Genomic DNA, 144179 nt, shown 5'->3' with positions numbered 1-144179 from the left:
TTTACATTAAACTTATCACTCTAAAAATAAAAACAGAGACAAATAAGGGTGAAATTAACACCTTTATTTTGTACAAAAAGTAACATCGAAATAAAATTTATTATAGTTAAAACACTTTTCATTTTAAGCAACAAATCTGTGCATAATCTTTAATTATCTTTTTTCAAGCTTTTCTCTTGATGATAAAGGAAATTGCCTGTAAAAAATAGATTTCAATTATTTTTTAATTTTTTTAAGGTAACAACAAAGATTTGACAAAGTAGTTAGTGTACAACTAAGCATATAAGCAAAATGTGTATGTGGACAAATTATCCCTAACTGTACAACTCCAATAACAATATAAGGTCCTGAGATTGGTAGGAACATAATTGATAAAGCTATTCACAGGCAGTTAAGGTATTAAGATCCATGCTGTTTTGCAAATGCACCAAGAGGTATATGACACCTTCTGCTGCCTTAACAAAACAAGCACTGCATTACAAGTTGCATAGTTGACTTCAACATTGCAACCAATCATGAATTATTTAGAAAGGAATTTGTATGATATACCACCAGATATAAGCACGGCGAATGTCAAACAGATGCCGAGAGGAATAACAGTGAAAATGCTGACAAGGTAAGTCTATAAGGTATTCCTTAACTCCCCCCCCTATACCTCCCTTAGTGGAGCCGAATGCCTACTTTCCCCCACTCATATTGCCTAATTTAAACTTCTCCCAGGGGTGCCTAAACCTGACCTACACCTCTCCACAGCCTAAACCTTCCCCTAGCCAAACCTTTCCCGGGGTGGTGCCTGCCTTTTAAGGCACACATTCACAAAAAGACATGGAAATGACAGCACGGTTACAACATTCCAATCGTGCTGTAGTTTCCATGTCTGTGATGTGCCTACACTGAATGTTCAGTGTAGTCACATCAATAATTTCCCTACCATGCTCAATCTGATATTATCGTGAGGTTTATATATGAGGGAAAGGGGTACTAGGAAGCCCTAAGCACAGGTACCAAAATGCTGTATGAACAGAAAAATGAGACAGATAAAACTCCAATATAATTCAATAACTGGATTATATCCCAGGTAGTAATTACACTGAGGAGGTGCACCCATGAGAGTGAAATATAATACAGGAAAAGAAAAGAAAAGTACCCTCTTTGGCTAGGGCACAGTATGTCTAAGTAATCTAAAACTTAACTTTTAATAAGTATATAATTGTAAAAAGGACTAACAGGACTAGACAACAAATAACAATGATAAAGCTGAATATCTATGAGAGGGTATCAATGACCATCTTGTCTCTCAAAATCTGGAACATAAAGCGTAATAGCCTATAAATACCATGAAAAGAGTATGTGAGATCTCTGCTATTGAAGCAGAGAGATATAATAAATACAATAGGTGAACATATAAGAAGCAATATATAACAAATAAACAGAAAAGTTCTGAAGTAAAAACTGAACCTAATATCCGCCATATCAATTCATGAAAATTAAAAATAAGGGTGCCATATAAGTACAGTGATTATCAGGGCACTATATAAATATCTGCAATAATGTACTAGGTATCGGTGTACATATGTAGGTCACCACATATCATCACAACACATATCATCATGGGAAAAAATGAGTGACTCGGTAATGAAATGCAATCAAAATATATTCAAAAACAGTCTGGTATTTCTCACTATATGAGTGGTTAAACCAGTGTTAGTGACAGGGTGATGTGTGAGTAGTAATAATACAATCAAGATACCACTCACTTAAGGTAAGGGGCTAGGTGGCTTCTGTATCCCATTTGCACAGGTATTGAATGGGATATGAGTGGACCCACCACATATAACATGAGGGTATGAAAATAGAAAAGATGGTATGTATATACTGTCACCCATATGTGTCCACCTAGAGCCAGATGATATAAATGTGGCTTGAACTAGTGGACCACTGGAAAGGTGAGAGAATATCCAGAGAGGGACAGTGAGTACACGTCAAATAACACTACCATCCTTATAAAATGAAAATTATAGCCAGCTGATAGGAATAACAAATGGCACAAAGCACCATGAAAGTGAAATGAAAGAACAGGACAGCGCCAGGCTCTGCAATGAACACACCTCACCCCACTGATATCATATGACAGTGCAGTGGGAACATTACATGAAGTGGTGTAGTCCGGATGTCCGTTGAGTTGGACAGGGGAGATACCTGTATGTGTGCTGTGGCGGAAAGTTCAGACCACGGGAGTCCCCACGTGCACTGCGGGGGCTCCCTGCTACCAGACAGCAGACACACGTTTCACCTACGGCTTCGTCAGTGAGCTCCGTGATGTCATGGAGGGCTGGCCTCTATTTTCTGTACACACCCGCCAATCAGATGCAGGGCTGGGGAACAGGATGTTTTCTATTGGCTAGCAACCTGGTAGTCGCGTCTCCATGGGAACTAGCCTCCATACAAGCATAGCCTATACAGGACTGAGAAGCAAGACGTTTCCTATTGGCTAATGTCCTGATAGTCGCGTCTCCATGGAAACTAGTCTCCGTTTATGGGATTTAAAAGAAGCTAGACAAATGAATCCAGATTATTAAATAGCAAATAAGAAAGTGTCCAGAATATTGAATGAGAAATAAATAAATACCCTACATGAGGGAAATATACAAACAAATTTATAAATAAGGTAAAAAGCGTAATTGTGCAGCGTATAGATAAATTAGATGTTAAATTCATGTGTAAAAAGAAAGAGAAAGACAGAGTATATCTGTCAATATTAAGTGAAGTGTGAATAATAAAGGTGTTTAATTAAACGCTATATAGTATATAATTATAGATTAGTAAATATTATTATTATTATTATCCTTTATTTATATGGCGCCACAAGGGTTCCGCAGTGCCTTACATAGTACATAAACATAGTGCACAAACATAGTACATAGACATAGTACATAGACAGTTGAGCAGAACAAGAAAACAGTGTCATACAGTTTAAGACAATGCAATACATGTACATGGTATATAAACACTGCTGCAACAGAAGCAGGATGGCAAAAGTCACGGGTTAGGTGCTTTTGAGTATAGAGCAGATAATATAAGCAAAGAAAGGATAAGCACAAGAGGAAAGAGGGCCCTGCTCGTGAGAGCTTACATTCTAGAGGGGATGGGCAAACAGACAGGGGTGACACAGATGGGGTAGACAGTGAGCATGGGACAGAGGGTTAGGATGACAGATGGGTGGATTCCTATTTTACAGTATGTGTGGAAGTCATTTGAATTAAGATTTATGCCACTGACATTCTACTTTAAGAGGCAGTTTTTGTAGGTGTCTGTGGAAAGCCATGGCTGTTATATCAGTTTACGTGAAGTCTGACGGGTAGCTGAAGCCACTTCATGAAGGGTTATTTAGAGAGTTTGGTTAACGTATAAACCAGCAGTCTCAGGTAAATGTAGAAATTGGTAAAAGTAGTTGTTGTAAAGAGATGTTCAGATGTAAAATAATAAGTTGTGATCAAGTGTGAATTCTATAAGGCACATTTATTGATTTGGAGGGTGATGGGAGACATGTGAGGTTTGCAGGATATTTATTCCATAGTATATCCGCTGTCCGTGTGTGGGGCCTGGATTTGGTGATATGTCACCAGATAATAAAAGCAGAAGAATGGAGAAGTAGATATAGTTGTAGGTGTGTAAAAAATTTATATAGTGACACAATAAGGCTGTAATAGTCAATTTTTGATGAAAAGAAATCTCATTAGTTTTTAGAGGAGGTGAGTGACTCAATAGGGCGGCAGTGTGCCCAGAGAGGGGAGATGCAGGGAAAGTTAGGGATGTTATATACTTAGAGAAAATACAAAGGATGGAGTTGAAAAAAAGAAATGTGTAGTACATGGTGAGTTTTAGGTTTGTTTTTTTTTAGACAAATTTTAAAGTAATGGTATCTTAATCTGAAATTACCTTAGATGTTGGTCAATGTTTGTTCAACTGTTTGATTAACTGTTATGTAATCACACTTTGTGCATTTAACACTTGGTGTTTTTAACCCCTGCTGCAAACAGCCCCAGCTGCCCCTAGACTGAATATAAGGAGTGGTAACCCTTGATTAAGATAGGCTACAACTGACTCAATTGGCTTGCTGATCAAAGGAGATAACTAGCTCTGAGTTGGAGCAAAAACCAGGCCAGATATATACCATAAACTATGCTTCACTGACCAATACAGACTATACAGGAAGAGAATACAAACTAAAGGAAAATTACTGGGGTGAGAAGATGAAGAAATATATAAAGTGTAGAGTGTGAATGTAAGTGAGAGTAGATTCAAATAGGAAAAAATGTATAAATAAATAAATAAATTATCAATAAGCTCAATATCACATGATAAACAAGTAAATAGTATAAATTGTGTAATAAATATATTAAAATAAATTAAAATAAAATAACAAGAAGTAAACATGGACAAATAGAAGACAATGGAATAGGGGAATGAAGATTTTTTAAGTTAAAGAAAAGCCGTATAATTAATATATTCATTTAGACCAGAAGGTTGCATGGTCTGTAGTTTAAATGTCCATTCACTCTCCTTCTGTAGTAGGACCTTGGTCAGATCGCCTCCCCTAATACCTAATCTCACGTGTTCTAAACCAAAGGCTTTAAGGTTGGTAGGGGAGCCTCCATGATGCTTCATGAAGTGGCTGGCCAAAGAGGTCAGTTTTTTCATTTTCTTTGAATCAATCATAGCATTTCTTATGTTGCCAATGTGTTCAAGAAGTCTATTTTTGAAAGGTCTCGTAGTCATGCCTACATATCTTTTATGACACGGGCATTCCAGACAATAGACCACTCCAATAGCATTACAGTTGAAGAATTGTTTTATTTCCAATGTATTATCATATCTATCCTTGATACAATCTACCTTTGCCATATATGGACAGGCTTTACATTTCCCACATGGGAATGTCCCTCTGATCTTACTAATTTTTCAAGGATTTGGATTAAAATGGCTGTTGGTCAGGGTATCTCTGAGATTAGAAGCTCTACGCCAGCTAAAGGCCACCCGGTGGTCCTGTTGTTTTTTAAGATCTGAGTCCAATAGTAGAATATGCCAGTGTGTATTGACTATATCCTGTAGTTGTTTCCACTCATGGCAGAAATTCCCAACGAAACGAATTTTGTTGGTGTCTGTCTTATCCTTCTTGCCGGAAAAGATGAGATTATCTCTTTCCATCTTGCTCACTTGAAATTGGGCCTTTTTGATTGAGCGTTTACTATAACCTCTGTCCTTTAGCCTTTGGCATAGTTCCACACTTTACTCCAGGTATGTATCCTTTCTGGAACAATTTCTCCGCAATCTTAGGAATTCTCCTTTGGGTATGTTCCTTATTGTTGGAGGAAAATGCGAGCTATTTTGATGTAGGACACTGTTGGTAGCTGTGTCCTTTCTGTAGAGTTCTGTCATAACGGTACCTTCTTCTCCCATGATAATGTTAAGATCAACAAACTATTATTGAAAGAAAAAAAGGAAAATTTTTGAGAGACAAACGGGATTTTTCCACAGGAACAGTATTTAAGTGGAATAATGTAAGGAGAGACCAAGGGAGACAATCTAAAACCGGTCCTCCGGTAGCGAAGATAATCTATCTTCATCATCCAACTCCCAGTTAACTTTTTTAGAAGAAAGTACTATAACAACCAGAGGAACAAACCGGAATATAAAAAGAGGACGCAGAGGAGTAAGAAAAAGAGAGGTCAATCCAAGATCATGGCTATCCCCCCAACCCCAGCGGCAATCCTCAAGAACACAACAGAAGAGGTTTTAACACGCAGGGATGATCTGAAAATTATCAACCTATCAGAAAAAGCTCTCTCTGATGTTGAGATACATTTACTTAGCAAGGGACTCTCGTTCTCCCCTGTAACATCATTCAACAGATTTAACTGGGAAAAAGACCTACGACTATTTTGCATGAAGTTACTTCTGAAAAAATTCTTCAGTAATAAGAAAAATGAGGACAATATCATAACCTCTGATACATTGACTCCCATAACTTACTCAGAAGAAGAATTAGAGGCAATTGAGGCCTTGGAAGATCTCTTAATAGATAATGAGGAAGCCCCATGCACTACTCCTATAATGAGAAGACACTTATGCAAAAAGAAATCTTCCTTCTGCCCACAGGAGACCATATGTCCAGAGGTCAAAATATTCATGGACCTTGTATCAAAAGACATGGACCAACTATATTCTAGTAGAAAAGTGAATTTTCCCTCCAATAACAACTTGACTCAACAAGAAAGAAAAGCCTTGAGACAGCTCAAGGAATGGAATGAGGTTGTTATCAAACCCTCTGATAAAGGGGGCAACATCGTCATCTGGCCTGTTGGTATTTACTTAGAAGAAGTCTATAGACAACTTAACGATACCACATGCTATAAACAACTTCTATTAACCCTATTGATAATTATCTCTATCTATACAATAGACTCGTTAATACGGCTTCTGATAAAGGTATCATTACTAATGATGAAAAGGCATTCCTACAGGTGGAGAACCCTAAAACACCTATTTTTTATCTCTTGCTAAAGATCCACAAAGATATCGCCAAACCACCTGGTAGACCCATAGTTTCAGGGATTTCGAGTTTACTCGAACTAGCCAGTATCTTTCTTGATAAACATCTGAGACACCATGTGATTAGCCTTCCATCGTATCTTCAAGACACATCGGACCTACTAAGAAAGCTAAATGATGTCCAGTTGGATGGCAGTTACTTCTTAGTCACCCTAGATGTAGAATCACTTTATACCAGCATCCAACACCAACTTGAGATAGCACCGGTAAAGTATTTTCTTAACATGGAAGGTCTTAATCCATTCCATAAATTTCTGTTGGAACTTCTGGAATTTGTTCTCACTAGAAATTATTTCACCTTTAATAATAATTTTTTTCTCCAGATACGCGGGACAGCGATGGGCGCGGCTTGCGCACCCACATATGCAAATTTGTTTTTGGGATGGTGGGAGGCAGAGTACGTCTTCAATGAAGACATGGAAATTTTTACATGCCATATAACTACTTGGCAAAGATATATTGACGATATCTTTATGATTTGGCAAGGATCAGAATTAAAATTAAATCAATTCATAGACAGACTTAATCTGAACAATTTAAACTTGAAACTCACAAGTAACATCAGTAATGAGATGGTTAATTTCTTGGATCTTAACATTATCATGGGAGAAGAAGGTACCATTATGAGAGAACTATACAGAAAGGACACAGCTACCAACAGTGTCCTACATCAAAATAGCTCACATTTTCCTCCAACAATTAGGAACATACCCAAAGGAGAATTCCTAAGATTGCGGAGAAATTGTTCCAGAAAGGATACATACCTGGAGTAAAGTGTGGAACTATGCCAAAGGCTAAAGGACAGAGGTTATAGTAAACGCTCAATCAAAAAGGCCCAATTTCAAGTGAGCAAGATGGAAAGAGATAATCTCATCTTTTCATGCAAGAAGGATAAGACAGACACCAATAAAATTCATTTCATTGGGAATTTCTGCCAGGAGTGGAAACAACTACAGGATATAGTCAATACACACTGGCATATTCTACTATTGGACTCAGATCTTAAAATACCACAGGACCACCGGGCGGCCTTTAGCTGGCGTAGAGCTTCTAATCTCAGAGATACCCTGACCAACAGCCATTTTAATCCAAATCCTAGAAAAATTTGTAAAATCAGAGGGACATTCCCATGTGGGAAATGTAAAGCCTGTCCATATATGGCAAAGGTAGATTGTATCAAGGATAGATATGATAATACATTGGAAATAAAACAATTCTTCAACTGTAATTCTATTGGAGTGGTCTATTGTCTGGAATGCCCGTGTCATAAAAGATATGTAGGCATGACTACGAGACCTTTCAAAAATAGACTTCTTGAACACATTGGCAAAATAAGAAATGCTATGATTGATTCACAGAAAATGAAAAAACTGACCTCTTTGGCCAGCCCCTTCATGTAGCATCATGGAGGCTCCCCTACCAACCTTAAAGCCTTTGGTTTAGAACACGTGAGATTAGGTATTAGGGGAGGCGATCTGACCAAGGTCCTACTACAGAAGGAGAGTGAATGGACATTTAAACTACAGACCATGCAACCTTCTGGTCTAAATGAATATATTAATTATACGGCTTTTCATTAACTTAAAAGATCTTCATTCCCCTATTCCATTGTCTTCTATTTGTCCATGTTTACTTCTTGTTATTTTATTTTCATTTATTTTAATATATTTATTACACGATTTATACTATTTACTTGTTTATCATGTGATATTGAGCTTATTGATAATTTAATTATTTATTTATGCATTTTTTCGTATTTGAATCTACTCTCACTTACATTCACACTCTACACTTTATATATTTCTTCATCTTCTCACCCCAGTAATTTTCCTTTAGTTTGTATTTACTAATCTATAATTATATACTATATAGTGTTTAATTAAAAACCTTTATTATTCACACTTCACTTAATATTGACAGATATACTCTGTCTTTCTCTTCCTTTTTACACATGAATTTAACATCTAATTTATCTATACGCTGCACAATTACGCTTTTTACCTTATTTATAAATTTGTTTGTATATTTCCCTCATGTAGGGTATTTATTTATTTCTCATTCAATATTCTGGACACTTTCTTATTTCCTATTTAATAATCTGGATTCATTTATCTAGCTTCTTTTAAATCCCATAAACGGAGACTAGTTTCCATGGAGATACGACTATCAGGACATTAGCCAATAGGAAACGTCTTGCTTCTCAGTCCTGTATAGGCTATGCTTGTATGGAGACTAGTTCCCATGGAGATGCGACTACCAGGTTGCTAGCCAATAGAAAACATCCTGTTCCCCAGCCCTGCATCTGATTGGCGGGTGTGTACAGAAAATAGAGGCCAGCCCTCCATGACATCACGGAGCTCACTGACGAAGCCGTAGGTGAAACGTGTGTCTGCTGTCTGGTAGCAGGGAGCCCCCGCAGTGCACGTGGGGACTCCCGTGATCAGAACTTTCCACCACCGCACACATACAGGTATCTCCCCTGTCCAACTCAACGGACATCCGGACTACACCACTTCATGTAATGTTCCCACTGCACTGTCATATGATATCAGTGGGGTGAGGTGTGTTCATTGCAGAGCCTGGCGCTGTCCTGTTCTTTCATTTCACTTTCATGGTGCTTTGTGCCATTTGTTATTCCTATCAGCTGGCTATAATTTTCATGTTATAAGGATGGTAGTGTTATTTGACGTGTACTCACTGTCCCTCTCTGGATATTCTCTCACCTTTCCAGTGGTCCACTAGTTCAAGCCACATTTATATAATCTGGCTCTAGGTGGACACATACGGGTGACAGTATATACATACCATCTTTTCTATTTTAATACCCTTATGGTATATGTGGTGGGTCCGCTCATATCCCATTCAATACCTGTGTAAAGGGGATACAGTAGCCACCTAGCCCCTTACCTCAAGTGAGTGGTATCTTGACTGTATTATTACTAATCACATATCACCCTGTCACTAACACTGGTTTAACCACTCATATAGCTAAGGGTCATTATAGTTATCACTTTAGCATAGGCACTGCTTACAGGTGATACCTGCTTATCATGCCTATGTATTGCTTATACACATGAGACCCGGCTATTGTTTTTTCTTTTTCATTTCTAGTGAGTAATACCAGACTGTTTTTTGTATATATTTTGATTGCATTTCTTTACCGAGCCACTCATTTTTTCCCATGATGATATGTGTTGTGATGATATGTGGTGACCTACATATGTACACCGATATCTAGTACATTAGTGCGGATATTTATATAGTGTCCTGATAATCACTGTACTTATATGGCACCCTTATTTTTAATTTTCATTAATTGATACGGTGGATATTAGGTTCAGTTTTTACTTCAGAACTTTTCATTTTATTTGTTATATATTGCTTCTTATATGTTCACCTATTGTATTTATTATATCTCTCTGCTTCAATAGCAGAGATCTCACATACTCTTTTCATGGTATTTATAGGCTATTACGCTTTATGTACCAGATTTTGAGAGACAAGATGGTCATTGATACCCTCTCATAGATATTCAGCTTTATCATTGTTATTTGTTGTCTAGTCCTGTTAGTCCTTTTTACAATTATATACTTATTAAAAGTTAAGTTTTAGATTACTTAGACAGATACTGTGCCCCTGCCAAAGAGAGTACTTTTCTTTTCTTTTCCTGTATTATCTTGAGGTTGTATGGCATGTTTGGGCAATGATTGATGTTGGATGAGACCAGTGGGAGCTCGCAAGGCTGGCTGCATCCAACATAAATGTTCACTATTTGTGCCAAGTTACTGAGTACTTGCACGAATATGATATTGTTATTGTGCAATTGCTCAGTATTAATGCTAAGTGGATGAGTGCCATAAATGCCCCCGGGGGTTCCTAAACTTCCCCCCCAGGCTACATGTAATAATTACACATTAGCTTATGAATTTTATTGTGGGGTACAGGATGAACATAGGCATCGGTATATCGTCACCTATGTTATATCCCTTCTGGGATTACGCCTTTAGGTAAGCTGGCGGTCAGTATATCGTCCACCAGCTTCATGACTACTTTATATTTTTTTATCTTTAGTTGTATGAAAATTGAGTACATTTGTGTAAATGGGGTGAAGTGGAAACTTACCTTACCAGCAAACATATGCATGTTTAAGTGTGAAGTTGAGGCTCTCATAACTTTGTCCTCAGAAGTCCAAACAGTGCATGTTTTTTAGGTCTCTTGACAAAATCACACATTAAATATATCCTGCACACTATGTACAATGTGTACATTAATGGCATGGACTCATGACTACATCTGTGTACTGTCTTAGAGACCATAGAAAACATGACCTGTGTGGAGTCGTGTGGGCAAAAACTAGAGTGAAAATATAAAAATGTAATAATCATAGTGATACCTAAACAATAAACCTTAACAATTTTAAAATTGATCCAGTGTATTGTTTATCAATCACTAGCATAGTCAATATTTGTATATTATACAAAAACATTACAATGGGCATTTGTGCATGTTAACTCACCAAGATTAGGGCTGCTCCAGTAAACTCATTTAAATTCTTTCATTCTTCTTTCTAACTTGATAATTAAAGCATGATTTGTCCTAAAAAGTCTCCAAACACAAAAACAACATAAACAAAATGTGATTTCAATTCTTTCACATAAATAATATACATATACATTACAAACACATACATTGTCATAATAAAAAGAAGTGGGCTCAGAATGCTCACTTAAGGCCCATGATTGTGTGTAGCCAAAAAAAGGGAACTTTCATAATCTACCCACTATAATACATATAAGTGTATGTATTACCTAATGCCCTCACTCCTTTTTGTGTACCTAGATTGTTTGGGAGAAATTTATACATGTTGATGTAAAACATTTTAGAAAAAATAAAATAAAGGAACAATATCACCATTTAAAACGTGTCCCTCGATGATTCTTCATGGGGTCTCTTCCTCTGTATATTCCACTATTCATGGTAACTGTGACCTTCATCGTATCTTCATGGTTGACGCACCTCTGGATCTTCCTCTCTTCTTCTGCTTGGTGTTGGTGGTTGTTTTGAAGAATTTGGAGGTGGTGATACTAGTGGGTAGATGTATCCTCCAGCATTCTGTAACAATTGTTGGGAATCCAGGGAAAACCATTGATGTTGAGCTGCTTGGGCATAGGGTCCTTGAAGTGGAGATGTCTGCTGTTTTGCCATGAAGAGCCATATCAAACAAAAAAGAACACAAAAACAGTAATGCAGATACTGAGATAAGGATATGCACTAGTAGATATCACCTTCTCCTACTCAACATTAAATCATAAAAGAAAACTAATGCTACATAAACATGTGGCAAGATATTGAAAAAAACATAAATTCTATATTAGAAACCTCAATGGTGTCATATATAAAAACAAATTGGTATTATTGAAATAAAACAACACACACTAGATAACCTCAAAGAAGAAGTAACAGAATAGTCTGGAAAAAAAGTATGCTGCTGACAACTCTGGCGCATCCCACCTGATGCTGAGGTCGTCTATGTGAAGACTACAGGGCCACCTGCATGCAATGATCCTTGGAAACAACAGAGTGAGTGGTACATTGCTCAGAATTGCATTCCTACCCCTGAGCATCTTACTAATGTATAGGACGCCTGAGGGAAGACCAATCTTCTGAGTTAGTATTCAATCAGAGAAATAGAATAGTGATAGACTCATAAATAAATCTTTAAATATATGTATATTATACTGAAAATCAAAAAGGTAAATTGAAAGAAGAAAACTCAGAGGTAGAAATATAACAATAGTAAGGGAAAAGAACCAATATTTCTAGTTATACCACAGCCCACTTGGTCTATTTGTCATAGATGAGAAGTGTGACATAGAAAGACAGACATCTGATGAGAGAAGTACTAACCTGAGGTTGTATCTAATCAAAAGAGGGATAGAACAGTAAGGACTAAGGTATATACATTTACATTAACTATACACACAGAATTATAATCAACTGAAACAGATATGACACATATGTGCCAGCCGGTAAAAAAAAAACTTGTTATCAGAATAATCTAAATTATAGATGTTATATTTCGATGAATCTAAACGTACTTCAAAAATATGTACACATAATAGTATATACACATTTGTATTAAATCTCATGTGTGAGGTTTTTAAGGTAAAAATGAAGTATTTTATAAAGGCATGTGTGCTGCCTCATGTTTTCCTATATATTGAATCTGCATATAGTCAATCACAAATATAAAACAAAAGAAATGCACCTATTTAGTCACATGTTAGACAAGTATAATCATTCATGGTGTGCCTATTGTCTCATAAATAGATCTACATTCATCTTCCATTGGTATATGGTCATATGTCACAGAATAGATTTATACATTAATTAAGATGGTGGAGAAATATATATGGTAATGCACTATGTGCATATTTATTACACTTCAAACTGCATCCTCCATTGAATATACTGGCATGGGTCACAATTTAAGTATAAATTATGTATCCTCAGATATAAAGATGTAGTCCTAAATTGTTGATGTATGTGTTTAGACTGCAAAGTCAATTACACTCATGCAATCATATAATAGAAAAAACATGTGTAGGAATACACTGTGCATACACTAAATGTGAGAAAATCACCCACCATCAAATGGACAACATAGGTGTTGAATCAGTTCTCTGGCCTAAAGAGATGTATGTGAAGGAGGTGTTAAGGCAGTTGCAAGACACTTCTTGCTATACATTACTCATGTTTAATTCAATAGAGAAATTCCATTCCCAATACAACAAAAGTACCAAAAAATAATTACAATTTTTACAGGTCAGACATCCTAAAGTTCTGACCTTTTATGCACTCCCCAAGGTTCATAAGGATACCAAGAATCCACCAGGGAGACCGATAGTCTCCGGTATCAGAGGCTTACCAGAACAAAGCAATAAATTTGTTGAATTACACCTGAGAGACCACGTACTTACTCTCCCCTCATATCTGAAGGACATGAGGGATGTACTTCAAAAGATACTTGATGTTAGATTGGAGGAACATCACCTGCTAATTTCCATTGACGTGGAACCATTGTACACCTCCATTATACATCAATATGGGTTGAAGGCAGTGAGATATTTTTTAGAGATGAAAAGTACTAGTGATTTCAACAACTTTTTGATTGATTTCTTACACTTTATTCTTCATAAAACCTTTTTCACCTTCCAGGACAAGTTTTATTGGCAAATTAGGGGCATAGCCATGGGTTCCACCTGTGCCCCCACTTATGCTAATTTGTTTTTTGGTTGGTGGGAGAAGGAAGTGGTCTTCTTCAAACCATATGAGATATATACCCAACATGTTGTATAATGGCTACGCTACATCAATGATGTTTTGTCATCTGGGGTAGCAAACATGAATTTCTGGAGTTTATTGGTATTTTAAATAACAACCAATTGATCCTGAGGTTGACATTGTAGATGAGTAATGTTAGCATATCCTTTCTGGACCTTAAAATCAGCAAAGAAGTGACTGGCGATATTACCACCAATCTTTATAGGAAGATGATGGCAACAAACAGTTAGTTACATGAAACAAGCTGTCATTTTCCACCGACAAAATCCAACCTTCCCAAGGGTGAATTTTTGCATCTTAGACGCAACTGTTCAAACGAGGTGGACTTTAAGGAACAATGTAATGACCTCACCTCCAGACTTAGAGTCAGGGGCTACAGCCACCGTTCCATAAAAAGCAAGATTTGAAGTATGAAAAAATGTAGAGATACCCTTGTATTTCCAAAACCCAAAACATGGATGGGTTCCGCTTTGTTGGGGACTTTTGTAGAGAGTAGCAGGAACTGAGAAAGATCATACAAAGACATTGGCCAGTCCTCCTTTTAGATCCTGATTTGAAGACACTTCTCAAAGATGAGGTCTCCATGAGCTGGAGAAGAGCCAAGAACTTAGGAGATTTTCTTACACACAGTCATTAAAAACATTGTCCCAAAAAGGTATCCAAGGTTAAGGGGACATTCCCATGTGGAAGTTGCAGACGTGCAGCTTTATCATCAAGGTCGATAATGTACAGGATAAATATGGCAAAACTTTTCCTATTCAGGATTTTTTCAACTCTAATACTTCTGTAGTTGTGTATTGCTTAAATGTGAATGCAATTACAAATACATAGGAATGATGACACGAGCCCAGAAGTCCCGAATATTTGAACACACAAGCAACATCAGGAATGTGCTATCGGACACAAAGAAAATGAAGAAAATCTTGTCTGTAGCAAGGCATTTCTTGCTAAAACATAAGAGCAATCCAAGACTACTTAAAGTTTACTGTCTAGATAGAGTAAAGATAGGTATTAGGGGAGAAGATTTGAGTATGGCCCTACTCGGGAAAGAAACTGAATAGATATTCAGACTGGCACTTTAGTAACCAGGGGACTAAATGAGAACAATAGTTATGGTCCTTTTGTAGAAAATGTCCTTGATATTTATGTATCAACATGACCATACTTTATTGTAGCAGTCATGGTCGCCCAATAGTCATGCTTCTAGAGAAGTGGCTTACCCCAGTAATATCTTTATCCATTCCCTTGCTTTCTGCTTGTGATTTTTATGTATTTTATGTATTTAGTATTATATTCCTTATATACCTTATATTTTAATATAGAGATATATATGTATATATTTCTTTGCACTACTGTTTGTATTTTATATACACTGTATGTGGCTTTTTCACATATCGCTTATTAGTTATTTTTAATTATTACACATTAGCACTCACCATATTATACCATTATTTTTACATTTAAATTTAATCACCAGAGACTAACTGATTTAGTATACATCACAGTTATATTTAATTGATTGTCACCCCTATTTAATATCAAATTTTCTTTATATTTACATATTTATTACAATCACTTCACTAGTTACAAGAGATCATCACCTCATTCACTTTCACTTCACATTGATTTTAATTTTTACTGTCAGCATTATCTAATGTTTACCATATTATACCATTATTTTTACATTTAAATTGATTCACCAGAGACTAACTGATTTAGTATACTAATGTTTACACTATTTTTAGCATATTTACATCTTACATTTCAACACCCTCTCTTCACTTCTTTTACTTATATTTCATTTTAGAATGGCTTTATTTTTCACATTGACACATACTGTATCTTACTTAGGACTACCATATCAATAAGGCATGATGTATTAATAATTTTTTTATATGTATATTTTATATACACTTTTAATAAGTATCTCCATGATGTATGGGATCTAATAAATTTACATTATATATGTTTATTTCTGGGCTAGACTTTTGCCTTCCATTTAGTGATTAAATAACATCCAGTACTACTTCCTTGCAGACTGGCTGATGGGCTTCAGCTTCACATTACTTCTATTATAGCGCTGTGATTAGGAGCAGATACAGCAACTAGAAATGTTTGGTTTTCACTCCTCTCCTCTGACCCACACGGGATCATTTTAACCCATTCCACTATGGGGTGAATAAATGTGTGCCTTATAAATGTGATATCCGATTCACTAAACCTCTTTAGGTTGTCTAATATTTTTTTTCTCCTGCCTGACATGATTATGGCAGGACTGTGCACACCCCCCTCTTTGATTGGCTGTGGTATTGTAAGGACATATATTTGCCATCTGCCCTGTCATTTTGGATATGATGTCTGATGATTGGTTTACCAGGAGTGGCTAAGAGAAGGAAATGGCTGGACTTTTGTGTATTAAATGTGTATGTTCGTGTATCACATGGAGTGGGCTGACATAACACTTTAGTCCATCTCTTCATTTGATGTCTAAACATTTACATTGGCAGAATGCCTGCAGGGTGCCTAATAGGCTTATTTCCCTGCAAGGCGTGGTGATAGGAGGATTACACACACCTCCCTTTTGATTGATAATAACAGAGTATGGACTCTGATTGGCTCACTGCCCTGTCACTATAGACACAGTGTCCATTTAATGGCTCACTTCCATACATAAACCGGAGCATTGGAGAACTTGCCTCTGCAGCTTTTTCCTCCATGGACAAGCCCTTGGGTGAAACACACATCGCCAGGACGGGTGCCGTGGCTGCGCAGCACGAGACACTCCAGCAACAAGTTGGTATCCATTTTTTTCCCTGATTCAACACCTATGTTGTCCATATGATGGTGTGTGACTTTCTCACATTTAGTATTTGCACGGCGCATTCCTACGCATGTTTTTTCTATTATATGATTGCATGTGTGTAATTGACTTTGCAGTCTAAACACATGCATCTACAATTTAGGACTACATCTCCATATATGAGGTTACATAATTTATAATTAAATTGTGACCTATGCCAGTATATTAATTGGAGGATGCAGTTTGAAGTGTAATAAATATGCATTACCATATATATTTTTTCACTATCTTAATGAATGTATAAATCTATTCTGTGACCTATGACCATATACCAATGGAAGATGAATGTAGATCTATTTATAAGACAATAGGCACACCATGAATGATTATACTTGTCTAACATGTGACTAAATAGGTGCATTTATTTTGTTTTATTTTGGAGGTAGTTAGCTACATATTTGTGATTGACTATATGCAGACTCAATATATAGGAAAACATGAGGCAGCACACACACCTTTATAAAATACTTTATTTTAACCATAAACCCATCACACATGAGATTTAATACAAATGTGTATATACTATTATATGTACATATTTTTGAAGTACGTTTAGATTCATCGAAATATAACATCTATAATTTAGATTATTCTGATAACAAGTTTTTTTTTTACCGGCTGGCACATATGTGTCACATGTGTTTCAGTTGATTAGAATTCTGTGTGTATAGTTAATGTACATGTATATACCTTAGTCCTTACTGTTCTATCCCTCTTTTGATTAGATACAACCTCAGGTTAGTACTTCTCTCATCAGATGTCTGTCTTTCTATGTCACACTTCTCATCTATGACAAATAGACCAAGTGGGCTGTGGTATAACTAGAAATATTGGTTCTTTTCCCTTACTATTGTTATATTTCTACCTCTGAGTTTTTTTTCTTTCATTTTTACTTTTTGATTTTCAGTATATTATACATATATTTAAAGATTTATTTATGAGTCTATCACTATTCTATTTCTCGGATTGAATACTAACTCAGAAGATTGGTCTTCCCTCAGGCATCCTATACATTAGTAAGATGCTCAGGGGTAGGAATGCAATTCTGAGCAATGTACCACTCACTCTGTTGTTTCCAAGGATCATTGCATTCAGGCGGCCCTGTAGTCTTCACATAGACGACCTCAAGGTCAGGTGGGACGCAGCAGAGTTGTCAGCAGCATACTTATTTTCCTGACTATTCTGTTACTTCTTCTTTGAGGTTATCTAGTGTGTGTTGTTTTATTTCAATAATACCAATTTGTTTTTATATATGACACCATTGAGGTTTCTAATATAGAATTTATGTTTTTTTCAATATCTTGCCACATGTTTATGTAGCATTATTTTACTTTAATGATTAAATGTTGACTAGCAGAAGGTGATTATATCTCCTAGTGCATACCTTTATCTCAGCATCTGCGTTACTGTTTTTGTGCTCTTCTTTTTTTGTTTGATATGTGTTTTCACACAATTTATCTCTGTCTCTTTTGTTTCTTCTTTTAAAAACCTCAGATATTTGTCAATACCAAAACATTTTTATTTGAAGGCTATTTAATAAAGTTTATGTTTTAATTAGTTTATGTATTTCCAAGAGTGCTCACATCACAGAGTTTTTCTTTCTTTGTTTGTTCTCACTACTTATGCCTCTAGTGAGCACCACCACTACATTAGTGCATTAGTGAATAGGAACAGTGGTCTTAACTATATAGATCCTATCCTTATTGGTCTGTGTGATGATATCCTCTTTCTTTTTTTCCTGTTACTTCACTAACTTGCCATGAAGAGTGTCATCTGGTTAAAGATCTGTTGGAGTGATGTGGCTATGAGAGTGTTGCTGGTGGCGATCTGAGTTTGACTCTATGCTACACATTTGGAGTTCTCCACGAGTTTGTTGAGAGTGACGGTCATGATCTTCAGCTGTTTGGCAAAGGTTTTCATGGTCTCCCTTGTTTGCTTGTCTCCTAGTCTTCTCTGCCTCTGTTCTTCTTGTACTACTTCTAGTACTCTTCCAATGGATCTGTCCATTTGCTACAGTCTTCTGTTGACTGTGTCTCTGAAGCTGTTCTGATGATCATCCATTTCCTGGGCGATGTCGTCAATCCTCTGGACCTGTACTGCTGGGAGTCCTGTTTGAAGTCGTCTGACAACTTGAAATTGTTCCACTTGAAAAGAAACAAAATATATTTTTTAAGAATAATAACAAAATTTACGTATAAAGATCATATGACAAACATTTATCAATGTGTGCATCTTTATTGTACAAATTCTGGCTGTCTGGATGTAGCTGCGCAAATTGCAGACAGCAGCATCCAAAAGGCCAAAATCACAACACCTACAGAAAGTAAAGATTACTATTTTACCTCGATGTACACTAGCCCTCCCTGTTGTCTCAACCTAATCCCTCATATCTTGTTCATATGCTAAACCTCCCCCTCCCTGCACCGTGAACCTAAGACCCCCTCCACAGTGACTAACCTTAAGGCTGCCCCTAATACCTAACCCTGCTAGACTATGCAAAGCAAACATATCAATCCAATACTTCTTTTTTACGATGCAGAAGGTCTGGATACTGGTGCTTGGATCCTCTTTTTATGGGATTTCTGCACCAGTATTCAGACCATCAGCATAATGTTCGCTGCAATACTGACAACATCCCGTCATACACATGCAGAATCTAAACTTTGCCCAAGTTTGAGCTTGTAAAATATTGAAACATTTGGGATCAAATATTAAAAAGAAAACAACTTACCAACAGGAGTTGGTCTTCTCGTTGTGTCTTCTGCCATGTCCACTTGTTCATCATCATCTTCTTCATCATCTTCTTCGTCATCTTCTCCTCACAGGAGCCAGGCCTGAAGAAAGGTCCAATTGTCGATTCTCCTCCAGTGCTGGAAGTAGGTCCTTCTTGCGTAATATAAGATGTTAAAAAAAAACAACACATCCTTCTTGGTAATCAAGTATTTACTCAACATGTTTTATTAACAAACCTCTCAGCCTTCTGTAAAACAATTATAGATGTGTTATTGTTAAATATATATATATATATATATATATATATATATATCCTTGCTGTTAGCTGATTTCCGGTGTGCCTATGCCCAATCTTCCTTGGCTCTTGGTCTTCCAGGTTCCACAACCATTGCTGGTGTATCCTCAACTCGATCCTGAGTCCTGCTGTCTGTTTAATAAATAATATTACATTCTTAACATTTGAATCGTTACATAACATTCCAAATTGTATAAACTTATAACTTGCACTAGCATTTCTTCTTCTATAGGTTATCCATATCACTTCACCTGCATTAGAGATCTGGATAAATGATGACGACACACATGCAACACAACGCTAGGGATGAGAGGATGTTTTTTAGTAGAATGAGGTGTTCCAGTATATAGGATGGCCAGTAATGTAAATGCTCTGTCTGTAGGTTAAACAATATTATATATTACCATCCAATCTTGGCCCTGGATAATCCAAACTGATGCTGGAATTGGCTCATCTTCATGACGAATTGAAGGCTGGATCATGGCAGTTTTCTTCTTTCTTTGCATCGACTCTTTGCTTTTCTTCTTCTTTGGTCTTTTCGTGTTGAATCGAAAAAAAATAAAAAAACATTTAATTTTTTTAAAAAAAAACTTGGAAAAACATTTCATTAAATAAAATAAAGACTTAAGATAATTTTACCAGTACCTTTCATTGGGACCCTTCCCGATGTCGAAATTGAATCCCTCTGTCTGCCGGATGATGTCCTTTCTTCAGCATGGGCTTCCATCATTCTCCTCTTTGTTGGTGGCACTGAAGATATTGTGTCTAAAAATACAATAAAATTTTTTTACATATATTTTTGAAAGATTTGATTCAAGACTTTAAAAATTCAGACAATTTCTTACCCTCTAGGACATGTGTTGCTTGATCGCGGCTGTCAAGTAATCCTGGTACACCGACCACCATAATTGGATTCATGTGATCCCGTATCTTCTCCTCCCATGGAAGCCAACGAATGGTCAAAGGTGGTCCTCCTCCAGTTCCTTTGGTGATCTTTAACTTTCTTCATCTTTTCCTTGGCTTGTCTCTTGCAGTCGGTGTACCTCTTGTTGCACACGTCGGCATCTCAATGTCTTCCAGAGGATGCGGTGACCTTTGATGCAACCTCATCCCAGATGTTCCTCTTCTCCCTGGCCGATGTATTTTGAGCACGATGACCTAAGACCTTGTCATAATGCTTGTAGGCCCCATCGATGAGCGTGTTGTTCTCAATGAAGTGGATCTTCCTTGCCTTCTTGGATGACTTTCCACTTGCTGCAGTTGGCCCATCTTATAAAGAAGGTATATCTTCTGTCCTGCTGTGCTGTAAATAAAATACATTTTTAATTACAAGCATAAATAAAGAAACAATAATTACAAACAATTATATAGCATAAAAAACAGCCAACTTCTCACTACAATACAAGTGTTTATGTGGTGTATAGAGAAAATTGATAAACTAAAATCATCAAGAATTATGATTAAATATAATTCTAGGGCAGTCTGAAATTTAAATGGGTTAGGTTGTATTTACAGTTGCTGTTGTCCCTATTTGTCTCACATTTTTTAAATTTGTTCAACTATTCATCTTTAATTTATTTTACATTGCTTTATTAACAGTGCAACATTCAGTCCCACTCTATACTCAGATAAAGAAGTGTTAGCAAAAGATTAAGGAGGGAAATAGACTCAGAGTATAGGGTGGCACTGCATATTATGCTTCTAATAATTTCACTGTATATTTAATTTAAAAATAAATATTGCACTACTTTCAAAAAATAAGAAAATATGGGGACTACAGTGAGGCAAAAGAAACGCTGACACTTAAAAGGGGAAATATACAAATGTCAGACTACACTTTGGTCCATAACAAGGACAACAGTGGCTATTGCATGCAGTGAGTTGATGCAGGCCAAGAGTACCCTATAGGAGTGTGTTAAACATAACTAGGGATTACTCACAGGCATCATTAATATTTGTTTTCTATTAAGAGCCACTGTTGTCCCTATTTGAAAAAACCAAGCGTAATCAGTATTTATTTACATCTGTATTTAATATCTCAAAAGCCCTGACTCATTCCCACTGTAAAAAGTATCACATTTTAGTTAGTCATTGTAGTCATTATGTTTGTACTCTTTTTTTGGAAATTAGAGCAACTAATCGTCTTTTTTGTTTTGCATGAACTGATATGGTAGCAGCGTAACATGTTGTGCCAGCCTATACTCTGATAAATAAGAGGTATTAAAAGAGAGCCTATATCAATAATTAATCTTTTGCTACCGCTTATTTAACAGAGTATAGGCTGCCATAACATATTACACCGCTACCATATCACTGCATGCAAAAATAAAGATGATTACTTAATCTAATTTACAAAAATATAAGCCAAAATTTAGGGACTACAGGGAGTAAGGCCTGTATTCAATTAGAGGCGAAAAGTTCTGACTTTTAACCTGTTGGACCTTTCGCCTCCTTTGCATGTTTTTCAGGTGGCAAAGTATAGTGCGCTTGCCCAATAATCCCCATTTTCAATTGTAAAGGATGCAAAAACGGGACTCTGCAAAACTGGAAGCGGCTAAAAATAAGATAATTTTCTGGAAAACATCCTATCACCCCCCTAAAGATGTCCAGACATGGGGGATCACTATGGGTACAACCATTTTTTCCTTAAAGGAAGTTGGATTTTTAAATAGACGTGCCACGTGCATAAATGCAGCTTTGAGAAGGTGATAAAGAATAGCATTTAGCCTTTTTAAAATATAAATAAATACATATGCCCATTAAATTTGGAGCACATGTAAATGGTTGCAAGCATAATTTAAGTCCCTAAAATGATAATTTACAATTCTTTAACAATGCACCTGCCGCTACTATCCGCAATGAGAAAAACATCTGCTGCATATATGGGATCCCCTCTGCATAGAATTTAGGTATTTTAAAAGTGTCTTCCCTATTTTCTTTTTATTTTACCCAAACATTTAAAATATTTTTTTGGGGTGTCCAAATTTTTTTTTAAACTTTTTTTTTACACACATTGTTTTTAGGGGCCATTACCAGGGGTGCAGACTATTTTTGTCTGGTCATTTTGCATCACAGTTTTTAAAAGTGAGTTTTAGAAGTGGTGTTGCCCATAGCAAACAAGCAGGTTCTACTTATCATTTAACTATCACCTTCTACAAGATAATAACTAGAAGCTGATTGGTTGCTATGGGCAACAACAGTTTTAATACTCACTTCTAAAAACTCTGACTTTAGTAAATTTACCCCCTATTATCTATATGCTTTTGTGTGTGTGGTATTGTGATTTAATTACTATACCTGGGTGGGACGATCTTCACGCTCCTGTCCTGTGGTTGTCCCCACTACACTCCTCTCCCTCTGTCTTGACCCCTCTTCCTGTGATGCATGCCACTCATCACTGGTGTCCGGGGACCCAGCAGAAGAGCGGGGCAAATGGGGTGAATGTGGTCTCTTCTCCATCAGCATTTCTTCAATACAAACCTATAACATAATAAAAAGAAATTTAATATATAAAATATTGACAATATACTTATGGAATATACATAAAAAAAAACATTAAATGCACAGAGTAAAACAAATAAATTACTTAGTTTAAAGAGTAGATGCTGTGGATTGCTGGTCACACTGGATGCTGCTGCTGCCGCCTCTCTTGCTGACGTTGGTCACCAAAAGGTGCCCTTGACAGCAAGCCAAATTGATCAGTGACACTGCACTCTTTCCACTCTGCAGGCTGATCAAAATGGTGGATGACTAACAGCCAATCACAGCCTTATATACCCAGGTGAAAAAAGGCGCCAAAGTGCTTAAAATTTTCCACCCCCGGCGTAATGTTCTCCTCCAGATTTGCTTCATTGGCCCCTTTACTCGTGTGTGGGAGTTTTGCCTCTTTCAAATTGAATAACGCGGAAACGGACCCAGCAAAAAATTATCGTAACACATGATGACGGCAAAAACGGCATTTCGCTGTCATCGGTGAAAACGCAGCGTCAAATTGAATAAGGGCCTAATTAGGATATGTGAGGCAGGATTATGTGAAAAAAAATTAATGCAAATAGTCAACATTAGAGGGACTATGGTGCTGTACAATGTGAAAATGGAAAAGGAACTATATATATTGTGGGGAGAGAGGGGTTGTCTCTCACCTGAATTGACAACATTCTGGTGGGATCCCTCCAAGGTAAAGGAAAACAAGACCGTCACATTCTCCACCTACAATAGAACTTTGGAATTCTGGTTTTCTGGGCTGCACAGCTCAAAGTGGAGATATGAAACTCCTTCATTTCCAGGTCACCGAAGTCCACCAGGAAGTCTGCATTACAGGAAGGGTTTAAAACTCCAAGACACCTTTTGCTAATTGCTCTGATGCTGAGTAGCAGCCAGGAAGAAGGGACACAGGACCTCATTCAGACCCGGTTGCAAGCGCTGAGCGCTCACAACCGGGACTATGTTAAGGCCCTGTGCACACCCAGCGGCCTCACTGCATGTGCGCAAGCCCCAGAGCTTACTACAAAAGGGGCGGCTGTCGATGTTGATTGACAGCTTGGCCCATTTTGTAGATGGGGCAGGGGGGGTAGCTCCACAAACAGAGGCGTTCCCAAGTGAACGCCTTCCTTTTTGTGGGCGGCCACACTGACATTAGCAGTGATGTCAGTGGGGAGCTTCCTGCTCGACCAGAGCAGGAAGCTACCTGGGGCTTGCGGTTGGCGAGACCAAACCTTAGGGTATCGTTGCAAGCCCCAATGGTTGCCATGGTCTTGACCATCGTGACCATCAAACTGGTTGGTCGCTAAGCTGTAGGTGGTAACCCACAGCTTAGATAAGCGACCAGGAGGCCACACTAAAAAAGAGAAGCGGCCACCCTCATTCAGAGAGAACGATCGCTTCTTGTGACCGCCTCTGAATGAGGGCACAGTGTTGTAGTGCCAGGATCCAAGGGCTATGATGGGAGAGCATGCCCAAATTGTGGCTGCAAGCCACTGCTGACTGATTAGCATAAGGAGTGCTGATACTTTTATGTATGTTTGTTTATTTTAAGTTATGTGTCTGTATGTGTGCAGGCCTAAACTCACGTATACTAAGGTGCAATGTTTGCTGCTATTAAAAATTCACTGGTTTACCAAAAATACCTGACTGTCTGTAAACCTCATTTCAAAACCTCATGTAAATATAAAATATATATATATATATATATATATTAAAATGTCCTGACTGATTTATCAATGCCCAGCTGAAACTCCTGGAATTAGAAACATGAAAAATTGGGAGTATATTTCTTCCATTAAATTAATAAATGTTTCCACCCCCTATGCAATGTCCTGCCTGAATATGAACTGTGCTACAGCAATGATGAGGCAGACACCAACTGTCATTTCAAGTGCTGCCAGACATCACTGGCAGTTGCTGTGGCTATGAAATGTGTTACTACAGAGGTGAGAGAGGAACATGTGTTACAACATGGTGAGATAAGAGGTATGTCAAATATGTTACTCTGGAGTGAAGCAAGGGAATGTGTTACAACATGAGCGAGGGAGGCAAATGTGTTACTACAGGGGTGAGCAGGGGTAATGTGTTACTACACAGGTGATGGAGGGCAATGAGTTACTCTAGAGGTGAGGGAGGGGAATAAGGGCCTAATTCAGACACGCTCGCAAGCGGGTTGATGTTGCCCAAGTGCACAAGCGCACGACGGAGGCTGCTCCATCATGCGCATGCATGAGACCCGAATAACGATGGCCAAGCCATTGTTATGGTTCTCGCACCAAAGGTGGCATGCTGTCGATGGTGAATGACAGCACACCCCCTTTGGTGGGCGTGCCGGGGTCGTGGCTGCCCAGATGGAGGCATTCCCATGGGAACGCCTACCTTCTGGGGCCAGCCCCACTGACATCACTAGTGATGTCAGTGGGAGTGCTTTTGGCTCTGATAGAGCCAAAAGCACTCCAGGGCTTGCGGCATTGAGACCCTCGCGCAAGGGTCTCATCGCAAGCCCGATGGTCATGATGGTCTTGACCATCGCGACCATCATTTTGGCCGCTCGCTAAAGCTGTGGGTGGTCACCCACAGCTATGCGAGCGGCCAGGAGGCTGCTCCAAAAAGGAGGAGGGATGGCCCTGATTCAGAGCGGGCACTCTGTCAGAGCGTCTGGCTCTGAATCAGGCCCTAAGTTACTACAGGTGTGGGGGTAGGATTGTATTTCTACACAGGTGAGGGAGGGTACTGTCAAATGTGTTAAAATATGGGCAATAGTGGAAAATGTGTTACTACAGAGGTGGGGGAGTGGAACACAGGTATGGGAAGACAGGTATGCTATTACTATAGCAGTAATGCATTAATATAGAGGTGAAAGATTAATGTGTTATTGGAGTGGTGAGATGGAAATGTGTGTGTGTTTATATATATATATATATATATATTAGTGGTGAGCGGGTTCAGATTTCTGAAATCCGAACCCCCCCGAGCCCCCCCCGATCCGAGTCCGATCCGAATCAGGCTCGACTTTTCCCGCCTGACTCGGATCTGAAATCGAGGCAAAACGTCATCATCCCGCCTTCCGAGTCTCGCGGGTTTTGGATCCTATATAAGGTACCCACGTCGGCGCCATTTTCTCACTCAGCTGTGGACAGTGAAGAGGGAGGGTGGGAGTTAGGGCTGTGTAGTGTAGTGTAGTGTAGTGCTGCTGTTGTCCACTACTTCAAAGTCCATAGGGGCTGGCTGTGTTGTGCTGTGCTGCTGTTGTTAATAGGGGCTGTGTCCACTACTTCAAAGTCCATAGGGGCTGGCTGGACTGTGTTGTGCAGTCAGTTCTCCATAGGGGCTGTGTCCACTCCAAAGTCCTGTGCAGTGTCCCAGTCCTAAAGGAGTGCTGCAGTGTTGTCCAGGGGGTGCTCTGTCCATCAGGGGTGCTCCCCCCAAGTGCTAAAAAAATAATATATTTTCTGTGTTTGTGAATTGTGTGCGCAGTAGCCGCACGTGCATCAACAAAGTAGTGCCAAGCGTGCGCCTGTGTCATAAGTAAAGGGCCGGCTGGCTTGACCGTTAAGGGTGCTGTAACCCCCGAAAGTACACTCCAGTCCAAACCAAAAAAAAAATTATTTTCTGTGTTTGTGAATTGTGTGCGCAGTAGCCGCACGTGCATCAACAAAGTAGTGCCAAGCGTGCGCCTGTGTCATAAGTAAAGGGCCGGCTGGCTTGACCGTTAAGGGTGCTGTAACCCCCGAAAGTACACTCCAGTCCAAACCAAAAAAAAAATTATTTTCTGTGTTTGTGAATTGTGTGCGCAGTAGCCGCACGTGCATCAACAAAGTAGTGCCAAGCGTGCGCCTGTGTCATAAGTAAAGGGCCGGCTGGCTTGACCGTTAAGGGTGCTGTAACCCCCGAAAGTACACTCCAGTCCAAACCAAAAAAAAAATTATTTTCTGTGTTTGTGAATTGTGTGCGCAGTAGCCGCACGTGCATCAACAAAGTAGTGCCAAGCGTGCGCCTGTGTCATAAGTAAAGGGCCGGCTGGCTTGACCGTTAAGGGTGCTGTAACCCCCGAAAGTACACTCCAGTCCAAACCAAAAAAAAAATTATTTTCTGTGTTTGTGAATTGTGTGCGCAGTAGCCGCACGTGCATCAACAAAGTAGTGCCAAGCGTGCGCCTGTGTCATAAGTAAAGGGCCGGCTGGCTTGACCGTTGAGGGTGCTGTAACCCCCGAAAGTACACTCCAGTCCAAACCAAAAAAAAAAATTATTTTCTGTGTTTGTGAATTGTGTGCGCAGTAGCCGCACGTGCATCAACAAAGTAGTGCCAAGCGTGCGCCTGTGTCATAAGTAAAGGGCCGGCTGGCTTGACCGTTAAGGGTGCTGTAACCCCCGAAAGTACACTCCAGTCCAAACCAAAAAAAAAAATATTTTCTGTGTTTGTGAATTGTGTGCGCAGTAGCCGCACGTGCATCAACAAAGTAGTGCCAAGCGTGCGCCTGTGTCATAAGTAAAGGGCCGGCTGGCTTGACCGTTAAGGGTGCTGTAACCCCCGAAAGTACACTCCAGTCCAAACCAAAAAAAAAAATATTTTCTGTGTTTGTGAATTGTGTGCGCAGTAGCCGCACGTGCATCAACAAAGTAGTGCCATGCGTGCGCCTGTGTCATAAGTAAAGGGCCGGCTGGCTTGACCGTTAAGGGTGCGGTAACCCCCGAAAGTACACTCCAGTCCAAACCAAAAAAAAAATTATTTTCTGTGTTTGTGAATTGTGTGTGCAGTAGCCGCACGTGCATCAACAAAGTAGTGCCAAGCGTGCGCCTGTGTCATAAGTAAAGGGCCGGCTGGCTTGACCGTTAAGGGTGCTGTAACCCCCGAAAGTACACTCCAGTCCAAACCAAAAAAAAAATTATTTTCTGTGTTTGTGAATTGTGTGCGCAGTAGCCGCACGTGCATCAACAAAGTAGTGCCAAGCGTGCGCCTGTGTCATAAGTAAAGGGCCGGCTGGCTTGACCGTTAAGGGTGCTGTAACCCCCGAAAGCACACTCCAGTCCAAACCAAAAAAAAAATTATTTTCTGTGTTTGTGAATTGTGTGCGCAGTAGCCGCACGTGCATCAACAAAGTAGTGCCAAGCGTGCGCCTGTGTCATAAGTAAAGGGCCGGCTGGCTTGACCGTTAAGGGTGCTGTAACCCCCGAAAGTACACTCCAGTCCAAACCAAAAAAAAAATTATTTTCTGTGTTTGTGAATTGTGTGCGCAGTAGCCGCACGTGCATCAACAAAGTAGTGCCAAGCGTGCACCTGTGTCATAAGTAAAGGGCCGGCTGGCTTGACCGTTAAGGGTGCTGTAACCCCCGAAAGTACACTCCAGTCCAAACCAAAAAAAAAATTATTTTCTGTGTTTGTGAATTGTGTGCACTGTGGCTGCACGTGCATCAACAAAGGAGCAGCGCCAAGCGTGCGCCTGTGTCCCATAAGTAAAGAGCCGGCTGGCTCATTTCTTAAAGGGTGGTGTAACCCACAAAGTGCACTACTCTCCAGCAAAAATAAAATAATATTTTCTGTGTTTGTGTGCGCTTTAGCCGCACGTATATATATCAATATAACATAAATGGAGGACCAAACTTTCTCCGATAAAAATAAAATAGGGAAAGATCAAGAACCACTTCCTCCTAGTGCTGTTGCTGCTGCTGGGAGTTGTTCATCATCCCAGAGAGGAAGTAGGAACATCACTACTTTTACTAAACAATTGACCCTCCAACAGTCCCTAGCGATGTGGATGAAGTACGACAGCAGTCATCCTGAAGCAAAATGTATAACTGAGGCCTTGACTGCTATGTTGGTGTTAGACGTGCGTCCGGTATCCGACATTAGTGCAGTGGGATTTAGACAATTGATGGAGGTAGTGTGTCCTCGGTTCCAAATCCCGTCTAGATTCCACCTGCATCCTCAAAGCAGCAGCGACAAGCGTGCGTCTGTCTGTTAAAGGGTGGTGACACCCTCAAAGTGTGCTACACAAACAATTAAAATATTGTTCTTTTTTTTTCTGTCTTTGTGAATTGTGTGGGCTGTAGCCGCACCTGCATCCTTAAAGCAGCAGCGACAAGCGTGCGTCTGTCTGTTAAAGGGTGGTGACACCCTCAAAGTGTGCTACACAAACAATTAAAATATTGTTCTTTTTTTTTCTGTCTTTGTGAATTGTGTGGGCTGTAGCCACACCTGCATCCTTAAAGCAGCAGCGACAAGCGTGCGTCTGTCTGTTAAAGGGTGGTGACACCCTCAAAGTGTGCTACACAAACAATTAAAATATTGTTCATTTTTTTTTGGTCTTTGTGAAATGTGTGGGCTGTAGCCGCACCTGCATCCTTAAAGCAGCAGCGACAAGCGTGCGTCTGTCTGTTAAAGGGTGGTGACACCCTCAAAGTGTGCTACACAAACAATTAAAATATTGTTCTTTTTTTTTTGGTCTTTGTGAAATGTGTGGGCTGTAGCCGCACCTGCATCCTTAAAGCAGCAGCGACAAGTGTGCGTCTGTCTGTTAAAGGGTGGTGTAACTCTCAAAGTGCTCCAAAAAATAAAAAACTATTTTTTTAATGTGTTTGTGACTTGTGTGCGATGTAGCCGCACCTGCATCCTTAAAGCAGCAGCGACAAGCGTGCGTCTGTCTGTTAAAGGGTGGTGACACCCTCAAAGTGTGCTACACAAACAATAAAAATATTCTTATTTTTTCTGTCTATGTGAATTGTGTGGGCTGTAGCCGCACCTGCATCCTTAAAGCAGCAGCTACAAGCGTGCGTCTGTCTGTTAAAGGGTGGTGACACCCTCAAAGTGTTCTACACAAACAATTAAAATATTGTTCTTTTTTTTTCGGTCTTTGTGAAATGTGTGGGCTGTAGCCGCACCTGCATCCTTAAAGCAGCAGCGACAAGCGTGCGTCTGTCGGTTGAAGGGTGGTGTAACTCTCAAAGTGTTCCAAAAAATAAAAAACTATTTTTTTAATGTGTTTGTGACTTGTGTGCGATGTAGCCACACTTGCATCCTCAAAGCAGCAGCGACAAGCGTGCGTCTGTCTGTTAAAGGGTGGTGACACCCTCAAAGTGTGCTACACAAACAATTAAAATATTGTTCTTTTTTTTTCTGTCTATGTGAATTGTGTGGGCTGTAGCCGCACCTGCATCCTTAAAGCAGCAGCGACAAGCGTGCGTCTGTCTGTTAAAGGGTGGTGACACCTCAAAGTGTTCTACACAAACAATTAAAATATTCTTGTTCTTTTTTCTGTCTTTGTGAATTGTGTGGGCTGTAGCCGCACTTGCATCCTCAAAGCAGCAGCGACAAGCGTGCGTCTGTCTGTTAAAGGGTGGTGTAACCCTCAAAGTGTGCTCCACAAACAATAAAAATATTCTTTTTTTTTTCTGTCTTTGTGAATTGTGTGGGCTGTAGCCGCACTTGAATCCTCAAAGCAGCAGCGACAAGCGTGCGTCTGTCTGTTAAAGGATTACATCGGTGACAGCATCCAAGTAGGCATGTCAGACAGTCCGTACCTGTACTGGCAGGAAAAAGAAGCAATTTGGAGGTCCCTGTACAAACTGGCTCTATTTTACCTGAGTTGCCCCCCCTCCAGTGTGTACTCCGAAAGAGTGTTTAGTGCAGCCGGGAACCTTGTCAGCGAAAGGCGTAGGAGGTTGCTTCCACAAAATGTGGAGAAGATGATGTTCATAAAATGAATTATCAACTCTTCCAGGGAGACCAGCCTCCAGAACGTACAGAGGGACCTGTGGTTCCAGCAGGGACGAATTAATACTCTGTGAGGATGAGGATGTACACACTGAAGAGGGTGAGGAATCGGTGGATGAGGAGGATGAGGATGACATCTTGCCTCCGTAGAGCCAGTTTGTGCAGGGACACATTAATTGCCAGCTTGTTTTGTGGGGGCCCAAACGAACCAATCATTTCAGCCACAGTTGTGTGGCAGACCCTGGCGCTGAAATGATTGATTTGTTAAAGTGTGCATGTCCTGTTTATACAACATAAGGGTGGGTGGGAGGGCCCAAGGACAATTCCATCTTGCACTTCTTTTTTTTCTTTGCATTATGTACAGTTTGGGGCCTAGTTTTTCTAACTGCCATCCTGTCTGCCACTGCAGTGTCACTCCTAGATGGGTCATGTGTTTGTGCCGCCCACTCGTGTCGCTTAGCATAGTCATCCAGCTACCTCGGTGCAACCTTTTGGACATGAAAACACTATTGTGAGGTGTGAGGTGTTCAGAATAGACTGGAAATGAGTGGAAATTAAGGTTATTGAGGTTAATAATAGCATAGGAGCAGAGAAACCAACAAATTCTGTGATTTTAGCTGTTTTTATGCTTTTTTTAAAAAAAAATACAGATCCAAAACACAAAACCCAGAACCCAAAACACGGAAGGGTGGTTTTGGCAAAACCAATCCAGATCCAAAACACGAAGAAAGATCCAGATCCAAAACCAAAACACAAAACACGAAAAGTGGCCGGTGCACACCCCTAATATATATACACACATATACCATCCAAAAGAACACAGCACTCCACGGACTCCATACATATGTCACATAGCAGTGTCTTTATTGTCTATGTTTCAGGGCACACTCACATACAATACATAAGACACTTACCCACTATTAGTACCCACCAAGACTTCCATCATCCTCCCACACGAGGACTATGGTTACTGGTCTAAAAATATAGAAATGGGTTGGTACAGAGAACCCCGGGCAGAGATAATAGGTCTGCCCGGGGGACTCACCAGGCTCTTGTGTACCTTTGGTACAGTATAGAGTAGTGGCTTAACTGGAAATACTGTTGTCAAATATGTTTTAGTTAATTGTGAAATAGCATTAAAGTAACAAGCACTGCATCAAGTTCTTTTTTAAAGGTCATGGTCGGATCCACTGACAAACATTTGTAAGTTCTAGAATCAGACAGCTGTCATATGATCTCAGCCTTATAGGTGTCAAGGTCCTGAACCAGAATGGAGTCTCCTTTATAAGCAGCTCTGATAATTATGTCCTGTCTAGAACTAAGCTCTTTTAGGGCTGTAATTTCCCCAGGTGACAAATTGGAAAAATGCTTTATTAAAGTCTAAAGAAAAAGTTATTGCCATACCTCGTAGTAGCACTCTTAGTGGCAAACCGGTTCTACCATGGAAAAAATTCCATGGCCTACCAGATATAATACAGCTAGTTTTTAAAGCTCGTCGAGCTGTTAAAAAGTATTGGCCATTGATCACGAGTGATATTGAATTGCCCTCTCTTCATGATAAATGCATTATCACATGTTATTCTAGAGGTAGGAATATTTGTGATTATTTAGTTCATATGAATGTAACACAGTTTGGCAAAACATCTGGTAGGAATTATTTCCTTGGTCCCCTTAAAAAAGGTTGCTTTAAATGTGCGGGCTGTGTAACATGTGGGTATATGCTGGTAGCACCTTCAAACACCCTTATTCCTATAAAACCTTTAAAATTAACCACCATTTGAGTTGTTCTAGCAAATTTGTAATATATGCTCTTGTCTGCCCTTGCGGAAAGTTTTATATTGGCAAAACCGACTGTCAGTTCAAAGAGAGAATGGCAATGCACAGGTCATCGATCTGTGCCACCGTCCAAAGCAGGGCATTCGCTCACCGCCATGAGACACATGATCATTGATCATGTTCCTCCTCTAGTAAGGGGTGGCAATTGTTCTAGGATTTTGCTGCAAAAAGAGTCTAGATGGATATTTTTACTGGATACTTTATGCGGTCTCAACGAAACAATGGGGTTACATATATATATATATATATATATATATATATGTGTATATATATATATATATATATAAATACATAATTACTCAGTGCTGTCACAATCCATCAGGATCCATATAGCAAAAAATTGCCGCTATAATGCTTCCTCCTTCACCTTTTACCAAGTTTAAGCAGGAGGCACTACTGATGAGATGTATGAACATATCATCGGCCGGAGAGGGGGAGCATTAATGCTTTCCTCCGGCGCTACCCACTAGAGACCACAACTCATCAGCCTAGTGCAGGTGCACTGTGTGTCAGTCCCGGCTGGCTCCACTGAGCATGCGCGGGATCATGCAAGTAGCGCGAGATCCCCCGCATGCAGTCTGAAGCCAGCAGCCACCGCAGCATAGGTCTTTTGTTTATGGAATATTATATATATATATATATATATATATATATATATATATTAAAAATATTACCCAGTGCCTTCACAATCCATCAGAATCCATACAGCAAAAAATGGGGTAGGTGTGTGTGTGTTTATGTGTGTGTATATATATATATATATATATATATATAAAACACAAACACAATGTCCGGCACTCCACTGGTATATATAAAAAGCAACTGTCCCGGTGCTCATCTGAGATAGCCCAATATCATATATGTAAAAGCAATGGATGTCACTCGGATGAAAAACATATAGTCAAGCTGAGGTAGATCAAAGTTTCAGGGCGCAAACCCCTTTATCAAGAAGTCTTGATAAAGGGGTTTGCTCCCTGAAACATTGATCTACTGCAGCTTGACTATATGTTTTTCATCCGAGTGACATCCATTGCTTTTACATATATATATATATATATATATTGATGATATTAAAATAAACCTCTATATACAACTGCCTGTACCTTCTAAAATCCTTCCTATAAACCTCTAAGGATGATGCTAATTTGTGTATGCAGTCATACAGTAAATAAAGACTGAGACCTGGAATCTGTGGTTCCAAAGCACAAGTGTTATTCAAGTAAAAGTTCAGACAGTTACACGCAATTGATCCAGACACAATTTAGGCGCAAAAGAAAATTATACGGACCCAAGTACAGTATACATACGCAGTGCTTCTGGACCCGAAGATAGGCATCAGCAAGAGACCCTCGTCATACAGCATTCAGCATGAAGACTAAGAACCCAGCGTTTGAGCATACATATTTATACCCCCCAGAATTAACAGGACAATAGAGAAGTTTGTTGCTAAAATGTCATTGGTTCCCAGGGGAGAAGCATCTGTTACAGGGCATTTAACAGGCTGGTTCCAATAGAATAGAACCCTGCCTCTAACAGCTGGGGATCTTTCCCTTCCCACCCCCTGCAACATCCTAACAGTTGTTCATGAAATATACATTTTGTTGCTTGTAGTCTCTGCGATCCATAACTCGAGAATGCATGATGCGATCTCCCCACTGATAACACCAGAATGCTGTAAAAAGAGTATGCATCAGTACAAAACCAAACATGACTTGTTTAGCATGTATAATACCTTAGTTATCAAATATCTTTATTTCTCAGCATTTAAACTAACTGAACCAACTTAAATCATACACTTTAAAGCTTATTAAACCTTATGTGTGAATATGTAATGTGTGAGTATTCGGGGTTTGATATAAAGACGTATTAATGTGTGTATGAGAAAGGGTGCACTTAACTCTCACTAAGTGAACATCTTAACAGTGTGACATGCTGAGCCAGATAGTTCCACATGCCCACTCTGCCAGCAGTCCCCCCCACCTGTCCCAGGCTTCAAAAGAAAAACTCTTTATTCTCCCAGTCTCTTGAGTGATATGCAAATAGCCCAGCTACAAGAGACAGACCTAAGATGATTCTCTAGTCTTTGAAATCATGTCATTGCAGGAAGCCTGCTAATGTAGGTATGTATTCGAGGCAGACCACCTGTAGTGAGGGCAGACACTGTCCAGGAAGCTTATCTACACAAGTTAGTTGTCACGTAGTCATTTGCTTTATTCAGCTAATGCAATTAATTTTGGCATACTGTAAAATCATTTCTGAAATATATCCTTTATACCATGAAATTGGTTTCTGGTGAATCGCCGTAACTTGCTAATAGTATTATTGCCACATGCACTAAAGTGTGAGTTTATCTAAAATGGCGCTTAGGTGGCCATCTTGCAAAATGGCGTCTTGCGGCCAGTCGCAAGATGGTGTCGCTGCGATTGAATTTTAAACTGATCTTGTCTCAGCCAATAATCTAGTTTCGACAGTCCACCCTTTGATAGCGAACAACATGCTGTCACAATCTGATCTTAAAATTTAATTTAGGCTTATATTTAAATATTATTTAGTGTTATTATGGGATGGCACAAGGTGGTTCTTAATCCATCAATTTTGTGTCTCTGAGTGGGGACATAAAACTACTATTATATGCACACAGCGGATCTTGGAAGATCATGTGAAAGGTGTGGGGATGCACCAGTCTTATAAAAGCAGTCTTGAAGGGGAATTTCGACTTTACATTATCTGAGGTGTTTTATAAATAACATTTCAATAATACATTAAATGATGGTATTTCCTAGCTCAGGGCTGTAATGCAGTTCCTTATTTACCTCGGTATTCATACTGGCCACTATCATATTTTCATTCTTTCGTTTTACTCTATTTTTTTAATTTTCCACACTTCAACACAATAGGAACACACCGGATGCATATGCCAATTATTATGATGACAATCAGTATTAGGATCAAGAATTTGCCTATGCTGGCGATCACTTCCTGAACCCATTCCCTAGACCTGAGAACCATTTCCTTGGGTTCAGCCATGACACCCATCCTTCTATCTTTTCCCCTATTTCAGCCACTGATGCATTTTGGTTCTTGCGAAATTCCCACTTTAGCTGCAGAATTTCATCCAGCTTCCGGTCTATCACCTCCTTAGGGTTGCTGGTATCATTGGTGACATAGGTGCAACATTTTACTCCAAATTGGGTGGCTAACATTACGCAATACCCTCCAGTAACAGCAGTTAAGTAATGGAACACTAGCCTGTGTTGCACCAGTTCTTTCTTGTACGCTTGCAATTTTCTCCCTGTATACCTGAATGTGTCATTATACATCTCGGTGATATTATCTATTAATTTAGCAAGTTCCTGGATATATCTAAAATTTTATGTACTCTGAGCAATTCTGGTGGGATCCAGTGCGACTAAAACTTAAAAGCCAGTTGTCTCACTAATTAACTGAGTGGCTTTATGCACATCACCAGGTATCATGTTTCTTTTGCCTCTGTGTTCATATTGCTTGTGAAGATATGGTAATGGTATGTTTTTATGTATACCCAGCATTTCAACATGCGTGAGGGTCATAACTTCTGGGACTACTCTTCCCAGGTAACACAAACCTTCGGAACTCGGGGAGAGCCATTTATATGCTTTTCTTCCACAGATGAAATATACATTATCAGGGAGAACATAAGGAATGGTATGCATCATTATCATTAAGCACATTTCCCTTGCAAACAATCCTATTTCTGGTTCTTCCTTCTGTACATGCAAGTTTCTGGCTGTATTATTTTAGCACAATAACCATTTGGCACCTCACCAATAATTTCTTTGGTGGAACTCAATGTATACCGATACCTAAAATGCATCCCACTAGATTTAATTGAGCGTAACAGATCATTGTTTATGAACTCATTATCAGCTCTTTGTGAGAAGGTCATCGTCTGATTATTCCCCATCACTTCCCAACTCCTGGGTTTATTGGAGTTGGTTATGTTTAAACACAAAAGTAATCTATCTACTTGGAATTGATAGAGTTTGAAATGAGGTGGTTTGGATGAGAGGAATTTTCCATCCAATGTTTTCCCTTTTTGTAATTCTAAAATTTCTGTGATATTCAGCGGAAATGGCACCAACCCAACGTTATGCTGTCCCTGTGGCACATGTGAACACACCCAGCAATCAGTTTGGTTTAACACTTTGCCTACCATGCTATGATAATCCTCTAGAGGATACCCACCCCAGTACGGATTATGTTTAGGTTGGCACTGTTGGATACAGTTCTCATCAACTAGGGACCCACAAAGCTGACAAATACAGGAATCTTCAGATGATAAACCTCCACACCTTCCCCGAGTATCCGGAATGACAGCTCTCTTAACAATAACAGTACTAAGATTGGTCAGACACTCCCCTGATTGGCATTGCACTCCTCTTGACTCCACTCCATCAGCACTGCCATCAGCTCCCATTTCCTCAATCGGGCCCCCATCACAGACACTGGATATCCCCGAACTGACCAGGATGGTGAACACTCTAAAAGAGAATATGAAAATGAACACAGCAGGCCTGTCCATTGTCACAACAAGATCTGCAAATTTCCCTCAGTTAAGGTATCTCACTACAACCTGTTCAATCCTCCCAGAACAAGCTCGCGATCGACAGGTCCATGCTATCAGCTTTGTCTCCGACTTGTTTCTCCATCGGTTGATTGACGTTTTTGCAGTGAGTGGAATGGACCCAGGTATCTCTCTTGGCCACCTTCAAAGATTTAGTACTCGTCAGCAGCACCTGGTATGGACCTTCCCACCGATCAGTCAAACAACCTGAATGCAAGAAATTTCTGTTCATTACATATTCTCCTGGTTCAACATCATGACAGTTAGTTTCAGGCATATCATTAGACAACAATTTCAGTTTCTGCTGCTGTTGCTTTAACTGCTTACTCATTGATATAAGATACTTCACAGTTACCTCGTTGTTACCCTTCAGGTCTTCCTGTGGACTTATAATCAAATGAGGTTGTCTACCGAACAATATTTCAAATGGGGACAGATTCAGAGGAGGTCTAGGAGTGGTCCTTATGGTATGTAGGACCAATGGTAACGCTTCTGGCCATCTTAGTCCAGTCTCTGTCATGATTTTACTTAGCTTATCCTCTCTACCTTGGCACTGGATTATGGTCGGTAGGGGGTGTGAAGTCGGCTATTAATACCCATCAGCTTACACATATTTTGAAAACCATCACCTGTGAAATGGGTACCCCTATCACTCTCGATGATTTTAGGGATACCGTACCTGCGTACGAATTCCTGAACTATTTTCTTGGCAGTAAATGCAGCAGTATTAGAGGCCGCTGGGTAGGCCTCAACCTAGTTAGAAAATACGTCAGTGCACACTAATACATACTTAAGGTTCCTGCAGGGTGGTAATTGGATGAAATCAATTTGTATCACCTGGAAAGGTCCATCAGTGGGTGGAATGTGGGACGGTTTGGTAGGGATCGCTTTCCCTATATTCTTTCTCAAGCAGGTCAGACAGGACATTGCTATCTTTTCTGCTTGTGAAGAAAAACCTGGTGGGCACCAGTATGCCCTCACCAACTTGCACATACCCTGTTTACCCAGATGAGTCAGGCCGTGTGCTGTCTCAGCCAGGCTGGGGTAATATGCCTTGGGGGCTACTGGTTTACCATGTCCGTCCCTCCAGAGCCCAGAGGACTCTTGCCCACATCCCTTGGACTTCCAAATGGATTTATCCTCAATTCAACACAAATTTTGCATCTCAATTAATTTCAGCATATCAATAGTTTGAAATTACATAATTGTTTCAGTTGGAAAAAACATTTTTAACCCTGCTGCCCATTTTGCAGCTTCATCAGCTCTGTTGTTGCCCAGTAACACCGGGTCATCCTCACATGTGTGGGCTTTGCATTTAATTACTGCCACTGCTTTGGGCAGTTGGATTGCTTCTAAAATATGTTTTATGTGTCAGGAATGTGCAACTGGTGTGCCTGCTGCTGTCATAAAATTTCTCAGATGCCATACAGCCCCAAAATCATGCACCACCCCGAACGTGTACCTTGAGTCAGTGTAAATGTTAGCAGATTTGCCTGCTTCCAGTTCACATGCTTTAGTCAGTGCTACTAACTCTGCCACCTGGGCTGAGTGAGGAGGACCGAGAGGTTTAGCTTCGATGATGACTGTGTCATTTACAACAGCATAAGCTGTACATAATTCATCTGTGTCTGTTTGTCTATGACAACTCCCATCCGTATAAAAAGTTACATCCACATTCTCTAAAGGTGTGTCTTGTATGTCAGGTCTTGCAGTTAAGGTCTGATTCAGATATGTCATACAATCATGCGTATCCTTATGTCTGCCGAACTCACCTCCCGCCAGCATCTCCTCTCCTTCCACCCTTTGTACATCATGTTGTACATATGGTAGGTATGTTGCTGGATTCAGCGTACTGCAACGTTTAACAGTAATATTTGCAGGAGCGATTAGAGCTAGTTCCCATTTGGTGAACCTAGCCGAGGAGACGTGTCTGGTTTGAGCTGAGTTCAACAGAGCAGATACAGCATGGGGAGTGTAGATAATCATATCATGGCCCAATACTACGTCCTCACTTTTACTCACCAATAGAGCGGTAGCTGCTACACTTCTCAAAAAGGGGAGTGATATTGCCACAGTGTCCAATTTGGCACTGTAGTATGCTACGGTCCTACTGGCATCACCATGTTTTTGTGTAAGGACACCTGCAGCACAACCATTGGCTTCCGTACAATACAAATCTAAAGGATTTTCATAATCGGGTATTCCCAATGCAGGAGCTTTTGTCAGACTATCCTTAAGATTAAGGAGAGCCTGCTCTGATTCCTCTGTGTGTATGACACAATTGGACTATGAGGAAGAGACTAATTCCTATAAAGGTAAGGACAAAATAGAAATACCTGGTATCCACATTCTACAGTATCCACACGTTCCCAAGAAGGTACAAATTTGCTATTGATTCTGCGGCAGTGTCATGTTTTGTATGGCCTGGATTCTTTCTGTTGTAAGGTGTCATAACCCCTGGGTTAGGCAGTGTCCCAAATATTTTACTCTGGATTAGCACGGCTGTAGTTTGTCCTTAGCCACCTAGTGTCCTGTGTGTGAGAGATGAAGTAACAAAAGTTTAGTATCATTCAAACATGACATAAACGAGTCAGAACATAGCAATAAATCGTCCACATATTGAATCAGAACAGATCCATTGGCAGGTTGAAAAGATTGTAAACAGTCGTGCATTGCCTGGGAGAAGATACTGGGGCTGTCTATGAAACCTTGGGGTAATCGTGTCCATGTGTATTGTAAACCTCTGTATGTAAATGCGAATAGATACTGACTGTCAGGATGGAGAGGCACAGAGAAGAAAGCAGAACAGAGGTCAATGACTGTGAAATGGGTTGCATTTGGTGGGATCTGCATCAAAATGACAGCTGGATTCGACACTACAGGGAATTGGCTCTCTACTACCTTATTAACACTTCTAAGGTCTTGTACCAGCCTATAACCCCTCCCACCACTCTTCTTCACCGGAAAGTTGGGACTGTTGGCTACACTAGCTGTACGAACTAAAATTCCCTGTTGCAGTAATCACTCAATTATTGGAAAAACCCCTAATTCTACCTCCTGTTTTAGTGGGTACTGGGGAATTTTTGGAGCTTGCCTACCCCTTTTTAAATTTACCATTATGGGGCTTACGTTTGCCATTAATCCAGTGTTCTGTCCATCTTTCATCCAAAGGGAATCTGGAATCTGGACAACATTTCATCTACCTGTGATGGAGTTTCATTTAAAACTGTAGAGTGATACATTATCCTTTGAGGAGTGTCTAACATATCTCGCACCTCGTATACCATTCTCTCTGGGATATCTAAAAATACACCATCAGGAGTGCAATATATAACACATCCCATTTTACATAACAAGTCTCTGCCCAGTAGGTTAGTAGGAGCTGCAGCTGCCAGGAGAAAAGAATGCCTGGTATGCAACGGCTCAATAGTAACCTCTGTGGACTTGATAAAGTATAATGTTCCACTTTACCTGTTACACCCATTGTTGGTACTGTCTCGTTGGTCACCTGCAAATTAATGGGAGATTTTATCACTGACCTGGTTGCCCCTGTGTCTACAAGAAAAGGATATTCAGTACCAGCTACATCAACCATCATGACCGGTTCTTCCCTAGTACTTCCCGTTAACCTGATTATCTGTAGACTACAGGTATGACCTGACCCCTAGCGTTGGCTACCATTCTCCAATAAAGCATTTATGGCTACAATTGGAGCTGGTACCTGCTGAACATTTGCTGGCCTTTGTGCATATCCCTTATGGGGATATCCAGGTCTTCCCTGATGTCGGGTCCCTACTCTATTTACTGTACAGTTTCTACTTAAGTGTCCTGGTTGTTTACAGTTAAAACATGTTCGTGTATCGGGTGAAGACATGGTGTTGTGAGGTTTGCGCAGAGGGTAAAGGTGGTGGATATGGGTAAGGATAGGGAGGGTAAGGGTATTGTGGGGGATAAGAAGTTGGTGGGTATCATGGGACCTGTGGTTGCATCAGGTTAGTGGGATATAGTTGTGTTTGTTATTGCGTGGGATTAGTGAGAGCACATACTTGTTCAGAAGTGAGTGTGTGTGCAAGTGCAACTGTGTCTGTTGGCTGTGATGTTACCGTCATTCCCTCCAGAGCTTGTATACTGACAGCCATTAGTTTTTCACTCTGGGTTTCTCTCTTATTGGAGATGTTTTTATCATGTTCAATGGCGGTTTCTATGAGGGTATCTATTGTGAGTCCCCACCAGCCAGGCTGTGAGGTCTGAAACTGAGTTTTTAAACTCTCTTTCAGACCATCCACAAGTACCATGACTATCATTCCCTGGTTGTGAGTGCTATCTTTAGTATCCTCTATCCCAGTGTACTAGGTGATAGCCTGCAGAGCCCAATCGCAATAATCTTCTGCAGTTTCACTCTCCTTCAGGTTAATGGTGAAAATTTTGTTCCAGTTAACTACTACTGGAAAATATATACCCAATTGAGTTACAATGCGGGAAATGTTACCTTGGTTTACTTGGTCTGTTAAGGGAACGTCACCATCCAATACACAATCCGTGATAAATTTTGTCACCTCGGTATTGCGTGGTAGACAGGCCCTAAACACCACACAACAATCTTTATTAGTGGGTTCATCTGAACTCCCCAAATTTCTAAAAAATCTTTTGACATTTGATTAATTCCTTTTTGGGATCGGAAAATCATTTATGATGGAATTTAGTTCTGCTCTTGTCCAAGGACAATGCATTACTACTTCCCTCATGGGCACTATACAGTTTGCATCTGCATTTCCGTTCGGAACAGTTATCGTCCGAATGGGATGCAGACCGGTAGCGCTGCTACCTTTGACCTGGCTACCTGGCTGAGGGCTTAATCTGCTGCTGCTACGTATGGTATTAACTTCCTCTACGGGTGCAGAGGGTGTTAACACTTCCCTTTCTGTTTCCGATGGAGATGGCGGCACCACCCGTGATTGTGGTGATGCAGCATCTATCATTTGCACAGCATGGGAAATGGCAGACATTACAAAAGGCTCATCATCCACATCATAAACATTTTCTTTATGGTTGCTTAAGAGAGGGTTCAAATTGCTTGTTACATTTTTATGGGTATCTTTGGTAACTGTACTTGCACCTCCATCCACATAAGGTGGGGGAGGTGAGCGTGAACTGCTGGCAATACTCTCCACAATGCTACCTTGCCGCACGGGTGTGCCATTTTGCAGCTCGCCAGTATTGCAATTCAGCGGTGCGGATGTATTTTCTGGCAATGTGCTCACAACGCTAGTTTGTGTCATTTGCACATTCTTAAGCCACGCATCCCCTTCATGCTGCCACAGTTTTAAACATTCAAAATATTTATCCTATTTCTCTCGGGAGAGCATCAGACCGATGTGATCCCAGACATTATCTAACACATTTTTATCAAAACTACCAATTCTGGGAAACGGTCTAACACTCTTCATCGTCATATTAAACCTTAAATCACAATACCTTACTGCATAAGTACTGTACTTAGTATGCATAATATGATGGGCCAATCCGATCGGCGCCTCCATTAGCAGCACATCATTGTCTAACATCTCCACTGTTTGCATGGCTCCCATTCTGAGACAACTCCTATGCTTTTCAATAAAGATTTAAACTGGTGAAAGACAATCAAGATACTTTCACTTAGCTGTGGGCTTTTTATGTCGGCTGCGTCCACACACCTGGATAAGATTTAGTAAGGCAACTTCCACACCTGGATAAGATTTGAAAAAGGCAACTTCCACACCTATGAGAGTTTATATGTTGGCTACTCTCATGCACCTCTCTACAACAAAGACAACATGTACACCTGCTACTGTGTATACAACAGTAAAGCTGCTTACTGAGCGGCTAGACTAACCCTTGCACCTAGCCATTAAGGATCATATGATACCCTTAACTGTCCAACAAATACTCACTGTTACACACATTATCATGCGCAGAAAAATACACGTTAACCCAGATATTGGTAATATGCTATTGTGCGACCTGCCACATAAAAAATATATTCGACTACCACACAACCGTATAATGACTTTTTAATTGCGTTCACAAAAGTGCATCTTTTCTGTACGCAAAACTGCGACTCAGCTGCATACTCAATACTGCGGCACCCATTTATACGCTAGGTTCTATCAACAAAGGAACACAAACTTTTTCCTTTCTTGTCCCTGGATTCTAGTCAGCTTCCTTTGCTCACACAGAAATGGATAGCGATTTTTCAAAACAAAGTGGTTGCAGGAAAACCCTGCATGTGGCCACTCCAACCTTTGCTGAGACATCGATAGCCGTATGTGCCGTGTGAGTAGGTATTGGACTTCACTCGATGAGCCCCTATCTGACGATATTAAAATTAACCTCTATATACCCCTGCCTGTACCTTCTAAAATCCTTCCTATAAACCTTTAAGGATGATGCTAATTTGTGAACACAGTCAACAGTAAATAAAGACTTAGGCCCTGATTCAGAGCCAGATGCTCTGACCAGAGCGCTCACTCTGAATCAGGGCCAACCTCCATTAATATGGAGCATCCTCCTGGATGCTCGTATAGCTGTGTGTCATCACCCACAGCATATACGAGCGTGCAAAATGATGGTCGTGATGGTCTTGACCATCGCGACCATCGGAACTGCGAGTAAAAGCCTGCGATTGATCAGAGCCAAAATCACTCCCACTGACATCACTAGTGATGTCAGTGGGGACGGCTTCAGATGGCAGGTGTTCCCTTGGGAACGCCTCCATCTGGCAGGCACGCCCACCAAATGGGGCGTGCTGTTAGTCACCATCGACAGCACGCCCCCTTTGATGAGACACTCCGAGTGAAGGAAAGTCCTTCGCTCGTCGGGTCTCGCACATGCGCACGACGGAGCTCCCTCCATCGTGAGCACGCGCAGTGGGGAACATCGACCCACTTGCGAGTGTACTGCCGCTCGCAAGTGGGTCTGAATGACCCCTTAGACCTGGAATCTGTGGTTCCAAAGCACAAGTGTTATTCAAATAAAAGTTCAGACAGTTACACGCAATTGATCCAGACACAATTTAGGCGCAAAAGAAAATTTTATGGACCCAAGTACAGTATACATACGCAATGCTTCCAGACCTGAAGATAGGCATCAGCAAGAGACCCCTCGTCATACAGCATTCAGCACAAAGACTAAGAACCCAGCATTTGAGCACACATATTTATACCCCCCAGAATAAACAGGACAATAGAGAAGTTGTTGCTGATGTCATTGGTTCCCAGGGTAGAAGCATCTGTTACAGGGCATTTAACAGGCTGGTTCCAATAGATTTTCCCTGCCTCTAACAGCTGGGGATCTTTCCCTTCCCACCCCCTGCAACATCAAACAGTTGTTCATGAAATATACATTTTATTGCTTGTAGGCTCTGCGATCCATAACTCGAGAATGCATGATCCGATCTCCCCTCCGATAACACCGGAATACTGTAAAAAGAGTTTGCATCAGTACAAAATCAAACATGACTTGTTTAGCATGTATAATACCTTAGTTATCAAATATCTTTATTTCTCAGCATTTAAACTAACTGAACCAACTTAAATCATACACTTTAAAGCTTATTAAACCTTATGTGTGAATATGTAATGTGTGAGTATTCGGGGTTTGATATAAAGACGTATTAATGTGTGTATGAGGAAGGGTGCACTTAACTCTCACTAAGTGAACATCTTAACAGTGTGATATGCTGAGCCAGATAGTTCCACATGCCCAATTTTGGCATACTGTAAAGTATTTTCTGAAATATATCCTTTATAATACGTAAAGTCATGAAATAGGCTTCTGGTGAATCGCCGTAACTTGCTAATAGTATTATCACCACATGTACTAAAGTGTGAGTTTATCTAAAATGGTGCTTAGGCAGACATTTCGCAAAATGGCGTCTTGCCACAAGACGCAAGATGGTATCGCTGTGATTGAATTTTAAACTGATCTTGTCTCTGCCAATAATCTAGTTTTGACAATATATATATATATATATATATATATGTGTAGCAAACGATGTGTAGTGCGGCACTCCTGGGAAAAAAAATCAGTCCAGCTTCAGCAGTGTATTCTAAGTTTTCAAAGTTTATACTTTGTCATCAGTATAAATAACAAAGTATAAACTTTGAAATGTTGGAATTATTTGCTAAAGCTTGACTGATTTTTATCCTGTGAGTGCCGCACCACACATTGGGGGAGATGTATGAAGCTCATAAGCTGTATCAGCACACGTTATGAGTGCTGATACCGCTTCTCCCTGATGTATGATCGGGGGTTGGGCGGTAAATGACAGGGGTGCTAAAATGGTGAAGCAGGAAGCATTATAGCGCTATAATACTTCTACCCCATTTTTTGCTATATGTATCCTGATGGATTGTGAAAGCACTGGATAATATTATATTTAAATATATATATATAATTCCATAAACAAAAAACCTATGCTGCGGCTGCTGCTGGCTCCAGACTGCATGCGGGGGATCTCACGATACTTGCAAGATCCCGTGCATGCGCAGTGGAGCTGGCCAGGACAGTCATACAGCGCACCAGCACTAGGCTTATGTGTTGCGGTCTCTAGCAAGTAGTGCGAAGGAAGGAGTTAATGCTCCCCCTCTCTGGCCGATGACATGTTCATACATCTCATTGGTAGTGCTTCCTGCTTCACCTCGGATGTGTTATAGCGGTACGTTAAGTGCTGCTATAATACATCTACCCAATTTTTTGCTATATGGATCTTGATGGATTGTGAAGGCACTGGGTAATATATGTAAGTATATATATATATATATATATATATATATATATGTGTATATATATGTGTATATGTATATATATATATATATATATATATATATAATTATTCCATAGACAAAAAAACCTTATGGTTTCACATGTCTCATTAAGGCTTCTTAGACATGATCTGATATTTCACAACACCTATTGAATTTCTGCCACTCAAACTTCAAAAAGCAATAAAATAACAATCGTTAAGGCTGACTCCTTAATGGACATGCTCCTTGCGTAATTCAGATATGGTATGCCATGACACCATGTGGTTAACTGTAGATTCAGCACTCTCAAAGAGTGAGATTGCCGTCACTCACAAAATGGTGGAGCTGCTAATTCACAGAATTGTGTGCTCATTGGAATACACAAATGCAGTCTATGTAGCTGAATTCTGAGCAGAACATATAGCTGTGCAGTTGGGATAAGAATATGGTGGATGGGGGGGAGAAGAGAGCGGTGTGGATGGGGCATGCCGAAAGGTGTGGAGAGGGGAAGATTAATCAGTACAGATGGGGGTGAGCCAAAGTGATGCATATTGGTGGAAAACAGTGGTGCACATGGGGGAAGACAGAGTGGCATGGTTTGTGGACCAGTAGCAGCAGTGCTGGTTCTGGAATTTATAAGGGAACTTTACAAATTTTTTACCTGTATTTCCAGAACCAGGACCAGTTCAGAGCCCAGTGCTGGTTGTGCTGAATACGGTGGACCCCTACGTCATTTCTTCGCCATATTTTGGCAACCAGGACTGGTCCTGATTTGCCTGGTGCTGGTTGTGCTTAATGCGGTGGACCCTTATGTCGTTTGTCCTCTGTGTTTTCACAACCAGGTGAAAAGCCCAGGGTGGTTGTGTTTGGAGGGGGGTTTGTCCCTTTTTTATTTTTATTTTACACAGATTCAAATTTTAACACAGATGCATAGATGGATCTCACTGATTCATCCATGTATCTGTGTCTTATTTTCTCAGATGCATGCCCAGCACCAGTGAGCACCTCTGCCACCCACTGATGCCCCTTAATTGATTTTCATCAGGAAGTAAAACAGATACAAGCGATCAACCCTTATATTATACCCCAACCTCAGCATGTGCAGCAGGATCCCGCTGGAACCCAAGCAGGCACACTGAGGTGACATCATTGTTTATTGACACAATGCTCATCAGTGTATACAATCACCATGACAACTGGTCACATATAAACAGCAGCACTGGAAAAATACATATACTGTACATAGCATAATTAAAGTAATGCAAATACAAGACATACATGATGAAATAGCTGCCAATATGGCAATATCAGATTTATCATAAAATATATCTCTCTGAATGTCAAACATATATATGTTGGCATAGGTAGGTGCCATAGAAATACCAATGGCACAACCTTTTGTGTGCTAAAAGTATTCACTATTAAAAACAAAAACATTCTTTGTGAGAAATAATTCTGATAACATCAGTAATTTATCAACATGTGTTACATCAAAAGTTCCATTACTCAACAGAAGCCTTTAAACCAATGCCAGTCCCTCCGAGTATGGCTTGTGACATCCGCTGTCACAAGCCATACATTATCTGGTAGTTTTTCCAGCTCTTTCAGCTTGTTAAGCAACATAGCAGTATCCAGAAGGAAGTGTGGATGTTCTTGAATCATGGGTTGTTTACAAAGTCCAAATAGATCACTGTTGGCTGTAACAAAGATCCACTGGCCAAAATTATGGGCCTCCCAAGGGGGGAGGTGAGGATTTTAGGAGGTGTGTATAGCAATGTTATAATAGGAAATTCCGGTAATATAATTTTATAAATCTGTTCATTAATAAGGGATGCATCTTTATCCAGACATAATATATCGTTATGTTCTTGAGTAAAAATAGCAGTGAGGTCACCTATGAGTTTGCAGTAAACTTCATGGTCCATCAACTGCCTGTTAATTTCTGGCTGATAATCACATAGATCATGTAGCACAATGGCTTCCCTTTTATCTGCATTGCAGATTATCAATTGGTCATTTTGTTTCAACATACTTAGAACTTTCCTTTCATGAATCGACAGGTTTGGATATGTAGGTTTCCAGTATTTAACCTTCTTAGAAATGTCCTGATAAAGGATCCTGAGAAAGGTCATAATCAATGACCTGTTGGATAAAGGATCAAATGCAGATTTTTTTAAATTTAAATAGGCTGGTATATTAGGCTGGTATTGCATCAGAAGCGCAATGTTTCCTTGTCTCCTTTTTGGAAACTTTCAATTTAAGTTCTTGGTGGAGCTGGTGTTTTTTGTTCTATATGATATATAAAGATCTGCTGTTAGTCTGGAGTGGATTAAGGGATGAACTTGAATCTATTTTTGAAAATCATTATGGTTCCAAATGTCCACCTCCAGAACTTACTTGTTTTTACTTTAAGATCTATTTTTTTTCCCTACAATGTCACAACTTATGAAGAGGAGAGAATTTCTTAAGAAGATACATCAAAGACTCATAAACCATAACCTCAGACATGGAAAATAAATGTCACTAAGGTAAACTGTGTTTACACAACACATGCTGGGCTGGAACATTGTTGCCATCAACATTGGACACATTGTGTACAGCCCACCCTGAGCACAAACATCATTTTTTATCTTTTATTCTATATATCAATCACTATCCTATTTCATGTATTTTATCAACTTTCTATTATTTTTTCATTCTTCTCATACATTTTTATAAATAAATATTTTTTAAGTATGTTTATATTACATCTATACTGTTTATACTGTAAACTGTATCAAGGAATAGTTTTATTGTAGTGCTTCTAGTGTGTGTATACTTATATATATTAATTTGACTGCAATAAAACCATCTGTTGAATTATATTAAAATGTTATTATTAGAACTACGGAAATCTTACTCACCATTTTGCCCAGAGGCATTACAAACATATGTCTAAAGAAATTACACATTCATACCCATACCCCCTCTTTCTTTTCCTATGTGCACCCTTCAAGACAACCCCATTTACTTTTGTATAACCCACTCCTAACCCCACTATTTACCTTCAGGATGCTGGCAGCCGGGATGACAGCACCAGTATTCTGACAGGTGTTGGGATTCCGGCGCTCAAAATGTTGGTTTCAGAATCCTAACGGTCGGTATTATGACCGCATCCCATTTCACAGTACTGCAATCAGGGTTATGAGTTGCTTTAGTTTTTTTTGCCATGCCATGCATGTGTCTTTAAAAGTTCTATAAAACTTCATAGTTTCACAGTTTAGGCACAGTGATGAACCATGTATGCAGTATATCTAGGAATCAAATGGTAGCCACTATTGTAACCCTTTTAATGCAGATTTTGCTATTGATTTTATTTGTGCGCTATGTCATAAAATGGAAACATTAAAATATTTACTTTTTTTCACAAAAAGTAACTTTTCATTTAAGGGTAAACTCTTCTAATAATTTCTTGCATCAGTGTTATCAAAACATTGTGCATTCACCCATAATTTTCACTTTATTTCACATCTGAAATGGAACCGAAAATATCTTTAATAGCATTACTGCTACTCATATGTTGTGTACAAAATATACTCTATGTACATTTGTCCTTTGAAGACCTTTCAAGGTAGTTATCTTGTGTTACAATTGTCTAGAACTTCCTGCTAAAACTAGAAATGTACAGTATTTTGAGATTAGAAATAATTCAGGCACCTCAGTAAAAATAAAACTCAGTTCAAGGTGAAACATACTCAACTCACATTTATTGAAACACCAACTAATTATGTTTTTAAAAACAGAAACATTCTCATATTTTCTCATTAACAATTTTTAATCTGAAAATATTTAATGAATGCATATCCAAAATGTAGGGAATTTGTTTTTAGAATTGAAGTAATTTTAGTAGGGCATTAATCAATTATCTGCGTGGTTTTCCATGCAGCTAATTGAACGCGCTGCAGGAACTCTGCATGCTAAGGCCAGTATCCTATTAGTAGAGAAAAATTTATGGACCCAAAAACTTTTTTTTTTTTTTTGCTGATTTACGGGTGTGTTTTGCCAATTTTTTTTTCGTGGTATCCGTTTAAACCCTGTTTTTGACGTCATGAAAACACATAGGAGCCCCAAAAAGTAACGGACCTTTTCACTGCTGCGATATCAGGAATATGGGCTTCTTATCAAGAATTTGGTTTCCCCTGCCTGAGGCAGGTGAATCAAATTCCCTGATAAGTGCTGGCATAGGGGCTAATTGGATAGTCATGGTAATTATATCGGGGTCAGTAACAAAGGGTGGATGTTTCCTCACAATCTCAGAGGCTGCAAGTAAAACAAATCTGTGTTAAAATGCAGACTCTGCATTTTACCACACTGGAAAACTCATAGATTCCAGCACATTGTGCATAATCTATGAGGTAGCGCGTGTTAACCCATGGTTTACTGAGCAGGGAAACCATCAATTAAATGTAATGTCTCTGTGTGTGAAACCAAGAGCTCTTCACCGTGCAGCAAACCCTGTGCTGACTTTAATTCCTCCTTCTTAGTATTTCTATGAAATTATATTTTTACTGATTATAATTTGATTTCTTATTATTTGATTATTTTCAAATTGTTAACATTATAGTGACATTACCTTCATTTAAAATGGGATTTATTTAGTATAATTAAACAATAATATATTGTGCTCTGCAATATAAAAATTGGGATCTTGAATATTGTGCAGAAGGGAGAACATGAGCTTTCAGAATGTTTTGGGGGAATTCACAGATTCTGTTAATAAGTGGGCCCCACTGCATGCAAAATAGGATATATGTTCAGGTATAGAGTTTTGGATCTACCACTATATGGTGCCCAATGCCACTTAAAATGTGTTATAACTCAGTTATTGAATGTGTTAATCTGTGACTTAAGCTTCAATAATGGTTTCTTAATAACATGGACACAGTGAGTGCATGCTTCTTTACTGTAAAACTGCAGGAAATCAAAGCACAGAATACAGATTCATAGACCAACTAATACACACACAAAAATAAGATTCATTTTAATCTTCCACTGGAATACATACACAGCAATGGGAACTTTATATACCACAGTATGTAACCTGGGAGTTGTAAACGCTTTTGCATGGCCTAAATTAGGATTTGCCCATAAATTATGAGTGTCATTTGGCTGTCATAATTATAGGTATATGCATTCAGTGAAATTAAAAATAACTATATTTAGGGAGAAATTTTGCACAAGACATGTTATCTGATAGAACAAGCTATTTTTTATCTTTATATTTTGCAATGTATTTGTAATTCACATTTGTGCAATTTTTTTGAAGATGTGTAACCTATTTTAATTTTTCTGTCATGCATTTGGCTTGATTGAGGTTGTTGTTGTTTATAAAGCACTGTTATAAACATATCTTGGTTAAAGGGTATGATGTTGAGTCATACATTTTTTGTGACAGCTGCGACTAATGGACTAACTATTGCTATTTGTACTAATTGTGTTCTGGTTTTTGTGTTTTGCCTATTGCTCTTGATTCTATACCCTCACAAATCAGTAAAGCTCTGTCTCCTGTGCAAATCAGTAAAGTTCTGTCTCCTGTGCACTTAACTAAAATCTGTAATCTCTCTTCCTCCTTCATCCACCAGGGGACACTGGAGTCTCAGTACAGTGGGGTATAAATGTGGGATAACTGGGAGCTGGCACTTTAATAAATTTGAATAGTAGTTTGCTCCTCCCTCTCTATACCCCCTACAGGTCAGTCTAAATTTTGTGCCAAGGGAGCTGGTCACATACAAGAGCTCTCTGGTAAAAAATCAATGGATCCTCGATCTGTATGAGGATCAGACAGGCAGCTCACTGCCCCTGCCTGTCTGCTTAGTTGAAGCTGCTAAGAGACCTCACCACTGCTGCTTGCAGAGCATGCTGGGGTCTTCAGCTACAGAGACCACTGTCTCTGGGGGGTAGCCAGACAAGCTGCATGTGGAGTTTGTCACGCTCCCCTATTAGAAAGCCTGCCACCGCCAGCATTTGGCAGCAGAAGGTTAGTGACTCCTGGCACTCTGAGTAGCAGGGTGACCAGGAGGAAATGACAGGTGGGCATTAAAAACACAAAGCAGTAAGAACGGAGCGAGTGGAGCCTAACACACAGTTCTGCTTCTGCCTCCCAGCAGCCCCAGCACTTCCAGAAGGAGGCTGGTGACCATTTTACAACCACAGGCAGCTGACACACACAGAGAAAAAATCTATCTGCCCAGATTGTGCCTGCACAGTGGGGATAGACTTGTGAAGATCAGGTTGGACTGTGTTTACACATTGATTACTGCTTATGTGATAATAGCACTGGTCTCAGAAGCAGAGCTGGTTGGGCAGGGTTGATAGCATAATCTCCCTCTATGCCCCTAGCTCTTATTCAAACAGTCTCTCTGTGTGTATGGTGTTTGTCTGTATCACTACCTTTTTTTTCTGTGTGCTGTGTACAGTGAAGTAGTAGAATGTCATCTAAGTGGTCTAAGTCTGCACAAAAAACTTTCTCCTGTAAGAATTGTGCAGAGAAGTTTACACAGGGACTAACATCCAGTTCCCTGTTGTGAGAAGTGTGTTTCAGAGACACAGACTGCAGCATTCATGGACTGATCAAATTACTTCAGTCATGTTTCAAATGTCTGCAGAGCTAGAAGCTTCTCGCAGGGATAGAGAGGTTGAAAGATCTCAAAGGTGTGCCTTCTCTGAACCAGACTGGGTGCAGTCTTTAGCCATGTCTGTAGAAGGGCTCACAAGGGTTATGTCAGCCCAGGTTCCTCCCATGGCATCGTCCTGTAGTGTCTCTACCAAGAGACTTATACCAAATGATCTGGAAGAGGATGACATGCTTGATACAGGGAAAGGGGTGGTACAGGACCCTATAGAGGAACAGGCACCAGAGGAGGTGGAGCCTGTATATCAGGGAGTAGAGGCGCTGATTGCAGCTATTTGCCAGGTGTTACATGTTGCGGACAGGGATCCTGTAGAGGTTAGGCCATCTATCTTTAAACAGAGGCAGGGGTAGAAAAAGCAAAAACTGGCAGCCTCCTTTCCAGTGTCTGTGGATTTGGACATAATCCTTACCTCAGCGTGGAAACACCCTGATAAAAGGTTTCAGATTTCAAGGAAGCTTTTATCATACTATCCCTTTCCATTTATGTGAAACACCTCCTTCAGTGGACCCTTCAGTGTCACGTCTGTCAAATAAGACAGTGCTCCCTGTTCCAGGGGCAGTGACTTTAAAGGAGCCTTCTGACAGAAAGTTAGAAACTACCTTAAAGTCAATGTACACTGTAGCAGGGGTGTCTCTTTGACCTGCATTAGTCAGCTGTTGGGTCAACAAGGTGGTGGAAGCATGGGCTCACTGAGGACCTTAAGACTTGGGCTTCGGTGGAGGATCTGGTTCCTCTAGCGGAACAGATTGCAGAATCTGCTGCTTTTCTTGGAAAGGCTTCTAAGGATATTTGTAGTCTTTCCTCTAGATCCTCTGCCTTGGCTGTCTCAGCCTGCAGAGCCCTGTGGCTGTGACAATGGCAGGCGGATGCGTTATCCAAGAGAGCTGTGGAAGCGCTTCCATTCACAGGAGAAGCTCTGTTTGGAACAGAACTGGATAAGTGGATATCTCAAGCCACAGGTGGTAAGTCCACTTATCTCCCATCTGCTGTTCCCCCCCAGGAAGCCCATTGCCGGACAGTCCTTTCGTATTCCTGGGAGATTCAAGGGCTGTGGCAGAGGTCCTCCCGCTTTCTCCCGTGGTCCCAGAGGCAGGGATAGAGCCACTGCATCCTCCTCCCAGCAGGATAAGGCTTCAGTTAAGCCATCAGCATGACACGCTCCCTTCTCTCCTGGGGGACCCCAGGGTGGGAGCTTGCCTTTGCAACTTCAAGGAAGTTTGGATCAAGTCTTGCCAGGACGCATGGGTCCAGGACATCATCATTCAGGGGTTGAAGCTGGATTTTTAGATCCAACCTCCTCGTTTTTACTTAACTGGTTTGCCGGCATCTGTGGACAATCGGGTTGTTATGCAGGAGGCAATACAAAAGATACTGTCTTCTCAAACAATAGTGCATGTCCCTGTCCACTAGCAGGGTCAAGTTTTTTTATGTCAGCTTTTTTGTGGTTCCCAAGCCAGATGGCTCGGTGAGACCCATTCTAAACTTGAAACATCTCAATCCTTATTTGCGGACTTTCAAGTTCAAGATGGAGTCCCTGCAATCCATCATTGTAGGGCTAGAGAGGGGCGAGTTTCTTGTATCTTTAGACATAAAGGATGCTTTTCTCCACATTACCATTTGGCTTCCTCATCAGGCATTCCTTTGGTTCACAGTGTGGGCCTCTCATTTTAAATTATGATGGCCCTCCTTTGGAAACAAGGGATTACTATTGTTCTTACTTAGATGACCTACTCCTCAAGGCTCCCTCAGTCTCTCAATTACTGCAGGACATCCACTGTTGCAACACGGATGGATCCTGAATTACCAAAAATCTAATCTGCAGCCTACACAGCGTCTGCCTTTCCTAGGGATGATTTTAGACACAGTGGAGCAGAAGGTATTTCTTCCACATGAAAAAGTCACCTCCATGCAACACATAGTGCGATTGATACTGCGTCATCGCAGGGTGTCAGTACACCTGTGTATTGGCCTTCTGGGAATGATGGTTGTGTCTTTTAAGTCCATCCAATATGGGAGTTTCCATGCCCATCCATTCCAAATGGAACTCCTCTCTTAATGGTCAGGGTCCCAATTATTCCTTCACCAGTGAGTTCAACTGTCACCATGGACATCTCTCCTTTGGTGCCTGTATTCCTCTCACCTATAGGCAGGCAAGATATTTGCATTGTGGGAATGGATTCTCACCACAGATGCCAGTATGAGAGGATGGGGGGCAGTGACTCAGGGAAGCCACTTTCAGGGCCACTGGACTCGGCTGGAGGCAGTACTGCCTATTAACATTCTGGAGCTAAGGGCCGTGTTCTATGCTCTTCAGGTGGCACATCCTCTATTGAAGGGCCAGGCCACCAGAGTGCAATCTGAAAATGCCACGGCTGTGGTATACATCAACAAACAGGGCGGTACCAAGAATCGGTCCGCCAAGAGGGAGGTAAGCCGCATTCTTCTCTGAGCAGAGGAATATGCGGTAGTGATATCAGCAATTTTCATACCAGGGGTAGAAGATTGGGAGGCCGATTACCTCAGTCGACAGGACATTCATCTGGGAGAGTGGATGCTCAATCCGCAGGTGTTCCAACAACTGAATCAGCATTGGGGTCTACCTCAGGTAGATCTTATGGCATTAAGACTGAACCATCAACTGCCACATTAATGTTCCAGGACAAGAGATCCACAGGCAGTGGTGGTGAATGCTCTAACAGCTCCATGGCTGTTTCAGTTTGTCTAGTAGTTTCCACCACTCCCACTCCTCCCTCATCTGCTGCAATCAAATGAGATGGGATTAAGGTTCTGTTGGTGGCTCCAGACTGGCCCAGATGATTGGTATTCCAATCTACATCTTCTACTGATAGACAACCCATGGCTCTTCTCCTGCAAGAAGATCTATTGCAACAGGGTCCATTTATTTATCAGGAATTAAAGTGGCTTCGCTTCACGGCGTGGCTGTTGAAAGGGCTATCTTAAGAAAGAAGGGTATCCCTTCCAGGGTGATTCCTACTATGTTAAGGGCTAGAAAGGAAGTTACCTCAAAGCACTATCATCACATATGGAAGGCATAGGTCGTTTGGTGTGAACGCAAGGGTGCGCCACCATCAGAATTCAACTTAGCCAGGCTGCTTCTTTTTTATAGGCTTGTTTATGAGCAGGTCTTTGTCTGGGATCTTTAAAAGTTCAAGTATCGGTTTTGTTGATTTTCTTTCAAAAGTGACTAGCATTATTACCAGATGTCCAGATTTTTCTACAAAGGGTTGTCAGATTACAACCTCCGCTTGTACCTCCTACGGCCCCATGGGATTTGGATTTGGACCTCTCTTTTCTCCAATCTTCCCTATTTGAACCTTTACAAACAGTGGAATTAAAATTTTTATCATGGAAAGTGGTTCTCCTGTTGGCGCTGAGCTAGGGGGCGCTTTCTTGTCATCCGCCTTACCTCATTTTTCATGAGGATAGGGCTGAGCTATGCACGCAGTTTTCCTTTTTGCCTAAGGTAGTGTCTGCATTTCACTTCAACCAACCGATCGTAGTTGTGGTTTTTGAAGAGGATTATTTGGCTTCCAGATCCCTAGATGTTGTCCGGGCTCTTCAGTTTTATGTTGACAGGACAGCATCCCTCCAGAAGTCAGATACGCTGTTTGATCGATATCATATGGCGCGGCCACGCTGGCTGGCTTCTAAGGCTACTATTTCTAGATTCATTCATCTGACAATCAGACATGCCTTTCTGGCTGCATCAAAGCAACCACCTACTTCAATCACAGCGCATTCTACGTGCTTGGTGGGTCCTTTGTGGGTGGCTGCCCTTGGGTTTTCACTGAGCCAGTTTTGTCGAGCGGACACTTGGTCAGGCCGGCATAGTTTTACAAAGTTTTATAGTTTTGACACTTTTGCAGCTTCTGCTTTACAGTATGGCCATGCTGTTTTGCAGGGTTCTCAGCACTCTCCCACCCAGGATGTGAGCTCTGGGAAGTCCCCACTGTACTGAGACTCCAGTGTCCTAGTGGATGAATCAGAAAACAGGATTTTGGTACTTACCATTAAATCCCTTTCTCTGATTCCACAGGGGATACTAGACGCCCACCCAGCACTGATCCACCTGCATTTGCTATTGTTCTGCCAGGTTTGGACAGTCAAGTCTTCAAGATCTGCTTGATTTGTTTGCATATTTGCTTGTTCTTTATGCATGTTCTAGTTCTCTTCTCCTCTGTTATTCTATTTCCAGCTCTCCTAGGGCACAGTTTATTTAGACTGACCTGTAGGGGGTATAGAGGGGGAGGAGCTAGCTACTATTCAAGTTTATTAAAGTGCCAGCTCCTGGTTATCCCACATCTAAACCTCACTGTACTGAGACTCCATTGTCCCATGTGTAATCGGAGAAAGGGATTTAACGGTAAGTACCAAAATTCTGTTTTCTCTATTGGTATCTTTCCATCACTGTTAAAGTATGCAGTGATCACTCCCATTTTGAAAAAATAAAATTCTGACCCTAACTCTCTCAAATTACTGTCCTATCTCCCTGCTTCCTTGCCCCTCCAAGCTACTGAAGAGACTTGCCTACACTAACCTCACACACTTTCTTTACACCCACAACTTGTTGGACCCACTTCAGTCAGGCTTTCGTTCCCAACACTCCACTGAGACAGCACTGACTAAGGTAGTAAATGATCTGGTCACTGCCAAGACTAAAGGCCATTATTTACTTCTATTTCTTTTAGATCTCTCTGCTGCCATTGACACTGTTGACCACTCTCTTCTCATACAAACACTACAATCCCTAGGTCTTCAAGACACAGCCCTTTCTTGATTCTCATCCTACCTATTTAATCACTCTTTCACTGTTCGCTTTTGTTTTACTACCTCCACTTCCCTACCATTATCTGTTGGAGTACCACAAGGCTTAGTCTTAAGTCCTCTGCTTTTCTCAATCTATACCACCTCTCTTGGCAAACTAATCAGCTTTTTTGGTTATCAGTATTATCTGTATGTGGACGATACTCAAATTGACCTATCCTCCCCTGATTTGTCACCATTTGTGCTGGTCCGTGTCACTCAATGTCTCCGTGCCATTCATCTTGGATGTCATCTCTCCACCTCAAACTTAATATATCCAAAACAGAATTCATTATATTTCCACCGGCCAATAGTAGTTACCAACCTGATGTCTCTATTACTGTTGACAACTTGATAATCAACCCCACCTTACAAGCTCGCTGCCTAGGTGTCATCCTAGACTCTGAACTTTCTTTTGTTCTCAACATTCAATCTGTCTCTAAATCCTGTTACATACATCTAAAAAAACATAGCCAAAATTCGACCATATCTTACACATGACACTGCAAAAACTCTAATACATGCACTCATTATTTCCCGCATTGACTATTGCAATAGTCTCCTGATTGGTCTTCCCAAAACAGGCTCTTCCCTCTATAATCCATTTTGAATGCAGCTGCGAGGCTGATCTTGCTCACTAAATGTTCAGTGTCTGCTAATCCATTCTGTCAGTCCCTCCATTGGCTGCTGGTCTTCTACCGTATTCAATTTAAAATACTTAATCTCACACATAAAGCTATTAACCAAATCACACCAAAATACATCTCTTCACTTATCTCAAAATATCTTCCAACCCAACATCTCCACTCTGCACAAGATCTGTGTCTCTCATCCCCACGCATTACTTGTTCCCATGCATGGTTACAGGACTTTTTTTTGGCTGCGCCCACCCTGTGGAATGCCCTTCCATGAACAATAAGACTTTCCACTAGTTTCCAAACATTCAAGCGCTCTCTGAAATCTCACCTCTTTAGACAAGTTTATCAAATTCCTGGACAGTCCATATAACCTTTTATAGCTTCCCTATCTAACTCCCTTCTTATAGTACACACCTTTCACATCTTCTCTTTCTTCAATTTAACATCCTCCTAACCCTATGCCAACATTCCAGTGTGATTGTATTATACAGCCCACCAAGAATATCTGCAGTCAGGTTGGACTAATTTCCAAAATGTAGCACCTATCCTTGTGTATCAACACATATTTCCCTATAGATTGTAAGCATGCGAGCAGGGCCCTCTTACCTTTATGTATGTATTTTACATATGTCTTGTATGTATTTATGCATGTATTTTACAACCCAGTAAATGTTAATGTTGATTAAAATTGTAAAGTGCAATGGAATTTGCTACACTATATAAGAAACTGTTAATAAATAAATAAATATTGCTAGTAATATATTGTTGCATAGTATGTATGTTTATATTAAGCTTACATCTTTTGTACACAAAATGTGTCTTTCCATGGGAGGTTGTTGAGTGCATGAGTGGTGCCTCATATATATATGAGATATAATTTTGTTTTTACTAGTGGAGGGTTGTAAGAATTTTTGAATGAAGTGCTTGTTTTTTATTGTGGCATTTACGTCTGATAGGATAAATGTTTCAGGAGGCCTGGTGATGGGTTTTAATATTTTAATAGAATGTACAATATCTGGTTTATGGGTTCTTTGTTAATTTTACTAGAATTGATGTTAGTTGTGGATATTGTCTGTATAGCTTTTTTGAGTATTTTGACTAGTTTGGCAATTTATGTGCTAGCTATTTAACTAATAAGATTTTTTGTTTGTGTGTAATCAAACATGACTATACTGGCTACTAAGTTTTTAGTTGTGCTTTTTTAGGACATTTAGGGCCAAATGTAATAGTGTGAAAGATTAGAAAATGTGAGCGTTAGCAGTAAACTCTCACATTGGTTGAGTTTTGTATTCAAAACAGGAAAACCTCTGGATGAGAGTTAAAATCATGACAGTTTTTTGAGTCTGAAAAACATGCGAGTTTGCATGTCTTCAGACTTATTGGCCGATTTTAAAATGCATGAGAGTTTACTGCTAAACTATCAAATTATCTAAACGTTCACCCTATAACTTTTGGGCATTAATGTTTATTCTTTATATATTAGTTATACTGTACATGCAACTGGCTCATTTTTTTATTTGAAATGTGGCATGTTATGTCACGCTTAAGACATTTTCAACCGTGCATGAAGTATAGCATAGTATAGTATAGTATGTTTTGGTGTATCTATGATTGTGGGTTTTTTTCGTTATGTGTTTCTGGGATTGTTTATCCACAGGACATCAAAGCATAATGTCTACCTTGCTCAATTTAAAAATAAATGCATAATTGCATATGGGCAGACAGGATGTCTCCACATACTGATTAAATATATATCAACCAATAATTATTTTTGCAAATTTGGGACAAAATATACCAGCCAAGCCTCATTTCTTATTCACACAAAGGGCACCTCAAAAAGCCCACTTATTGAAAAGCTATGGCCACTTTATGGTAAAACACCCCTCTCTGTAAGCCCCACTCCAGTCAATGTTCACAAATTTGGTCATTTGGAAATTGAGTATTGTTTATTTTAGCAAAAGAATGGAAAAGTATATTTAAATTAGTTTTTTTTCAATAATTGGTCTTTGGATGTAATGTTTACATGCAACTATTGAGGTTTTTCCCACTGCTTGCAGATGTAAGTGCACTTCTAGTATACAGACAGTGCAACAGGAAGTGTATTGGGGCAGCATGGTGGCACAATGATTAGCTTGCTGCTTCACAGCACTGAGGTCTTAGATTTGATTCCCACCAAGGCCCTAATTGGTTGGAGCTAATATATTCTCCCCATGCTTGCTTGAGTTTCCTCGTGCTCTTAGAATTCCTTCCACAATCCAAAAAACATATTGACAGGTAAATTGGTTTTTGACAAAAATTAACCATAATATATGTGTGCTTGTGTACATGTGGTAGGTAATATAGGTTGCAAGCTCCACTGGAGCAGGGGCTGATGTGAAAGTGTAAGTGTTCTCTCTAAAAGCACTGCAGAATATGTGTGCACTATATAAATAAATGTTAATAAATAAATAAATAAAGTAGTTGGACCATTTAGGTGAAGTTGAAATAAACCAATATATTTTTGGTGCTCATCAAGTAAATGAGGCCCAAGAACCATATGTGCATATTTGGTGGCTGTAGACATATGGCTTGTTTTGATAAACTAATAATATATTTTATCCACTTAGGGGATAATGGCAAATGATGCACCAGCTACTTGCTCAGTTGAGATGCATAAATATGTTCATATAAACTAATGTTAGATTAAATTATAGAATTATGGCATTGATATGCTTTTCCTTTGTGTTACATTATGTCTATATTAGGGTAAAAAGCAATAGTTTTCTAAAAATTAAATAAGGACTTATCTAAATATGGTTATGTGTAGTTAGTTGAGGACTTACTGTATGCAAATATGAATTTGAGTAATAATTATAAAGCCTCTGTTCAAATGAAAATGCAGAATGGAGAATGATCATAAATTATGCTCTCTGTGCATTTTGGTTTATTAGGCTAAACATTTGGAAACACTAAGGGCCTGGTCTCTTTAGGCTTACAGCTTTAGAAAACAGTAAAATTATTTATAATGGCTGTGACTAGTATGGCTCTAGAGACATATATTTAGGAATTATTTAGAGACATACAGTAGGTGGCATATGTAGGATGGCTAAAACCAAATTATGTAGTATTACTTAAATTTCTAAGTCATTAATAAAACTTGTACTATGCTCTTTAAATAACAATATATTTAATAAAATTGTACATTCCTATGTACTTTCTAATATTACTTAGAAATTTTACACAAAACCTTGCGCTGTACATTATTTTAGCACATCTGTCCATTTATTCCCAGTGCATAAATATATCATTAATTACTCTTAAGTGCTGAAGAAGTTCAATATCCTCTTCCTGAAATACATTAAAACATACTCAAAATGTTATAATAACTCTTCTAAGGAAAAATAGTAATATGTCCAATAGTTCAAAATCTTGGCAGACTGCTTGCAACAGCTTGCTGGAATCTGCTATTTACTTGATGTACAGCAGCTGTTGTTTGGCTTCTATAATATGTCTTTATTTTGGAATAGCTTTGGCCCTTGTAACAAAATAGTATTTGCTATGTCTGAACTGCTGCCAATGTCATGTTTTCCGGATTATTGATGCAGCTTAAAGTTGCATTTAGAACTCAAGGTGCATATACACTACACGAGTGTAGAACGACTGTACGATTACAACATCATGATAGATCGATCACTCATCATACTGTGCAGTGGATAATGTGCCCATATTGAATGATATGTTGTTCAGTGTGGGCACCCACCCTCATCCCTGGACATGCACAACCTCACGATCTCGTCAGGTTGGCCTGCATGTTCAGGCGATGACAGATGCCGACAACGACCAGCGGGAGCATGCATCGCTGGTCATTGCCGGCATAATTAGCGCACGATTAATGAATGATTGAATGATAATGATGTTGTTTTCGTTCAATCGTTCATTTTAATTGTGTAGTGGATATGCACCTTTAGGCTTTGGTGTCAAACATTATTTAATTATTCCTTATTATTTTCTTATATGACTTAATTGTAGTTGTATCAGTCAGTAACTGCATTTTATTTATTAATTGATGAATTGGATAGATGCAGCTAAACTGACAATTAACTATAAAATGTTATCTTAAGGCTTAAATTAATCATAATTCTTCTATGTGTAGCTTACAATGTACTGTATGATAGTGGTAAAGAAAGAAATTACATACATTTTATAATTAAAGGTGTAGCTGATTTATTAATCAATGTTTATATATTACAATGGAAATGTAAATTGGCAAGTAAACTAAAAAATATATAAATTTGAATTAGTTTGTAACCACTTCCATAATGAAGGTTTGGTACTCATTTATAAACAGGACCTTTTCCATGCCTTTAGTCAAGGTTGACTTTGCTGTAATCTACTTTTTATTTTTTTCCATTTACCCAAGAAACTTTGGTTTTTAAAACAAATATTTTTTGGTTTTGAAATACAGATTTTAGTCTTGCCTCCATTAACTAGGGAAAACTATACAAAATCAATGGCTTCTTTTATATTTTCAGAGTAATTAAAGACATTTTCCATAAATGTATTCATATTAGTCTCTCTAGTATATAGACAATTATAATAACTTTATAGATCCATTATCCTCAATTGATTAGTGCAACACTCAAAAATAGCTATATACAAAAAGGACTAGTTCTAGACCAGGTGGAACCCAGTGTGAAAAGTATCCTTGGCACTCCCTCCCCCACCCACACACACACACACCTCTTTTAATAAAAAAAAAAAAAACTAGTTTTTTGAGTACTTATAAAAAAGACACCCTACCTATATGGTGGTTTCTCTTCAAGGGGAAAACGCTGCAGAAATTGAGCATTCCTTGGCAGACAATGTCTTGAATCATTAATATACAATAGAGGTTAAACCAAACATTACAGAGTAACAAAAGATTTAGGAAAATCAACTTATGAACATTCCTGAAACAATTTGGAATTATTAAACTGTCTTTGCTATTTGGAACTATTTGTCCCCCCCCCCAGTTTTCCATCCTCACTACTCTGTGTCACTCAAGCCTCATGCCTCCCTGTGTCACTCCAGAATCAACCCCTTGGTGTCTCTCTGTACCCCTTAATTAACTTCTTTGTGTTCTGGCTGCCCATTGCCTCTTCTGAGCAGCTACTCTTCTGTTCATTTGCATAATGCATCATGATTAAAAACCACTTTAAGGAGCTGGGACCTTGATGTACAGGCCATCCACCCAATGCCACAGCCTGGAGGTGGAGGGGACCAAAGAGCAACACCACTATTAGAACTGCAGTTTCCCCTACATAAGGACTGGGGAGTGGTATGTGTGGCTGCATGGCAAGTCTGCTTCTAAAAATGGCCCTGGTGACAAATAATGGATATAACCCCTAATTGCATCCATCAACACTAAACTGGCAATAATAATCTATTGTTTTGCAAGCATAAACACACTATACCAAACATTCCCAGAGGAAGGCCTACAGGCTGATACGAGTAGGAGCTGCACACCCTGTGTTCTACATGAACCACATTACTCTCCACTACTGTCCCTCCATCTACTATCAGTCTCCTCATTAGGTGAGTTGAGCGCATGGCAGCGAGAGCCCACATCTCTCTGTCCTGGCCAGTGAGATCTCACGAGATCGCGAGTCAGAATGGGAGTTGCTCTCAGATGCTGCAGGGGACCTGCCAGCGCAAGTGGTTTAAGTGTTCACCAGAGCATGGCCTTGAAAATCGGAGTGGACAAAGACAGAAGAAGATGGACCAGGACCAAAAGAGACCACAGACTAGGTAAGGCCTCACCATAGATTTTTCTACCTGACTAATTGCTGAGACTTATTCTTCCACCATCAACTGTCTAGCACCAGACCTCTGGTACTAACACACGTAGGGGGTGTGGGACGCCCACCCCCTGGCCGGTTACCCAGACACTAGTGCACACAGTGCATGAAAGGGAGTTTTGATCCTCCCCATCAGCTTTCCCCCCCATACCTCTCTCTCCCTCCCTTCCCAACAGACCCCGTGTGGTCACATCCACTTATTTCTTACTGTGGTCATTTACTGCTCATTTAGTGTATCCTCAATAAAGATATAACACTATTTTTAGCATACCACTGTCTATTACTACTACTTATAAAAAAAGACTGCATTACCATAATTACCATCAATCAATCATTTATTTGAGGCGCAGTCCGCCAGACCTATATGTGGCAACACATATATGCCTACTTCCTATTCACTAAAGTGTATCTAGTTTTGGGGGAATCTAGTAACTAGGCCGCGCAGCCTCTTACATATTACAATATCCCTACTATAGGGAAGTGAGCGCCAGATACCTCTATATATATCATAACCATAAATCAGTCTGTTAAATATAATAAATTTGAATATAAACTTTATGAAAGAGCCATTAAATATAAACATAATGAAAGAGCAACACATACAAATATATAAAGCTTTTAATACTTTAAAGCGAGATGGACAACTAATTTTTCAACATAGCAATCCCTTGATTGAACAATGTTTTATAGAGGGAGCCAGTGATGTTGGCATTACTGAGAACAGACTTGTTAGGATCACTGACTTTAAACTTAGGGGGTCATTCAGACCCACTCATGAGCACAGGACGCTCGCAAGCGGGTCGATGTTGCCCCACTGCGCATGCGCACGACGGATGGAGCTCCGCCGTGCACATGCGCGAGATCCAGATAGTGACGGGCTCTCCGTCGCTCCGAGTCTCACACCAAAGGGGCATGCTGTCAATGTTGATTGACAGCACGCCCCCTTTGGTGGGCGTGCCGAGGGCGTGGCTGCCAGACAGAGACATTCCCATGGGAATGCCTACCATCTGATGCCGGCCCTACTGACATCACTAGTGATGTCAGTGGGAGTGATTTTGGCTCTGATAGAGCCAAAATCACTCCAGGGCTTGTGGCAGCGAGACCCTACCGCAGGGTCTCTGCCGCAAGCCCGATGGTCGCGATGGTCTTGACCATCGCGACCATCATCATGGACACTCACATAAGCTGTGGGTGGTAACCCACAGCTATGCGAGCGTCCATAAGGCCACTCCATTTTCATGTAGGAGGGCCCTAATTCAGAGCAAGCGCTCTGGTCAGAGCGTCCAGCTCTGAATCAGGCCCTTAGTCCTCTACCTGGAAAAGTGTAGTAGAAGTTATTGTGTTTTCAAGATCAAGTTGACAATTACAATCCAATATTTACCAATGTCTAGGAGCTGAGTTAAGCATCAAAATAGAGTCAGAACCATTATATTGATCTTCGGATTTGACAATAGGTGAGCAGACAGAACATATGAACATACACTGTGGGCCTGATTCAGCAGCATATGCAATAGCGATTATGTATGCAGTTGATTGTTTGTCATTGCATATGCATACAAGTGCCACACTGCACGCATGCAGCAATCTCATTGCAATTGCGGAGACACAGAGTAATCCGTCACAAAGTGAGTGACAGGATGTCAGCGTTTGGGGGTGGAGATGTCAGAGAAATGAAGGCATGTCTGTCTGTTTAAAGCCCGTTTCAGGAGCGTGCATAAAGTAGCCACTGTGATTGCATATGCAGCATGATAGCTCTCTGCGTGAGATGACTCTTGAAGTTTATGCAGCTGGTCACCTGATGTAAAGGCGAGTGACTGGCCGATGTGCATCGATGTATATGCAGATCTACGAGGTTCAATAAATAAGAGAAAGCAGCAAGTGGAGTGGGCATCTTTATTTTGGCTGAACTGTGGATGGCATTAGCATATTTTTGCAGCTGCGTTGTGTGCAATTTTGCAATTGCGATCCGTACTAAATGAGGGCCTGTGTGGTTAGCAGTAGTAAAGTCTTACCGAGATAAGAGGGAGACACCAGGTAACAATAAGTGATATTAGTAAATAGTACAGTGTGATAATAGAAAAGATTCTTAAAGATATAGATGCAATTCTGATAAGCATTTATATTGCTACATTGCTGCAATGAAGACTACATGAAACAAAATTAAAGCACATACTGTTCAGGAAACTGACAAACATAAATCACAAAGGCAAAAAGGGATGTAAGAACTATGCTTGTTTGTGCAGCATTTCTTGCATGAATCACTGTAAACACAGGCAAAAAGTGATGAACAGAATTAATATGCATATGATGTCATCCAATGTCGGCACATCAGAGAATCTTAACTTGGATGAGTAAGAATATTTCATGTACAGTAAAGCTGATCATACACCAGACCAACTTTTTTTCAAACTTCCAACTAGTTGCTTGGTTGGAATCCATATCCAATAATGCATGGGAGCAAATGACAGTCAGCAATTTGCTCCTAAACACTGGAAATTGAACGAAAGCTGTTGTTCAGACAAGTTGTTTAAATGAAATTATTTTAACCATCTTGCCTGAACAACCTTTTTTGTGTTTTCTGGTGTTTGGGAGCAAATGGCTGATTGTCATTTGCTCCCTTAGATGACTGGATTTTCATTCCAACCAACCTACTAGTTGGATTGTAGGAGGAAATTTGGTCTGGTGCATGGCCAGCTTAAGATGCTTCAATGTTCTGGTTTATTCCTGAAAAAAGTTTACAAATAATGTGAAACTTTGGATCTATTTTGGTGGCATAACATTTATTTGTGTTAAATTCCTGAGAGCCTCCTAAACCAGGTTTGTTTTGCTCTTAAAAATTCATGGCTTTATATTTTGTGTCAAAATTGGCTCTACTGCAAACTCTGCTACTATTATATTCTCCCATATATTTGATTATAGCAAAGTAGAAACTCATAGGCTTTTCACTCATCCCTGTTAATAGATCTTTTTTTGGCTGCCCAGTGGTGCATGGCCACAGTTTCCCAAAGGCGTAGGACCATAATCTCTACACTATTAACAAATGTACTTAAACACAACACAGCGAATTTAATAAGAGAAAAATGTTCATGGTTAGGTTTGGTGAAAGACTCCCTGGTACCATTATTGGAGATGTCAATTACTGTACTTGACAAATCTAAAACATCACAATTTGCACATCCATTGTAGTTTAGACAGAAACATGTCATGTCATGTATCATCAAAAGGGTAGTCTGGTGAGGCCTTATGGATCTGACCATGCTGGAATCATATCTAAGGGTGTGTGTTATGTATTGATAGTAATGCTTTTTTATCTTGATGAAAGGCCATAATGCTTTTAAATATTTGTTTAGATTTTAGATCTATTATTGTACCTTCTCATTATAGAATTTTTTTTTCATTATTTTTGTCTTTTAGCATAAATAAAGAGTTATGAGGGATTGAAACGACTTAACTCATTTTAGAATCAATCAGAGAGTTGCTATATTCTAGTGTTATAAATTTGTCAACCATTTTGCAGATGTCAACAGCTGCTTGTACAGGGTCAGAGGTGATTATTATGATTTTAAGATATTGAGACCTTGCTAAGCTTCTCATGAGGCTTACTGAATTAAAGTTGATTACTGATGAAACACCATTGTCATCTGTCTTTTTGATATGAGAGTTTGCATTCCAATTTGTTGTTTCTAGGTACAGACACAGAGGGCCTGTTCCAGATTTTTGCAAAGCCGATATTTACAGAGATTGAGTGATCGTTTGAGATACTGTGCATGTGCAGCGACTGCATTGTAATACGCTTGCACAAATGGACCACTTGCAAAGTGGGTTACAGGTAGTCGCCGTTTGCGGGTGTTAATTGGGAAGTGATTAGAAAAATGCAGTCATGTCTGACCATTTAAAGACAATTTCATGGGAGTGTATAAAGTAGCTAGTGTGATCTCCTTTCCAGCATGTGAGCTAGTTGCATGTCAGGAGTGCTGTAGTGTTTGTGGCTGGTCAGACTTGATTTGCATGCTGTGTGACTGCCCAATGTGCATTGATGTTATTAATGTTTACGCTTTTGTATATCATCATATGTGTATAGAATTAGGCAGCAGAAGGTGTCCCTATGCTTGGCCAGGCTTTGGAAGGCAGTAGCATATTTTGGCAACTGCAATCCATGATTGAATGCAGTTGCAATGTTATGTGATGAGATGTGTAATTGAATTTTATGTTAAACTTGGAAAAAGCAGAAATGAAACTCATGAAATGTTATAGCAAGCATACGGTGGAGAAACAATTAGCCATGCTGCAGTATTTCAGTGGTGGAAGCATTTCAAAGAGGGAAATACATGAGTGACTGACTAAGTGCATTCTGGGAGACCATCCACCACGGGCAACATTGCCAACGCTGCAGAGATGTTGCAAAATGACAGAAGGTTAAATTTTCATGAACTTTCAGCTTGACTTGGCATCTCATTCAAACACGTTCAGCATATGGTGACAAAGGAACTGAAAATGCATCTTGTGTGTGCCAGGTGGTTACCCAGAAATCTCATAGAATAACAGATGCAATGCTGAATTGAATTGTGCAAGAACACCAGTTGAATGTCAGAGAGGATACCAGATTTGTTGACATCGATTGTGATGTGACAAATTGTGGATTTGTCATTAAGATCCGGAATCCAACAACAGTCCAGTGTATGGAAACACACAAATTCGCTTCCACCAAAAAAAATTCTGTGTGATTCATTCAGTGTGTAAAGTCATGCTTCTTCTGTTGTTTGATGCACACAGTATGATCCTGCAGCACTGTGTTCCCAGTGGACATACAATTAGTGGTGATTACTATGCAAACGTACTGAAAACCCACTTGCGTGGAGCCATGAGGAAGAAAGGACCACCATTGCTAAAGAAACAGTGTTTTTTGCTCAAAGACCATGCCCAACCACATGTTTATGCTGTTGCATTGGCAGCACTGACTGAAATTAATGGGACAGCACTGGAACACTCTCCATATAGCCCAAACTTAGCACTGTTTGATTTCTGGGCATTCCCAAACCTGAAAAAAACAACTGCCTGGAAAAAGGATCTTAACAGATGATGAAGTGAAAAATGCCACAGCTGCAACTCTAAATGTGATGTCACAAAACAGCCTACTGCACGTCTTTAAATCGTTGTTGAAATGCTGCAAAAAAAATTATTGAATGTGAAGGATGCTACTTTGAAAAAGAAAAATGTTCAGATCCTGTGGAGTCAACTTATTCTGAATAAAAAAAATCAGTCTCATTACTTTTCAATCAGCCCTTGTATACATACAAAATGGACTTATTTCTCTTTTCATAATTCCCAGACTTAAAAATTGGCAGCTATTTATAAGTCAAACATTTGTAAAAGTTATACTGGTCACATGGGAAGAGCCAGTTAATTGATGGTACCTCAGATCTTTTGTAGACTGTGTTCTAGTGTACTATTGAAAATGTTCTCACTCTCTTTAAAAACAAACAAAAAAAATGTTCCTTATCAAGGAATTACTTGAGGATAGTATTCAATCCTAGAACTGTTTGTTTATCTATGCCATTTTAATGATGTTCTCTTTAGTGGTTTATGAGGTGAAAAAAATGATTCAAGATCTTGAAGCTCTGTAGTCTTGATTTTTAGGTAAATATATTTGACAATCCTGTGTCTTAGCCTGTACTATACACTTTTCAACTGCAGTAGTTTTAATGGGAAGTGTTTTTTTTTTTAAATCTCATACTACTGATATCTGCCTGTTCTTCATATATATGAATGTAAGAATATTCCATTCTTATTTTTGAAAGTTGAGAAAAATAGATTTTATTTTCCAGGCATCCAGATAAAAACTTTTAAAATTTAGATAGCTATTAATATCTATATGTTTACATATGCATTTGTTTTGCTTAGAGACCAGTTTGTAAACCTAGAATTACATTAGAAATTCAATCTTGTGGACATAAAATGTTAACCTGATTTTATATATAAATAGTTATTAAAACATAATCATAATCATCTTCATATTCAGTTGTTTGTCTACCTACTAGAATATTATAATGTAATTACATGTTTTATTAATAGTTTTCAAAGTATTGTCCATATTAATATATTTTTCTATATGCATATTTTATGCAAAACTGGTTACAAAGAGGTGTTACATATTACTGCTCTGCAAATTATAAGGAAAATATCCTTCTAAAATATATAATTAAGTATCCAAACATGTTAACTACAATTCAAAATAAATGTATAGTGCATCAATATAATTTCATGTTGCTAAAAATAATACACCATTTATAGTTTCTGTTTAGTAGGTGTAGACCACTTAAATCTACTTTTTATACAAAACTATTGGATAAACCTTTGAAAACTCCTTAACATTCGGTAAGGATGCAATTATTGGATATACTTTCAATGCAAATTTTCAAAGAAAATTCATGACAATGAAGACATTTATGAATTTTATATAAAACAGAAAACTGAGATTCTAGGAAAAGTGTACCTTTATATATTCATATTCATTTTCATATATTACTACTTCTGTTACCCCTTTCTCAATAGTTCTATTTATTTTATTTTAAGCTTGGTTCAGTGTTTTTTTTTTACAGTATGTATAGTAGCTAAAATCCTCATAGATTCATTAACATATTTTATGTAATCACTAACTGTTAGCCCACCGACTTTGCCCATTGATTTATTGACTAAATTTTAAGTTGTTTTATAAATTCCTTAACAATTCTTATTTTGAGAAATATCATCTTATCAAGATAGGATAGAAAGTAGATCTTGGTTTAAGTCATATTTATTAAATATAAGTATTATTATTATTATTATTATTATTATTATTATTGTTGTTATTTTATACTATTAGTTGTTTGGGTTATCCCTCTTTATTTGTGTCTAAAAAGAAAATATAAAAAAACATCTTTTTGTTTGGGGCAAAAGACAACCCTTTATTTTGTAATCTCCATCTACACTTAATTTTTGTTTAAAAAAATTAAATATTACATAAATCAAGAATAATGGTTTAAAGAAGCATCCTTATATTAAAATATGACATCTGTGGAACCTTACTTTGTAGTTGAGTGAAAGGGAACACATTTACGCTAATTGTCTGTGGGGATTACTAGATTGGAAAAAAATTATTTTCACCTCTTCCCCTCATTATTCAATTAGTCTTTTGTTCATGCCAGTGTCTAATTTTTTTAAATTCATTAATCTAATAATTATCTTTCTAATTCTCAAATCTTTACAAACATTACATTACTTTCAGTTTTCATTCTTTATACATTATTACAGTACCTAGTTCTTTACATTACTCAAGTTTTCTTTGCTGTTTCTTAATTTTCAACTAACTATGATAAGTTCTGTTGAATTTATTTCAGATCATTTTACTTTTCTCAGATACATCAACTTCATTAGCATAAATAAAGTGTCCAAAATTGTATCCCATTCTGAAAAAATTGTGTATTTCTTCCCAAAAGTAGGATTTTTATGTTTTAAACCTCTCTAAGTAATACCAGTCTGGCTATATGCTCCAAACATGTGATTGCTTATAAAAAACAAATTTAATATAGTTTCTCATTAAAACAGCTGATGCATGAATGTATGCCATTTTGTAACATATTTATCTTGTGTGCTTTGCACAGTGCATACTATAGTACTTGCACATGTGATACAGAAATGTACACATTTCAAATGGCATGTACACTTACAACTAACATGCTGTATACTGCCACTAAGACAAAGTTCAGTGGTGGTGTGTCTTTACAGCTCTGGACTATGCAGAGATGGATTTAAACACCTAGTGTAGAGTATTTGTATGTACACAATGTTTATAATTAGAGATGTCCAATTCTGTTGTCATGGAAACCAAACAGAAAGGCAATGCCATTTCAATACATAACCAAGCTCCTCTTCAAGTATTTAAAAATTTTCTGGATCTGCAGGGCTGGTACATTATTCTCATAGCTCAACATAATCCTCTACTTCTCACCATAGAATCTGTTTATTTTTCCAGTGTGGGGCAGGGTGCCTGCTATGACCATTTTTCTCACTTTCATGAAGTTGTACATGAACAGATGATTACAGGTGGTGTCTTTAATGTAGTCTTCTGTCCAAAATGGGAGTAATCCCCTGATGTTCCTGTTAACCCAGCTGTGCTCTGGGCTTCAAAGAGTTTAGCTGAAAGTTTATTTGAGAGTTAATTCACAAGAGCATATCTATACCCACTTTTAAGAATCTCATAACCTGTACTTCCACATAGATCTGTTTTTACTAAATGGTGTGGCAGTACAAACTTTGTTACATGAGACTTCCCTATGTCATGGGTGGACCATGCAGTGGTCTCATTAGTGCTTGATGTGTTTGAGTACCCATCATCACTTCCTATTTGGAGACTGATTGACATTCTCTTGTTGAAACCAGAGTTACTCATTGCTATTGGCAAACACATTGTCAAATATTCCTTTTAATTTATTTACCAAACATCATCCCAGGTGTTGATTTGCTTAGGTTCATGCAGAAGCATCAGAAACACTAGCACATATTAGAACTCAAATTTCAAACCTGTGTTCTATCCTCCCTCCACAAATATTCTCCCAGATGCTCTCTTTAGACTAATATTTTGACCCTAAAAGGTGAGAAATACAAATACTATCTACAAAAACACATTGATGGATACAACATGACCGTCGCAGTAAAGTTGATGCTCTCCTTACAGCTAAGATCTGAGATAAAAGCACTCATAATAGGATTTTTCTCATAAAAACTCAGGAGGGAAACTTGATTTATGACCAAAAAATTAACCTCTGATGTGCTGCTATGAAAAGTGAGTTCTATGTTGCGATCATAACGGTTCAAATAAGTACAGAAATCGTCTTTATATGGAGTGGGGACTTTCACTATCCCTACTCCATATAAAGAGCACATCATCTATATAGTGGATACATAGCCCTAGGCTGGCACCCCACTGGTGATCTGACCCTATTGTATCTTCTTCCCAGTGAGCCATAAATAAATTAGCATAACTAGGTGCCAGCCTAGTACCCATCGACCAATCCAGCTACTTGTAAGTAGAAGTTTGCATTATACCAGAAAAATGTATTGTACAAAATCAGGGCAGTACCTTCCAAAATTAAATTCTTTAAATTCTCATCCATACCTTCTTTAAGGACATGATGCTTTAAGACTGTAATACCTTGATTATGTTGTATAATTGTGTACAAAAACTTAACATCTGCGGTAACTAGGATAAAACCCAATTGACAACTTATACTCTCAATCTTATTAATGACTGCCAGAGTGTCCTTGACATACGATCTAGTGTTGCACACTAAAGGTTGAATTTTAAAATCTATATAACTTGAAAGATTTTAAGTAATGCAATAGTATGCCCTGAGGGGTTGTCCAGGCTTTTGTGAATCTTGGGCAGTACATAAATAACAGGGATGGATGTATCCTCTATCTTAGTGTACCCTGCTGCCTCCAGTGTAATAGCTGCATTAGAAGTGTATAAATTGAAAAAAAAATCCAATTTCTTTTGGATGCTCACAGTTGGATCCCCTTTTAACTTTTTTATATGTATTTTTAGCATTCAGTTGATTAAGAATTTTTCTATAATAGTTGTCTCCGTCAAGAATTACCACCCGACTAGCTTAATAACTATCTGGGCGTTGCTATTCAAAGATTTTAGAGCTTTTCTTTGTGCAATGGTTAGATTATTTTTGGGAGCTTTGAATTCCATATTTTTTTAGATCCTCCATTACACAAAGTTCAAATGTTTCAATAAAACATCCCCTTTTATGTTTTTGAAAATAGGTGGACTTTTTATAAAAAATCTTTGTCATCTAACGGGACATTAGTATTCACCTTATTATTCTCCATAAAGAATTTCTTTAAACAAAGCTTTCTTACATATTTCTGGAGGTCTAGAAATACCTCAAACTTGTCTAAATTATTAGAGTGGGCAAATTTAAGGCCCTTCTCGAGAACCTCCTGTTCTTCCTTCTTCAGCATATACTTACTAAGGTTATAGATTTTTGTGGAGTCCTTATCATTTAACTCATCATGACCTAAGGCTATCATTTCATTATCTTCCTTAGCACAGGATCCGTTCATTTTATTTATTTATTTATTTTTTCTTAGACATACTGCAGTATTTACCTGCTCTACATCCTCTTTTTCTAATGCCCCCCCCACTAAGGATCATTTTTTTTATGGGTTATCTTTCCCTCCTTTGATATTTTGCCATCCATAAAAAAATTATCTGTTTGGCTGTTATTCCCAGAATATCTTCTCCAATTGTTAGCAAATGATTTTCTTCTTCCTCTCCCATAAAACTGATCCCTTTCTTTCTTTTTCTTCCTGGTGGCTATCGCTATACCTTCTATCCCGATAATAATAATCTGAATTATTTCTCATTTTTATATTATTTGAATGTACAGGGCACCTACATGTATCTCAACTCATAGTCCTCAGGCCTTGTTTGGATCTACTTTATTAATATTTTTTGGAGCACTAAGACTTTTTTTTTGGTGGGGAACAATATTCATGTGGGATTTGAATGCAAAGATACCTTTTTGTGAATAAGAGGTAGAACGCTGATGTAAGTGTTACCTTTATTTACACATGAACTGTCACTTTGTTTCCGATGGGAAAAGATGCCTTGATATAAACATGAGAGAGAATGATTATGTAAGTCTCGTGATTACCCACATTTACAAAGACCATTTAGAGCCATGTATCCATAGCTAGGATAGTCCAGTGACAAACAGTTGGATTTTATTTTCTAAGTACTGGTTCATTGTGTGCTTTTTTATTTATTGTCAACTATGCTGTCTTCATCATAATCTACTTTTGTCCAGAGAACACGAGCACCTGTTCTCTGGACAAAATCTGATCCTAATCTGAGGGCAGAAACCTGTGTGTCCTTGCTGGGGTTCCTGGTGAAGACTGCTGGCTTGTGAGCCTCCGTATCTCAGGTTTCATTGTTCCCAAAATATGGATTAGCATCCATTACCTATCCGTGAGTTGTGACACTTGTTGTCACAGCGCCGCCGAATCCAGGTCCCTCTTACCTGGTCCGGTGATGCTGGAATCTGGGCTGGAGTGGGACAGCAAGCGGGAGATCCCTGGTGCCCACTATCAGCTGTTCTTCCTCTCCTCTGGTGGCTGTGTGCAGGCAGCCACAGCGTCCATAGGAGCGTGCGCGCTGCTCTGCATAGGATTTAAAGGTACATGCACACAGTTTAGTGTAAACCACAGAAGGCACCAAAATGAAGCCCTGCCTATTTAAGGAAGTCTAGGAGAGCATTCCTGTGCCGAGTATAGGCTCATTTACCATACTCCAGCATTCCTGTTATATTCCATTCCTGTTTCTGACCTTGGCTTCGTTGTGACTCTGATTTTGCCTGACCCCTGGTACTGCATCTGATATCTGGTTTTGACTTTAGCTATTCCCTGTGACCTGTTTATGCCTGCTCCCTGGTACCATCTAGTACCTTTGGTTCTGACCCAGCCTGTTGACTAAGCTATATGTCTCCTCCACTGCATCCAGAGTTTACTAGCACCTGTATAAGGAAACCTATCCTGAGGGCCGCAATCTGTGTGTTGGATGCAGCCAAGTCCATACCTTCTTGCAAGGGTCTCTGGTGAGTACCACCAGCACATTAGACTCTGCACCTCAGGCATAGGTCTAGCAAACTCCCTAAGTATGGGCCGCATCCATAATCAATCCAAGAAGTGTGACAGATTACTCTGACCCCAAGTGGGATTGCGCTATAGTCGTCCTACCTGGAAAGGTGCCACCCCATGGAAGAATTTTTCTCCTTTTGCTTACAGAATCCCAGGCTGTAACAGAAAACGTCAAGGAAAATCTAGCACGAGGGTTTATCAGGGAGTCTAAATCACCCACTGGAGCTGGCCTGTTCTTTGTTAAGAAGAAAGTTGGAGGTTTGAGACCATGTATCGATTACCGGGGCTTGAATGCAATTACCATTAAGGACCGGTATCCTCTACTGCTGATATCTGAACTTTTTGACTCAATAAAAGGAGCAAAGATTTTCACTAAGCTGGATCTGCATCGGGCTTACAACCTAATCAGAATCCGGTCAGGAGACGAGTGGCCTTTAACACTCATGATGGCCACTAATGAGTACTTAGTCATGCCCTTCAGATTAAGTAATGCCCCAGCTGTTTTCCAAAAATACATGCACCATATCTTCCAGGATCTATTATACAAGTATGTGGTGGTATATCTGGATGATATCCTGATATTTTCAGAGGATATGGCAAGTCATCGCCAACATGTGTGTGAGGTACTATCATTGCTCCAGGCTAAACAGCTCTTTTGCAAGCTTGAGAAATGCTCCTTCAAGCAAAAAGAATTAACATTTTTGGGGAACATCATTTCGGATTCCTGTCTTAGAATGGATCCAGAGAAACATGCCGCCATTGGAAACTGGCCCCATCCAGTCGGGTTGAAAGCTGTTCAATGTTTCCTGGGGTTTTGCAATTTCTACTGCCAGTTCATCAGGAATTATTAGTCAATCACAGTCCCCATCACTGCTCTTACCAAAAAGGGTCAAGACACTCTTGTATGGCTGCCTGAGGCAGAGGAAGCATTCAGCCAATTGAAGCAATGCTTCCTTTCAGCATCTATTCTGAGGCAACCAAATTGTGATTTACCTTTTTTTTGGGAGGTGGATGCTTCCACGGTTGGTGTGGGAGCAGTGCTGTCATAGAGGGATAAAGAAAACAAGTGGTACCCCTGTGGGTTCTCTGCGCCAGAAAGAAACTATGCTGTCGGAGATAAGGAACTGCTGGCCATCAAGTTGGCTCTGCAGGAATGGCGATACTTGTTGGAGGGAGCTAAATTTCTGGTGACAGTGTATACCGATCATAAGAACTTGACGTATCTCAAGATGGCCCATTGTCTAAATTACCGTCAGTCTAGGTGGTTGTTATTTTTTGATCAATTAAATCTTGTGATTACCTACCAACCGGGTAATACGAATGTTAAGGCCAATGCACTGTCTTGATGCATTCAGTTCTGCTGAAATGGAGGAATTAAAGGAAGACCAGGCCATTCTACATCCTTGCTTCCTTTGTAGCTTTTACCAACAAGAGCAAGATTCCGCCAGGGAAAACATTTGTAGCACCTGAATTATGGTCCAAGTTGCTTCAGTGGGCACATTCTTCATGTTTTAGTGGGCATGCAGGAGTCAACAGAACTCTGGAATTAATCCTCAGGGGGTATTGGTGGCTGATGGTATGTCAAGATGTTAAGGATTTTGTGGCAGCCTGTCCTATATGTGCTCAGCACAAGATTCCCCCGCAATCTCCATAAGGCTTTTTGTTGCCATTTCCAGTGCCTGATTGTCCTTGGACTCACATTTCCATGGACTTCATGACAGAAGTTCCTTCATGCCAAGGGTTCAATACTATTCTGGGGTTGGTGGATAGATTCTCCAAGGCAAATCACTTTGTTCCATTAAAAGGACTACCCTCAGCACCTAAGTTGGCAAAAGTGTATTGTTTCTGATCGAGGGGTACAGTTTGCCTCTAGATTCTGGAGAACATTATGCAAGTGCTTTGGCATCCATTTGAGTTTCTCTTTGGTCTACCATCCACAGAGCAATGGCCAGACGGAGTGAGTAAACCAAGAATTAGAAAAGTTTATTTGGATGTATGTTTCTGCCAGTCAAGATGACTGGGTTTCTCTGTTGTCTTGGGCTGAGTTTTCCCACAATAATTTGTACCATGAAGCGTCAAGACATTCTCCATTCTTTATCCAGTACGGTCTGCACCCACTGTTACCAGAGTTACCAGTTCTCCAGTCAGTACCACTTCCAGCTGTGCATGGTACAGTGAATCAGTTTTGCAATATTTGGAAGGAGGTAAAGAAAAATTTGTACAAAGTCTCTTCAAGGTATACATCTTTTGCAATCAGGAAGAGGAGGCAGGGCCCGTTGTTAAGTCCTGGTGATAAAGTCTGGCTCGCAACCAAGCATTTGAGGTTAAAGTTCCTACTATGAAGTTTGCTCCCAGGTATATAGGCCCTTTTCAAATTCTTCAAGTGTCAATCTTGTGGCATTCCGTTTGAATTTAAAAAGGTACACTTAGGATACCTAATGTGTTTCATGTATCTCTCCTGAAGCCTCTGGTGCTTAATCATTTCTCTACACCTTGCAGTCCTCCTCCTGCAATTTCAGTAGATCAGCAAGAGCAGTATGAGGTGAAGCAAATCCTGGACTCCAGGTTTTCAAGTGGATTGGTACAATTCCTGGTAGATTGGAAGGATTATGGCCCAGAATAACGGTGTTGGGTCAAGGCCTCAGACATTCATGCACCTCAACTACTGAAAAAATTCTGCATAGGATTTAAAGGGACGTGCACACAGTTTAGTGTATACCACATATGGCACCAAAATCAAGCCCTGCCTATTTAAGAAAGTCTAGGAGAGCATTCCTGTGCCAGAGTATAGGTCCATTTACCATATACTCCAGTGTTCCTGTGATATTCCATTACCTGTTTCTGACCTTGGCTTCATTGTGACTCTGATTTTGCCTGACCCCTGGTACTGCATCTGATATCTGGTTTTGACTTAGGCTATTCCCTGTGACCTTTTTATGCCTGCTCCCTGGTACTGTCTAGTCCATTTGGTTCTGTCCCGGTCTGTCGACTAAGCTATACATCTCCTCCACTGCATAAAGAGTTTACTAGCACCTGTATAAGGGAACCTATCCTGAGGGCCACGACCTGTGTGTCAGATGCAGCAAAGTCCATACCTTCTTGTGAGGGTCCCTGGTGAATACTGCTGGCACATTAGACTCTGCACCTCAGGCATAGGTCTAGCCAACTCCCTAAATATGGGCTGCATCCATAATCCATCCGAGAAGTGTGACACTTGTATTACTTTATGTGATATTTGTTACTTAAAATGTTTTGTCTTAATTGCTGTCCTCTCCACTTCACATTGTTTTTCTTTTCCCTTACACCCCCTCCCCCTTAACTAATACTTTTGAAAATGTTGTAATAAAGCTTTCAATTCCTCACCTGTCTCATAATAATCAAATTCCTTATTACAAATGTCTATGAACATTTTGTGGCTAATGAAAAGTTGACTGCAAAACCTATCTTGCATAATTTTGCACTACTGTTCAGGAAACAAGCTTACACAACTATGGGAAATGCAGAGTCAAACACATCTCTGGCATATCTTTAATTGTAACTGAAGGGCATTACTGCATTGGTGTGCATTGATTAGTATGATGTCTGTGAAATCAAGTGTGTGAATAGGGATGGTTAGCTGCAAAAATACAAAAAAACTGTGTGTGTGCAAATACTGTATATCAAGTTAGTACTGTGCACACAATTCTGAAACAATTAACACCAACTTGCATCTGCATCAGCCACTGAATTGAATGTTTTCATCGAGTAAAATTGATGAACGTTACCCAATTGTCCTACTTCTAAGGTTTCGAAGTAACTTTCATAGATGTTTTGTCTACATTACTTCAAGTAGAATTATTCTGCATTCAGACATCAGTTGCATAAAGTTCTCTGAAATGACTAATAACCTATTTTATGTAATTTAGTGAATTGACAACATTTTTTATGAATATGAAAAATTATTAGTAACTTTGGTAATTACCATATACAGATGCATCCAGTTACGTCGCTGCTTATAGTGTGTTAAGGCGCAGTGAGACTTGACAACATCCATTGCATTGTAATAATAAGGGAAGGGGAAAAAGGGAGAACCTAAGCACTCGTAAGACAAAATAAATCACAATATAATACAGTTTAAGTCGTAAATTACTCACTGTTCCACTGGTTCAACAAGGTCTCCTAAAACAGAGTCCAAAAGCAGATGCTCTTACACTTATTCATGTCCCAGGATAGACTGTGGTATGCTCACTCCCTGTATTAATGCCTTACACACAGGAAGCAGCAGCTGCACCATAGCACGCCATAGAGGGATCTGTTATTTGTCTATTTATCCCTTTTTTACTCATCTCTATATATGTTGAAACACTCATTATTAAGTTACTATAATACCTATGTAGCTTGCAATCTTTCTGCCTATATGAAATAAACCTTTATGACAATCAGTTACCTGATAGCTTGTGATAACCGTACATATACCCAATGTCAGTATTAAGAATCTGCAGTTGCAATATATTGCCGATTGAATAATTGTATTTATATATCCTTACAACAAATTACATAGTCATTTAAGATCAAGTCTAAGAAGATTCTATGAATTTAACAACAAAACACGATCAGCGCAGTTTTCTGTGTGACTGTTCACTACTACATAATTAAAGTGCATGAACTTCTGATATTATATTTCATTGTTTGACAATATTCTCATTGCCTCTTGTATCTCCGTGTATTAAAACTTCATACACAGGGAGCAGCAACTTCACCATAACATGGTAAAGGGGGATTTTTAAGGTGTCAATTTTCTCCTTTCAATCATCTCTATGTATGTTTAATACTTATTACTAAAATACTACAATATCCATGGTGTTTGAATGTTTTAATGCATAAAGGAGATAACCTTATTAACAATCACCTACCTGATAGAGTGTGATATTTGCATATACTGTGTGTCAGGATAAGGAACCTGCATTTGCAATCTATGGCTGATTGAGCAATTTGTATCCAATAGCCTAGGATATATTTATCTATGATCTAGCTTAAAGGGGTTCTGCAAGTTGTACACCATGTGATGATCGGCGCAGATTTCTGTGATATTCTGTGTTTGTGTTCGCTACTACATAACTGAAGTATTTGAACTTCTTATATTGTATTCTATTACTGATAATATTTTTGTTGCTTCTTGTATAGCCAATGATTGAGCTCTACAGTTTTAATTCTTATATGTTGGCTTGAACATTTCTAAAATCTTTTAAATGGAATAATAAACGTAAAATTTAAATGTTATATATGAGTGCCCCCCAAAAAAGAGAGTTTCTTTTCTCCCAATTTTTGCTCTAACATCCACGGCATGCAATACACAGCTTCATCACTGGGTGGCAAGAACTCCACTGATTAAAACTACATTAAGGCACTTCAGAATATAGTACAACAGAACAATAAGCTGTGACAGGTGAGCCAATCACATACTGTAGAGTTTTGCAGAGAAACTACTGTAGTAGTGATGTCTGGGTAGTGAAACTGACTGTGCATTTTATGCTGCATACTTGCTGCACTGTCAGCCCATTCTGTGCTGTCCCAGCTGCTGCACTCATACACTGTACTGTACTGATTTCATGACTTACTGTAGAAGTTGAAGTGGGCTCTAAGTGAAAGATAAGTCTCTGGATTACAAACTGACTGTGCATTTTAAGCTACACACTTGCCGCACTTGGGGGCGCATGCCCAGTTGAACTGGTCAGGAGTGAGACACCATGCATCAGCACTAGGCTGATGCACTATGAGCTCAAGAAAGTGGTGTGCGGTGCTCCATATGCCATGAAGCACCCTGCTGGTCGCACCATGCTGGGGTGTATGGAGTCTCATAGTACTGTGCATGCCCAGTGGAGCTGGTCAGACTTAGATACTGTACTTTAGTGATTTAATAACTTAGAAACTAGTATTGGGGTAGGAGTGAAAAAAGGGGTTTCTGGATTACTAACTGAATGTGCGTTTTAAGCCACATAGTAGCGGAAATGTCGACAATGATAGTGCTGTTCCAGACTTGGATACTGTCGTGATTTAATTAAATTAAAACTAGTAGTGGGGTAAAAGAGGGGTCTCTGAATTACAAACTGACTGTGCATTTTAAGTCACACATTTACAGCACTGTTGGCACATCAGCACTGTGAAGGCTGTTGGACACAGTGTATAAGCACTAGGCTGATGAGCTGTATGCTCAAGAAAGTGGCTGTGCTCCATACGCCATGTAGCAACCTACTAGTCATGCTATGCTATGGTGTATGTTGTCTCACAAATCTGCACATGCTCAGTGAAGCTGGTCGGGAGTGACACACAGTGCATCAAAAACTTCCTGTAGATACTGTACTATAGTGACTTAATGACTTAGAAACTAGTAGTGGGGTCGAAGTGAAAGACGGAGTCTCTGGATTACAAACTGACTGTGTGTTTTAAGCTGCACAATACCAACACCGTTGGTGCTGTCCCAGACTTACATACTGCAGTGATTTCATGACTTAGAAACTAGTAGTCAGGTCTGAGTGAAAGAGAAGTCTCTGGATTTCAAACTGTGTGTTTTAAGCCACACACTTGTGGCACTGTCAGTGCTGTCCCAGGCTGCTACTGTTGACCCTGCTGTGGCAGCTGCACATGGGATATTGCGATGCTTGCTGGTCGATGCAGCACTACATTATAATTTCATGTCCTGCACATGTGTGCGCTCCAATGCATTAATATCTGGCATCATTCGTTGTGTGTCCTGAGTGATGCTAGTACTGTATGTTTTAGAAAATTGCTGTGAGGCAGCATCCCTGTTCCGGGAGGGAGTTGCAGATCCTCCTTGAGAGGAGGGATCAGCCGCTTCTCAGCAATGCTGAGAAATGCTGGGCATTTATAAATGCCAGGAGTGATATCCTGGCCCAAGTAGACTGGGATAGATCAATCCGGTCACTACAGCATCGGTTTAGTGACCTGGTGAGGAGGGATGCCCCACAGCTTCAGAGGCTCAGACAGCACCTTGTGCATACTAATTACAGTATTACTGTACAGTTACAATAGTTAAGTATAAGCAATCAGGGGGTTTGGATTTTAGATAGACACCAGATGTTAGAAAGTCAATAGGTTGACAGGGACAAAATATTGTTGTGGACAATAGGTCAACATGTACAAAAGTCGACAAGCACAAATGGTTGACAGGGTCTACAGTTCTACACAGAAATGTTTGAAACAAAAATGGTAGGTCAACGCACCAAAGGTCGAAATGTATGAAAGGGTGTGGATTAGGATATAGACAGTAAAAAGGTTCATCATTCTGGGTTGAGGTCTGTAGTTCAGTAATGGTTTTATGCACCACTGTTCAGGCCACACTAAGTCATGAAATCACTACAGTATCTAAGTCTGGGATGCACTGTGTGTCACTCCTGACCAGCTCAACTGGGCATGCTCCTACTTTGAGACTAAATACACCACAGCATAGTGCGACTAGTATCTAAGTGATGAAATCAGTACAGTACAGTGTATGAGCACCGCAGCTGGGACAGCATCGAATGTGCCAACCATGCCACAAGTGTGCAGCATAAAATGCTATGCCAGTTTGTAATCCATAGACAGGTCTTTCTGGGGTGAGATCTGTAGTTCAGTGATGGTTGTATGCACCACTGTACAGGCCACACTAATAGTTCCTAAGACATGCCATTGCAATGTGAGCACCACACACAAATTTGTACAATGCTGCAGTGACCAACACTTTCCTAGCAGCACAGCAGTTCTCTTAGCTGCCTAGCAGATGGAGGATGTTGTCCTAGCAATGGTCACCATTCCTCACCTTTTCAGGACACTAGTACTGTAATTGCAAGGGCAGACCTTGAGCTGACTGCTTAAATGGCTAACAAAGCATCCTTTATTATGTTAATGAAAGGCTCTTGCTTGCTTTGGGGGAAGGGACCTGATCCACTGTGTCTCACTTATGGCTGGCTCCACTGGACATGCACAGTATTATGAGACTCCATTGGAGCCGATGGCATTATACTGCTGGAATATTTCATCATTGTGGGGGTACATGAAATCCATGAAAGGCTGCAAATGGTCATCAAACAATGCAATTTAGCAGTTACTGGTCAATAACATGTTCTGGTGGAACAGTGACCCAACCCATGTCACATGAACACACTCCACATCATTATAAAACCACCACCAACAAAGATAAAATAATAAAGCTCTTTATTATTATTATCACCCTTTATTTATATGGCACAAGGGTTCTGCAGTGCCTAACAAAGCACATAAAAAATGAGCAAAACAAGCAGGCCCACCAAGAGCCATGGCGGGCCCCGGTAATAGGGGGCGTGGCCTAATAGGGGATGCGTGGCCACGCCCCCTTACCGAGAGGAAAAAAATATATATTTGCAGTGCTGCATGCTGGGGAGGGGGGGCTCTGAGCCCCCTCAGCCCAGCGCAAAGCTAGGGGGGGTGCGATCAGTGTGATCGCTCCCCCGCACAGGCATAGGAGACTGCTGTGGCTGCTGCTTTGAGGGGCGGGCAACGCAGGACTCGGGCCCCCACCAGGCCCCTCAGGAGCCCGGGCCCGGGTAATCTGTACCCGCTTCCCTCCCCTCTCAATGCCCCTGAAAACAAGAGCACAGTGACGTACAGTAAAAACAATACATGACAAGTACATGGTTTAAAAACATTGCTGCATCATTGCTTGTAACACTCAAATAAGCAACAGGGAGGCCAAAACCAAGGGTTAGGTGCGAATGTAGGGAGTTTAGAGAAGATGATAATATACAGTAATTAAGGGAACGAAAATCACTTAAGGAAAGCGGGCCCTGTTCATGAGAGCTTACATTGTAAAGGAAAGAGGAATATCTATCTATTATCCATCCACTTAAAATGTATAAAAATAGTTTCAGTTAACAGCATGTTAGGTTGATAAAACCACGTACTTTAGAGCTATAGCTTTAGTACATGTGATTTTGCTGCATTAGTTTAATCATTAATGTTACAGTACTTCAGAAGCTGAATGGAAAACTCCCAGAAAATAATACTGCACTACTAATAGTAATTGTATGTCATGTAAGTTTGGTATGACACTAAAGGTTGCATTCCTAGAAATCATTAGCTATTTATCAGATCGACATTAAACCTACTTATCAATTTGCACATTCACTAACCCAGTCCATTTATAATAAGATGAGTTTAAGAATTGAAGCTACTTACATCCATATTGTTTTTGCCAAGAGTATGATGTGTATTGATTTTTAGATGCGATGAAGATATCTTTTGTCAGTCCAGAAAGGTCACTGGAAATTCTGTAATAGAATTGTGTTAAAAAAAATAAATAAGCAAAACATAAAAAAGAAAAAATTGTACGCCACATTTATTTGTGATCTATGCCCACTTGTAACAGTCACTTAATCTTGACTGACCTTAATCAATAAGACAATCACTGAATCACAGAATTTAGTTAGTTACTAACACAGAGAACACATGCTGTGAAAGTACGAGTGAAATTGAGTCTGTTTCAGAAAAGCATGATAATAAAAGCCATTATATACAGTAATATTATCATATACAGTACTTTAATGGTTTTCTAGGATACTTACAACATTAATGTTTAGCAGAACAAATATTTGTAGAAATCAAAGCTTAGTTGATCAAGTTAAGTCTCTAATTATGATATGCAATGATTTGTAAAATTGTCAAACCAGTACCTGCACAGACTATGACATTTGTGTCCCTCTGTCATAAAGCACAAATTGCAGTGTCTGATTGATAAGTAACCTACAATCAAACAACACTTGAGCACTGAAAAGGAAAAGGTTTTCTATTGAATACATTTTCTCTAAGACTGCAGCAATTTCTCATAAATATTATATAATTTGCTATGGTTGTTTTAACATCTTCATTGCAGTGGATGACTGGGGATCTTCATCCACATATATCTTAAAACTGCAGATGACAAGTGCCCTCTGATTATTTACCATCTCCCCCATCACCAATAATCACCTTTGGGAAGGCCAGGGGATCACTGTAGCTGGTCCTGGAGTAGTGATGTCTGGGCACATGCGTATGGACATCACTTTATTTTTAAGTTTAAAATTATTGCCAGAGAAAGGGGCAGATATTTTAAGCCCTTCTATGTCTCCAACCTTGGAACATAGAGAGATTCAACACATTTGTTTGAAAGAGGGGAATCCCCTCCCTCAGGCGATTTGCCCACAAAAAAATATTTGCCTGGTGATCAGTGTTATGAGCAGATAACCCCCTGCACTACCAAAAATGTCGGGCAAGGATGTTGGAAACTTTCCCTCCAAGCTGGCATCTATAGAATCAAGGACAGCCATGTTATAAAGAGGGGTTCCCCTCTTTCAAATTATGGGTTCTCTTAGTACTTATTGTCTGGTGATAACCTATGATCACCAGATAATATAACTCTGCACTACAGAAAACATATTTTTTCTGTATATGGGGGATGGCAATATGTGCCCCTACAATGACACTGGTAACTTTGTGGGCACCCATGTTTAAAAAAGGGGAGTCTGCTCTTTTAAACTTTAGGTACACTAAGTGTTATTGCCTGGTGATCACTGGACAATATCTCACTGCGCTACGGAAAACTGTTGTTTTCCGTATATGGATCAGAGTGTACTATGAGTATTTGCTATATTATGCCCATTATTAAATCTGTAGTAGTCTCAGCTTTCAAATTGGTCCCCCCTTAACAGATGGAAGAAGGGCATATTGTGCCCCATCTCCTCCAAATTGTGACCCACTAGATGCTATTGTCTAATGATCACCAAACAATATTACACTGCGCTACAGAAAACAGACGTTTTCTGTATATGGTTCAGAAGGCACTATTAACAAAGTTAGGACCTCATTCAGAGTCGGTCATTGCGGCCGCATGGTCGTACGCCACCGATGTTTGCTATACAGCGCATGTGTAAAGTTCACAGTGCTCGTGCGCAAACTAGCCGCTACGATCAGAAATTGCTCTCTCCTTGAACACAGCCAGGTCGGTAGTTTGAGTGACAGATGGAGGCATTTGTGGGTGGTAACAGGGGAAGGTGTTGAAAACGGGGAGTGGAGATCTGAACGCAGGTGTGCCTCATTATGCGAACGGCGTTTTATGGGAGTGCATACGGATTATGGGAGTGCATAATTAACAAAGTAGCGTCATGGCACATGTGACATGGGAGGTTTTTACACTGACATGATCGTAGAGCTTAAGAGAGGGTATGGTCAACCTTAAGCTCTCCGACCAGTGCCGATGGTTCCTGATGGTCTTGATTAATCCTTATATGCCCGGAGATGACGTGCAATGCGTATGAGAAGGGGGCATATTTTTTTGTCTTCCGACCGCTTCCTCCCCTTGGTCGGCCAACTACCAATCTGAACTTAGGGACGCAACTTGCGATGGATTCATTTGAATATCCGGCCCCTTTTTCCTTACGACCGTGCGGCCACTTCGAACGACTCTGAATGAGGTCCCTAGTCCCTTCTTTCAAATGATATACCCCACTTCTGTTATTCTCACATTTATGCACAGATACAGTCAATTTAGACCTTTGGTAAGCATGTTGGCATAATGCCACAGTGTTCATTTAGGGTACTCTCTTTTTTTTTATTCAAGTATTTAATTTACCAGGATTTTTTTTTTTGTTATTGTATGGAAAATGCAAATTTGAATCTAAGAGAATGTTAACTAATGGGCTGATTCTGAGTTGGGAGCAAAACAAAAGAAAAGTAATTTTGTAGCTGGAACAAATCATGTTGCACTGCAAAGGGTGCACATATATTTATTTGTTTGCATTCAGGGCAAATACTGGCCGCTGTTGGATGTAGCCCACAAATGCTAAACAGCTTTATTTTTACACTGTATTTTATATTGAACACTCTTCTCAAACATCTAAATCTTTATGTACAGCACATTTGAAATCTGCCCCACCTGCAGTGCAGCATGGTTTTACCAAGGTGCAAAGTTATTGCCATGAATCTTTTTTGTTTTGCGTTTAACTCCGAATCTGGGTCTAAGTGATTTAGGAGCTAAAAAACATTATTAATAGTTATTAAACATGTGTAAATTGCGATATACATGTAAATGAAACAATTATTGCCAGTAAGAACAATCACAATTATGTGTGATAATAATAAATGTATTTATATTTGCTCTTTAATATTATAAGTGTGTCTACATCCTTAAAGTAAATAGCTCTGGTAGTTTTCTGTCCAACATGGTCACAATATACTGTAAACATAGAACTGTTCAGAGTTTGGCACTTTCCATTTTCTGTAGGCATATGTTAAATTATATATTATTGTTATACATGGTGCTGTATAAAATAAATGGAGATATAGGGATACATTTATAATGCAGGTTTACAATTCAATGGTCCCCACCATGTTTGATGATGGGTTCTAACTGCAAAATGCAGCATTTACTAAAGGTAATTTTTGCCTTCTAAGCTGGTCAAATTTCAATCTCTATTAGTTTCTAAACCATTATCCAGCACACACCTGCTACTATTTAAAAATAATACTTGAATCCCTAGGATCTGTGCATGCTACTATATTTTAAAAATGTGAATTATCACAAATTATAAAAAATTTAATTGCATTCCTCCAGAATTGATGACCAGGGTTAGTAGTAGCCCCCTGATATTCCACTAACCAGCAATGTGGCAATATTGCAGGGGGAAGGGGCTTTCGACATGAAGATCTATTGCTATATTGCCAACCAGCCCTAGGCGAGTCAGCTGAGGTGACCTAGTATCCCTAAGGATTTAAAACCTTCAACTAAAAAGGCAGGGCCCTGCCCATACACACAACCAACCCTGTTCTGATTGTGCTAGGACTATTACCCAGATTTGTGCAGCAGAGCATATATGGTTAATAAATAATTAATGTAAAATAATAGATACCATTTTCCTCTTTACTAGTGCACTACAGGTCCATGTCATGAATAATTTGAAGATTGTAAAAGTCCAGCATTCTCAGATTTATTGCATCTGTAAAGAAAGAGAGAGTTGATATTTGATGTTAAACTTTTTTATAAAGTTGTGGCGTAATTTTTCATTTTTTTCATTAATGTATGATAGGCTTATTGAGACTTGATCAGTTTTCAGTGTTGCAAAATCATTGTTAGCTTAGAGTCAAGTTTATAATTCCAGAGTTGTCCTACAGTATGTGCTTATTTTATTCTGTAAAAACATTTTACAATCACACTCTATATGCAGGCATTGCTAAACTGTAAAATGTTCATTAAATTCAATTGTTTGGGAAGCTAAATATATATATATATATATATATATATATATATACTTTTCTAATATAATTTATACTTTTTATCATTCTTTAATTTTTTCATTCACTGTGTAAAAATCAAACTATGTTTTTAGCACTTGAAAAGTGAAGCTTTGTAGATAATGTACTATGGGCTCGATTCAAAGATGGATGGAATTGCAGAGCTAAACACAAGCAGCTGTGAAATTCCATCTATCTCAAATGCAAATGCAGCAATAATTGTCTAGAAATCTGCATTCACCGATGCAGACCCTGGCTTAGTCTTTCCCGGAAAAAGGGGGGGTCATGCCCCCATCTCCGGGAACGGTGGCCAGCCATACACCATCTCCACCCCATAAACGGAGTAGCTTGTCAATCATGCAGTGGTTTGGAGGGGTCTATGAGCGAGATCCAGTACCCGTTTGCACATGGGCAGAATGGGTCCAGTGCATGACCAGACCCTGCACCATCAGAGATGTATGCTAACCATTGCAATAGCAAACATCTCTGAATCAGGCCCTAAATGACCAAATATAGCTACATACTATTGTTTAGGACCTCCGTTTTCACCTTGAGAAAAATTAAATCAAGCAGAAAGTGATTACAGATAAAGGAGAAAAGAATTATCTCATTCATAGAAATTATTCATTATTTGCCGCCCCAATGTTCTAATTTAAGTGTCTTGTGTGGTCAAAATGACTGTGTGCCACTTTATGTAACAAGCAATGATTAATACTCTCCAGCCAAATATTACATTCTAATAATCCTGCTCTGCAAAACATAATTTAATTTATGTGAGGGTTTACAAAACTAAATCTGTCCACTTATTGGCAGGTGGATAAAATGCAAGCTTGCCCTGCAAAGATTAAACAATTAGAGGCACCAGTACATATTCGGTCATGTGGCATCATCAATTAGGACTTTGCACAGTACAGTACCATACCTTTTGAAGTATTGTGTATTGTAAATTATCACATACATTTTCAAATCAACATATCTCAAGAGGGCTCTACTGAAAGATTTAATAAAATGAAAAATTGCTCATGTCTTTAATGAACTATGGAATCTAATTTCTGCCTGATGAATGTCTTTGTTCTAAATCAGTACAATATAAAAACAGTCATGGGACAGTACACTGAATACTTAGTGCACTTGTTCTTATGAATATTACTGGGGGTTGGTATATTGGAAGTTATCTATTCACCATCATAGATCAGGTAATTTCAGTTAATCATTGATATATTTATGATTATTTGAGTACTCTTGCTGCTAAGCTGTACTGTATTTTAAATGGTTACTTATGAAAGTACAATTTCTTCTTCAGGGTCCATAGGGATCCATATGTATACCATGGGGATATTATGGTTGGAGAGATCCAGGCACAAACTAGTAAAAGCTTCAGCTCCCAGGATGCATCAGGTTCTTCTCCATATATACCTGGCCCCTAGCCATAGGCCTTCAGTTGTTTGTTTGGTGCAACAGGATCAAGATGCACCTTTGTAGCAGGAGACTGCTCATGCAGTCCTAAGCTTTTATTTTATGTTTTATTTTATTTTGGGTTGGCAGTACTAACGGTCTGAAGTAAGACACATATACTGCAATTCCATCTACCTCTGCAGGGCCGCAACACCAGCAACTGGGCTGGTGATTTTGGTGGGTCATGGATGAGCTTGCTAGCAGCAATGCTGCGACTTGGACTGCAACCAGATGCATGGAGATGTCAGGTAAGGCGGTTCTTCACTTATGGGAAATCGCATCTGGCAGTCTTTGCTTCTGGTGTCAGATGCACCAGAAGCCGCTGCAGTCAGGGCCTGCAATTGTCCACATTCTCACTACACCACCGAGGCCTTATTGTCTGATGCTGGGGATTGGCAGCAGATGCTTCTGCTGCAATGAGGCCAGAGTACCTGGCTGGTTAACATAGCTTAGGGGAGGTAGGCGCTCCCCCGGTTGCTCCCCTCCTGACCCAGACGAAGACTCTATAAAGGTTTTCACGCATCTGAGTTTTTCTGCCTACCCTATATGTGTCTCGAGATGCACAAGTACACATCTGTAGCTGTTGTCTCAGGAGGGTTTGGGTCAGTCTCCATGTTGTTGATATTAAAATGAGCCTCTACATACCCCTGCCTGTACCTTCTAAAACCCTTCCTATAAACCTCTAAGGATGATGCTAATTTGTGTACGCAGTCATACAATAAATAGAGACTCCAGACTCAGAACATGTGGTTCCAAAGCACAAAGTATTATTCAAGTAAAAGTACAGTCAGTTACACGCTATGATCTGTGTACAATAAGCACAATTAAATCATACAGTCACAAGGTACAGTTGAGATACATATGCATGATTCACAGAGAGAGAGACAGAGAGAGAGACACAGAGAGACACACAGAGAGAGAGACACACATAGAGAGAGAGGCACACAGAGAGAGAGAGAGAGAGAGAGAGAGACACTGAGAGAGAGCAAGACACAATTTAGGTGCAAAAGGAAATTATACAGACCCCAAGTACAGTATACATATGCAGACGCTTCCAGACAGGGAGATAGGCATCAGCAAGAGACCCCTAGTCATACAGCGTTCAGCATGAAGACCCAGAACCAGCATTCATGCACTCATATTTATACCCCCCAGAATAAACAGGACACTAGAGAAGTATGTTGCTGATATCATTGGTTCCCAGGGGTGAAGCATCTGTTACAGCACATTTAACAGGCTGGTTCAAACAGACTCTCCCTGCCTCTAACAGCTGGGGGTCATCCTCTTCACGCCTCCTGCAGCATCCTAACAATTGCTTCTAAAATATACATTTTGTTGCTTGTAGGCTCTGCGATCCATAACTCGGGAATGCATGATGCGATCTCCCCACCGATAACACCGGCATACTGTAAAAAGGATACGCATTAGTACAACTCCAAACATGACTTGTTTAGCATGTATAATACCTTAGTTATCAAATATCTTTATTTTTCAGCATTTAAACTAAATGAACCAACTTAAATCATACACTTTAGAGCTTATTGAACCTTATGAGTGAATATGTAATGTGTGGGTATTCGGGGTTTGATATAAGGACGCTAGTTATTAATGGGTGAGATTTGAGTGCATAATTTCTCATACACGAAGTGAACATTCAGCAGTGTGGATTGCTGAGCATTGTAGTTCCATGCACTCTGTCAGCAGGCCCCCACCTGTCCTGTGTTCAAAGGAAAAAAAAACCTCTTTTGTTCTCACAGACTCTTGTGTGAACTGTGAATCAAGCTGTGAAGTTGGGGCCATCCTGTCTAGGATTCAGACAAATCCAATTGTGTAGATCAATGCCTGGATTATATTACAATTGCCACAACTATACTTTATCTGCATCCAGGGATTCCCAATTTGTATGTAAAAATAACCATTGTCTTTTCTATTTACTTTTACTCAGAAAGCATGTTCTTCCAGTTGCCCTTGGTAGATTAACAAAAACATTGCCATCTGTTCTTAGCACCTGAATTGTAACTTGAAATGACACTGGTCATAAAATGGCATCTTACAGATTCTTGTTTCTAAAATGGAGTCTAGCTGCCATTTGCAAGATGGTGTCATGCACGCTTCAATTTTAAACTGATCTTGTCTCAGCCAATAATCCAGTTTTGACAGTGTATACCTCTCCCATGGTTAAGGTATACAGGCAGGGCCACTGCAAGGTTTCAGGGCACCCTAGACAAAGGTTCACAATGTCATGCCTGTTATCCCCCAAACCCACCGCCCAGCTCATAGACACATACACAGGACCCTAATAAAATTCACATGACTCGGATTAAAGGGATGATTCCCCCTGCATATTCCCAGTAGTAAGGGCCCCTGTAGTGCCCCCAGTTGTAATGCCCTTGTAGTGCCCCCAGTAGTAATTCTCCCTACAGTGCCCGCAGTAGTAATGCCCTCATAGTGCCCACAATAGTATTTCTCCCTGCAGTGCCTCCAGTAGTAATGCCCTTGTAGTGCCCCCAGTAGTAATGCTCCCTGCAGTACCCTGAGTAGAAATGCCCTTGTAGTGCCCCCAATAGTAATGCTCCCTGCAGTTCCCCAATAGTAATGGCCCTTGAAGTGCCCCCAGTAGTAAGGGCCCCTGTAGTTCCCCCAGTTGTAGTGCTCCCAATAGTGCCCCCATATGATGCCCCTGTAGTGTCCCCTGTAGTAAGTTCCCCCCCGCACACACATACAAAAAAAATACTTAGCTTAAACCCTGATCCAGTGCCTGCTGCCATCCATCCCCAGTGCCCGCTCCTCGGAACTATGGGAGTGACATCATGATGTCACTCCTATAGTGCACTGTGGGAACCAGAAGCTGGAGCTCAGGAGTGAGCTCCATCCTCCAGATGCTGGTGGTGCTGGGGGTGGGAGAGAAGGAGCCTTGTGCCTGCTGGTAATACAATCTCAGTGGACACCTGGCAAATGGATGGTGCAGGGGGTGTGATCGCTGGGTTGGTGAGCCCCTTAAGCCACTGCACCCCATAGCAACTGCACCCCCTGCAACCTCTGTAGTTAGGCAGACTCAAAAGCACCCCCTAGTGGCCGGCGCCCCTAGGTAGCTGCATAAGCTTGCCTAGTGGTAGCACTGGCTCTGTATACGGGGCTCTATATCCTACCATTCCTGGTGTTTGTTTTGTTGATTCAGAGTCCATTGTAGTTATATTACATAGACATTGTATGTGACTTCTTGCTACTGTAGCTGGTATTGACACTGTCTTTTATTTCTGTCTGTCAGTTATAACTATCACTATTTTTTCTCTCCATCCTTGGGGGTGGAGGTTTTTCTTGAGTACTTTGCATTCATTTGATATTTTGTGAAGGCTGTCACATAGAATTGCATTTATTACCTTTATGAAATATGTCTAAAGATAAAGGGAAACAGGAGGGGAGCCCCCTGTGCTGGTTTCATGTAAACCCATGTATGTATGTGTAAAAAAGAGAACTTGTATAATGGGTAAAGTGTGAAATGGATATAAAATTATAAAATGAAGTGAATATGGGAAATCCATCATCCCATCAAGACCAGGAATCATCTACAGACTTGTAAAAAATCTAAAACAAGAACTGATGGCTAGCTTCATCCCTGACAATCAGGAGAAAATAAAAAGAACAAAATCCAAAGGATTCCACAACTGCCTCAAATGCAAGGGGTGCAAAACAGCAAACAAAAAAACTACAAAGAACACATCAAATTCCAATGTAACCAAACAAACAAAGAATATGAAATCCACCAAGAAATAATGTGTGAAACAGAGGGAATCATATACCTCATAGAGTGTCCATCCAAAACGTTGGACAAACAAAACGAAAAATGAAAATATCCACATTGTAGCACATATCGACAATATTAAAAGAGGACTCTCCACGCAAGGTGTCAAAACATTACTTGGATGTACATGACAAGAACCCAGATGGACTAAGATTCACAGGAATCCAAAAAGTAACCCCACATTGGAGAAGGGGTGACCAGGTAACAGAATTTAAAAAGACCGAAACCAAGTGGACATACAAACTAAAAGCCTGAATACAGACATTGAGTTCAATGCCTTCCTATGAGCATCAATTTCCATAAGGTTCACACACCCTAACATCAAAATTATTCCTACTAATTTACAACACACATCCCTATATCTTCAATCTATTTTTATTTTATTTTATTTTATTTATATTACTCATTATATTTATTATTCATTTTCTTAACATTTTTTTTTATTTTTTACTTTTAGTCGTTCATTCATTCATTTTTATCCTATCCTATTTTTATTGATTTTTATTCATTTTATTTGATTTTATTTTGAGGGCTATGCTGGAAACCTAAAATACAAGCACCTAAACATGTGCTTGCCACTTCTTTATACAGAAGATCATGCAGAGGATTTGTTATTTTAAACAGACCCAATAAAGTTTTTTCAAACACCCTGGTATAATAGGGACCACCAACAAAGTTAAACCATCCTTGACAAAGTGCATTACTGCATGAAATGCGTTGGATGGTGGGATAGCCAAAATACTCCAAACCGGAAGTGCAATCGTCACCATTTCTGGTGGAGGGAAGATGCCGACGGGAACTCTAGACATTGCAGCATTGGTGTGAGAAGGCAGAGGTGACTGCTGCCAGGAGGCAGAGGTAGGATTAGGGCCTGTGTCTCCAAACATTGAGCAAGTGACGCTGCCATCAAAGCATGCAACATCTACAACCACCATGGCCCGGCTCCACACAAATAACTGCTAAAAAGCTATAAACATATACAGGGGTAATCAATATGGGTGCGATAACATCGTTTTTGCATTAATATTGGAGGTATGACATCATTATCGCAGGTTTTACTTTTACACCGTATTCAATTTCAAAAACTTATCGCAGTTTTGAAAAGTGTTTGATAAAAAAACGGGGATAACTTTTCACCATTGAATAGGTGTTGAAAAAAAGTGCAGAATTGGGGTTTAGGGGTGCAGGCTTAAAAAAATAGCCTGCACCCCTGGGACTGACATTTAAAAAAGAACTGTGTCAAAAAAATTTTTTTTTTAAATACGGACACCCCAAAAAATGAATTTAAAAATTGGGGTGAAAAAAAAAAATGGGAAAAAATTGTTTAACAATAAGGAAATAGGTTCAGGGCTATTCTGCAAGTATGCGGCAGATGTTTTCTAGAATAGAATTATAGCGGCAGGTGCACAAATGCAGAATTTTTAAAAACTTACTTTAGGGACATAAAAATATGCTAGTACCCATTTTCATGTACCCCAAATTTGATGGGACCACTTAAAAAAATGAAAAAAATAACCTAAGTGCTCTTCTGCATCACTTCTTCAATGTCGGAAAAAAAACACCTGCTGTGGCTATTTAAATCCCTGACTTTCATTTAAAGGCTAAAACGGGGGTACCCATAGTGATCCCCCATGTTTTTACAATTTTAGGGGGGTCCTACAATTTTTTTAATGAAAAATTTGTAACTTTACGCAAATCCAACTTCGAAGTTTCCCGTTTTCGTTAATTTTATATTGAATACGGGTATAAGCGGGAGCGCGCTCGATACTTTAATGCAGGTAAAAACTCCGATATGAAACGTTAACTTCTACAGTGAAGTTAATGTTTCATATTGAATACCCCTCATAGTGGTTAACTCCAAATTTTCTAAGTTTTAATTTTAACTTTAAATCTTTCTCCACAGCATTGCCCAGATATTATTATTTTTGTTATATTTTATATATTTTTTTTATTTATATTTTATTATTTTTATCATTTACTTCTTTTATTACTGCTACTCTCATATTTGCTTATAATTCTCTCAGATCCACATTTGTACATTTTATTATTTTTACTCCCATATTCACTTAATTTTATCATTGTATATCCATTTCACATTTTACCCATTATACAAGCACTCTTTTTTACATTTACAATTACCATAATCTATAAGAGCTGCTCCTCATAGTGCAGCCTACATAACCACATTTCTTAATCCATGTATGACCTATGGGCCTGATTCAGAGCCGGACACTATTTGCGCTCACTCGTTCAGAAAAAGGGGCCAGATATTTTAATAGAGCGCTCGCTCTTTGCGGTCTGTTGATGCCTCTATGTCTGAGCGAGCGAACAAAATATGCGCTCGCTATTTTGTAAACACGCCCCCTGGCCGTTCGCATCATACGTCATCTCCACTATTTATTAGATTAAACGAGTACATTGAAAGGCGTCTGAACTGCTCGCAGTGCTTGTGGTTGGATTTTCCTACCACAATCATGCGAACAGTTCAGGCTAAGAGACAACCAAGTGACGTGGCCGATGAAGCTGCTTTGTTAATTATGCACACACTTAAAACGCCTGTTTTGACAGTTTGGCACATCTGCGTTCGGATCTCCACTCCCCGTTTTCAAGCACCTTCCCCTGTTACCACCCACAAACGCCTCATCCTGTCACTCAAATTAGCAGGCACTCGCTATTTTGCGAACACACGATTTCCGACCGCACTGACTGGTTGGTGCATGCGCATTACAACCCATACGCATGCGCAGATGTGCGAACATCGCTCTAAGCGAATGAGTGGCCGCTTTCGAGCGGCTCTGAATCAGGCCCTATGTGTCCTCTCAAGATGTAAAGGATGGTTTGTGTGTTGTCTGTTATAAAGAGCCTCCTCACCAGTCCAGTTTACCTGTCTCTGGAAAAGAGCCATCTTAGGTATCCTCCTTATCCTAGGTTATGAAGCAATTTGTGGATTGTATGGCTGCTCCCACAATGCCTCCTTGGATGGGGTGTCCACAGCATGCTGTTTGCATCTCCTATGCATACTTTCTGGAAGGATGTTTATGGCCATTCTAGTCAGAGTATGGCACCATCTAATGTTGAAAGTAGAACAGTAGTAACTGAGAAATGCTACATTGTCTATTCCATCAGTATCGTCTCTGAAGGATTCCACAGATAAGAAAATTGAAGCATGTCTTAAGGCAATATTTTCGTCATCTGGAGCTGTTATTTTTCCAGCTATGACTGGAGCCTGGGTAGCCAAATCTTTTGAAGAATGGATGGGGGCATTGGAAGACTTTCTACGAGGTAGTACCAGAAAACAGAGGATGTATATTGCCCACATATGTGAAGTGACTTCCTATCTGAGAGAAGCTGTGGTAGATGCTGGAATATTAGCTTATAAAGCATCATTAGCATCAATAGTGGCATGAAGGGCTCTTTTGGTCAAGATTCTGGAAAGCTGATACAGGATCAAAGCAGGCGCTAGAAGTCTTACCTTTTTATGGAAAGGTACTTTTTGGAGCAGTGTTGGATAAAATTATAGCTACTCCGGCGGCTTAAAAATCAGCAGGTCTGCCATCTACATGTGAGGTTCTGGTTTTGGTGTGGGCCTGGGGTGGTAATAGGAGCAGACACTGAAGCAGCTTTAAAAATAAATGTGGAGTTTTTAATGAGTGGCTTAACAGACATGAATGTGGCAAAACAAAAGTCCAGGTATAGCACTAAAGTGTACTTGGGAACTGTAGTGAGGCAATGGGAAAAAGTCCAAGTAGTGATAAGAGAAGGCAGTCCAGTATTCCAGGTTTTGTGAGACTGAAATTAAAGTGCAGGCTGAAGAATATAATGTCCAGAGGAATGCAAGTGGAGGCAAGGTGCAGGGTAACAGCTGACACCAGTACTCGGGCAAGAGAGGAGTAATGAAGGAGGCAGGAGAATCCAGTGAGCTGGAACAGGCAGGGTGAAGTAGGCTAGGTAATGAACCCAACAGAAAGTTGAACAAGCACAGGAACTCTCTCTCAGCTCTTGCTGAGAAACACATTTCACTGGCAATGAAAGGAAGCTCTGCACTCCCTTAAATACCCAGTGCCACACTGTGACAGGCTAGAGAGAGCATGTGAAATACCAGGATAGGGCAACTAGTTCACATGTCATGAGGTAAGATGGCGGCGCCCATGTCAGAATGGAACGGAAACACCACCAGGCCTAACCAGACCAGAGTGACCGTATGCCCGCACAGGACTACGTGCAGCCAATGCACCCCACCAGACACCAGTGCCACCACCAGATGCTCCTATTACCTGCCGGCCTTCACTTTCAAAAGGCATCCTCCCCAGAAATTCTTTTGCACAGATCCTCCATCAGATGCAGTCAAGGCTTTGGCCTTTCAGTTAGCCATTCACTCCCTTCTACCGGCTGGGGTAATACTTCCATTTCCTGTGTCGCAAAAGAGACAGGGTTACTATTTCAGTTTATTTCTGGTTCAAAACCAAATGGGGCTTGTTGCCCTATACTAAATCTAAAAACCCTCAACAAGTTTATCCATGTACCCAAGTTTTGGATGGAAGCACACAGGGCAATTATTTTGGAAATGGAGCCAGAGGATTACCTGGTTTCCCTGGACATTCAGGATGCATATCTGCATGTTCCTATTATACTATCCCACCAACAATTTTTAAAGTTTGCTGTCCTTCAGCAGCATTACCAATTTCAGGCTCTACCCTTTGGCCTATCTATGCCCCCCTGGGTATTTACCAAAATAATGGCAGTCATGGTGGCTTATCTCAGGCATCAGGGAGTCAGAATTCTGCCATAGCTGGACAACCTTCTGTTATTGCCACAGACTCCGGTTGTTTTACAAAGCCATCTTCAACTGACAATAGCCTGCCTATGAAAGCATGGCTTAATAATCAATTGGAAGAAATCATCACTTTCTTAAACACAGCAGATGGTACATATGGTATGGGTCGAGGTCCAGAGACTCGTCAGCCTTTGTGGATGCACTGGCAGTAAGATGGGACTTTAAGCTGGCGTATCTTTTTTCTCCAATTTTCTCCAATTTTTCTCTTTCCAAGAGTTCTCAGGAATTCAAGCTGGAAGGCAGAACTGTAATACTACTTGGCTCCAGCTAGGCCCAGACATAATCCTCCATAATCTGTCTGTAGACAGTCTGTACCCTCTTCCTCTATGGTATGATCTGCTAATGCAGGGTCCCTGTCAGCATCTGGACTTAACTCATCATGCTTTGACAGTGTGGCTTTTGAATCTTCCATCCTAAGAGCAACAGGTTTTTCTAGTTCTTTAATTCAAACTATGATTAGGGCATGGAAGCCTTCCTCTGCACACATCTATTACAGAGTTTGGCATTCTTTTGGTCAATGGTGTTGCCATAGGAAGTATGATACTAAGGTGCTCAGGATTTCCATGGTACTGGGTTTTCTTCAGGTGGGGTTAGACAGTGGTCTCTGCCTGGCCACTTTGAGAGTGCAGGTTTCTGCACTGTCAGTCTGGTTCCAGAGGAAGATTGCCTCATTACCAGATGTTAGCATTGTTTCCAAGTAGTTCTGTGAGTTCAGCCTCCTTGTGTTCCACCGGTAGCACCATGGAATTTGTCTTTGGTTCTTAAGGGGCTACAAGTTCCCCATTTGAACCTCTAGACTCTGTAGATTTGAAGTGGTTGACAGCGAAGACACTTTTTCTTCTAGCTATCTCTTCTACTCACAGAGTCTCTGATTTGGCAGCACTTGTCACATTTTTTATATATCACCAGGATAAAGCTGTCCTTCATACAAAGGAGGGTTACCTTCCTAAAGTAGCGTGCCATTTTCATGTAAATGAACAAATTGTATTTCCTGCTTTTCAGGTTCCAGATCTTTCTATAGGTGAAGCCTCACTGGATGTAGTTTGTGCTCTCCGTATCTATGTGGAGCACACAAACTCTGTTAAAAAATCTAACATTATATGGTTTTCACAAATGAGGATGGACTGCTAATAAGCAGACTCTGGCAAAATGGCTACGCATGACCATCTCTCAGGTGTACACACAGGCTGATCTCCCTGTCACAAGCACAGTGACAGCACATTCTATTTGGTCTGTAGGTCATCATAGGTATTTAGTCGTGTTTCCTCTGCTGAACATTTGTGCAAGACAGCCACGTGGTCTTCTGTCCCCACTTTTCTTAGGCTCTATACCTTTGATACTTTTGCCTCTTAGGATGCTTCCTTTGGGCAATGAGTTCTCCTTTCTGTTAAGGAATGTCCCCTACCCTAGGGGGACTGCTTTAGGACATCCCCCATGGTATCCCTGTGGATCCCTATGGACGCTGAAGAAGAGAATTAGAGTTATGGAAGACTTACTGTACCTAGAAAACTGCTTTTCTACGAGGTCCATAGGGTCCACAGGGTACCCACCCTGATGCACCTGGCTGCATGGGGAGCTTTTTCTTTTGGTCACCGATTCTCTCATTTTGTGTAAAAGTGTTTCTGGTGCATGTTTGCTATTCCTTCTCCTTTTTCCTGCTCCTGCCTTGAGACTTGTTAACCCCACCGTAGCCATAGGCCTTTAGTTTAGTTAACTGTATGGTGTCTTGATCTCTCCAACCATAATATACACATGGTATCCCTATGGACCTTAACTCTAATTATTTTACACAATATATTAGTTGCATATGTCTCTCTTCCAAGTGTACTCCCACCAATAGTTTTTTTCTTTTCTCCTTTGTAAATGCCATCATACCTTCCTCATTTTGGGGGGTAAGTAATTTATATTTTGGCTAATGGTCATTTTACTGAAACAGGTCAACCTTCTACTGCCAATATTCTAGGTGACTAAAATTAGGTGGAAGAATTATAGAGAATTCATATAGATATAAGATTGTAAGCTTACGAGCAGGCCTTCCTACCTATATATCAGTGAGTTACTACCCAGTTTTGTTCTATTTATGTTTCCAATTGTAAAGCGCAGTGGAATATGCTGCGCTGTATAAGAAAATGTTCATAAATAAATAATAATATGCCTCCACCATTTTCTGTGCATACATGTCAGGATTAGTTGGCTCCCTTGCCTTTAAAAAATATTAATACATAAATACAGTACAGTAAACTTTTACCCACATAATTCCCATAATCTACATTATGTACAGATTCTTATCTTGTAGCATTTTATACTGAAATCAAAATAAGTTGACTGCACACTTAAATGTAAACCGGAAATGAAACCTTTTACTAAATGTAAATAGGAAATTATGCAGTTGACAATTACAGAAAATTATAGCATTTTGCAGCAGTCAGTATGTTGTAGTCAAGGTTTAAAATGTTTAATAGGAAAAGTGAAAAGTTAAATCAGGCAGAAAATGCTGTAGTACTACTTATACAGCTACAGTATATAGCAAATGCAGTGCACACACAATTAGAGATAATAGAACATTTTGAATCTGCTCAACTTTTGATTGAATCACTAGTTTGACTAAAGATCATGATTTGAAGTAACCATTTGAAATTTGCAGTTCTCGTTTGCATTAAAATGTTAAACTTTATTTAAAAAAATCATAATGATGCATTTAATTAATATTGAAATGTTTTTTTATATGTTTTTATATCGAACAGCAGACACTTTTGTATTAAGTTTTCCATTTGTATTAGGAATTCACAGAAAAAAATGCCTATTGCTAAAATTTATCTCCATTACAATATGTGCAAATCTGTATTATTGAATGTGAACTAGGGATGGACATCAGCTACCGATGGTTCACAACCATTGATGCTTTTGTTTTGAAGGTAGTGTTTTCACCATTCAATGGTGGCTTTCTGATGGTGAATGGTGTGGAAGCGATGGCCATCCAATGTTAAATACAGCTAAATTCAGCTGTTTAACATCCGGAACTGCCTACTGCTCATATGTACAAATGGGTTTTTGGCATTGCACAAACCATAGGAAAAGTTTTTCCTATGAAATTCTTTAGATCCAATGGTTACTTACCATCGCATCAAAAGTTTAAATGGCAGAAACCCAGCCATCATTTGATGGGCTTCCGATGTTCATCCCTAGTGGAAACATGCTCAAACAGTAGCGAATATGTTTAACTGTCTTTTATTTACCTCTTCAAAAATGTAAGAATTTTTAACAAGTTTTATAATGTTAAAACTAATTTGATTAGCCACTGCAAACTTCTTTTTAGAGGGCTATCAATATATTACATTTGTTTATGCTTGCTAATAAGCTTCTCTGTATTTCAATTTGTGCAACAAGATTTCCGATGGCTATTAATTGCTTTTTAAATTGCCAAATTGCGGAATCATATACAATGTCAAGTAAAGGGAGTGGCACTTAATTTTTTAAATGCCATTGTTAAATGTATTTCAAACCTCCATGAATTGGAAATATATGCAATGGCAGAAAATCACAAGAGATTATTGTTTGGGTTTATTAATTAAAAAGCATTCTGCATGCATAAGCATGAAATATAACAGAAATATAGTACAACAGTACTCATAGAGTTCCATTGTAATGAGTACTTATGGAGATGTAAGTAAAAAATAAAACCTTTTGAAACAGATAACCACACTTCATAAGTATACCCATGGGAGCTACAAGTTGCATACTCACTGTATGCTATATAGCAATAATATTCAGGTCTTAAACAATGTAATTTTTTATAATGTATACCCTTCTTTCATGAGTAGCTATGTCTGCTATGAAGGTCTCTTCTTAAAGGCAGAGCCTGCTTCAATATGCAGTCTTGGTCTGATTCCCAGCTTACTTAGGATAATACAGGCCCCTCTCTTGTTGATAGCCACAGTTCCCAGAAAGCTGGTCTTTATCTCAGGCCTCAAAGTGATTAAATCAGAGGCCACTTTAAATTTTAGAAAAACTGTCTGTCCAAAGTATTTGTGCAGCTAATTGGTGCAATGTCTTCTATTGGTAATAAAGCTTGGGTACACACTACACTGACCCAATAGTTGATTTGGTAAGCTATACACACTGGGCAGGCATTTAAATTTGCATGCCTTGTTATATCAGTGTCAGTGGTCCATGCAGCCACTGTACTGGTGGGCTGCAGGTTTGCTTGTGTACACATGCAGATGCACTGATATATCTGCATGATATATCTGATTTGCATGTGCTGCAGGGCCTACCTGAAAAGTCTGTCAATGATGACATTTACAGATATATCAGGTATACACACCTGCCGATGCGTTACCGATATTGTTCATTATTCGACAAATATATCTACTCGTGTGTACCCAGCTTAACACACATTCTCTCATAGATCTGTTAATCTGCTGTATTCTATCTGCATCTGTGTGTACTCAGAAGTATTACCATTGTGAGTTAAATTACTATTGCAGGTAATTATTTTTAACTCTACTGTGTACACTCCTTTTCCCAGATGTATCACTACTGTTTGTTAACTTATTGCATCATTTGTGTCATCTTTGTGCTGGTGCCAATATTTACTGTGACATCCCTGTTCATAGGTTCCATTATTATCATGTATAAGGTTTTTCATTAAAAAAGTCACTATTATTCATTAATCCTGTTTGTGCAATTGGCTATTACTGTGGATTTCTAAATTATGTTGATGCCATATCATGTAAAGCAAGTTGGTTTAGAAAAAGCTAGTCACATAAATTATTGTAGGTAAATAAATATATTTAGTGATAATTTGTCATGCTGACCATCTACGTCAAAGTCTTCACTTCTGGTCAGTACCTACACTAGCTCAGAAAAACATTTTCTACCAGGTATACACAAACTATTTAGAGATGTACATTCATCCGGTGTTTTCGGGCAAGTGAAGGACCCATCTGAGCATGAGCAGAATGGGTCCTGCAAACCGGAATGGGTATGAAATACCGCCGGCGGTTCGATTTCCATCAGCGGCAGCAAGACAGGAGCAGAGTGTGACGCAGCGGAAGCCCGACAGCCCTGGAAACCCCGATCGTGGATAGGTAAGTATCCACTAACCTAAACTAACCCCCCTAACCCTAACCATCCTTAGGGGTGCCTAACCCTAACTTCCCCCCCAAGTGCCTAACCCTAATCCCCCCTCTAAGTGCCTAACCCTAACCACCCCCTTCCCCGCTACCTAAATCTAAGTCCCCCGGGGGGGTGCCTAACCCTAAGTCCCCCCTGGGGGTGCCTAACCATAACCCTCCCTCCCCCTAGCCAAACCCTAACCCTCCCAGGGGGTGCCTAACCCTAAGTCCCCCCTGGGAGCCCTAAACCTAACCCTCCCCCCCGCGGCTGTCTGCTCGCGGCGCCCGGCATCACTATGATCGTGATGCCGGGTGCCGGTCTCCCAGCATCGGGGAAATGCGGGCGTCTACATCTAGACACCCGGCATTTCACCCATGCCGGGATAAGACAGTCGGGAAGCCGGCTGCCGGTATATAGGCAGTTGGCTACCCAATTGCTTCCCCTGCAAACCTCCCCCAACCATATCAATTTATTGGAACCTGGGAAGTTTGCTGACTATAATTGGCTTACATATGAAAAAAGGTGAGGTGCAAGAGAAAATGTGACCACAAACTTGTTTTAGAATCATTCAGCATTAATCTACGGCATTTGACTATGTGCAGTGCCTAAGGTATATGACCACACTATTTAAGTAAAAAATCATACATGCTCTGCACTAACCTAATTGCACTACCAACTATATATCATTTAAATCAAGCAAATGTTTGTTCCAAAATATTTAAATAATTTGTCAAGCCGGTAAACAACATCAAAGACTTCCCTTCTGGCCAGTCCCCTATGCTGACTCACAAAAACATTTGAGATCAGGTATCACACAGATTTTATATACAAACCATTCTTTTATCATAGGTTTAGATCTGCTAGCTCATGGCCTTAAATAGACAAGCACCTGGGAAGTTAGCTGACACAAATTGGAATTAGGGTGTGTGGAAGCTTAGTTTATAAGAAACATTATAATTTACATAATTCCATATTTACATATGCTTTATAGTGAATACAGCTCATGCAATTCAATGTGACCTTTGTACAGCCATTCTGTTTAGTAAAACTTAGCAATACTAAGTTAAAGAGTTGAGATGTATTTAAGACAGCTCCCTGTTGAAGTTGATTATCTGAGAAATTGGATATAACGCTTACCTTGTATGTATAATTGTGGGCTAGGACAAGATACAAACCAAATATAGTGTTGCAGAGCACAATAAGCATCTCATGAAGGAATCTATTTCTATTTGATTGTCAAAGAAAGAGGCCATAAGAATAAACATTGTCCAATCTGATGAATGTTATATTTGAATATGCCAAATGTTGTTATATGCTTGCATAATGTGGAATAATGTAGAATGTTCTAGAAGTATGATGTAAGTGGGCATATTAACTGAAGATTGTAATAGAAAGATATAAAAAATCTGTACTGAAGTCAATCATTGTTATTCTTGCATTATAACCCTGGAAGATATGCATCCCAGTTAAGGGCTAGATCTATTTATTTAATTAATTAATAAATGACAAATTCTTGAGTGTACTGGATTGGAGTCTGTTACTTTATGCAACAATAAAACACCTGGTAAAAAAATTAATTTTCCACAGTTGGAGGCACTGCTTCAAGAACTTACAGAATGCACCTGATCATGTATCCAGTTTAAAAGTATTGATGGGTGGAGAACTGCTTGCTGATTGGCCAAAGGCTTGAAGGTCTTCACTGGTCATCTCTCGGTGAGTATAAGAATTATTGTATTTGTAATACATGTTTCTTTACTCCGAGAAAGTGTGAGAGAGAGAATACTGGTGATTTTGTGTCTTCTGCTAGGTATTGAACTCAAGAATTTTACAGAGTGTGTTGTTGCATATAAGTAATCTTGTAACTAAATTGTTGAAGTGGTAAATTTAAATTGAATTGAAAATAATAATAACATTTTAAAATATGGACTGATCTGTCATATAATAATAATAGTAATAATAATAATAATAATAATAATATTGGTGTGTGGAATATTGGTTGAGGTGGAGCCATTTTTTTCGTAAAACAGATGTGTCCAAAGGGGTAATATAGACCTGGAGGAACCATGTGTGCTGATGTTTCCTTGGAGAAAAAGGCTAAAATTCGCTGAGAACAATTATGTGTATATTACGTCATGAAACAAATTAATCCTGATTATGTGCAGTTCTGTGATGAATAATTGGCATGAGTAATCTAAATTGAATGCAGAGATCAGCCTGCTGGCTTGCATAGTTTAAGTCCTTAAACCTTACACTTTCCTAAACAAATACATGATACATGCTGCTGGGACAAGTACAGCCGGACCTCAAGGACCAAGTTTGGAAACCTCTGCCCTAATATCTATGAAATAATGCATATATTATATGCATGGCACAATCTCATTTGCAAATGCTTACTGGGTTCTGTATGCAGTATTTGTTCTAGTCATTTAAAAAAAGTAGTGCCATGGGTTAAGTAAGTTGGTACACTTGAATATTTTAGGTCAATTCCAGCTGCATTCACTATCTAGTGAATGCAGCCCAAGACAACAAATCACAGTTGGTTGCAGCACCTTAAAATACTGTAAATGTTAAGCCAGACTTACCGTACTGTATATTTCATACCTTTGCCACTATTAATAAAACAAATCTAGTTTAAATAAAGCTATTAAAATATAACATTTTGTTCTGGTTTGTTAATTAAACTATTCTGAACCCTGTACAAAATAAAATGTAACTTTTTCCAATCTTCAAACATAAAATAATTTAACACTGCGAGCAGAAAAAAAATAAATATATATATATATGCTGGATAAAGCAACTCTTTAGATGAAACACTTGACAGCCAAAGCACATTCTTAAGCTTAATCACACACTTCTGTTCAAACAAAACATATTGTAGTCGATCGAGAACACAAATATGCTTGAAAATAAAAATGCAGCCTATTATGTAGTGGCATTTTGTAATGTTAAGCAAAAATATATATTTTAACAAGCAAAATACAGTACTTTTGCTGACATAGACAATACATACAAAATTAGAAAGTATGAAATTATTGTCATAATTATGGGTATTAATATACAGGAACATGAAATCCTATCTTAAGTAACAACTAATACATATGGATCCATCCCAGGTGGAGTATGAATAGAATCCCATAGACTTTTATTGGGCAATGCCATCTGAAGATAGAGTTGCCTACCTCATCCAAGCCCAAGAATGAATTGCATTCCAGGACTTTGGGGGGTTGACTGCATTTCTTGCTTTGGTGCATCCCACCCCTAGTCATAGATAAGGAACATTAAGCATTCAAACTAAATATATTTATTTATAGGGATATATGATATTTATTTAGACAGATGTGTGTGCTGCTTTTATAATTCAGCTATACCAATATCTAATTTAACTGCCTTAGATCTCTAGCAGGTGTAGCCCTACTCCTCACTCAATAACATCTTGTTGCTGAACATGGCATTGTGTTCAGGTGCACAAGACATTTATATGAGATAATGTAACACTTTAGTGAAGTATTGCTCTGGGAGTTTTTTGTAATTCACTTTGGATTACAGTAAATAACATTATGCAGTCATAAGTGTCTACTACCTAGTGTCTACTAACGTATGGCTGCCTTTACTATTCTAGTTTATCTAACCCTTTATGTCAGCTTGTTACTTTGGCCATTCATTCTACAATCATGAGCTTGTGTTGAGAGTTTGATGATCCAACTGTACCTTTTTCACTACCTGACTTTGGCTAGTCTGCTCAGCTATGTTGCTGTCTGTATCTTCTCTCTGGATTTTTACACAGAGCACAGTTTATTGGTTTGTTAATTTAGTCCCTAGTCATTGCAGTGATGCTCATTAAAAATGGTATTGCAGTTTATCATTTGCACCTGTTCGCTTATTTCTGTGAAGACAATAAGTGAATTGATTTTTTGGAAACCACCTACTGCTATCATTTAGAAACTGACTTTATTGCAAGCAAACTTTTGCCAAATGAGTGGCTGATTTATGTAATTATACAATTAACATATTTACAGTATTTGGTTTATTCTCACTTGACCCTATATTCTGAGCATTATCTTAACCCTGCTATAATGCTATTTGTGCATTAGATTGCTTATGTTTTACTTGGCAGGTTATTGTAGCAAACAGAGGGCTTATAAACTGTTATCCCTATTTAATTATTATGTTTGACTAGTTTATTGTTATTCTGCTGAGCCTCCTTTTGTCCCAAATAGGCTTTGCATCATCCTCAGCATGAGTATATCAGACAGAACATATTATGTAACGTGTACTGTTTTGTTTAAATTTACACTTAGGGACCTATGAATCAATTTGTTACATAACATGATGCAAAAACTGCAGTTCCTGCATAATTTTACGTGTTGTTTCTTTGTACTAATTGCACAAAGCAGGAGATTTCACAGAAATCTCTGGCTAAGTGCTAATTAGCACTGCAGATCGCAGTCCCCATTATTATCAATGGGTCTGCAATCTAACCCCTATGCACCAAACTCCAGAAAGCAAAGCTTTTCAAATTTTGGCTGTGGTAGTTTATACCATCTTCAAATTGTGTAAACTGCTTTAAGCCTATGGAGGCTCCAGGAGTAAGAGAGAGATCTTTTGATCTCTCTCAGCTTCCAGCAAGCTCCAGAAACTGACAGGGTCTCATTCAGACCCAGTCGCTGAACGCTTGCAACCAAGTCGATGTTAAGGCCCTGTGCACGCGCAGCGGCTGCATTGTGCATGCGCAAGCCCTGAAGTGAGAGAGGATTTCTCTCGCTCTGGAGCTCAATACAAAAGGGGTGGAAGTCGATGTTGATCGACAGCTCACCCCGTTTTGTAGGCGGGTCAAGGGGGGCTACACAAACGGAGGCGTTCCTGACTGAACTCCAGCCATTTTGTGGGCAGCTGCCATGACATCAGCAGTGATGTCAGTGGGGAGCTTCCAGCTCATTCAGAGCAGGAAGCTCCCTGGGGCTTGTGGTTGCCGAGACCCAACCTTAGGGTCTCGTCGCAAGCCCCAATGGTCACAATGGTCTTGACCATCGTGACCATCACCCTGGTCAGTAGCTGAAGCTGTGGGTTGTATCCCACAGCTTAGCTAGCAAACAAACAAGTGGCTGCCCTCATTCAGAATGAGCGTTCGCTTCTTGTGAGTGCCTCTGAATGAGGGACACAGTGTGCACATGAGAAATGTCAGCCACCATATCAGAAATCTTTAACTTCTGTGAAGACTTATACAATTTTCCGGGGATATAACTCAAAAGGACAGTGGTTACTTAGTACATAGAAAATGTCCCTGCATTGTTCTACAAGTATCAGAATGGTAGTACCTCATATTATGTTTAAAATTAAGGTGTACAGTTCAAGCACCCTTCCTCTTTCCTCTATATTTGTGTATATATTTTACACTTGAAGGCTGAGACATTGGCACCCCTCCTATATGCCCTTAGGTGTAGAAACACAAGTTTCTACATTGCTCTCTACATATTAGAATGGGAACTATTATAGGTAAGTCCTGGATAAATTGGCAAATGTGTTAGTATTAGGGATGTTAGGGACCCATCTGATGGGGTTCATCTTGATGTGATGTATGGGAAAACATCTTTGGCCAAATGTACCTCATTTATACTCCATGTTAATTGTAGAGTTTATCAGGATTATTTGGACTATCATTGTTCTTAGTACTAGAGTGTGCACCTGCATTCTTTGTTCACTGCATTTTTCAAACACAGCCTGTAAAATGATAGTTAGGAGCTGACTGGTTGGTATTTTTCTCTCCACTTTACTTCTCTTTAAGAGGTATATTTACTAAATGTAAATTTTAATCAATTTCTAATCGATCAAAATCGATTAAAGCAATGTTGGGTTTCTGGGGCTTAATCACACATTTACTTGCAGACACTTTGTTGTTTAAGTATTAGTAAATGTGTGATTTATCTTCAGAAACACAACATCGATGTTAATCGATTTTTGATCAATTGTAATTGATTAAAATCGACCTTTAGTAAATATATGCCTAAGCCTTGATAAATCTCACCATAGTCTATTTCAGCCATTGTACCTCTTTGGCTGTTTCAGTAAGAGTCACATACTCATAGTAGATACAGTAACTGTTAATGATGCAAACACATGGTCAGATTTTCTGTCAGATTAAATGATAATGATTTTAAAAATCGTTCAATCGTTCATATCTTAAAGAAAATATGACATGTGAGCCTGCAACGATGAATGATGCCTGTTCCTGCTTGACATCTGAAGTGTTTGCAGTCAGATTTGGATGATTCCATTCATTTTAATACAGTCTAAAATTGTTCAAATCATTCAAATCGTTGGTAAAATTGTTCAAATCATTCAATCGTTCATCTGACATATCTGACTGTGTGTATGCACCATTAACATTATTTCAGTTTCTGCACTGGTTGTTTGCTTCTGAAGTTTTCTTGCTTTCATCAATGTGTATGCTGACTGCTCTCACATCTGCTATCCTGGACTTGTTAAGCATCATTTCAGTATAACCCTGTTCATTTATGGTAACAGTCTGAGCACTTTTGTTTGCTTATCAGACCTTCTAGTGTGCAGGCCCAGATCTTGAATCTGTCACTTAAACTGGCCATAAACAGTGCGATATGCACCGTGCAACATGATGGGGGATCTGACATCCGACATATCGGGCAGTGCCCACACACTGGGGGTCATTCAGACCTGCTCGCGAGCGCAGGACGCTCGCAAGCGGGTCAATGTTCCCCCACTGTGCATGCGCACGATGGAGGGAGCTCCGTCGTGCGCATGCACAAGACCCGGCTGGTGATGGGCTCTCCATCGCTCCGGGTCTCCCACCAAAGGGGGCGTGCTGTCGATGTTGATTGACAGCACGCCCCCTTTGGTGGGCGTGCCTGCCAGATGGAGGCGTTCCGTCTGAAGCCGGCCCCACTGACATCACTAGTGATGTCAGTGGGAGTGATTTTGGCTCTGATAGAGCCAAAATCACTCCAGGGCTTGTGGCAGCAAGACCCTACCGCAGGGTCTCCGTTGCAAGCTCGATGGTCGTGATGGTCAAGACCATCGCGACCATCATCATGGATGCTCGCATATGCTTTGGGTGGTAACCCACAGCTATGCGAGCGGCCAGGAGGCCGCTCCATTTTCATGGAGGAGGGCCCAGATTCAGAGTGAGCGCTCTGGTCAGAGTGTTCGGCTCTGAATCAGGCCCACAGTACGATCGGGTGACCGACTGCCTGATATGCCGGAATCCCCTCCCCATAGCACTGCATGGGATCACACATCGCATCCCCAGATCGACTGAACCTGCAGTAAGATCGGGGGTGTGATGTACAAACTCAAAGGTGTGTGCTCTGTCTGATATCATACCCATACACAGTACAATAGAGCAGCCAAATCGTACCAATCCATTGGATATGCTACTTTTTTGCACCGTGTATGGGCACCTTTAGCAACAGCTTGACCACAACTATTTATCTTGTCCTCTGCTTGGTGGACATTTGTTGTCATATTTTGGATTTATTTTAGATTTCCACTCTCACCTGTCACTACCTTACTTTGATTCTTGGAGTGTTTGGAATTCACAACAGACAAAGTTTGAAAACTCCTAACTTTTGGGAGGTTTTCCTTTGTTGCTTCTCACAGAACTCCTGTGTCTTAATTGATTATCTCTGTTTATTGTTTCAATCTCTGACATGCTTCCAGTTGCAGGCATGTCTAGCATCACAAATCTTTTTGGTGTTAGAATATCTGGCTTGTCCATAGCTGAAGTGATCTTGTGAAAGACTACTTCTCTTGACTTTAGAAGCCTTTTGTTACTGATATCCCACAGTTTGAACCTTTGCTTTGTTGGCAGTATGCTAGCATGATACAAGTGCTGAATTTGGGATCAAGCATGCCTCCTCTTCCTTTGAGGAGTTAATCTAGACAAGAAGAACAAATCTATTTACTACAGCATGTTACAATTGAATGTAGTTTCTACATGATAATAGAATGTAGAAGACTCCATTACATTCCTAGATAATAATAAAATGAAGAAGACACAGTTACATACATTTTCAAACATATGTCACCAGCCACATAAAGGTGTCTCTGCTCTGGCGGTCCTACACTATATGATAATAGCACCAATTTGGGTCATACATTTATGTATTTCTAAATTGAGATCCATTTCCCCTGGAGACACCCCAGAATCCTCCAATATGGCACAAAAAAAATCAGCATACCTTCCAGCTACTGAATTGCTTAAATGGTCACTTAAATTCCAGAATCAGACACAGCTGAGCCACATGCATTTGGGAAAATAGGCAATTTGCAAAAAAAAATACAATTTGTAGAAAATGTAACCATCAACTACAATGGGCTATCACCATTTACATATGTTAGGTAATGGGATCAAGCTTCAAAAACCTAAATTCAGTCAATCAGAATTTTTTTTTCAGTCCCCATAGAACTAAGGATAATGCTTTAAAATTGTGAAGATGAGGAGCAGAGCAGATACTGTTTCTCTAAAGAATGATCACAATTTTTGGTTTGGTAATAGTCTCCTATGTTTATTTATTATCACCAGTCTGCAAAATGTAACAATTCAAATATGTAACTATGCATGAAACTATGTAATGTTCTGTAACAATGAATCCTTGTTCCGTTTCACTGCAGAATCTTACTGTGTCATTTAGAGTTAGCAGAACGGCAGCTTAGAAATCATTTGATTTTGTGCAACTACTGTAGATAATTATTATGATAGTGGGAGAATGAAGGAATTGAATAACCATTGAAATGAATATGCAATGTGTATTGACATACAATGCATATTTTCATTTCACAGGTTCTGTGCATATAAGAACATCACTGGGAATTAATTTGGACATTGTCATCTAATATCCTCACAATTTTAGTATTTCACACTTGTGTGCCTGAACATAGTAATATTTAATTACACTAAATAGAGCACACGGTGAAAAATAAATAGTATAAATTCAGTATTAAGACAATAAATTTAAATAATTCTAATTTAGCAATCAATGAAATATTCAAATAGAAACACATCAAAAGGTCCGCAAATAAGGACAAATAGTATACATTTATAGTATAAACTTATTCTAAATGGTTAAAACCACTAGTAAAACACACATACTTTTTACACCATAACAGTACAAACATTATTAAGATTATTTTAGAGTATAATAATGAAAATATATATAATAACTTAGTAATCTTGTCCCCAAATCAAGATAATTTTAATCAAAGTTTAAGAGTCTGAAAATTTTAAGTAAAGACTAATTATGGATATTGACCATGTCCAGTGCACCACAGAGGTTCAAATCGCCAATAGAAATAATATTTATGCAACTGATTAAGTATATTTATTTTTATTTTTACCACGATTCCCTCTAATTCTGAAGTTCTACAGAACAGTATATTAAAATAAATACTGTCATTAATCTGATCATTTCTAACTCTGAATATATACAATAAGTCTTATATTGTAGCTTTAATCATTACAATTATTAATGAGCACATTTTCTTAAATTTATTTATTTCTAACGATAACTTTCAACACTATTTTTTTTATTTATTTTTATTTTTCTTAACAGAAAATGCTAAATATAGCATATTAAAATGTTCCTTTTAGTTATTTTAGAGATTTATGTTATGTGATACTGTCATGGCTGCAACAATTTACCTATAAAAGCATAGCTGACAGTCCAACAGTCACTGTTCTTCTTAAATAAACTATAGTGCTATTTAAAAAAAATCTGAACTGGTATTTTTTTCATGCAAACTTAGTATTAATGTTTCCTTGGGAAAAATAACACTAATGACAATTTTAATGTAAAATATTTTGTATAAACACTTTTATTTTACCTCCAATGTTACAAAATAAATATATTTTTTTTCCAGTTAAAATTTATTTTAACCAGCACCTTCTGAAGGACTGATCATTATCTTTTTGATATTTAGAGTTTTCACTGAATTAGTTATCAGATTTATATAACCTATAGTCTCATTTACTATTGAAAGATTTGTTCATCTCTTGATAACAATTTGTCAAATGTTCTGCTTGTGAAGATGCATTTTTCTTATATGCAGTATAATCTTTTCTCATTGTATTACTTTATTGTAACAAAGTTTGCAAATATGCACGATGCATCAGTTGGTAAAACCCTTCCCAGTTTATCTGTCTCTTTAATGTTTATGGTTAATTTCAAAATTTATCTACACTTTATTCAAGTACTGCATGGACTGAATCTATTTTAAATGATTTGTCTCTTATCTAATCAATGTCATATCCATTAGCAGATGTTTTTCTGAAAGATGAAAGACAAAAGATATCTATTGAAAATTATGGTGGCTGTGCTGAAAGATATCTGTCATGTACATGACAGATTTTGGCAAAAGACGAACGTTGAATGATATAGCATGACATCATTCAGGGAGTGTATTTTTTCCTCTGCAGCACTCTGTAGCTGCTGCTAACATCTATCTTTCGTCGTTTACCGCATATAAACTGCCAGATATTTTTAATATCTGGCAGCGATATGCGAAAATTGACCAACATGTTGGAGAGATGAAAGATTCAATTTATCGGCAGCGGGAGTGCGCATCTGTCATCGTTCAGAGCCTATCCATAGCAGATAAATTGAACGACTGAACGATATATCGTTCAGTCATTCAATTTATCTGATACTTGATAGGCCCCTTAAGAATCTGTATCAGTCAAACAATTGTGTTCTTAGCAGGACTCAGAGGCATGTCCACTCAGACAGCTTCTTTATAGTTTAAAACAAATTCAGTCACCTTTAGTGATCCGCAGGCCGAAATTCCAGTAGGCTTCACAATGTTGCTAAAATGGTTTACTATTTCATATAAGTACACACAAGCAGCATACAAAAAGACCCCAATACATTAATTGGAAGGATAGTAATATTCAATTTGGCATACCACATAAGAAATAAAATTATACTCTATATTGCTATAGCAGTATAACACACATAATAATAATAATAATAATAATAATAATAATAATAATAATAATAACTGTAATAGAAAAGGAGGATATAAAATATAAGATTTATAGATGTTAAAAACAACCCTCCCTTAACTTGTAATTTATTTTTGTACAATTTTTTAACAAAATTTTGCAGATGTGTAATGCTAAATCAAAAAAAGTTATATATTTTATTGTCTAATTATTCAAACCAAGTGCACCTGTGAGGTACAGATTTGTTCTCATACATTTAGTGTCTATATGCCATATGGCACAAGATACCCATTGTGACTGAGACACTCTGAGAATTGCAGTGTACCATACATTTCTTAAAATGTTGCATCTTATTCGCATCACAAACAAAATGAAACACCACTCAAAGTGAACTAGAAATGCAGGGCTGCAAATTGAACCACACAGTAATTCGTTCTAAATGTGAACAAAGTCGCAGATGAAGCACAATGGGACTTGGTGTGAGAAAAAGCCATGGGCACTGCACTTATTTAATAGATTTAGACTCCATCGCACACAGATGTACAAATGTCACACGTTAAATTGATCAGTGTAATCTAGCAAAGAAGCTTGTCAATTAGTTGCTTTATTTATTTGAACAAGAAGCTCATTTTGAGTGAGAGAAACAGTTGGTGCGACAAAGGTTTCTAGGACCTATTGCACCAAGAAGACACATCTGTACCTTAGTGTTCTATTTTTTTTGCATAATAATAAAAATAATAATAATAATAATAATAATAATAATAATAATAATAATAACAATTGAATATCCCCCCATCCACTTGGAAAAGGTTTATCCTCCTGTGATGCATGGCCACCATCATGATCAACAACCAGCTTAGATCAGCTTTGTGCTCAGTATCTTTTTTTTTTTTTTAATCATTCTCATTGCCAACCAGGAACAGAGATGGCCATGACAATGACTGGGGAGCTCCTTGTGCCTCGCAGCTGAATTGGTATGCCAGTAGTACTCCAAAACAAACTTGTTCTTGGTTTCATGTAAAGTCTCAACATAACCTTGTGATTTCCAAATTATTTTACAGATATTCCACCATATTAGATGTTTATACCAAGTGTAAGGTAACTGTGCTATATACTTCATTAAAGGCTCTTGAACCTGCTCTGTGCATTGGGTCATGGCAGCTGTACTATATACAAGAGCATGTAAATAAGTTGTACTGTTGTATGAAGTGTTGGCTCTTTACTTTATAAATGAATAAGATCATTGAAGCTTATTTATAGCCTCAGAGCCACTGGAATTCTGCAGGCATCCATGGCATCCCTCACAGGTGCTGTGGCCCTTACCCATTTGCATTTTACAGTTGCAGGCAGGCAGTGAGGGGCAGAATCTTCTGCTTCAACATGTTTTTGAAGCAGGTAAGAAGCAGCCAGACTCTGTAACTCATTGTTGTAGTGTAATTGAGAAACTAAAACACTGAGTACTTACTTTAGGAAATGCCACTAATTCAGTGTTTTAGGTGCCTCCCTTAAACCTTAGCACCCTAGTCAGTTGTTTAGGTTATTTAAATTGTAATTTCAGTCCTTATGGAAGCTGTATATAAACTTAAGGCTTTGGAACCATACTATAAATTGTGAGCACACTGTATTTTACCTACACTTGTATACTGAGGGCATGAAAATAGTGTTGTATACTGTGGAACTGGCATCCATTTTGTGCACTCCAAGCATATTAGGGACAATATATTCCATTGGGCCGTGAGATGTATTTATACTGTGAGATAAGAATCTGACACAACTTATTCTCAAATGGATTCTCAATTGTTTTCAGAACATGACAATTGCACATAAGAAAGGGGCATTGTTAAAATGTTTTTTTTTTTAATGATAATTTTTATGCTTTATTTTCATTGATTTTCAATTAACTGAATGGGAATAAATGAATAAAAGGGAAGGTGTTATATTGGAAATAAGATCACAATATACTTGCAGTGGATTGTGGGTTTCATAATAAAATTCTTTATAACCTATTGATAAAATTTCTCATACAATTTTAATATCCTCTTCCTTCATTCTCCCCTCATGTACTGTATGCCCGGAAAGAAGGAAAAAAATAGCATTATAAATTTACAACTCAAACAACACAGCTCATTGGGATAGTTGGGATAGTTTTGCTTGTCCTCCTTGATACAATATTAATAACTACTTTCAAGATACTGAATCTATATACTATAATAAATAATAAATAAATATACTTGCTTACATTTGGATGTTGTATGCCATAACAGGTCAATACTTATTAACTAAAAAAAAACATTTATTATGAATCTGTTGGTTTTTACTTAGTTATTATTTAATTTGTCAGTTCAGTATTCAAATGCACTTATTAGAAATAAATGACTCACCTGCATGATAAAATCGTAGCTGAATGATAATAGCAGTCTAACCTAATTTTGTTTTCATTATTTCACATCAGTAATCAGCACAGTTGGCTTCTCAAAATTTTCATAATATGTTAGAATGCTCATTTCTTGGAGAATATAGTAGTTAACTTACAATTGCTACATTATCTAGAAGATGACCAGGCATTGTGATTCAGTCATATTTTTACAAAGTGTATTATTTTATTAAAAAGGGAAATGTCTATTTTGAAAATGTTGATGCCTTTACAGTATGTCTAGAAAAAGATAAGCTTCTATGTGTACTACTGAACTGAATATCTTACATGAAATAACAGTTTATACTTGGATTACCATGGCCATAAAATTCAGAATATACACTCGTCGTGTGAGGAGAGAACGGTTTCTCAAACACCACATACTGTAGGGCTGTATTTACAAAGCTGCTGTTTTTTGGTAGGTTGCAGCTGAAAATTGAGAGCTTTACGAACTTTTAGTGTAAATCATGCTGGATTTTACACTTAATGTTAGTGCCGCTTTAAATGTTCAACTCCAGTCCACCGAGAAGAGGTGGCTTCCAAAAGCTGCAGCTTCATAAATATAGCCCCACATATGTAGAGAAGGACTAGTAGGTGGAAAGCCTTGCACTGCAGTATTTCACAGTGTGGATTAGTCAATTTATGTTATGTTCTGGGTTGTTTGTGGACCCGGGGTGGTAGTAGGAGCAATCACAGAAGCGGATTTGAATAAAAAACTAGGTTTTTTAATAAGTGCTTGAGAAGACATAAAATATGGCAGTAAATAAAAGTCCAGGAATATATAAAAGTGCACAAGAGTTCTGTGGTGGGAGTAATGGGTTAATGTCCAAGTAGAAACAATTAGAGCTGTCCAGGTGTGCAGATAGTGAGACTGAAAATAATCAACCAGGTATGCAGGTAGTGATGCAGGAAAATAATAGCCAGGTATGCAGGTAGTGAACTAAGGCAATAAGCAGGATGTCAGAAGGCTCATGCACTCGGGTATGGGCAAGGATGATGGCGGAAGCGGGGTAGTCCAGCGGAAGCTAGGAGCTGACAGGCAGACTGGCAGACAGTGAATTCACAGGAACAGGATAAGCACAGAGAACTCCCTCTCAGCTTGGCTGAGATACACGTTGCACTGGCAAAGAAGTTAGGCACTGACCCTTCCTAAATACCCCATGCCATGCTGTTATTGGCCGGAGGGAACATGTGACTCACCAGGATTGGCCAGCCGCATCACATGGCCAGAAGGCAAGATGGCGGTGCCCATGCCAAACGGAACGGAGACGCCGCCAGGCCTTACCAGCGCAGAGGGACTACAGGCCCGCACAACAACGCACTCAGCCAAAGCCGTCCGCTAGACACCAGCTCCGCCACCAGACAGCCCGTGCCACAACGACCTCACAGGTAACACCCGCCTAGCGCCATGGTGAAATACCCTGGCCGTGACAATTCATACCTGGACAAAAACAGTTAATGATGTTTTTGCAACTCATATGAATTTAGTCTCACCTTTAAATGGAATTGTTATGAAAGACTGACAGTCGAGATCCTGGCGGTCAGAATCCTGATGCCTGGATCCTGACAGGGTTAACATACTGACACTTGTTGATCAGTATGCTAACCCTCCCACTCTTCCTAGCATAACCCTCTCTCTTTGTTGCCTAACTTTAACCCCACCCATAGTGCCTCCCCCTCCCCACACCCTAAACCTAACCCTCCCACCTTAGTGCCTAAACCTAACTGTCCTAGCCCCTAACCCTCCACCAACCCTGGTACTTACCTTCGGCATCCCGGAGCTGGGATTCTGACCAGCATTGGTACTCTGGCACCGGTAGTGTAAGCATCAGCATCCCAACAGCCAGAATGCTGAACGCATACCCTTTAAACCTGTATCTCAGATCCCTTTAGTACAGATAAAAATTTTATATTTTTGTTTTTAACGGAATTACAGTGTGTTTTATCTTTGATCATTCATAAATGAATGCGGTATATACTGAAAATCATAAGGTAATGAGACTTGCTAGGAATCCTATATATATACATTTTTTATTGATCCCCATGTACTGTACCAATGTGTTCGAAAATTATGTTTCAGGTAACCCCCCCAGTTTCTACTTTCTAAAGTGACCTGTGGATGAGATGTTCACGAAAGCTAACATTGCTGAAGCTCTGTGTGGGAAAGGAGATTGAGCAGAATGGTGACACACTGATGCAGTCACTGGTGTTCTTCACAGACCACTGACATGATTTAGCAGCAGAATGAGTGTAGTGCAGCCTCTATTTTCCTCTGATCACTTCAACAGAGGATTAGCTGCTGGAGTGTCTAGTGAAAATGGAGTCTCATGCCACTGCCAGACACCCCATTTTCAACACAACTTGGCATAACACTTCCTACTTACCCTGATTTAAATTTGTTCACCCTTTTGATGAAAACTATTCACAATCAGTTTTGATTATTTGCTGACATCAAGGTGGTACATATTGTACAATTTTTGTATTTAGATCAGATAAACTGCAATACAGTACAGTAAATTGTTTGCAAAATACTAAGTGTTTTGATTGAAGGCCACACCCGGCATAATTTGCCTTTAATAGCATTTCTGCTTACAATTCCACTACAAAAATTGCTGGAAATCAAAATGTTTTACAAATTTCAACTCATTAAATAGTTTATATGTTCTTCAATGAGCTGGTTTAATCCCACACTAGGATCTAACACATATAGGGCCATAAGGCCTAATTCACTACAGATTGCTATTGCGATCACAGCTGCAATTACTCATGCAGTTCAACTTCTATAGTATGTGTGCAAGAGCGTGTATATTAATAACAATTGTTTGTAGATATATATATAAATAAATTAATATTACATCCCTATACAGTTATAGTCACAGAATGTGAATATTATTCATTATCGTCAGAGCCCATAACTGGTTCTACCAGTTCACTTAGCATTTGTACACACATAGCCAGATCTCACACTGCAATCTAATTATCAGTCTAATGCTGTGGCCAAAAGACCTGGTTTCTGTTGTAACACAAAAAGGTTTTAGAATGAACCCCCACAAGATTCGATTTCCTCTTGAAACCACACCTCACAGGTGAGGAGGGGTTGGATGGCGGGAGACAGTCCAGAGTTCAAAGACACTACAAGGATATAGGTCTCTTCAGGAGGCATACAAGAAAGATGAGCCTCAATACACAGGAGAAAGTCTAAGTATCAAACATATAAAGAATTAATGACATAGCTTTGGTTAAATATATAGATTGGCTTACATGGCATGGTTAATGATTTGTTTAATGTAATGTAGTTATCTGAACAGTAGTTAGTTTTTGTAATTGTAAAGAGAGTAATGTTTGTGGGCAGTGGGCAACCTGCCGGAGGAGTGCAGGGTCGTTCTTAGTAGTGGAACTATTGGCTGTTGCTATACAATGAGGTTACCATTCTGTGAAACAGCACTGTGATAGTGAAATTGTGAAATTCTGTAGTGGTCAATTATATTGTGATAGGCTCATAAGTACTATACACTGTTTGACAGTTTATACCTTCTGAAATATTATATAATGTAATCTGGTTGAAATATTGTAGTCTGTAAAATGTGTATGTTTCAGTTTGATATCAGCTAGTAATTGTAGTTCCATAAGGGTTGTGAATTACTAGCCACATTATGATAATATTGTGAAGTTTGTATAAGGATATACTATCTGTCACACTCTGCACAAATTGTGTGACTTACCTAGCCATTTTCTGCAGGTCAGTATTTCTGCCTGCCCTTGTTCAGTACCATGCAGTGACATCACCATCATGCACTATGTCAGCTGATAGCATTCTTCCTGTGAGAGTGCTCCTGCCTCAGCTGACCTTAGCAGCCTATCAGGGACTTGCAGCAGAGTATCCCCTATGAGAACTCCCACTGGTGCCTGAGCAAAGTATTACTTCCTAGAGTTCAGTTCTAACCCATGGCTCCTTTGTGCAGAATACCTCCACTGCTATCAGCGTTCCTGTGATATTCCGTTACCTGTTCTGACCTTGGCTTTTTTGTGACCCTGATTTCGCCTGACTCCTGGTACTGCATCTGATATCTGTTTTTGACTTTGGCTATTCCCTGTGACCTGTTTATGCCTGCTCCCTGGTACCAACTAGGTCCGTTAGGTTCTGAGCCGGCCTGTCAACTAAGCTATTCGTCTTCTTCGCTTCATCCGGAGTTTGCCAACACCTTTATAAGGAAACCTATCCTGAGGGCCTCGACCTGTGTGTCGTATGCAGCAAAGCCCATACCTTCTTGCGAGGGTCCCTGGTGAATACCGCCAGCACATTAGACTCCGCACCTCAGTCTAGCCAACTCCCTAATATGGGCCACATCCATAACCATCCGGGAATTGAAACACTATCATAGTTATAATCCTAGGCTTTAATTGGTGTAATCGATTGTATAGTTCAAATCTGTTTGTTATAATTAATAACCATGCAAAATGGAGTCTGCAGTTTGTTAAAATGGCTGCAACATGTGGCATGAACAATAGGATCCATGCGGTTTCCCATCCCTCTTACATTTCTCTGCATATCTGTACACACACACACACACACACACACACACCCTTAAGTGTTATTTTAGATGAATGTACCCCACCAATCATTTATAGATATAGTATAGAATAACTCTTATACCCTATAAACATTCATAATTCATAGCAGAGCATACATATCTTACACCATGCTTTCTAACTACCATCTTGGTTTTTCTCTTTGTCTATCTCTCTCTTTCTCATCTCTGATATATTTAATTAATACTGTTTTATAAGATACTGTGTGTTATATGAACAACAATGCATCAATTTGCTTGATTATATAAATACACCTTTACTTTACTACATCTGGTGTGCAATGTCTTATTGAGATTAAATTTTCCTAATGACTCAAAGGTATATAATTCTGGGTAACACTTTGCGAGTTCATATATTAATTATAATCTGTTAATAAAAGAATAAAAATATAATATTTGCTTCAGACATATGAGATTAAAACAGGCAATTGCATGTACAAACAAACAAAAGAAGGAAGAGAAAAAAAAAACGTATCAGTATGCTAATACATTGCGATAAATATGCCCTTGCTGCACTACATAAGGAAGCTCACTTTACCTTATATACATCTGTAATGTTTAGCAAGACTGCAAAACCATTGGATAAATCGAGTACTATCACAGCCTCACGCACACTTACACAAGGTCAGACCTCATTCAGATATTGCTAACTTCAGTGCACGACATGATACCTCAGGCTGTCTGGGGCATCACAGTGGGTAATTTATTCATACCCCTGCAATGGTGTGGAAATGCACTGGCACGCCTGTTTTTTGCTGAACATCCCACTGTCACCAACCAAAAATGGCACTACCTGTCAATCACTCTGCGATGGATCTGCATAGTCACTGCGATCGCAGTGGAGTACTCAAGCATGCACACTGTGATGCATGGACAGTACACAAAAATCGGGCAATAGCATGCATATTAGCAACTGCGATCCTTGCTGAACAAGGCCCATACTCACATTGCAATTATAATCCCAAAACTATTGTATAAGGCAGCAATGTCAATGATTATGTCATCATGCTGCCTACTATGTATACATATTATTTTCCTTGCCATTAAATTTTGTTTATGGATTCAGTGAACACTAGACCTGATTATAAAATCTCTTAAAATTGTATTTCAAATGATTTATTTTCTAATTGTTTGATATTTTGGAAGCAATGTAGATATTTTTTATCTTTATTCCCTACTGCTGTTTGCAGCAGAGTAGCCATCATTAGAACTTTAGAGACTGGTGGCTACATTCATTTGGTTTACAATGTGATTAAATCATGAAAACAGAGCTAACAATATATTCAGACCCGGTCGCAAGCACTGAGCACTTGCAACCGGGTCCATATGTGCCCACTGGGCATGTGCAAATCTGAGCCAGCTTCGACGTGCGCATGAATGAGACCTAGCTAACGATGGGTGATCTGTCTCTATGGGTCTCGCACCAAAGGGGGCGAGCTGTCGATGGTGATTGACAGCTCGCCCCATTTGGGAGGCGGGCAAGGGTGGCGGCCAGCCAAATGGAGGCATTCCGACAGAATGCTTGCCGTTTGGGGGCGGCCCCACTGACTTCAGCAATGACGTCAGTGGGGAACATACTGCTCGATCAGAGCAGGAAGCTCACTGGGGCTTGCACTTGCCAAGACCCAACTTTAGGGTCTTGTTGCAAGCCCCAATGGTTGCAATGGTCCTGACCATCACAACCATCAACCTGGTCACTTGCTAGAGCTGGGGGTGGTAACCCAAAGCTTAGCTACCGACCAGGAGGCCGCACTTAACACCACAAGCGACCGCCCTAATTCAGAGCGATTGACTCTGAATGAGGGCCAGAGGGCCTGATTCAGACCCGCTCACGAGCTCTATGCACTCACAAGTGGGTTGATGGTGGCCCAGTGTGCATGCACACGACAGAGCCGGCTCCATCATGCTCATGCGCGAGACCTCCTGGATAGCGATGGGCAAACTGTTTCTCCAGGTCTCGTAACAAAGGGGACATGCTGTCGATGTTGAGTGACAGCACGCCCCCTTTGGTGGGTGGGCCGGGGGCGTGGCTGCCCAGACGGAGGCATTCCCTTGGGAATGCCTATCGTCTGGGGCCGGCCCCACTGACATCACATCACATCAGTGGGAGTGCTTTCGGCTCTGTTTGAGCTGAAAGCACTCTTGGGCTTGCGGCAACAAGACCCTACCATCATCATCAACGAGACTATCGCGACCATCATCATGGCCGCTTGCTATAGCTGTGGGTGGTCACCCACAGCTATGTGAGCAGCCAGGAGGCCGTTCTGATAAACCAGAGGGCCGGCCCTGATTCAGAGCGAGCACTGTCCGGCTCTGAATCAGGCCCATAGTGTGTAGACATATACTGTAGGGCCAAATGTATTAGGGTGACAGTTAGAAAATGTGAGTGTTTTCTCACACTTTTGAAACTCGGACAATGTAATAGAGTCCCAGAACAAAGCAACAGAACAAACTCGCGTGTTTTTCAGACTCAAAAAACTTTCACGATTTTAACTTTCATCCAGATGTTTTCCCATTTAGAGGATAAAACTTGAACAGTGTGAGAGTTTACTGCTAAACTCTCACACTTTCAAAACTCTCACCCCATTACATTTGGCCAATAATTACTGTTTGGTGGTTTCAGCAAGCTCCACAAGCCATGTTCTGTTTTTTCAGACTATTAGTCAAACCGTGACACATGCATTAAAATATCTAAAGAAGAGCCCTTAGCTGAGCCTGTGTGTTGTGTATGATAAAGGGTTATTCACTGAAAATCCACTTTAAATGTTTTGCAAAGATTATAATCCACTTTTTATATCACATGCTTGCTGTTAATTCCCCTATTCTTAAAACAACCAAGGTTTTTCAAGAGCTGAAGCTCTTAAAGAAAGCCTTATGATACAATCAAAATCTAAATCAGATTTATCATTAACAAATTAATAATCTGTTTCACAATTATGTACTGTTATAATAACCAAAGCTTTTTGACTATAAATCTGGTAAGAACACAAAGACAGAACCTTATTAAATTAGGTTTAATAGAAAATACAATATTGAGTGTATAAATATAGGTAATAAAATGGTAATATTATGCAACACAGTTAAGAAATTAAATAAAATATATGAACAGAACAACTTACCCAATTTCTTAAATCTTTTGTGGGAGAAAACAATAATATGGATCATAATCCAAAAAGGTCTTAAGGAAAATTAATAAAATCTGATCAAATTCATTTAAATTTTTAAACACAAATTTCAGTTAATCCCTGATCTACTGTGCAATAACAACTGTAGGGGGTATATTTACTAAAATGATGGTTTTTAGAAGTGAAGATGTTGCCCATAGCAGAAGGTGCAATATAGATTTGAAGTAGAATCTGACTGGTTGCTATGGGTAACAACTCCACTTGTAAAAACCTGCACCTTAGTAAATATATCCCTATAAGTGGTCTTTGCATATGGTAATCTGTCTTTTAGAACATCCTTTTATGACTTTCACTGCACACACAAATTGATGAGGAATTCATAAATATTACATATTTATTGACCCATACATCCTATAAAAATGATTTTACCTATAATCAAATAGTCACAATTGTGCACTCTGACAATGATATAAAATATGGTAATAATTAGTTACATAATTGAAAATGATAGTTATTACTTTGCTAAGGCATTAGTGTTTAATTTCAACATGTTGGGGGTCTTTCTTTGATGATTATACCACCATGCAGTCATTTATAACTGCATAAATTATGATGGTTTTCTTCATTAACACATATAACACGCTGTACTATACAACTATTACACCATAAGGTTATTCAAAAACAATTTAAATCTGCCCCCCATGATTTGAACATAATCCCCCAATCTATGGTTTACCATTCCATCTAGCTAACTATGGGGAGATGTATCGAACCTTCTAAAGAGTGTAGAAGTGGAGATGTTTACCGTAGCTATTATTTTATAGACTGTATAAATAATTGCTAGCTAGAAGCTGATTTGTTGCTTTAGGAAACTTCTCCACTCTTTAGAAGGTTTAATACTTTGCACCTTATGCACTCTAGCCTAATGGAGCATATACACATAGCAATCAGCCAGCGATACGATATAATTGGTTGATCATTATGCACTCTCCCTGGTGTGCTGGATGAATGATATCGATCAACCAGCACACCACCTACTTACCTACGACTATAGCAACTCGCGATCAACAATTGCAGGTCCCTATAGTAACCTGCTCAATATCAAGCAAGTTGACTGGCATGCACGGCCAATGGATGATATCGCTATCATCCATACATGGCCGTGCATCACTGGTCGATGGTAACAACCAGCTTAGATAAAATGGGCAAATGAACAGGAGAAAAGGTAGACAAATATGTTATGTGCACAGTAAGTTAATCATTTATATCTGGAGGGTTCAAGTATTAAATTTATATATTTATATTCTATTAACTTGCAGGTAAGCCCCTATCAGAAAGAGTTTAGTGTTCGAAAATAAATTGCCTCTAGTGAGGTGTCCCTCAAATCTTATTTCATAACTACAGTTGTGATATTTCAATTCTGTTTGCCATATTTTTAATAGTATTTTTGCAAATCAAGATCCATTTCCCAGTGCTTATATAATTTTCAATTAGTTATATCTCCACTCCTGTTTGTCCACCTTACCATATCTTGTCAAATAGAATTAGGAATCATATTTTTGTTTGTCCAAATGCTTCCCCAGCCCTGTTAATGATTCAATCCAAGCAGGTTGATCATTTGCTGCTCAATATCTTGTGATGACTCAGCATTAACTTTACAGCACATCTACTATTGTGCAACTTGAGGCTGATGTAAGCATTCTGTATTACTGCAATCAATAGTCTCCAGTTCTTGTGAGGAAAGTTGGCTTTCCACGTCTGGCGAACATTAGCACTTTGGAGGAAGATTATGTTAGCAGGGAGTGCTGTAACTTCCTTCCAAGTTTGTGACAATATATTAAATTTAATTCTAGTGATGATTAACCAATACATGTGGGTAAAGGAACTACTGTCTGTAAGTGCATGTGGTGTTTAGAGATATGTTACAAGTTGTGGCCATGACTTGTCGCTCTCTGGCAGTTTACCTTCTCATGACGCTGCTGTTCTGGTTCCCTCAGTTGCTAGGCGATCTGCACACCTCAGGAGGCCACATTTTATCCATAGCACAGCATGATTAGTTTGTCTTTCTATTTGAATACGCTGACCTTTTGCCGCCTCGCAGACTATAGCATTCCAATAGGTCCTCTTGGCTTAGTCTCAATGTCAGCATTCTGTATCACCTCGTGGAAGGGTTTTCCAGCAGTATTACTTTGCTATCGGCTCTCCAGACTATCGTATGGCTCCCTAACTACACCAGTAGCGTCCATGCTGCCACCGGCTCTCCAGCCTCTCCTACGGCTCCCTAGCTGCACCAGCAGCTTCCGTGCTGCCACTGGCTCTCCAGCCTCTCCAATGGCTCCTTAGCTGCATCAGAAGTATCCATGCTGCCACCGGCTCTCCATCCTCTCCATTGGCTCCTTAGCCACATCAACAGGGTCCGTTCTGCTACCGGCTCTCCTGCCTCTCCCGCCATACCATTGTATACTATCTAGTACACAAACTTGTGTACCAACTTTCATGAACATAGGGCCTGATTCAGAGCTGGACGCAATCAGCCATTCGCTTGTATGCATTCGATTGTTTTAAATCGCGCATGTGTCCGGTTATCATTGCGCATGTGCGGCCGGATCATTACAGTTATGTTGTTGTCAGATTTATTTTGTTTTTATAAGGCCCAACACCTTTTTTTTTATTTATCATTTTTTTTAACATTTTGGTTACAATACAGAAAGACATTCAGCTACTGTTACTGTTTACCTACCTGTTACCTTATGTTTTTTTAAATTAAACATTTTTTTAAGTATATGACCTTTGTTGTGTATTTAAGTATGTTTGTTCCAGTCCCTTTTAGCCATTTGCTAATGAATTTGACACACAATTTTTTTTAGGGATTTTTATTTTTCAAAAATTAAATGTTCACATTTTGGTAGAAAGGAATTTGGGGAAATTAGACAGTGCTGTCAACGCCTTCTCCCCCACTTGGCTTGATGTTGGAGGGAGCATGACTTTGTCTGTCAGGTCGTATGGCGTGCCTGGCGAGAGATAGCTGGTGTTTCCTCTGGCCTAGGCATAGGGCTAGGCACATTTTGAGGGATGGCCGATGTTGCGCCAGAGGTGGAGGGCCCTGATGTTCCGACAGGAAAGGAGGCCGGCTCCAACATGCGCAGGCAGACGAGCTGCTCCAGGGCATTAGCTATTCTGACAATGACCGCAGCGTTTTCCTCCAGGGCCTCCGCCACCTGTAGCAGATTGGCATCTTTCCTCATCAGAATCTCTGTGTTTTTATCCATTTTATCATTGAGATCTGTGAGAAGGGCCACTGCCTGTGAGGGGGAAGGCCCTGGACTGTCCATCACAGGGTCCCCAGCTGGAAATACTGCTTCCTCCCCTGCGGAGCCAGCAGATCTACTGCGGCAAAACCTCAGTTCTGGAGCAGACTCGTCCTCTTCTGTGCCTGTGTGAAAAAGAGAGATCATACAAATATTAGTACATTTGTAAATTTACTTAAACAAGTTTTTCAATCATTTTTAACTAAATTACCTGCAGCAACATGTGGAGCCGCAAAGTCTGGCATGTCTGTGTCCATGTTGGACATGCCAAACACCTCCTCTTCCTGCACACACCCCTGTGCCAGCTCCTCCAAATCTGTTAGCTCCAATGACACAGGGGTTGGCCCACCACCTGTCCCCCCTGAATGCCTAGCCCTATCAGCCAATTTTTGTTTTACCCAATATTTGAAGTTGCTCCATCTGTTGTTTAAAAATGTATGGTTAGATTTTTTCCTAAGTTTTTAAAAATTTGGAAATAGGTTACAGCATTTACTTAGCGGCGTTTGACCTGTTTGGTTGAACGGACAAAATCACCAACCCCATTGACAGCACTGGCTATTTCCTCCCACAGTTTCCATCTCTGGGTTGCACCCATATTTCGGGGTGCCTGTGCCAGGTAATCAATGCACTTTTGCACCAAAGCCTCCATCTCCTTTCTTGTAAATTGTGGCTGCCTTTTGTGTTTGGCCCTGGCCTGGGTACTAGGCCCCGCTGCCCCCTCATTGTCAGTCTCAACACCTTACAAAAAAATGACAAAAACAATTTTTTTTTTTGGGTTGTGGTAACTTTAATTTTGGATCTACTTAGTGTGAGGTCCTGGATTTTGGCTTTGCTGCTGTTCAGTGGACATGATTAAACCCTTGAATTCAGCAGACCCATTGTGGGCTCTCGTGACGTTTTTACAGATGCATGTGCATTATACGGGCGCATCTATTGTGCGTCATTAATTTGAGCAGGAAAGTTCAGTCTATTTAAGGCTTTTTTGTGGCATTGTTTCGGGGTAGGTTGTTTGAAGTGGTTGGAGTTTGAGATTGTTTCGGAGTAGTGGTTGGTTGCTGAGTTTGTTGGATTTTGTGCGAGTTTTCTGTTTGTTTATTTTCTTTCGCATTTTTGCATTTTTTTTCTAACATATATTTTTTTTTGAGGTAAGTTTTTTGGGTCGATTTTTGGGTCGATTTAAACTTGCAAATATTTTATTCTTTTTTAATGTTAATACGTGTTTCCTTTTTTTTTCGTTTTTTTTTTCTCCTTTCATGTTGTGGATCGTGTTTATTTTATTTTGATTATCTTTGTGCGGAAAGTGTTTTTTGTCATACATTAGACCCTGTTATGTTTATTAATTTTTCATGTTTATTTAAGGGGTCACACTATGCAGATAGGGGTACGTAATTTTTTATTTTTTTTTGCAAATGGTTTGTTTGCCATAATAAATGCGAAATGTATTGCGTATATTTTGCTCATCTCCTGTCTGTGGCTTTAGCGTACCATTTAGCATTATTTTGTAACCTCTATTGCGTATATTTTGCTCATCTCCTGTCTGTGGCTTTAGCGTACCATTTTACTTTATTTTGTAACCTCTATTGCGTATATTTTGCTCATCTCCTGTCTGTGGCTTTAGCGTACATTTTAATTTTCTTGTAAAATCCTAGAATAACAACATCATCTGTGTAGTGCATGCATTCTTTATATTTTAGCCTTAGCCTGTCTTTATTTTGTGTTAATTTTTACATTATTTTTATGGAAAATCTAATTCGTAGGTTTACTTCAAGATGTCACTGCCCAACCCTGTAAGATTCTTCTTAATGTGTAAAAAAAGTATATTTTCTCATTGTTAAATGTTGGAAAAAGAACTACATTGTCTAACATTTCAGATTGATGTTGGGCGAATTATAGTGGCATGGTCCACGACCCCGACCAACCGGAACATCCTCCAAGGCATAGGCATCGTAGGCATGCAAGTCCTCATATATTTAGAACACGTGTCACCCTTTTTGGAATGCCTGATGATGTGGTTTTACGGCGTTATCGCCTACCACCTCAAATCATCCTAGACACTCTTTCATTAATAGAGAGTGAACTTGAAAGGCAAATTAACAATACAACAGCAATACCACCACTTACGCAGTTAATGTCGGTGTTACATTTTTGTGCCTCAGGATCCTTCCAGACCACAGTTGGCATTGTTGCTGGCATTTCCCAATCCTCCTTTTCAAGGATCTTGAGGGCGGTAATGGATGCACTCTTTAAGTACCTCCATCATTTTATTAATATGCCATTGGATATGTGGTCCCTTAATGTGGTGAAGCAACAATTTTTTTAAATTGTTGGTTTCCCACACATCATAGGGTTTGTGGATGGCACTCACATACCACTTCAGCCTCCAGCAGTGCAGGAGGCAATATTTAGGAACTGAAAACATTTCCATTCAATGAATGTAATGGTGGTATGTGATGCCTCCCTCCAGATCCTGTCCCTGAATTCCAAATTTCCAGCAAGTGCACATGATTCATATGTCATCCGGCAATCAGGGCTTTAGCACAAAATTAAACAACCTACAAGCTGGTGATGCATGGCTCCTGGGTAAGTAGTACCCTTAATTTTTAAAACAAACACTGTTGACTTAGAAATGGTACTAAATGTTTTTTTATTTTCACAGGAGACAGTGGTTACCCTTGCAAGCCCTGGCTGCTCACTCCTTATTTGGTTCCTACACCAGGGCCACAAAGTCAATATAATTCCACACTTACTGCCACCAGGCAGGTGGTGGAGCATTGCATTGGCCTTTTAAAAGGCTGATTTCGATGCCTCCACCGCTCTGGTGGTGACCTCATGTATTTGCCGGCTATGGTTTCCAAAATTGTGGTCCTGTGTGGGATATTTCACAACATCGCCATAAGGAGTGGTGTCCCAATGCAGCCAGAGGATGCCTTGCCTGATGATGGCCCCCTGAGGTTGGTCAGAGGAGAGTGTCAGGGGGGGCCATACGTTATGAGGTAGTTACACGCTTTTTCAGGTATTTGATTTTCCAATTTTTTTCATTTGTTGACATTGATAATAAGGAAAATTATGTGTGTTAACTATACTATGTTTTGCTTTTTAACCTTTTTTTTGGCAAAATCCAAACAACAACCTGCTTACTCCCTGAAATTGATCGCCTGTGACAATAATGACTCACAAATGACCTTTACACCTGGACAAATGTGTTTCTTACCTGATTTTGGACAACTTGTTGGCATGCACCATCTTAAACCAGTTCTTGATTTTCTTTTGCAAAATTTTGTGTGTATATTTTTTGGTTTATGAGCTAATGTGTATTAAACAATTTTGTTTTAACATTTAATTTTGTTTGACATGAAAAAACCACAAAAGCCTTGCACAAATGGATAGTACCTTTGAAATTAATTTCCGAGTGTTTTTTTTTTTTTTTGGTTTGGTATTTTTGTAATTTTAACCTAAAAATTAACAACATGTTGGCATAGTTTGACCAACCTTTTTTTCTCATTATTTTCATATTTTGGGAGTTGCTTTTATACATTCTTAACAATTAAATAACTAAATAAGGGTATTCTAGTGAAACATTATGGAGTTAATGTCAATTTACCCAATTTTTGGACTGACAAAAAAAGTCTACAATTTCTGGTAAACCCCTCTTTTTTTAATAAAAATTTTTTAGTCTGGAACATTGGGGGTCATTCAGACCCACTTGCGAGCGGCAGTACGCTCGCAAGTGGGTCGATGTTCCCCACTGTGCATGCGCACATCTGAGGGAGCTCCGTCGTGCGCATGCGTGAGACCCGATGAGCGAAGGACTTTCCTTCGCTTGGAGTGTCTCATCAAAGGGGGCGTGCTGTCGATGGTGACTGACAGCACACCCCCTTTGGTGGGCGTGCCGGGGGCGTGCCTGCCAGATGGAGGCATTCCCAAGGGAACGCCTACCATCTGAAGCCGGCCCCTCTGACATCACTAGTGATGTAAGTGGGAGTGATTTTGGCTCTGATAGAGCCAAAATCACTCCTGGCCTTGCGGTTGAGAAACCCAACCACAGGCTTTTACTCGCAGTTCCGATGGTCGCGATGGTCAAGACCATCGCGATCATCATTTTGCACGCTCGTATATGCTGTGGGTGGTGACCCACAGCTATACGAACGTCCAGGAGGATGCTCCATATCAATGGAGGTGGGCCCTGATTCAGAGCGAGCGCTCTGGTCAGAGCGTCCGGCTCTGAATCAGGGCCTTTGTTTGCATTTTCATATGCAAATTCAAAAACCCAATAAAAAAAACAAAACCAAACACATTGCTTGACCTTGTGAGCTAATGTTTGAGTCAATAAATAAGATTTTTGGAAAATAACAATTTTTATTAACAAAAACGAAAAAGTAAAACATATTAATGCTGCAAAAAAGAAATTAAATGGTCCATTGAAATAAGTAGCTGCACCAAGTGGCCCCTCATGGCTAAAATATGGCCCAAAATGTGATGCTCCCGCCTCCTTTGGTCTGTTGAAAGAAAAATCTGTGTTTTAATAAAAATTTTAAATAAAATACAAAAAAGAAAAAAAAACAGTATGATTTTCCACGAAAATTAGTTAACATACCATGCTAAAGTTTGAACACAAATATAGTGGTTACATGAACTTGCCTAAATTACCAGTTGGCACTAATAAACAACTTACAACAACATGAACATGAGAATAGTGGGTTGAACAATCACTTTGGCATCTGAAATAATCCTTACACAATTTGAGTTTTGATTTTAGACCAAAAATGTAAATAGCACAATGTAACTTGTATTTGGCTCTGGCATATGTGGATTTTTAATAAATTATTTTGTTATGAAAAATGCAGAAAATCTTCAAAATTTAATAACACCAAAAAAACAACTCATAAAAAAATGAATACATTTTAATGTTAAAATTTGAGTCGCAAATTTTGAATAATTAGCACCCAACAAAAAAACAAAGCATGATTTAACCCAAAAAAATAAATAAAATGGACTGGCCTTAGATTGTATTCAGGGATACCACAGTGTGTGCATATAGGGCACCTTTTTTCACACATTAATTGCAAACATGAAAAACAGAATACCTGCAGCTTCAGGGCCAGGTTGGCCCAGATCCTCATCCTCAGATGAAGTGGGCCACTGGACATCTGAATAAGGTGGGCTTATTTCCAGTGGGGATAAAGGGGAGGGAGTATAAACCAGAGTGGGTGCATCAGGGGAGGGTGTCGGAATATGGATGGGTAGGACAGGGGAGGGAGGGGTTATTTGGATATGGGGAGCAGGAGAGGGAGGGGAAATAGGGATGTCCAGGTCAGGGGAGGGTGGAGAAATTTGGGAGGAGTGGGCAGGAGAGGAGATGGTGGGAGTTGGGGAGAGGGGTCATGCAGGCCTCCGACTCGTCTCTGGATCCGCTCCTCACCTAAATGATGTATTGTTTGGAATATTAGCAATTATGTATTCAAAAAAACAATTAAAATGTAAAACATTAACCCAAAAGAAAAAAACAAAAAAACATTAGGCCAAAAAAACGCACACTGCACACGCATTAATGCAAATTTACATTAGCAAAAATACAAAAATGAAAACAAGATTGTCATAGATATATAAACATTCAAATATCCACTTACGCCGATGGATCCTCATCCGAAGATGCGCAAGCAGGTGTGGGGACCGGCGCCGTAAATCTGACCACCGGCGCTCCAATTGCCTGATGGTCCTACGATATCCCATTGTCCACAGCCTGCGCCGCACCTCTGCGTATGCCTGATGCTTGACCATGTTGGTGACGGGGGCGGCCTGTCCATTATACAGTGATCCATAACATCTGTGAGCACCAGCAGCTCACGACGTGTAAAAGCACTGGCTCTCATGATGGCAATGTTTTTTTTTAAAACAAATCTGTTTTATTACAGGGACCCCTAAATTTTGATTGGCTAATGTACTTTCATAAACAACATGAACAATTCTATTGGTTAATGTATGAGTCATGTTTACAACCCATAAAAATATATTGTGACTTAGGATTAGCTTGCTGCATTTTGATGCGTTAGCAACAATCCGGAAAAAATAAAAACAAATTTTCAATTTTATAAACCTAAATAAACCCCCCCAAAAAAACAGCTTTTGGATTTAAAATAAACAAGTTTGCCGTTAAAAGCGGACGGAAAGTACGGACCAAAATGAACACAAAACAAACAATAAAGTTTATTGACATTCAAAATAGAAACAAGATTGAAAACATTCGACCAACAATTAAGTAAATTAAGGTAATGGTTGGCACCAATCGATTCACGGATGTTTGCCGAACGAGAAACAAGGCAATCGACAAATGACAGGCCTACTTCCGGTAGTACTTGTGCGAGTGAACACTTCAACAAAAAATGAGAAGTGCGCTCGCTATTTCGGACGCTCGTTAGCTAGAGGAGGGGTTGGGGAAATATGGGGCAGAAATTCTCGCTATGAGCGACCACACATGCGAGCGCTTAGTTTGACATTTGGACGGTCGTACCTACTGCGGGCGAATGGCTGATTGCTTCCGACTCTGAATCAGGCCCATAGTACACTATTAGTACACATAGGTTTACACCTACTTGTGTACCAACTCTTAAGGATGCAGTACACTAATGTGTACACTAACTTGTACAAAACTTTGTGTACCAACTCTTTTGGACACAGTACACTAATTAATACACAAACTAGTACTCAAACCTGTGTACTGGCTCTCAAAGCCACATCGATTGTGTACTTTCTTCTACTACTGGCTCCAAGTTGCACCATCGGCTCTCAAAGCCACATCGATTATTAGTCACTTCTGCAACAGGCTCCAAGCTGCGCCATCGGCTCTCAAGGCCTCATCAATTATATACTTTCTTCTGTTACTGGCTCCAAGCCGAACCATTAGCTTCAAAGCCACACCATCAGTTTACGAAGTCATATCATCAACTCCCCAGTCTACCTGAAACTGTTTCTGTTCCTGTTGATCCTCTCACCACTGAATCCCATTGTACCTTCGTGTGAAAGTCTACTACCCCGAGTGATAAGTCCAGGCAGCTGCATAAGTACCGGTGAATGTCACCTATTTCTAAGGGAACAATGGGCGGTTGTTATTGGCAGAAGACCTTACTAGCCTGGGTTCTAGGGGGTTCACACAAAGCAGGCTTTGGGTATCATAACAAGATGTTGTCCCTGCAGTGACATCCAGCAAAGACCACTCTGGCACTGGTTACCTAATTATGGATGCTCATTCTTTTTTTAAGCTTCATCAAAGCCCGACTTCTGCTGTTTCCATTCAAATATCATCTCTAGATTTAAGCTGAAAAACCTAGTTACAGACCAATGTGGTTTCTGAAGATCACTTGCTACTTTTCCAAAAGGCATCCTTTGTCACTGGCCCATGCTGCCAAGAATGTTACAGCTCATATGCCTGTTTCTCTGGAATGAATGTGAATGATTTAAGGCCCTGCCAAATGGTGGCTCCAAAATGCTGTCATGACTTGAAATAAAAGCATTGAAGTTGAGTTTTAGACACACAGGGGCAGATGTATTAAGCTCTGGAAAGTGATAAATTGGAACATGATAATCTACCAACCAATCCACTCCTAACTGTCATTTTTCAAACACAGCCTGTAAGATGACAGGAGCTGAGTGGCTGGTAGTTTATCACTTTCCTGAGATTAGTATATTTCCCCCAAAGTGAGCAGTGAAAGGGATCCAGTATATTGTCCCTAGCAATGGGCACATTTCCATATTTAACTCCATACATGTAAAGTGGGTATAATTATGGCATAATTTAAAATTAACTCTTCATCAGTCCCTTGTACAAATGATTATTTCTATTTGCTTTTTTGGGAATGGCTACTTGGCTTTTCAGGTCTCCATAGGAGACACATGGCTTTCCACAAATCTTGTTCTGCATTCTGACCCTTTATGCACATAATGGACCTCATAATTTCAGGAGCAAATCCAGAAAAGACGTGCAACTGTTACAAATCAAGTTGCAACACAGAGTGCAAAAAATACTATCAGCTTTTGCACTGAGGACTCAATACTGCACAGCTTTATTTTTACACTGCAATTTAGAGTTGTGCTAGAAAGCCTCCCTTCCTTACTATAAATCTGCCTGCACATTTTATATTTGTCCTTCCTGCACTGCACAATGGTTTTGCCATTGTGCAAAACTGCACATTGTAGCTGGATTTATTCCTAACTCTAACTGAAGCCCACATTGATTTTTGGTCACTGGGTGTCAGGACTTTCTTATCAGGCCAAGAACATAATAAATATTTTTTTTAGGTGGTAGCGTTTGTTTTTCTACTTATATTAAAATCTCAGCTTAGAAGCATCTGTAAATCAAAGTTCATATTTTCCCCAGCCCACTTCAGTTAGTATTTTCTTGATATTACCTTGTAAATTATTAAGACTGTTTCATGCAATGCATCACCTTTATTCATTATTAAAAAGTTAAGCGGGAAAATACTATTTTTTAACATGGGTATCTTTAAAAACAAAGAAGGCCATTCAATCATAAAAGATAGAAGCCCTGTTTGTGATACACAGATGGGATCTAAAAACGTTTGCAGAGGCATCATTTTATCATAAATTTTTTATATTTTACTTGTTTTTGGCCCTCATTCAGAGCCGTACGCTCTGAGCAGAGCGCACGCTCTGAATGAGGGCCGGGCTCCATTTTCATGGAGCGTCCTCCTGGATGCTCGTATAGCTGTGGGTCACCACCCACAGGCTATACGAGCGTGCTTTGAGATGGCCGCAATGGTCGTGACCATCGCGACCATCGAATTTGCGAGCCAGAGCCTGCGGTTGAGGTTTTCAACCGCAAGCTCCGGAGTGATTTTGGCTCTATCAGAGCCAAAATCACTCCCACTGACATCACTAGTGATGTCAGTGGGCCGGCTTCTGACGGGAGGTGTTCCCGTGGGAACGACCCCATCAGGGAGGCACGCCCCCGGCACGCACACCAAAGGGGGCGTGCTGTCAATCAACATTGACAGCACGCCCCCTTTGATCGGACACAACGAGCGAAGGACTTTCCTTCGCTCGTCGCGTCTGGCGCATGCGCACGACGGAGCTCCCTCCGTCGTGCGCATGCTCAGTGCATAACATCGACCCACTTGCGAGCGGACAGCCGCTCGCGAGTGGGTCTGAATCAGGCCCTTTATTTCCTACATTTGGGTTTGTTTACACAGTCAATCACTGCAGGAAATCTTGCATTAATATTATTTTGCAGGAATCTATGACCTGCAAACTTTATCTGTCCTCACAAAAGGAATGCCACTTATAGTAGCAATAATGGATAGGCAATAGACAGGGCAAGATTATGAACAAGGCCTGGCAGGATGAAGGGGGCCCACCAGGCACAGGTTATTTTCTTCATAAGGCACTGAATTATTGTGGGGGTCTGTCCACACTTGGTGTAGGGGGATCCTCAGACAGAGAAGTCTCTGAGGGCCATTAATCTGCTGATGGGTGGTCCAGGTGGGTTTTGTTGATTGATTCCTGTACTTACAAGAGCTATGTGCACCTTCACTTACACCTGCCTGTATTAAAAACACATTTTTCAGCATGCTATACTAGAGACTTAAACTCTCAACCTCATACACTAAAGTCATACACCTAACACATGGAGCTATTTGTTCCTGCCTAAGAATCACTGTAAATATAACTATAGTGTATTATACCAGTTGTATCAGCCAGCATAAACATTTGCTGCTAAACAGATCCATGTAGTACAGTATGAGGTTTTGACTGCAGATTACATAAATTTGCTTAGTTGCAATAATTTACATTTACAATTACAATTAGCTTCATATAGGGCCTGAATCAGAGGTGTCTGTTATTTCTGCTGCTGCTTCATTGTAAGTAGCAGCTTTGTGAAAATATGCAGTCATCAGTTGTGCTGACACCCACAGGTGGCATCACAAATCAAAGCAACCATGCATAAAGACGCAGCATCTTTTGCAGATCCTTTGATAATCAACATTCTGTGTAACCCTATGGTTGCACAGAATGTGCAAGTGTACTGAGAAGCCAGAGCAATTGTTTTTTGCACACAAGATTGCAGATGTAGGCTGTGACATGCCCCAAAAATGGTAGCAACAGTCTGAGTTTTTGTCATCAATTACAATTTACCTCACACAGTGGTCCCTGGCTGTCACTCACCACAAGCCATCTCTCCTGTTAGTCTCTTTTTTTCTCTCTCTCTTTCTTTTTCTCTCTGGCATTCTCTCTACTGGAAAGCCCACCACTCACTCACTCGCTGACTCTCTTCACTCTCACTCTCCATTATTACATAGATGAATGATTACTCTACAGATCAATCTACCCCTCTGATTGGTATTGTGTGAAAGCTTCAAAAGTTAGTAAGGATCACCCTAAAGTTGTTGTTATTTATGGTTGATGATTTATTGTTATCTGCGAGGTAACCCTATACCAATATTTCTCAAACAACTTCTGTTGTTAAGTGGATACTGTTTATACAAGTATACTGAGCATGAAAAGTTCATAGAGAATGGTACTAGTTTCTGCATAGCAAGAGAAAGATCAGAAAACCTGGGAAAAGAGACATAATTCCTGAAAAGCCTTAGCTCGCTGGATGCAGTTTTGATCTCTGCTATAAACATGATTTTATAAATGTACTGTATATAATAATTCTCTAAAGGAGTTTTGTGGCTCATTGTTTTAGACAACAGCTTATTTGATTAGATTTTTATTTAATTCTTAGAAACTCATCTTTTGACAGGCAATATATAATTTTTTTAATGTAACTTTTATAATTTAACATTAATATTTAGTGTTTCTTATTTTGTACTTAACTCTATTACATATATGCTGAAACACTAATGATTTGCCTAATTTTTTAAACAATCAACCATTTAATCAATTAATCAACATCTGTTTATGGACACCATACCTGGCTAAGGATTCTTTAAATGGACAATTACAGAAGGTTCCATTCCACTCTAAATATCCTTTGAGATAAGTGCCTGGACATTTTAAAGGAGATCCAGTCCGTGTGACCATCATGTTTAAGAGTACTAAACTGCAAAATTATGTGTCTTGCATATTTTTACAGTATCTTGGAGCATGTCATGGCAGGTACTGTGCATGCCTGGGGGAAGCTCAATGAAGCTAAAAAATGGTAAGTTTTTCACATTTGACTGCCTTAATTATTCTTGCCCTGCTGCTTCTCATACACAGAACTTATATATAAGTTTATATCTTTGGTGTTAAAGTATTACATATATCGAGAACATATTCACGCTATAAACACTTATGTGATCCTCTACATCTTTGGGATTACAGCACCAACTATACAAGAGATATCTTGGTACCTTAAGTATTTCCAAAAAAATATTAGTAATTACAGCAACTGAAGGAGTGTACAGTAAAAAGTTCACACTGGAATTTACGTGTTTGATGTGAATGTTATATAATGAATTCTATGTACAATTAGGCTACCACAAGAAAAAAAATAAAAAATATAGCAATTTATTTGCACAATGCATAGAGTATTATAAAAAGACATGTTTTAATACTTACTACGAAAATAAAATATACCTAAAAAAAATTACCTTTTTAGGCCTAATAAAAGATCTTATAGAGAAGTATATATAAAGACATTAATATTCCACAAAAAATATCACTAAATTTGTAATACCCTGTTGGAGAAGGATACTCCTAACCAGATGGTATATAAGGTATATATGGTATGTTCCAATGAACATAGAGAGTTGTCAAGCAATGTACTTTATTGAGATTACTGCACAGTAATATTTTATTGTAACTTCATGAACATATTATACCTTTGGTTGTTATAAATTGAGAATTTTTTTTTGTGAAATATTAATGTTTACTGTGTATATATATATATATATATATATATATATATATATATATATATATCTATATATATATATATATATATATATAATTTCTCTATAAGGTCTTTTATTAGGCCTAAAAAGGTATATTTTTAGGTATGTTTTATTTTAGTAGTATGAATTAATCTGTCTTTTTATTCTGCAATATGCACTGTGCATATAAATTGTTACATGTATTCAATATTTTACTTATGGTAGCCTAATTGTACATGTAATTCATTATATAGCATTCACATAAAATCAAAAGTATAAATTCCAGTGTGTACTATACATTATATTCCTTCAGTTGCTGTAATTAAATGTTTATTGAATAATCATTACATTTATTCATAAATCGTCTGCAAGTATTTATTCACTACCAGTGGCGGCAGCGCAATCCAAAATTCAAATAGGGGAATCACACCAACTGCCGACAAACATCACCACCTGGACTCATTTCACAGTTGGTGTGGCTCCCCTATTTGCATTTTGGACTGCACTGCAGCCCCACCTATGGAGCTGCCACTGTTCAACACTATAATTTTGGTTTTACATTTGGTTTGGCTACCCATACAAAGCTGCTCTTAGAGATGATTAGAAAATTCCTCTTACCCAGCACCTGGTATCTATTTTGGTTACAAGTAAAAGTTTGATCAACCGTAGATAAAATATGCAGACTGATACTATGGGTTATAGAGATATCTCTGGTGAGAGAAATTCTTTTTGAAGCAGGACACTTTTACCACACATTACCAATTGCTGTTGTGATCAAGTATTTTATTTACCCTCTGGGAAGAGTCTTTTGATAAAACAAGATAAACCTATATGAAATGCTCCATAATGTATGATTGTAAAACAGTTTTCCTTTGTGGTTCATTCATGCCTCCTTGTTGTTTATAATATTGATGCATTAAACTAATGCAAGCTGGATAAAAAATACTTGAGAAATAAAGACTAAAAATTACTGTGGGATATTTATGAGAACTGGTGTCCAGGTAACTGTGCAAAGACAGTTGCTGTAACCCGTAACACTCAATCAAAATTACAACCTCCAATGCCTAAACAGTAGAAAAATATCATCTGGATGCTAAACCAGTACCTTTTTATGCTTATTCAGATTTGCAGCAGTTTTTATAACTATCCCTTAAAGTAACTTTTGGGTGCTTTTACTAAAGGGGAACCAAGTGCATTGCTATATAGATAAAAAAATATATATAGATAGTGTATTTTCAGATAAAAAAACACCCAGATAAAAAGAAGGATTGCTATAAATATGAGTGATTCCCTGGCCTCCACCCCTCTCAATTTTCAGGAGACCAAAAATTTTACCATGTCACAAGTAAAGGTTGCTGCCACAGTCATTTTTTTCGCTTAATGTAAATTAGACTGGATTCAAATACAATAATAAACCATAAATGTTAGCAAGCCCTTAAATTTGTTGGCATAAAATGTAAGAACATAAATCAGTAAAAAAAAATTCTAACATACTTTTCTCCAAATGAGATATGTTCTAAAAGTAGTTTTAAGGATTCTAGTAACAGTTCATACATTTGTCTCTGGGATGTCAAAGAAGACAGACTTGAAACTTATTGTGTTTTCTGCATAATATGTATGACTTAAAGCTTCCACATTTTGTCAGTCCTAACAAAGGAATCTACAGTGTGCCCCTTAATGCTAAATAAAAAAAAATACTCTAATGTGAAGTGGTTATTGAAATTAAAAATGGATTCAGCTATTCAAGCTACAATTTTGATAATTGTTACTGAAAACAAATGAACAGACTGCTAAAAAGAGCAAGTTATATATTTCTTTATAATATAAAAAGGAATGTGCTGGCCATTAGTAATGAATGGCTAATTATCAACATGGTGAAACATTAAGTATCTCCATTCAAAACCCTTTTCAGATCCAAGTAAAAGCATTCAGTGATTAGGCCAATTAAACCAGTTAGTGCTTTTCTAAGACAAAAAAGGTCTTAAATTGTGACCATTCACTACAGTGTAAGAAAGTTCTGAGAAACAAAAGGGTAAATGAAAATTAGGTTCACATATATTCTAGGTGCCAAATGGACTCCTTTCATCAACATTTATATGGCTTGTACTGATGTTAAACTACATTGTTGTGTTTTAATAATCAAAATTTGTTTAGGGTACATCATAATCATAACTAGTAATTCTGTTCTTTTTCTTTTATTTACTTAAATATGATGATAACCTCATGCTTATTAAAAAAATAATTGTGACTGCATTTCAGGGCTTAAGGATGGTTTGGTTAGGACAGTCCTGATGTCAGTTTGCTTTGGGTAATACATTCCTAAACATTTTGATATCTATTGATTCATTTTCTTTCTGTATTACAGTTGGAAGACCGCACTTATAAATGTTTTAAACACATTAACATATCTAACCACGGCCCAGCCATACACAAATGCAAATAAGAGGTTGGTAGTTGCTGATGGTAGTTTTCATTTACAGTATTTCTCCCTCTTAGTAATCCAGAAACATTTATTAAAATTATAATCACTTTACATGCAGACAAAGCTGCTGGGAATGTATGTTTACATGGGTATGCAATCATAATGTCAACATTTACTATGTCTATAGTTATCAAGTTGACACCAGAATGTCGACAGTTTTGGTATCATCGTGATAAAAATGTTAACCTCTAACCGGTCAGCATCTGAAAAATGTCAATATGGACAAAATGTCGACATAAAGATGTGTCCTCATACACCTAGCATCTGCATGACATACAGCACAGGATGCCTGGTGTGACTGAGATGCTGCGGGAGGTGTAGCAATTTGTCCTTTTATTCAAATTTTGCATCTTATTTGCATCGCAGATGCAGTAAAACACCACTCAAAGTGTACTAGAGATAATCTTCCAGCAGCTGCCGGGCCACTCAGGTGCCATAGCAACCTCACTACTGACTTCTCCAGCCAAGCTACTAAAAGGATTGCACACCCACGGCTACTCGCAGATTTGTTTTCTTGCAGCTTGGGATCAGTGTTATCAAGGAAGCAGCAGATTCCCTTTTATCCCCCAACTACAGGAGCTGTTGGAGGAGGGAAGAATCTGCAATACCCGATCCTGATGGGTTCAACCAGAAACCCTGCCTCCCCATGCTTCCTCCCCCTCTGAGCCAGCAATGAGTTATGACCAATTCTTAGGTTTGCCCCCTGTTGCTGTACATACCACCAGTCCCTACTCAGCCCTGCACATGTTAACAGTCTACGCTTACCCTATAATACACATAATCACAGTCCCCACTCACCCATATTCCCAGTCATCTGCACATATCCACAGTCATTGCTCAGTATCTGCACATGACCACAGGCCTCACTCACCCTCTGCACATACCCCCAGTCCCTGTAAATCACCCCCCAGACCCCACTCACTCTGTGCACACAATGTACCACAAGTCTCCTCTCAACTCTCCCAGTTCACCCACTACACATTGCTAGTACTCATGGAGTCACTGCACATAACCCCAGAATTAATTTCTGCCCATTATCTGCTTA

At 39.4% G+C, this 144179-nt stretch overlaps 2 long non-coding RNA genes and 1 pseudogene across 3 annotated transcripts; all 3 read right to left on the bottom strand.

The window, feature by feature from the left end:
* Window positions 1–49: 49 nt before the first annotated feature.
* LOC148443240 (uncharacterized) lies at window positions 50–11871 on the bottom strand. The gene is made up of 2 exons (XR_015875710.1): window positions 11129–11871; window positions 50–196 (listed from the first exon to the last, which is right to left on the bottom strand). It is a non-coding gene; the product is annotated as an uncharacterized LOC148443240 (long non-coding RNA).
* Window positions 11872–18286: 6415 nt separating this feature from the next.
* On the bottom strand, window positions 18287–24001 carry LOC148443239 (uncharacterized; annotated as a pseudogene). The gene is made up of 7 exons (XR_015875719.1): window positions 23987–24001; window positions 23142–23324; window positions 21957–22047; window positions 20690–21098; window positions 20490–20609; window positions 19548–19628; window positions 18287–18960 (listed from the first exon to the last, which is right to left on the bottom strand). The product of XR_015875719.1 is annotated as an uncharacterized LOC148443239 (transcript).
* Window positions 24002–34077: 10076 nt separating this feature from the next.
* LOC148443238 (uncharacterized) lies at window positions 34078–139808 on the bottom strand. The gene is made up of 6 exons (XR_015875709.1): window positions 139710–139808; window positions 88788–88874; window positions 85084–85175; window positions 44858–44934; window positions 39814–40008; window positions 34078–37684 (listed from the first exon to the last, which is right to left on the bottom strand). It is a non-coding gene; the product is annotated as an uncharacterized LOC148443238 (long non-coding RNA).
* Between the last annotated feature and the right edge of the window lie 4371 nt (window positions 139809–144179).

Source organism: Taudactylus pleione, unplaced genomic scaffold, assembly GCF_031769625.1.
Source record: "Taudactylus pleione unplaced genomic scaffold, aTauple2 ptg001314l, whole genome shotgun sequence".
Classification (NCBI taxonomy): Eukaryota; Metazoa; Chordata; class Amphibia; order Anura; family Myobatrachidae; genus Taudactylus; species Taudactylus pleione.
This window is presented reverse-complemented; position numbering and strand designations above follow the sequence as displayed.